General features: G+C 43.0%; 7 protein-coding genes and 4 non-coding genes across 21 annotated transcripts; 8 read left to right on the top strand and 3 right to left on the bottom strand.

Annotated features, from left to right (window-relative positions):
* Positions 1-357: 357 nt before the first annotated feature.
* wnt9b (wingless-type MMTV integration site family, member 9B) lies at positions 358-6,573 on the top strand. The gene is made up of 4 exons (XM_069148491.1): positions 358-443; positions 1,026-1,279; positions 2,875-3,140; positions 4,556-6,573. The coding sequence occupies exons 1-4, from the start codon at positions 358-360 to the stop codon at positions 5,015-5,017; spliced, it is 1,068 nt and encodes a 355-aa protein (XP_069004592.1). The 3' UTR covers positions 5,018-6,573.
* Positions 6,574-15,491: 8,918 nt separating this feature from the next.
* On the top strand, positions 15,492-19,906 carry gosr2 (golgi SNAP receptor complex member 2). Its single transcript, XM_069148722.1, has 6 exons — positions 15,492-15,656; positions 15,919-15,983; positions 16,491-16,599; positions 17,787-17,919; positions 18,123-18,263; positions 18,704-19,906. The coding sequence occupies exons 1-6, from the start codon at positions 15,628-15,630 to the stop codon at positions 18,863-18,865; spliced, it is 639 nt and encodes a 212-aa protein (XP_069004823.1). The 5' UTR covers positions 15,492-15,627; the 3' UTR covers positions 18,866-19,906.
* A 345-nt stretch (positions 19,907-20,251) lies between these two features.
* On the bottom strand, positions 20,252-48,087 carry gpatch8 (G patch domain containing 8). 9 transcript variants are annotated; one of them, XM_069148715.1, is made up of 9 exons: positions 43,916-43,982; positions 42,930-42,965; positions 39,473-39,491; positions 36,179-36,251; positions 27,962-28,029; positions 26,710-26,796; positions 26,390-26,533; positions 26,126-26,256; positions 20,252-25,720 (listed from the first exon to the last, which is right to left on the bottom strand). In XM_069148715.1, the coding sequence occupies exons 4-9, from the start codon at positions 36,183-36,185 to the stop codon at positions 21,874-21,876; spliced, it is 4,284 nt and encodes a 1,427-aa protein (XP_069004816.1). In that variant the 5' UTR covers positions 36,186-36,251; positions 39,473-39,491; positions 42,930-42,965; positions 43,916-43,982; the 3' UTR covers positions 20,252-21,873. The 9 variants fall into 9 exon arrangements, with proteins under 9 accessions (XP_069004816.1, XP_069004813.1, XP_069004815.1 ...); XM_069148712.1 differs by lacking the exons at positions 39,473-39,491; positions 42,930-42,965 and adding an exon at positions 47,982-48,087 and having other exon boundaries at positions 43,916-43,993; XM_069148714.1 differs by having other exon boundaries at positions 36,179-39,491.
* A 4,000-nt stretch (positions 48,088-52,087) lies between these two features.
* Positions 52,088-64,108, top strand: map3k14a (mitogen-activated protein kinase kinase kinase 14a). Of its 2 annotated transcripts, none has more exons than XM_069148725.1 (16): positions 52,088-52,130; positions 57,930-58,199; positions 58,287-58,365; positions 58,444-58,666; positions 58,972-59,361; positions 59,443-59,577; positions 59,679-59,808; positions 60,221-60,349; positions 61,708-61,812; positions 61,911-62,068; positions 62,154-62,304; positions 62,426-62,743; positions 62,825-62,934; positions 63,353-63,491; positions 63,607-63,707; positions 63,813-64,108. In XM_069148725.1, the coding sequence occupies exons 2-16, from the start codon at positions 57,944-57,946 to the stop codon at positions 63,972-63,974; spliced, it is 2,586 nt and encodes an 861-aa protein (XP_069004826.1). In that variant the 5' UTR covers positions 52,088-52,130; positions 57,930-57,943; the 3' UTR covers positions 63,975-64,108. The 2 variants fall into 2 exon arrangements, with proteins under 2 accessions (XP_069004826.1, XP_069004825.1); XM_069148724.1 differs by lacking the exon at positions 52,088-52,130 and adding an exon at positions 55,844-55,964.
* A 383-nt stretch (positions 64,109-64,491) lies between these two features.
* Positions 64,492-72,130, bottom strand: baxa (BCL2 associated X, apoptosis regulator a). Of its 2 annotated transcripts, none has more exons than XM_069148727.1 (6): positions 71,977-72,130; positions 66,918-66,966; positions 66,668-66,829; positions 66,448-66,583; positions 66,045-66,149; positions 64,492-65,923 (listed from the first exon to the last, which is right to left on the bottom strand). In XM_069148727.1, the coding sequence occupies exons 1-6, from the start codon at positions 72,113-72,115 to the stop codon at positions 65,825-65,827; spliced, it is 690 nt and encodes a 229-aa protein (XP_069004828.1). In that variant the 5' UTR covers positions 72,116-72,130; the 3' UTR covers positions 64,492-65,824. The 2 variants fall into 2 exon arrangements, with proteins under 2 accessions (XP_069004828.1, XP_069004829.1); XM_069148728.1 differs by lacking the exon at positions 71,977-72,130 and adding an exon at positions 67,699-67,778.
* rps11 (ribosomal protein S11) lies at positions 68,115-70,358 on the top strand. The gene is made up of 5 exons (XM_069148723.1): positions 68,115-68,220; positions 68,548-68,688; positions 68,919-68,994; positions 69,575-69,704; positions 70,160-70,358. Exons 1-5 carry the CDS (start codon positions 68,206-68,208, stop codon positions 70,281-70,283), a joined length of 486 nt encoding a protein of 161 aa, XP_069004824.1. The 5' UTR covers positions 68,115-68,205; the 3' UTR covers positions 70,284-70,358.
* LOC138198436 (small nucleolar RNA SNORD35) lies at positions 68,744-68,829 on the top strand. Its single transcript, XR_011178269.1, has one exon. It is a non-coding gene; the product is annotated as a small nucleolar RNA SNORD35 (small nucleolar RNA).
* Positions 69,372-69,455, top strand: LOC138198437 (small nucleolar RNA SNORD35). The gene has a single exon (XR_011178270.1). It is a non-coding gene; the product is annotated as a small nucleolar RNA SNORD35 (small nucleolar RNA).
* On the top strand, positions 69,989-70,070 carry LOC138198438 (small nucleolar RNA SNORD35). The gene has a single exon (XR_011178271.1). It is a non-coding gene; the product is annotated as a small nucleolar RNA SNORD35 (small nucleolar RNA).
* A 23,572-nt stretch (positions 72,131-95,702) lies between the features above and the next one.
* Positions 95,703-95,774, bottom strand: trnac-gca (transfer RNA cysteine (anticodon GCA)). The gene has a single exon. It is a non-coding gene; the product is annotated as a tRNA-Cys (tRNA).
* Positions 95,775-100,245: 4,471 nt separating this feature from the next.
* lfng (LFNG O-fucosylpeptide 3-beta-N-acetylglucosaminyltransferase) lies at positions 100,246-108,096 on the top strand. Its single transcript, XM_069148729.1, has 8 exons — positions 100,246-100,773; positions 104,828-104,876; positions 105,083-105,185; positions 105,268-105,421; positions 105,531-105,616; positions 105,909-106,074; positions 106,183-106,268; positions 106,393-108,096. The coding sequence occupies exons 1-8, from the start codon at positions 100,387-100,389 to the stop codon at positions 106,457-106,459; spliced, it is 1,098 nt and encodes a 365-aa protein (XP_069004830.1). The 5' UTR covers positions 100,246-100,386; the 3' UTR covers positions 106,460-108,096.
* Positions 108,097-111,974: the final 3,878 nt, after the last annotated feature.

Below are 111,974 nucleotides of genomic sequence, written 5' to 3' on the forward strand. Positions count from 1 at the left end.
AAGTGTCTCTGGCCTTTAAAATGAGAGTGCGTAACAATAAACGCAGACGTGAATGTGTTTGTGGTACTCGGGTGCACACAGCAGATAAGACCGGTGGCTTTGCAGCCCCGTCCACCTGGGTGGCGTAACAATGGGAGGGAACATACAGTAACAGTACTGACAGAATCCAATGAGGGTGCGGCAAGATGATGCTTCCTCCTCCAAAGAGCCCTGCCTCCCAGCGGTGCACTGGGCCTGGCGCTCTGCAATGAAAGTCGGTGTGCATGTGGGGCCCCATAAAGAGAAGCGCCGACCAGATGGCTCAGACTTTCTCCATTGAAGAATCAGCGAGATGAAGAACAGCGCCAACCCGGCACCATGCGCTCAAGGCTCCCAAGGACCGCCTGCCTATTGCGAATCATTGCACTCTGCATCCTTCTCTCGCACACTGCAGCTTATTTTGGGTCAGACGATTAACTTTTTACTACTGACCATTATTAGTTTGTTGCCTTTGTTGTTTTAATTCGCGGAAGAGATCAGAACCACAACTTTTATGAGCTTTAGCCAAATTACGCAGGCGTAATTGTGCAGAAACTATTAAACTTAACTGTTTGTCCTGTTGTAAACCTCTGCAATGTCGCAAATAGGCATGTTAATTTGTTGCAAAAAACGTAGGCTATATCAGCATTTGTAATTTAAAATGTATCTCAACCAAATTGACTTTAATTATCAGGCTATTTTTATGCGTTGTGCCAGGATTTGAGGATTTACTCTTTTTTTTTTTCCTAAATACCGAAACTTGAAACTCATGGACATCAGTCAGGAAAACTAAAACAAAAAAATTGGTTTTATAGTTTACATTTGCAAACAGATAAAATACCAAGGAATTACAGCACACAAATTTGTCCTAATAATAATGGCAGCGATAGAGAGAATAATTACTGGGAAATGTTTCACTACAGATTATTTGTTTTATATTTATTTTGTCCCAGGTTTTTTTTTTATTAAAGTTTCTCATGTGTATTTCTTTTTCCTTCCACTTCAAGGCTGACAGGTCGGGAACCCTTGGTGTTTTTACCAGGTCCGTTTTCCAATGAAGCCCCAACAGGAAAAGCCCACCTGAAGCAGTGCGAGCAGATGACTCTGACCAGGCGGCAGAAGAGACTGTGTCGCAGGGAGCCCGGTTTGGCCGAGACGCTCCGGGAGTCGGTGCGCCTCAGCCTGCTGGAGTGTCGGTATCAGTTCAGGAACGAGCGCTGGAACTGCAGTCTGGATGGCCGGGGCAGTCTTCTGAAAAGAGGTAAGGCATTCAGTCAGCCTTCAATTTCAACACACATTAATTTGACTGAAGTGATATTGGTGAGAAAGTTTCTTTCTCAAGGCCACTTAACTGTTATCTTTAATCTTCCTATGTCTTGATCTTTGTTTATCTTGGGTGAGACAGGTGCTTAGCCGATTTTTTTTTTTTTTTTTTCATTTTCATCACTCACTCAGATGCACAGCATGTTTTATATAAAAGCATCTGTACTGCCAAAGTGTATGTAAGCAAGACGCACTGGGTTGCAGAACCACATTTTCCTGCAGGGCTGTGGATGTTTGTAGCAACATTACATTCATTTATGTAAACACCAGGTCATCTGGAAAAAAATGAGAAAACTAAGACAATCAGAGAGTTTATCACCAGCTAAAAAGTTTCAAAAGTGTAATCAAACATGTTTGTTATCCATCAAAAATAATAAAAGTTACACGGATCATTTTTAGTAATGATTTCAACTTACAAGTCTCACACAGGAAAGGCTATCTTACCCACTTTGAAATATAAAGTGTCATGTACAAAAAGTATCAAATAGTTACCAAACAATATACAATGGATTTGTAAATATTTTTTGAAGTGTTTTGAGTTTTTGGAAAGTAGGACTCACAACTTCTTTACAACACAGAAACAAGCTTCAACTCTTTCATAAAACTGTTCTCAGTATTTAGCACTACTTCACTTGGAGTGAATGCTACTTTATTTAACTTTGCCATTGTGAGCTCGTTTGCGTTTAGAGAGTCGAGAGAAGACGAGAGAAAAAGTGACTGTGGTGTATTGTATTTAAAGTTGCCGTCATTCAGTAGAACCAAAGAATTTGTGCAGATAATACCCGGCGACTCCTCTGAATCACTTCACTTAACACAACCCTTCCCTGAGGTTGCCTGTACTTGAATTTGTTCGCATACCTTGACACAATCAATTAACTACTCCTGGATCACCATATTGCCAATAGCCCAAAAACCCCCCTTGTGCACGTAAAACGCTTCAGGATTCTCCAGGCTTGATGCATATGGATATCAGTGTGTGGGAGAACATGAACAGGTCAGCACAGAGGTAATGAGGGAGTAGGAAGCCAAGAAATGCGGTGCGGTGGAGAGCGCTCAAGCCCTGTGGTTATTTTTATCTCTAGGAAAGTGCCCATTCCCAGAGGAAAAGGGTGGCGCGATTACTTTCATCTGGGAAAATCCTTCCCAGTCAAAATAATAATTAATTGGATCAAAATATACCCTGGTGATGGCTCTGGGTGAGGCAAATAACAGTGCACGACCAGAAGGAAAGGTCAGGAGAGGAATTATGACACAGGAAAACTTGCAGAATTGCTGAGGTTGTTGTAAGCCATGACAACGTAGTGAGCCCTTTGTAAACATTTTGGCTTAAAAGCTTAATCGCTGGCACAAAAGGGATTTTGATGATTGTAAATGATGAATTAAACCCTGAAGCTACACACAGTTTACACTGAGAACACATACCACAAGCTGCTCTTGTATTCAAAGATCTGTCTCAGATTAACAAATGGACTGCTGTAGATATAAATTTAGATTTTTTTTTTTTTTTTTTTTTTCTGATGCTTTTTATCCCAGCATTCAAGGAGACTGCCTTGCTGCTGGCGGTGTCCTCTGCAGCACTGACCCATGCACTCGCCAAAGCATGCAGCTCAGGCCGAATGGAGAGGTGCACGTGCGACGATTCCCCCGGCATCCAGCATCGAGAGGCGTGGCAGTGGGGGGTCTGCGGTGACAACCTGAAATACAGCACCAAGTTTCTCAAGAAGTTCCTCGGCCAGAAGAGGGTCAGCAAGGACCTGAGGGCCCAGGTGGATGCCCACAACATCAACGTTGGAATTCGGGTGAGTGCAAAAAATACTACATCAAATGTTCCTCGACGAGAGTGCGTCTCTGATGCTTCCAGAGCCCAGGGCAACAAAAACACTGTTACCTAAGCCACACTTAGCTCAATTAGCTGGGCTGCAATTTTACATGACAATTACAGCTCTGACACGCTCCCGTGCATCAGAGGTTACAGAACTGTAATCCTCACTTGTACATTTTTCAAGGTGCCCGCCCGACAAACGCCCTCCTTATTTGCTGCCACCGTCGGCTCGGGTGGAGAACATATTGGGTGAGGCAGTGCAGCAAGGAGACAAGATGGCTGGAGCCAGGTGTTCTCAGGCATGATAAAGCTTGCTGTGCGGGCCAACGTAAAATTAAAGGTCTCATGTCGGAGAGAACGATTATAACCGTGGCCTCTTTTTAATATACGAGCAAGCATTTTTTTCCACTTACTGGATCACTGTGCTCTTCATAAATCCACCTAATGTTCATAACCACCAGTGTGCAGCTCTCAAACAGCAGCGCCCCCGGGGTCCTACTCCTGCAGCTCACACCTACACAGACCTGCTGGAGACCAAAAAACAAGGGAAAAAAAAACACAACAGGAAGGAGACGATCTTATCTCATCTTCACTGAGTTAAATGTTTTCCCCAGTTTACGCCATGTGGTCGAAAAGACAGACCAGGAGCCGTGTTAACAAAAACATGAAGTGGCCGGCATCCCTCTCACCTCACAGTAATGGTGCTCTGAAGCGCCCGAGGGGTTCATACCTGCAGTGGGAGGAACTGAGCAGAACTCTTCAACCCAGAAGTCCCCTCTGGCTCTCTCTCTGTGTGACCTGTCTCTGGCCCCCCGCCGAAGACAGCAGCTGACTGATTGCACTCCTCATCACTGACCATCAAGCTCACTGAACTTTTAACCTAAATTAAAGGGGGCTTCATCACAAAACCGCTGCTCATATTTTCTGGCAGTTCTCCTCAGCACAAATTCTTATCGATGTTTTCCATGAGCAGGCATGTACTCAAAACAGGGCGGAGGGAAGATTCCACCGTCTGCGCTGTTTGTCACCTCTGCCTCGGGCCTTGGGAAGGGGAGACAGGAGAGAGAGGCTAGTTTCAACACATTTAGGAAAAAAAAAAAAATAATAATAGCACGAGCTGTCCAAGTGAGAAATGCAAGGTGAATGAAATACGACGTTCTGAACAGTCCCACTCAATCCATTATGTCAAAATTTTTGACTGAGGTGAGCTAAAGGCACATATCCACAGACCACCACCCCCCCCACACACACACACCCCAACTCCCCACCCCGCAGGAAACTGTCTCACTCCGTCCAGATAGACCTCCCAGATAAGAGCCCAGGTAATGAATCAAACTGAAGGAGCTGACATTTCTCCCTTTTTTTTCTCTCCTCTTTCCCCTCCCATCTCAGGCGGTGAAGAGCGGACTGAAAACAACGTGCAAGTGTCACGGCGTCTCCGGCTCTTGCGCCGTACGGACCTGCTGGAAGCAGCTGTCTCCTTTCCACGACACCGGGCGGTTGCTGAAGTACCGATACGACACCGCGGTGCGAGTGCTGAGCGTCACCAACGCGGCCACCGGGGAGACGGAGCTCGCCAGCCCCCGCCGCCACGGCCAGAGCCTCCGCACGACCGACCTGGTCTACCTGGAGGACTCCCCCAGCTTCTGCAGGCCCTCCCGCTACTCCCCGGGTACGGGAGGCCGGTCGTGTGCCAAAGACACGAGCTGTCAGAGTCTGTGCTGCGGACGTGGTTACAACACGGCCATGCGTCTCACCAGCCTGTCCTGCCACTGCCAGGTGCGCTGGTGCTGCCACGTGGAGTGTCAGACGTGTGTGAGGGAAGAGGAGGTGTACACCTGCAAAAATGGATGATGGGACAGAAAAAAATAAAGACAGTCTGCAAAGACTTGAGAGAAGAAAAGAATGAACCGTTGAGTCAAATGTGATAAAGACTGAACTATAAACTCGATAGACAACACACTGAGAGATCTCTCACATCAGAGCGTGTCCTTGCAGATCTCCAGTCTGAATTGCATGCTATTTTGGGAGGATTATACAAATTTAACATTATAATATCGCTGGTTCTTTTGCTAATCATCACTGATTTGATATGCAGCAGCTCGCTGTAGGTGAGGATGCTTTCAAACTACCCTGCTTTCCTCTCGCTGGATGCACTGAAATCCCCCACAAGGAGGGAAACAAGCTCTTAAAACAGGTACTGGACTGGACCGGATGCCGAACCCCGGCTGCCGGGGAGCTCTGACAGTGACTTTGTTGTATTGTTATTGTCCTCTTTTCATTTGACTATTTATTGCACCGGTCTTTGTGTCTGACGTACTGCTGCTTTATAACTTTAACTCCTGTAATCAATGTTGCCAATGAGGCTAAAACGGCCTTAAAAGGAATCTACCTGTCTGTCTCTCTGTCTGCTGTGTTGGACTTTCTGCTGTGGAGAACTTTGAGTTCTTCTTCTGAGTAAAAAGCACTTGAGTTGCTCTTGCTACATATGATACAAAATGTATAATTCATGTTTAGGGTCTAAATATATATTTAGCTAGAATCACTGGAAGATTTAAAGGGCTGATTAAAACCACTGATGTACAGTGGAACTACAAGCATTAACAGGGTTATTGTGTAAAGGAAGAAGCTGGGTTTCAGTTGCTCTTATGGAAATGTCTATGGAAATCTCCACATGTGGACTAAAGTGTTCTCAATAGAACAAAGGGAAACAACCCGAGGTAATAAAGAGGGAAACACCAAACACTGTCTTTGAAAATCCCTCAAAAAAAAAAAAAAAGCTCAATTTGTGAACATACCAGCCATGCTCCTTTATTTTTTACTATTTATAGAAGCAGATATTTGCTATACTTTCAAGTTTCAAATTGCTTAACTGAACCATTTGGTCTTCAAAGTCTAATTTAGCCACATCTTTGTTCTAAATGTCTTTGAAGTGGGCCAATCACGCTCCTTATTTTCCCAAATTGCTCATCAAAGAAAATCGCCATGTTTACTGCCCCTTTATACTCTATGTGTCCATGTGTGCAGGTCAAAAGTGCAAGTTGGACCCATATAGTTTATTTTCATTGGCCAGTTTACATTTTGTCTGAGTGATTCTGAGCTGTGTATATATATATGATATGAATATAAGTCATGTCAGGGCTCCAGACAAAGTGGAATCATAATTTTTCTACCTCACTTCATCTTTTGGCAAATATCAGTAAGATTTATGAGCTGTGCGGCGTTGTCCTCTCTGTAGATACATGTCTTCCCCTCTGCATTTGTTTTAAATATCATATTTCAGACGCTTGTACAGTTCTTTTGAATTTGGTAATATATAACCCCATATTTCAAAAGAAAATGTTTGTTTTTTTTATCTTGTTGCTTTTCATTCTTATTTAAAACGAATAAGATTAATAAATGGACGTACATTTGTAAGACCTACATGTTTGTTGTTGTGTGTGTTGTTCAGATGCCTGCAGGCGACCACACTCAACTCTGCACCCACACACACACATATACACACACTCCACACGCAATCAGTGCAACGCACCTGCCTGAAACTCTGCGCCCTGCATCTATCGAGCCAAACCACTTCCTGCTGATATCGCCCTGCCCTCCTTTTCATCTGAAAATACTGCGGTCTCGCTGCATCGCCCTCAACCGCCCAGTAAAAGGCGAAGGGGGTGGGTGGGCGGGAGACACGCTTTACAGGTGTTGTGCCTCTGGCCGGCGCACTAACCATGTTGACAATCATAATGACGATGATGACAAAGGTGATGACTCACGAGGAGCGACGTGTTGCAGAGCGTTTGACCCCCAATTCACCAATAGAAAGTTACAACGGGTCGCCCCCATGACGATGATGAGAGCACTTCATGCGCTATTATCCGTGAATCATAACTTTGCGCTCATTTGCGAGGCATCGGTGAAACCTCCAGCGTATAGAGGGCTATTGTGTGAGGCAGTTATAGCGCGTGCTGTGCTTGCTTTTGATGTTGCTCTCTAATTACCATGATTACACATTATTAGACCCCAAATATTGCAGTGAATTACAAGACAATTTCAGAATGACTTTTTCCTCACAGGTTTAATTACCTTTGAAAGAAATCTCATATTATGGATGTACAGTAAGGTATTGTTGGAGAAAACTGATGACTATAATTGTCTTGTTTTGGGAACAAGAAGCAGACATGTTTTTTTAATGAAACGTTAAGGAATATTTTGCAAAGAAAAAAAAGTTGTTTGCTTTAATGACAAAACTATAAGACGAGTTAAATGTCACTAAATTCAGCCACATGACAACAGCAGAAAACAAATGCTTCTTGAAAGTTTATCCTCTCCTTCTAGATCTCTCATAAAAATCTAAACATAGTCAGTCTAATTAAAAATGTATTAAATTAAATGAAATTAAATATAATTAAAAAAGTCATTTATTAAAAAAGTAATAACTTATTTATGCATATAAATAAGTTATTATTTTTTTCTGCTAAAACAGAGCTGAAACAAAGCAATATTTTTTTTTACAAAATTTCTTTCCAGAATGAAATATTGGCCAATTAGAATTTTGATACTTTGTTAAAACCAATTAACAATAGCTCTTTTTTTTTTTAAAAGATGCTTTAATTCATCAGCAATAAAATGCATCACTGCTTAAAACATTCAGAGGTTTTTCTCCTACAGTCTCACTTTGATATGACAGCGACTCCAGCTAGATTAAAGTCAATCTGCTGACTCTATGATTCCTCAACCCCTTTTTTGCTTGAGCAGATACTGTTCAACAAAACTTACATACAGTAGTGTCGCTTTAAACGCTCCTTCACGAATAGAAAAAATCCTCCTACTTCTGAGGTCAAATTCATAATTTAAAACAAAAAAAACGAGGTAGTTCTTTAAACTGAAAAGTAGATGTGGAGATTCATGACTTTCACAACACAGCAACAATATGTTTTGGTCTCTCTGATACCAGCATAATATTACCTGTATAAACCTGTGCATGTATCCTCTGCTAGAAAACTAATTTCCCCTCTCAGACAATAAAGTTAGAAACTTCTGTTCAGCAGCACATAAAAGACATCAGTGTGTTTTGGATGAGGTCAAACTCCTGACTCACCATATCAACGCATCAAAAATTTGATATTGTAGATTAATATTTAACTGTATTCAACATGAATGCTTCGTATTAAAAAAGCTGCATTCTTCGGAGCAGAGCTGCAGGATAAAGAACGAGACAGAGGAGTGTGTCGCGGACAGCAGGGCGAACCGGGCTTCAGATATTGAGGGACATAAAGGAGGAAGACGAGGATGGAGGGATGAGAGGGGATAGTTTGTGGCCCCAGGAGGCCTATCCCCTGCTGCTGCTGTTGTTGTTTTATAATGAACTCCTAAAGCCTTCATTTCCCTCACTACCCTGAGTGGAGGGGGCACAGCGATGGGGGCTGCTGAGTCCACAGCCGGATTCGCACGCACAAGCCCCGAGGGTGGCTGCTTTGAGCAGGGTGGGGGGTTGGACTGAGAAAGGGCGCAATACCCAAGCTCCTGTGTTGTGGATGTGTTCGAAACAGTCCTGGCAGGAGACAGGTGAGGGCACAAAGTTTTTGTTTTTTGTTTTTGCATATGCGTGTCAGCATTCCCTGCCGTGCACACACCTGTGGTCACTTCAGCGAGAGTGATATGCGAGTGTGTGTTTGTAGTGAGGTTTTCCTGTGCGGGTGTGGGCTACAGTCGGCCTGCTGCACGCTGGAGCTTCTCCCCGTCACCCGGAGACACTGAATAACACAGATAATGTGGGGTGACGCTGGTGGTAACACTATCTCTTTTGTCTGCGCTGGCTTGGTTCAGGTGAAGGTTACTATGCCGGGTCGGGCCGCAGCACTGCTCCACGCTCTGATAGATGAAGACGAATTGGCAAAGCAGGGCTCAGGCATTTCTTTGCAATATGTATTATATTTGCGTTGCTTAGCAAAAATATATTATCCATAACAACTTACATAGCTTTCGAGTTTATACATCACCCATTTGTGTAAGAACAGTAGATGTTAACTGAAGCGTGGGGAAGGCTCGGTATACACTTTGCTCAAGGACACAAAGCGCAGGCCGGTCCTGTAATCGGAACCTGTGAGCCCCAGGTCAAACATCTAACCCCGACAACACTTCCGCCTCTGAAGAGAAGATAGCATCAGCGCTGGGTCGAATCCCCACACCCCGACGCCGCACAGAGAAAATTAAATGACGATGAAGACGAGGACAAAAGAGGGAAATGGATTTAGGTGGGGGGGGGGGGGGCAGAGAGTTGTGAATACGGCATGGGGTAGGAATTTGGAATGCGAAATGACTAACGCAATTGCTCAACCCACAACAAGAACATGCACTGCCTAGAGCTACGACAAGGCTGAGTGCATACCTCTATGGGGAGGGGGGAGGAGGGGGGGGCAAACTCAGGAGGGCGGGGTGGACCGGGATGGCGGATGAGATCTTCGCAGTGGGTGATGAGACGCATGCGTGTAGAGACGGTGTTTACATGTGTGACGGTCAATTGAGCAGGCAGCAGGGGTGAAATGATGGATTTTCACCCGCAGACGGAGAGAAAAAAAAAAAGAACAGAGTAGAATGTTGTTGGAGCGTGAAACGCATCAGAAAGCAAAATAAAATGCACAAACTTAAAACAAGAATGCAAGACAAGTTATGTTCCAAACCTGAAGTGATTATTCCATTAACAGACTTTGATTGATGGGAAATTAGTCAGGATCTGTTTTGATAATCGATTAAACATTTAATAACCTTTTAACCATTATTTTTTTTTTAGCAAAAATGCCAAAAGTTGTTGATCAACTGTTGCTATTAAATTTGGTTTATATATTATTGTTTCAAAGATGAATCTTAATGACCTTGTCGACCTTTTGGCATCAAGGTCAGAAGGTCACAATGTAAATTATAGAAATGCAAAGACAAATTATCGAGTCATTTCTAGAAATATATAATTTTCTAGTGATAACGAGATAAATGAACCTTTTAACACGAAAAAGCGAGCTTTGTTTTCTCGAAATAACAAAACCGTTAACTCGTGATCTCAAGCTAACTGCATTCAAAAAAACAACTGCAACCTCGGCCATAATTAGTGCTAATTAGTGCTAATTAATTAGGCTGACATCTGAACTGAAATGAGGAACATTGAAGACATAAATCCTGCTTAACATCAACATGTTAACATGGTTTACACGCGTGTTAGCATTTAGTTCAAATCCCCACTGTGTGGAGGTGCAGCGTAACAGAGCGGGTAGCATCGTTCTCGACTCGGTTTTAATTCCTTCTTAAATTTTATGGATCAAGTGATTAATCCAGACTTTAGCTGCAGTCCCACTTTGCTCACAAAGACACACAAACTGGTGCCGTACCTTGTTATTACTTTAATAACCACATTGACAACCCTTCTTAACTTACTTTGTTAAACGACTGTTTCTAAAATGAAATGGAGCCTATCCCAGCTCACTTAGGGCGAAGGCAGGGTTCACCTGGACAGGTCGCCAGTCCATCACAGGGCCAACACACAGACAGACGGAAACAAAGACCATTCACGCTCTCATTCACACCTAAGGGACATTTGTAGAACCACCAATTAACCTTAGACGCATGTTTCTGGATGGTGGGAGGGAGCCGGAGTACCCGGAGAGAACCCATGCAGGCACAGGGAGAACACGCAAAGGCCCGGACCTTTTTGCTGTGAGGCGACCATGCTAACCACTGCACCACCGTGTTATACGAATTATTATTATTATTATTATTATTATTATTATTTTTATTACTGCAGCAGTGGTGTTTGTGAACTGGTTTCACACAGCAAAAATGCCTGTTGAACAGTCCAGCAATGCCCCCCCCTCCCCCTCCCCCCTCCCCTCTCTCCACTAACCCCACCATTGGGAAGCTCCTGGGGGAGGCTGTTCCCATGCTGAAACACCTGCAGCACTAACAGTAGGCTTTACATGGCAGCCGCTGTGATAAGACATGATAAGACCTCGTGCACCTTCACAGCTGACTCCCCCTGCTCAATGTATGCTACTCCTCTGGCTTCTCTCTCACAAACACACAGACACACAATCACACACTTGTGACCTCCATCACAATCCAAACAAAACTTTCCCACAACAACAATGTCCAAGACTGAAAAACACAGATAAAGTCCAGAGCTGTGTGTTCTCTCAACCAGCAACAACTCTCAGAAATAAGTCTGGTATGTCGTCCGTGATTGTTTGTAATTTCTATGGCGACACAATTATGCCGTCTGTTGGCTTCATTTTCCATGAGTGTTCACAATTAAATCATAAGTGCCACGAAAAGACGCAGAAACACAATCATGTGTCATCAAAATCTATTGTTATTTGAGAGTGCGGTTTAGTTTGCAGGCATGACTGTGGGGAGGAAGCTGTCAGGCAGGGGAAGCCCAACGCGGCGCTCCGTGCCATCGCTGTTTATGTTCTTCGCTAAGCCGTCATCCAACCACAAGGGTGGACAGCGTCTCTCCTCCCCAGAGGTTTGGGTGTCACAGGTGCTATGGCCACAGGGCTGCGTGCGTGTGTGTGTGTGTGTGTGTGTGTGTGTGTGTGCGTGTGTGTGTGTGTGTGTGTGTGTGTGTGTGTGTCTGTGTCTGACAGCTGTATGATGACTCCATGCTCTTTGAGGTCAGAGGGAATAAAGCAGGGCAGCAAACAAGACAGGGAAAGAATAAGGTTGGTCAGCTTCGCTCACTGGGAAAATACAAATCCAGAGAGAAGCAAGTGAGGTCGAAGGACCCCTACAGGAGCAGGTTGAAACAGTTTTGGATGGTGGTGGTGGGGGGGTGGGGGGGGCAGACTGAGACACTGGTTTAAAGAGGTGGGGCCCACTTTGGAGATGAGTAAAAAAATGACCCCTGGACAATAATACATTGTAAATTGTGTGATAAAGGAATGTCAAATAAACAGATCTAAATATAATAAAAAGAAATAATAGAAATAAATAGCAGCTAGTTATAACTTCACATAGCCTGCAGGTGCGGCCAGATTATGAGACAATGGTTTTTGGGTCTCTTAATGGTCATTTTGCATCATTTAGTGGCTGTTTTGCATCATTTTGTGGCCGTTTTGCATCTCTTTGAAGCTATTCACAGTCATTTAATCGCTGACAATAACAAACCAACTACCTGTCACCTTCAGACACTCTCCGGGGTGACAACAGGGGTGAGCTATCAGATTCTGGGGTGGGGGGTGGGGGTGGGGGGGGGGGGGGTGCTGTGCCACCTTTAGCCACCCCTCTGGACCCGCGCCAGGACCCCTTTCCCACCAAAACCCACTGAGCCATCGGGAGCTTCTGAGTTTCTCCTGTCATCTCTGACAGGCCCTCATTTGCTTTCAGTCAGCGTCTCATCACGGCTTCAAAGACGAGTGGCTCATCTCCCTCAGGGGGGGAGCGAGAAGATCTGTGTGAAAATGACTAGCATCCAAAAATTGTTGACCCAAGGCAATTTTGCTCCTCATAATTGGCTTCTTCACTCTGTCTGTCTTGGGCAATCACTATGGAGCTATGATCTATTGTACAGCCTGGAAAACATCATTTAGCACGTTGTGTGGAAGTGATTCAAGAACATATCATTTTCGCTTGATGAACAAAACTGTATTATTTTGCGGGGAGTGGAGGGAGGGGGGAGGGAGGAGGAGGAAGAGGAGGGGGTGAGGTCGTCTGCGAGTACACAGAGTGCTTTCTTACCGAACAACAACTGTGCTGCCATGCTGTCTAACCAGAACTGATCCAGCACTAAATTTAGTTTGGTTCCAGAAAGACCCCCGAAGGAGAGCAAAGTCTGGCGCCGTAAAATAGCATTCCTGTACACACCAGTGACAACACACACACACACACGCACGCCCGCGCACACACACAGTGTATACATACACTTCACTTAAAATCTGCGTTTAAAATCGATTTCATTGCAGCATACTTAGATGTTTTTGCATCGGGATCCAGATCTATCTTAGGATCCACATCTGCCATAATAAGTACCTTTTTTCATTGACCTCCAGGCCTCCAGTGGTGGAACTAAGTACATTCTCAAGTAAAGTGCTTAAGTACCAGTACTTTACTTAAGTATTCCTATTTTAGTATACTTAATACTTCAACTCCAAAACATATTGTAGAGAAATATTGTAGCTTTTACTCCACTACATTTATCTTGACAGCTAGTTATTAGTCACTTTTCAGCTTTTATAGGTAAAAATGTGATCTGTTTATAAAACACATGTTGTTATTGTTACAGTATAAGAAGTTGTTAATGCTATCTGCCCCTTGTCAACATTAAAATAATAATCTTTATAAGAGTTCAAATCATAATCTCAGTACAATATTCCTGGATTTGTATACAAGTGTAGGCCTACATCTAACTTTCCAACATATATCCTTTGAATTTGTTAAAAGTGGAGGTAATAAATGGACAGAGGCCTAACTCTGCTCGAGAAATGTTGAGATATGAGAGGGACGTTTGTAGATCAAGCGAGGTGTAACCACGTGTGACATCTCGGTCAGTCAGAGTGGCGTGATCGAGCTCCACACCTGGAGTCTGGATTCCAGTTTGCGCCCGTGGTGCTCAGGTGTGGAGGAAAACCAGTAAGCTCATCTCATCCTTTCCTCAGGGCTGAAACATAAAGGACAGACAGAGAGAACCCTACGACCTTCAGAGAGAGACAGACAGAGAGAGAGAGAGAGAGAGTGTGCCTCATGTACTGCTCAGAAATGTTTTGAGGGAGGGGAGCGGAGGGTATTCCTCTCCAGCTCTACTTCTTCTCTATTCCGAGTAACAGGTTAAAAGCTGTGCACCTCCAACCGCTGCCCTCGGGGTATGTTATGACAACCGAAAAACGGTGAACAGCCAGAGCAAGAAGTGGCATGAACAGATCTCAAGGTTGCTGACATGTGGGGGTGGCTGAAAAGGACCTCTGTTGAGAAGTGTCTAGCCCGAAGATACAACCATCAACTCGTGTAGCATCAGGCAGCCACAGGAAACTGTCTGGGCCGACTTCTGATTGCCGTGCAGGATGAGCTGCTAAAACAAATCCAGCTATTACTGGGAAACGGGAGCTTGTAACCTCAATCACGCCACTAATCATGTTAAAGGATGCTTAGATTAGTTCCGCTCATTGATTCTCTCGCTCCCTAATCAGTAAACACCACAGCGATGGAGGGCTGGGTAAAAATGATTGAGTTGCGGTTTTGTTAAGGTGCCAGGCAGCGCTTCGGGATGATTTTCCTCCCATTAAATCACCAAGCAGTGATTGTGAAATTCTCACAGCTTGTTCGGGGAAACCCAATTGTGCTACTTTCACACGGTAGTTCATTGACGAAGGAGTCCGTCTGCGGATGGCAAATTCACAAACACCCCGTCTTCCTTTTCTGATGTCCTCTCTCCAGTGATCTGTGCTTCGTAATCTCACCCAAAAGTTTGATATCGGTGTTTCTGACTGCTGGAAAGAAGGAAGCCTCTGTTTGGAGACACAGCAATATTCTGACACCTATCTGTGGAGAGAGAAAAAAAAAGAAAAGAAAAGAAAAGAGGATAGCTTAATTAGACCCAGTCAGGGAGAGTTGACAAAAGCTGGCCTCGGGACACGTTTCTCAGACTCTTTCCTGTCACATGTCAATAGATTATGCTCGTCTTAGTAGGCCAAAGGGTCTCTGTCAGCTATTAACGTTTAAGAGAATATCAAATGTAATTGAAAATATAGCCCCCAGCCGAGATTTAAATTTGGGAAGTTTAGCTTTAAGTGAAGGAAATTGTCCATTGTGGAGTGTTTCGAACCAGGATTCAAGTGTTTGCACGACATTCACTGCAAACATTTGGTGTCCAGTTTCACCTCAGTGATGCATCACAGCATTCAGGACGGGAAAACCGTCAAAGGATAAGTCATAAAAACAAAGACAAAAAAAAGTGGAAATTTTGTGTGGTGTTTCTTGCGAAGTTGTGTGCTACTGGGCGACACCGACACTAGGTGGTGTTCCCGGGTGTTCCTCAAACGTTTCGTCTGAAGACAAAGATCGTCAATATAACAAATCGCACGTCACACGCGTGTAATTAAATGAGGACGCTGACTATGTTGTCAACGACAAATTAAAAAAAAAAAAAAAAAAAAAAAAATCTTACAATGTTATTTATCTACAAAAAAAAAAAAAAAAAAAAAAGGCAGAGAAACCACTTTTACCGATAGAAAACCAGAGTACCCATCTAGGATCACATCTTCAGTGTCTAGAAATTACGGCAGAGTGAGCACTCTTCGCTCTGTTCTCTCTTTCGAGGAACTTCCGCTTTCCTACTTCCGTACACAAACGCTCTGCTGATGACGTGTACACTCCTCTGACCCCTTAGCTTATCCAGCTAACTTAGCCACCTGTCGGAATAAAGGTGTTGTAATAAAAGGTAAACGTTACACAGTGAAAGTCAAGCGAAGCGTCTCGTTAGATCGCGAAAGATGGACACGCTTTACCACCAGACAAACAGGCGAGTACGCCGCTCTCCTGTGGAAACTGTGCAGACTGTTAGCTGACGAGTGTAACTAACCGAACCAGATAATCACAAGCCTTTTAACTTCAGTTGTAAACTTCTATAACCAAGTTGTGATTATCAGTTATGAAAATATTTGACACTGTCGTTTTTTTGTTTTTTTTTAATATTTAAAAAAAAAAAAAAAACATGTTAAGTTGTTGTTGTTGTTGTTGTTGTAACGTATTTCGTCACTAACGTTATGTTTATTGTGGATTAGGCAAATCCAGGAAGTGCAGTCTCTAATGGGAAACCTGGAGAAGACAGACCGTCAATCAGTTCACTGTGAGTAGTGAGCTGTCATCATGTCAGGCTCGCTTTTAGCTCCTCCACTGATTTGTGTTCGTGGCTCCACAGCTGGTGTGTTTTCCATTGAACTGGTTTTAAGTGCAATCTCCTTGTTTTGGCTGTTTGTGTAACTATAACATACAGAGGTGGTGGTGGGGGGTGGAGGAGGCCTAGTGTCTCCCAGGCTGATTTTGTTTTCTGTGGATGGTGCCTGGCCGATCAGCTCTGAGTCAGGCTGGTGCCGGGACAGGAAGCAGTGGGGTGGGTGCAGTGACAGAAGCTGATAATGGTGGGAGCCAGGCAACCCTACCCTTCACAAATTATGACATCATCTTGTCTAAACCCAGGGGAGGATGTGAGCCTATAAATTAACTAATGAGAGTAGGTCAGTAACAACCCACCAAATAAAAAATAAAAAAAAGCTTCTGCTGATTATACTGTCATTTTCTTTTCATCTGATTCTTTTTTTTTTTTTTTTTTTTTTTTCCCCCTCTTCTTTTTAAGTGTTAGAGAACGAACTGCAGGCTAGAATCGACCAGATCTTCAATCATTTAGAACGCCTTGAGATCCTGGCCAGCAAGGAACCGCCGAACCGCCGGCAGAACGCCAAATTGTGAGTTTGCAGCGAGTGAATTGATGGTGACCATAAAGCCAGAGAACTGGCAGGGTGAATCATATCTCATAAAGGCACAGGGAGGATGAGACAGGCAGCCCCGTCCTGCCCTGTGGCGACGTGGCTCTATGAAAACATTTCCTCCGAAGCCCCGTGATCACCAGCATTCCTGTTGCATGGGGCAAAGATTCATTTCTGAGCTGGGTAAACAGGCCTCAGGGGACACGGTGCGCCCCATCCCCATCCCCACAGCACTCCTGTGATCTCAGTGGGTCTCTAGCGGGGCCTGAGTTAAGTGGAGGTGAGAGAATCTTCATTCCAACCACATGAGACTTGAGGACAAAAGAAATGTTCTCATCGTCTAGGACAGCAATGAGTCCTTAAAATGATGTTCCGGATGAGGTGCAATAAGCAATAATGTCAGAAAGTAATTGAAGGAGGTGGGCGAGTGTTAGTCTCAGCGGGGCTCATTTTTTAATACCACACAAAAAAATATTTAATGTCCTTTCCATGGTTGTACCACTGTCAAAGAACGATGTACCACTAGTAAGAACAATAAGGCTTAAATGTATTTATTAAGTACAAGAATTTACTGATATCTATCATTCTTAATGATCAATACATTTTTGATGGGTGGAGTCACCAATTAAAAACGGAAGTTCATTTACGTTTTTGCTATAATCGAGTCAACTTTATTGTCGATTCACCATGTGTACAAGACATGCTGTGAGATTGAAATGTAGTTTCAGTCCCACGATGTGCAAAAATAAAAAGCCAAAACAAGAAAAGATTAAATATGTAACAATAGAAACAGACAGCAACCACAGTGACGCTTGACTGCAATGATGTTTGTGCAAATGCGGATCCACAGCGCAGATGCTTGATTGACGCGTGTACATTATGAGAGAATGATCGTAAAATAGATTTGTAGTTGTGTAACATCTCCTGACATCCCACAATCAGATCCGATAAAGATACAACCGCTGTTACTCGCACAGTGGACAAGAAAAAAAAACATGAATACCTTTGTTAATAACTAAATAAGACCTATATAACATAATACTCTTAAGAGATTTTTTTTTTTTTGGAGGTAAACAAACTCGGTGCTTTGTAAGACCTGCAGATATCCTGAAAATGTTTTGTTTAACTGTAAAACTTAAAAAAAAAAAAATGATGCTTTTCCTCAGACGAGTGGACCAGCTTAAGTATGACGTTCAGCACCTCCGTACTGCCCTGCAAAATTTCCAGCACCGGCGCTACAACCGAGAGGCCCAGGACAGAGAGAGGGAGGAACTCATGAGCCGCACCTTCACCACCAACGTGAGTCAAACGTATTTTAAACGGAGAGCCGGGAACTAAAACGGATCGCACCGACCAAACTCGGGTTGCGTCTCGTCGGGTCGGCAGCCGCTCAGCATTGATGTGAAATCCAGCATTTAATTGGCTAAAAAGTGTGTTTCCGGTGAACTGGCACGCATTGAAACACGGGTGGATTAAATGAAATGTTTGCTCTTGTTCAACAGGACGCAGATACCTCCATCCCCATAGACGAGACCCTCCAGTTGAACTCCAACCTGCACGGCGCGCACAGAGGCATGGACGACCTCCTGGGCAGCGGCAGCAGCATCCTCAACGGCCTCAGAGACCAGAGATCGACGCTGAAGGTGCGTGCGGACAAACTTCACGTTACATCTCGGCAAAAGTAGCGCGGTCACCGAGCACACTTGTTTTCTTAAGAAAGAGAGCGGTAATATGAGGGCGAACCAACTTCTCCTCCCTGGACCAGTTTCTGGCGTCCACGTCGATCACAATAGCCGTATTGTTACTGTTGCTTAGAGGGTGAGTCCTTGTTTCCAGGGAGGAGATGGGCTTCCTGGTTTTGCTTTAGGCCTCTTCTTATCAGGGTGTGTCTGTCCATCAGCGCTCACAGCCGGGCTGTCTCGCCACGGGAGACTTGTGACGGAGTGGCGCGTCTGGGAGGGCGTCGGCACTCTCGCAAAATCAGATGAATTAGTGTAGATAATTACAGTGGGGTCACGTCACGTTGATTCTTTGTGTATTTACGGCTGTCATAGTCTAATCTGCGTGTTTTGGCTCCGCTCAGGGGACTCACAAGAAGATGCTGGACGTGGCCAACATGTTGGGGCTGTCCAACACGGTGATGAGACTCATAGAAAGGCGAGCCACTCAAGACAAGTTCATCATGATCGGAGGCATGTTGCTAACCTGCGTCTTCATCTTCCTGGTGATCAGATACCTGGGCTGACCGCCATCCTCCCGCAACGGTTTCCGGTCAGTCGTGGACATTTCTGCAACACATCGTCCCTCGTGATATGAATTTGTAATATTAAAGTAATTTTTTATAAATTGTGCCATTACAGTTTTCCCCGCCATTTTAATTGTTTTATTTTGGGGACCTGTAAAACGGCGACCTTCATTACAGACAGTATTGTACTCCACCTGAAGCTCCATGAGGATGTTTGACTTTTCTGATGATCAGCCTGCTGCTTTCCTCAGATCACTGCCACACATCCATTTTTGATCAAAACCACTGTGTACCAACTGTAATTCACTGTTGTGACTGGACCCAAACCGCTTCTTTAAAAAAAAAAAAAAAAACGTACAGTTCATATTTATGCTCAACATGCTTTGGCCCTCAAATGAAAAGCTTTTTTGTTTTGTTCCCTAAGTTGTCAAGTGTTTCTCTGCCTTGTTTAAGCATGAAGCTCATCTTCAGAAATAGAAATACTAGAGTGGAAAACCTCATATTTCTCCATGTTTCATTACATTATTATTTAAAAAAATACTCCCAGGAGAATCTTTAGTTTTGTTATGATGTACACTTAGTTAACCGGCTCATTAGGTACACCTAATGCTAATAGACTTAACGTGACATGACAACAAAATGTGGTGGACAAAATAATAGAAACATGTCTAATGCAACAGAATTCACCAGCACCACAAACTACATCCTCCAGAATGATCAAAAAGTTGAACTGAACATGAACTAGCATTTACTGCTGGACTGTTGTAGTTTTAGCAAGATGTACCTAATAAACTGGTAACAGTGTGTGTGTGTGTGTGTGTATATATATATATATATATATATATATATATATATATATATATATGTGTGTATCTAAGGTTATACACTGAAAATACACAGGATGGCAACAAAAGTCCACTGAGGAAAACAATGGAAGCAGCAACCCATCTCCAATCATGTGCTTTCTCTTTATGCTTCGGTCTAGTCTCACTACGAGTGATTTCATTCTCTTGAAATAAAACGTGCATCAATTCCTTTGTATGTTGTCGTCTCATTATTCTGCTGATCACGGTACCAGGGCAGTGGTTTTGTTTTTCCCCCCTTTCACTTTAAGTATCATTAACAGCAGCTTATGCACTTAAAAAGAGCTCCACTCTCCACAACCAGGTTTTTACTGCCGTCACAAGTCTATACACTATGACTAGAGCGCCATCTACTGTCTGACACGGAGGCCTGCAGGAATTGCTTAACCGTCTTGAGGCCGATGGACGTTTGTTTAAATATGAGATACTGACTCTCTTAATAGTTCCTCCGGCATCGTGACTCTGGTGTTCAGATCACGTATTTTCATTAACGCGGCATATTAAGGAAAGAAAAAAAGCCACATGAACTCAAAATTTTATTTGCTGAAACAGTTAAGTATTTAAAAAATACAGAGTTGCTACTTTTTGACAGACCACTATTGTTTGCCACCCCGGCCCGTCTCGGCCCGGGACGATTTAGAAACAAACTAGATAAAATACACGCGTATCCGTCTCCCATCCAACTTGTCATTTGTCTGCTTTTTATTTCGATTTTTTTTTTTTTTTTTTTTTTTCCAACAGAAGTCTCAACCCTCTAGAATGTTAATAGGTTAATCTACAGCAGTTTTATTTACAAAATTACACAAAAAGCCAAACACGACCCTTCTTTCTGAAGAGCATTTTGGAAAATAATTTAAAAACAGAAAAATACAATTATTGCAGTATACTACAATCTTATTGTTACATGATGCAAAAAGCATCATCTCGATGTACAGATTTCAGTGCAAATCTTTCAGACGTACCCTCACCACAGGGAACAGGAGTTTTAGGGATGTTTCAGCCCCCTACATCACTCTTCCCCTCGTTCAGAGAGGACAACGCCATGCCGGTTTGGACACGCGAGCTGCAATTTCATAATAGTCGTCATCGGTGGGATTCTTCACATTACACACTGATATATGTACAAGTTACTGCATTACAAATTATTTTTGAGACCAAGAATCCAATAGGGAGCGAGTAGTCATACGAGAGCAGAAACAGTAGCAGTAATTATGAAATAATCCATCTCTGAAAGTTAGATTACACAGTTGAAGCTGTTCATCTCCAGAGCAGGACCACTTCTTCCTCCTCTCCTCAACACGATTCTGCTCGTAGCCTTCGTATATTTCGTGTCTCTTTGGCTGCCAAGACGCGCAAAACTGAGTCAATATTTTTATGTGGAAAACAAACCAAAGAAAAAAAAAAAAGACAACTCCAGTGGTTTCTCAGACTTTTCAGGCTGTTAATACACCACAAGTTGGGAGTATGAGAAGCCAATGTCGAGAGGAAGTCTCTACACCCTGTGTTAAAAAAAATTAAACATAAAAGACACCCTCCAGTGTAAGACAAGTTTTTAACCTTAATGAAACATCCATGTGGGTTTTTTGGGCAAAAAATAAAGAGTCAATGCCGTGTTTTAGCATTTCTGTTTTAGAACTGCGGTGACGGTCTCTGATTTAGAGGTCTGTGGGTTTCATAAGTCACAAATTCAAGCAACTAGCCCCGTCAACATGTGAGGCGGGGCTTTCCATATCATCGAGCTGCAGGCGAGCGATGGATGGATGGATGGAGAGAGGGGTACCAAATTAATGCAGAGGTGTAGCGTTACATCTAAGCCACTCTAAGGCATTAGGGGATTTTTTTTTTCTTCGACAAAACTCAGAAATATGTGATTTTGACAACTGAGGGTTTAATCAATGCCCAGAGAGCAACTTTTACCAAAAAAAAAAAATCCCACATGAACCAAAAGAAAACGTTAGTGTCAATTCTGAACCCAACACAGGCAGCACCACTTTGTGGCTACAACCTGCAGCACTGTGGAGGACAATAAAAAGCTTTTTATTGTCTCACTGCCTGCGTGGCTTTATCTGAAACCTAAAACCAAAAGAGTTCAGGTTAAGTCCTTCTTCCAGTGTTTAGGTGCTGTGAATGCACGACTTCACGTCCTCAGGAGCCGTGGTTAGGCGGGTGCTGGAGGTCCTGTCCTGAGAAGATTGGGTGGAGGAGCGGGTGGAGCTGGAGAGCTGCCGCTGCAGCAGCCTGGGAGGGTCGCTGTGCGAAAAGTGTGGGATAGAGGGCGTGTGGGACGTGGTGGAGCGCTAATGGGGTGTGGTGGAGCGCCGAAGCAGGGATAATATGTATGGGCTGACCAGAGAGGAAGGCTGTTGGGTGGGCAGGAATCAGCCCAGCGTGTCCCATAGAGTGTGCCAGTGAATGACCAAGTGAGTGGCCCAAAGGAGACAGGGAAATGGGGGTAAGGTGGTGCTGGGGAATGTGATGTACCTGGGCCAGCTGAGCATGTGCTGGATGTGGGTGGTGGCCGTGTGCTGGGTGGAGGCCCATTGCTGCAGCGGTGGCTGCGTGGTGCTGCAGGATGGCGTGTTGCACTGTGGTGATCGACGTGCCGGACGCTACGGACACAGTTGGCTGCTGAATGTGGATCTGCTGCAGGGTGGGTGGAGGCGGAGCCGGGGCCAGGTTGGCGGCGGCGGCGGCAGCGGCGGCCGCGGCCGCTGCGGCCGAGGGAAAAGTCTTGACTTGCTTCGCCAGCAGCTGCTGCTGAATGTGCTGTTGTGCAGCCTGTTGCAGCTTGCTGTATTTCTCCATCTCCTCCGGTGTGAACGTAATGGGCTGACTCTCCAGAGGAGCCAGGCCGTCCTCCTCCGCCTCCATGCAGTCCTCCTCCAGGTTGGGTGGTGGGTAACCAGGGTAGGCGTGCATTGGCGGCTGCTGCTGCATCTCGGGCATGAGGGACTCCATCATGGGGTTGTGGGAGGGGTCCTCTCCTGATTCTCCTTGGTACTGAGGCATCATCATGGATGGCTCCTGTTCAAACAGTGGCCGGGCTTCCTGGTGCAGCTGTTCTTCTGCAGCGGGGAGCTGCGTCTCTTCTTGTATCACTACGGTCTGCGGCGCCTCCTCCACCTTCTGGATCGGTGGAGCTGGAGGTGGCGGTGGAGGAGGGAACTCCCTAATAGGCTCTACCAGGATAACCTCTCTCTCAGCCTCAGAGCCCTTCCCTGCTCCTGATTTCTCTCCCCCATCAGGTCTGGTTAGGGGGATCAATGGTTTCTTCCCTGCCTGCAGTTTACCAAAAAGTGGCAGCAATGCCTTGTTTCCCAGAGCTGGGGGTAGTTTGGGACCAAAGTAGCCCTGTGGTGGATCCTTAATCTTAATCCCAGATTTTGTCCCGGTGCCGGAATCGTCAGAACTTTTTTTCGACTGAATCTTTTCCAGCAACTGGCGTGCAGTGAGAGAGTTTTTCTGTTCGCCTGCATCTCGGGAGCCTCCCAGCCTCCCAGCCAGCGAGCTGGATGAATGGGTGTTGCGGTTAAGGCCTCGTGATGAAGACGAACGCGGAGACTGGGAGCGGTAGATGCGAGAGCGGTTAAAGTCTCTGCGGTGCGTGTCGCTGTCCCCTCGCCCCCGGGGGCCTCGTCTTTGAGGGGAGACTTTGTTTGAACTGGAGGAGCGGCTGGCGGAGCTGTGGCTGCGGCTGTAGCTCCGCCTCCAGGATCTTGCGCTGGTGCTGCGGCTCCAGCTGCTGGAGCTTCTGGAGCTGCTCCGATGGTGCCGCCGGTGCCTCTTCCTGCGGCTGTAGCTGTGTGATCGAGAGCGGGAGTCTTCTGAGGAGGAAGAGGAGTACTGATGTCTCCTGGATCGTCTCCGTCCTCGGCTGCCCCGCCGCTCGTACTCGGAGTCCGATGAGCGTTTGGAGTGTCTCCGTCTGCGGCCCTCTGTGCTGTAGTCGCTGTAGCTGTCCGAGTAGCTGCGGGTCCGGTGGCTGTAGGCGCTGCTGCCCGCTGAGGAGCGCTCGGAGCTGCTCGAGTAAGAGCGACTACGGGAGTTTTGGCCGCGATGGCGCCGGCGACTGCTGCCCCGTCTGTCCCCCCGTCTTGACGACCGGCTGCAGGACCGCCGTGATTCTTCACTGTGGTGGCGCCGCTGTTCGCGAGGACTTGACCTGTGATGCCGTGAGCGCTGGGCATTGGAGCCCCCTTCTTCTTCACTCTCGCTGCTGGGAGGTCTACCGGGACCAGGACTCTTCTGGGCTGAGGTGGAGCAGGAGGCACTTTGAGTTGCACTGGAGTCGGTCTTTTGTCTCTTGCTGCCACTGTGCTCTTCTGAGGCCTTGTCGGTACTTTTTCCGGTTCCTCCTTCCTCTGCTCCAGACTTGGAAGGCACTTCCTTAACACTACGTTTCCTCTTCCCCAGTTCTGTTCCTGTACTGCCGGTAGATGCTGCCCCTCCAGTTGTTGTCAGCTGAACAGAGGAGGCAACGGCTTTGTCCTCTGACTTTGGTTTAGGTTTGTCTTTATCATCACCTTTTGCCTCTTCTTGGTCTGCAGCCTTGTTTTTGCTCTTCTTCCGTTTGTGTTTTTTCTTCTTTTTGGGCTTTTCTTGCGTAACCTCAGTCTCTCCCTCTGCGTCCTCTGCTGCTCCTTTTTCTTTTGCTTTGCGTTTAGAGTGCTTCGCAGATTTCTTGTGCTTCTTCTTTTTCTTTTTTTTCTTTGCACTGCTGCTGCCAGTTGTGGGCTTTTGCTCATCGGTTTCTGCCTGGCCCGTCTCTCTCTTCATCAGCAGCTTGTCTTTGTCAGCACTGGTTCCAGGTTTAGTAGTTGAATCTACTTCAGCTGTTGAGGCTGCTACCTCTTGTCCTTTGTCCTCAGACTCTTCGCCGGTCTTACAGGACTTTGCCGCTTTCCCGCCACGTACTCCTTTGTTCCGGGACAGCTTGAAGTCAAAGTAGAGGGGATTACAGCTGTATGACAGGGAAGGCTGGGCTTTTGTAAATTCAAGGAGCTCAGAGGGCCACTGCAGGGTGGTAGTCTCATCTTTGCTCAGGACCGGGAAGAAGGGACCAGTGAGGATTTTTGGACCAGAGTTTGAATCCTCAGTATCCTGTGTGCTCTCTGCTTTTTGAGCAGGTGAAATGGGTGCAGTGGAATCTGTATCCATCACACAGGAAGAGGCCTCCTCTGTCTTCACATTCGGAGATGGAGGCGTTGGCTCCGGGTCAGCCGTTGAAGTCACGGTACCTTGTTCTTGTTCATTATTACACTCGGTAGCGTTGGACTCTGTCTGTTCTGAGCTCTCTTCATCTTTTTTCTCCTCCTGCGCCTCTTCGTCATCTTCGTCCTCTTTGCTCGGACACTGTTCAGTGGCCTTCATGAACAGCAAAAACTGGAAGTGAGGCTTTACCCGGCAGTGAGCCGGTGGTATATAGTGGTAGTACTGAGGCTCCTGTCCTGCATATCCTTCCTCCTTTTTCATCATCATCTTCAGTTTGTTGAGAGTGGAGGCGAGGGAGCCTCCGTCGTCAGCCTGCTGCGTCTCCTCTGTCCCCGCTGCATCGCCTCCTTCTCCCTCTTCATCTCCTACACATACAGCCTTCGGGCTTTCTGCGCCGCAGTCGGGTGCCGGGTCTTCTTGTCCTCCAGCCTTCTCTCCCTCCTGGCTCTCCTCCCCTTCCTCCATAGCCTCCTCACCATGATCAGCAAATACAGCAGCTGCCGTCTCCAGCTTTACTGGGGCTTTCTTGGCAAACGAGAAGGATACGCTGACTTTGGATGCACCGCTGGGGGTTGGCGATGGGGACGTGTTCTTCCCGAAAGAGAAGCTAATGGTTGGGCCGGGCTTTGGGGAGGACTGACCACTTTTTTCTGCCGGTGATTCTTCCGGGGGACTGTCTGTCAAAACAGGGTTCTCGGGTGACATGTTGTCACCGTCCTCTGCTTTCTCTCCATCCACAGCCACTGTGGTTGTTTTGAACATGGGTCCACTTCCAGGAGTACTGAAACACAAACGCAGGATATCAGTGTGATGTGGGATGAATGTTCCCAACTGAAGAACTACCAGATGTAAAATGAGAGCGTTTAACAGGATAATTGCTTATTGTGGTTCTAAAAGGGTGCTCACAGTCTTAAATATTAGACTTGAGTATTATCCGTTAAAAAATTATTATTAAATGAACTTAGAGGCCGTTACAGCCGGGTCTTCCCACTTCTGTCTCCACTCTGGCAAAAATGCACATGACTAAAATATGAATTCTCTATTTTTGTTTTAAAATGTGGTCTTTGTTTGGCTAATAAACAAGTTGCAAAATGATCATTTAAAGCACAACAGACTTCCCACTGTGCCATCTATAGCTATGAGTTGAATCCATCCAGCAGAGGGCAGACCAGGAATAAATTCTCACCGGTCTTGTTGCTTTCTCTGCTCGGCCAGCTCATGTAATCGGCGCAGCATTTTCTCTTGCTTTTTTCCACCTTTGCGGGAACGGGACGACACGTTACGAGCAAACTCTCTCTGCTTCAGCTCTTTAAGCCTCTGAATTACACAAAGAAAGACGTTGACAAAAAAAAAAAAAAGGGAGAAGGATGGGATCAGAATCTCTGGTTTCCTTCATGTTTTCAAATCAGAACAGATATGCATTAAGAGGACAACACTTGAACAGCAGTACCTGCTTATGAGCGTGGTCATAAGAATTAATGTGGTTGTCAAACTCCTGGTGTTTGGTGTACTGTTTGTCACAAAGCTCACAGTAGAAATTAGCTCTCAGGTCTTCCAGAGCCTTTGCGATGGCTTTCTCCTTTTCCATCTGGTCCTATTTTTGGAGGGAAATAAATGCGGCAATAATAGGTGTATTCAAAAGTTACAGGAAAAATAAGAGTCACTAGAGGATCTGTTATCGTCCACTTTTAGATACGTTTACTGCAGCAAGCCTCCTGGTGACAGAACCAGTCATAATCATCACAATGACACAAAGCTGAAGAGACTCACCTTGTATTTTTGCCGCAGTTCTTCGGTATCCTCCTTCTCCACCTCGAGCACTCTCCTCTTCTCTGTGGCATCCTCTGCATAGTCCAGCTAAAAGAACAAACGCAGCAGTTGCAGCACAATGACAGCAGTCCAAATTCATCCTATATCCCATTCAGAAGTTTATGCTGAATGTTATGCCGCGGGCACGTCTCCCTCACAGGTCCTTTAGAGAGAGCACGTGGAAACTACAAGAAATATGATTGGTCAGTTTGTGATGCTTGCAAGTCGAACATGTTTTCCATGCTGACCCTTGTTGTTGTTAAAGACACGATGGATTGTAAGAACACATCAACGCAAACACAAATCCTACTTAGAGAATGATAATCAGACAAATTTGTGAAATTTAAATATGATTGAAGGCACAAACGGAAATTCCAAAAATGACAATGATGCAGTAAGAAGATCTTAAGCATCTGCATCTTTACCGAGGTTGGCAGTGTTTGTGTATCATATTGTATTTTGTGTTTCTCTCCATCAACCAGAACTACTGAGGTCAGATGCTGATGTTAAGTGTCGAGGCCTGGCTTTGAAGGGGTCAGGGCTCTACACATATCAGTCAAGATCTTCGATATGTTGAATGCAAGGCTTGTGCCTCGTGCACAGGATGACTTTCATACTGAAGCAGTCACTCCATCGTTATTAGTACAGGATGTTGTAAATCATCACTGTGTGTTTTAGCCTTCAAACATCCCCTCAGTTGAGCAATGGGACCTATCCCAAACCATGAATGCTTCCCCATCAATAAATTATGCATTTGGCATCTGCTACACTTAGCAACTAGTTGCTGAGGCAGGGTTGATAATCTGAGAGTATGTTTTTATTTCACCACAGGAGCTGAAATTTAGCACTGTAGGAGGAACTCGTGTTATTTCTGCCATGTAAATAGATTTGACACTCCCAATGATTCTTTTAGAGGCTGTCTGGCCATCAGCGATGAGCATTACAACAGAGGACAGATTTCTATGAAGCCAAGCGGCCCCCACTGTTGTGATCATACTGTTGTTGTTTTTCTAGCTATTCCAACTGAGTACTAAGTGAATACCATATCAAAACAAGTTCGGAGCAGGCTTGTCAGAAAGGCCTTAAGCTATTGCTGAATACCATCAGTGCAGTGGCCCATCGAAAAACCTGCCTGATTTCTGCTTCTACTACAGTTCATACTAAGCACATCATGAACACAAAAGCGTATATGTTGTTAAAATAAGCATCTTACCTCCATCTCCATCCGTCCCATCCCCATGACATCATATTTAAGGATAATGGGCACAGGGTCGGTGCGTCCTGAGGGAGAAGAGACAGAGAGAGGTCTAGGTGAGTTTCTGAGTCTGGGATGAGGGACTAACTCGGAGACAGCCTGCTTTTAGAGCATAGGGTGCTGGGGTTAGAGAATTTTGCCTTGAAGTGCAAAGAGACCAGAAAGCTACAGTGAACCAAACACCAGCCATTCTCACAGCTTACTGCAGCCACCAACTACAGACCAATTTAGCCTTCCTGTTACATTTGACCTGGCTGCTGGTTTGCATTTTCAATGAGTCAAATCAGCTGTATTGTTTTGCTAGTGGATTACAATAAGACAAGGGCTTCAGGTTTGTTCAGCAATATCTGTTACGAGAAACAAGAAAGAAGATTGTCGGCTTTAAGCCTGACTGTTTCAATATCTTTTTAGTGTATCTGTACCGCCCACTACCCCTCCTCCATCCATTCATTGCTGCAGTCCTGTTAAACCAGAATGCCAAGTTTATCAAGGACGCTACAGCTTGAGGAACTGTGTGTTTTTTGTGCTCTCTGTGTGTGTGTGTGTGTGTGTGTGTGTGTGTGTGTGTGTGTGTGTGTGTGTGAGAAAGAGGGGAGTTGCAACAGGCCTGCGCAGCTGCTGCCACTGCTCACTGAGCACCACTGCGACATCCTCCATGAGAGGAACAAAGCCTCCCAATATTATCTAAGGCCTATTGCGTCATCTCTTGCTGAATTGTCTGCAGGCTGCCTGACCCTTGCAAGCCCCCTTCACTGTCCTGAGGTCCAAATCTGTTCCCTTGTCCCAAGCCCCCCTTTCCTCATAATGACCGGAGCAGAAAGATTATTTTCCTGGGTCTACTTAAGCTACGTTACGTAAGCTGTGAAAAGAGCTAGATCGGAAGGAAATTAACTGTAGAAAAATAAACAAACCAAAGACAACCAAAAAACAGAATGAAACATTAAAGATATAAAAATATATAAAAATCAAAACTACTTTGGAGATTGACACAGAATTGCTTAATCCACTCATAATCAGCCAAACAAAGCAGAGAGAAAGAGTAAAATTAAAAAAAGGACACAAGCACTGAACTACAGCAGAGTGACGTCACAGGCCAGGTATCGCCATGGTGACAGTGCAAGGGATGGGGATACTTACCTGGTAAAACATGGGTATGAGTAGGAGGAGAAGGAAGGGGGAGGACAGAGAGAGAGAGAGGGACAGAGAGAGAGAGAGAGAGAGAGAGAGAGAGAGAGAGAGAGAGATAGATAGATAGATAGATAGATAGATAGATAGATAGATAGATAGATAGATAGATAGATAGATAGATAGATAGATAAGACAGATAGACAGATAGACAGATAGATAGATAAGACAGATAAGACAGATAGACAGGGGAATCTCAAAACAAAAGGCATAAAAAGAATTTGGACTAGTCTGCTGCTCCTGATGCCAGCCAGATACAGTAATCGATCTTACTGATAGTGATTATCAATTCGGTTTGATTTCAGTTTTTTTTCCTCCCACATTTTTCAAGTTGGGCTTTTTTTTCTTTTCTTTTTTTCTTCCACAAACCAATTTTATGTGTATACCATTGGGCGTATGGAAAAACTACAGCACTGGGCTTGAAAATGTATGAATAATGTTGAATTGCTGTTATACCTGCACAATGTAGGGCAGGTGGTTTAATTTCTCAGCAATCTAATTCCTATTTAGGGCTCTTATACTACTAAAATTAATACTTTCAACCAATAAGAGACTTGTATAATATAGTAAAAACTAGTGCATTTGAAAGCTTTTGGGTTTTCTTAAAATATGAATTTATGACTAAAATGAAAGCAGCTTCCTGGTGCATTCTTACCTTCCTGTACATAGGAAGGTAAGAATTTTATTTGTTGTAAATATCATTTCTGTGCTATACCGGAGCAATTTAGTCATCACAGCCCAATGACATATTCATTCGGAAAACATAGATGCATGGGCATTGTAACATATAACGGCCCGCCTGGACTGTCAGTCCCACTGCAGTGTCTGTCAGATGGGCAGGCTTTTCACTCAATACCTAACTGATTGTATGATTGTGGAGGCCTTATTCAACTGAGGAAGTGAGAGGAAAGGACTGATTGTGCCGATATCCAGATCACAAGACTACTGATAGTCGACTGATAAAACATGTGGGTTCATGCTCTCTTGTCAAACAGCGGCAGACAAGTGAAACCAAAAACAGGATTTGGTCAGTTAGCCAGCCACTGCAGTGGTCTGTCTGAATGGAGTCACAAGCCAGGCCCAGAGTTACAGATTAATGAACAATTACAGTCATCCCAAACTATCACCAATCTTTAAACACAGTGACAATACTTCCACATTACCCATTCCAGTGGAAAAGAAAGGGACCAGACAAAAACGATGTGCATCTAAATCACAGGGTGTGAATCACAAGGTTTGAAAAAAACTGAAAACAAACAAAATGACAATGTTCTAAGAGTAATATATATGCATGGTAATATACAAGCAGCAGAATGAGGACTAATACAGAGAGAATTGAAAGCCTATGTAGCATTGGTGCTCAGATGAGAGGAAAATAAAAAAAAATGGGAAAAATTAAAACAAACAAAAAAACAATTCAATTGGGGGATAAAATAACATTTACCACTAAGTTTACCATCAGCACAACATGGGCAGGATCAAATCGCTGTAAAAAAGAAACACCAATTGGTTAAGCAGGAAGATTGAGGCACACAGAGAAGGGAGGGTGGGGTTGGGAGTGTGGTTGTGGGGTTTAGGGGGGTTCATTACCAAGAGGGGCTTCCGTGTGTCACCCCATCCCCCACCCCCACCCCCACCCCCCTCATCCCTTCATTCAGGGCTAGGTGCTTACAGGGATCTCCTCTCACCACTTTCTCCCAACCACTTGTCCCAGTCCCCCGGCCCCTAGCCTGGTGTCATCTTGCTTTCTCAACCAGAATACGCCCCCCCAAGTAACCAGACTGCCACCCCGTACAAATAGGTCTTTCCACTACTGGAACCTACAAGTAGCTGAACTTGTAGCTGTTGTCACAGGTGTTGCTGCCTTTGTTTCCACTGTCCTCTTCCTAAAATGGGACAGAGGGAGTTCTGGGAGCAAAAATTTGGCACCGTTCAGGAGGTGGTACTAAATCAGGCAACTTGAGGTGGGGGGGGGGGGGGGGGGGGCACTCGCAGATCTGTTGACTCTGATTTGTCAAACAGATGTCTTTTCATCTCAGTTACCACCAACACAACATCATATCTGTAACCACCATTTGACTAATGTGTATACATCAAGGTCTTTTTAACCTTTTTATAACGGTGAACAATGGAAAGCTCATATTGGACGTGCATAAAAACTATCACGTCTGTCCCACTGTCGTTTTTTTAGTTACGCATGTACATCTGATCCTTTCCCAGTTTGTAAAATACAGCGGAAAAGCAAAGACCGCCTTTGCCCTACAAGTTCAGGTAATGTCAAGATCCAAGTTATGGGTCATTAAGTTCCTGCAGTGGAAAAGCAGCTGAAGTACAGCAGACATAAGGAACTCTCATATCAGTTAAAAACCTGCCTTCAGGCAAGCAGAAAAAAATTGAATTCCCATCAGGTTAGTACTTTTGAAGGAGCTGTACTGGGTGAGGGAATCATTAAAAAACAGCCAAGTCTGATGGTACATCAGCTCTGACAGGTGACAGGAAAAAAGGAAGGCTTGTTTCTTAAGAGAGGTCGTGAATCAAAAGTCGACTTTTTTTTTTTCCAGTATGTTGTTAGATATCTAGCCAGAGATAATAGATGCCTCTAGGGACGACCACCATTTTCCCCCTCTGAGCTTTTTGCCTCGCAGACGCTTGTAAGCCCAGTTAGCAAATCTCCCTGAGATTCTTTCATTTCCTCGCTAGCCTACAGCCAGCAAGCTCATTTTGGGGATGTGCTTAACCCCGAAACAAGTGAACACATGACACACGTAAAATGTACCTGAGGGAAGTGCCAGCAAGGCTTTGAGCAGTGCTTAGAGTGGGTTCTGCATTGTTATGGAAAAACGTCTTCTTTTTTTCTCTCGACTAAAGTACAATTAAAAGTGTGAACTGTGCATTCGTCTGTGGTTTTATATTCACTTTATCATGTGATAGTTGTTCAGTGTGCTACCTCCAACACTGCTTAAAGCCCCAGGTGAGTGACAGTTTGAGGCAGGCAGGAGTGCACCTCTGGGACAAACATGCTGTGCGGGAGGGGTAAAGAAACAGGGGGAGGATGGGAGCCTGTAACCATGGGGACAGAGACATTCGGGGTGTGGAAGGGCGGTGAGGTTTTCCCTGTAAGTTGACTCTATGGCCCGGTCAGTAGCATACATACACACACACACACACACACACACACACACACACACACACACACACACACACACACACACACACACATCTCAGTCCCACGTAATGACCACGCACATACACACGAGTTTCACGAGTTTGGAGGTAGAAACAGGCAAACAAGCAGAGGGGGAGAAAACGTGTCTACTCTGCAAGCCATTCAAAGTCTGAGCCGTGGTTACAGCCAATCAGATTACCCAACAGCAGCCACGGAAACTCAAAGAGGAAAAAAAAATCTAAAATACATGGTGATGCTGATTCTAAGGGATGTGATGGAATCATGGCTTCCTAAATCTACCTTGATTTCAAATGGATCTTTGGTCTTTGTTCAAATCGAAGCACTTTACTCTTAAAGCAGATTGAAATAAAGGTTTAGTGATTGTGAAGCAAAGAGGAGGAAGCTGACAGAGGCCATTAGCCTATTATACACTGTAAGAGGGATGTTACACTGAGGTCAAACTGCAGAGTGGGAGAAAGAAAACACACCCACACACACACATACTGACATACAGAGGGGATCCAACAAACCTTACCTAAAAAGGGGCAAAAGGGACAAAAGAAGAATAAGAACAAAGTCAATACAGTGAAAAACTTAAAAAGGGGACACAATGCTTTCACTTCAAATTTCAACAACCGTCTCTTCTGGCAAGGAGGATAGGAAAGGAGAGGAAGATTTTTTTTTTTAATGATTATCCAGCAGACTTCAATGAGATGCAATGGTGCAATTGTGTTATGAGCCTACTCCTAAGTATATTTGCAAATGTGAACAGAGATAGTGGGCTCCAACACCGGGCCAGTAATTCCTACACAACAACTGGACACAATTTGCCGCAGTCTCATCTGCCCACAAAGCAGGATGCTTACATAACCACACGAGTGGTGCCAGCGGCAAAAACAAGAGCAGTCAGCCCCTGCAACTTGTTCTCTCCTCCACACAAAGCACACATCCTTATCACATCAAATAGATTGCTATTCAGCTGTCCAAGGCCAGATGGAAATAAATAAAGACAGATACTGAATGCTAAGCTCTGAAATTTCTGCTGTGTTGTTAGCCTCCATGCACTTGTCAGCCTGCCCAGAATGAAGCAGCTTCCCAGTCTACTCTGATCCCTGGCCATTGTCGGGCTGAGAATACCTACGAGACGACACGTGGAACCATATATGTACATGAAAGAGAGGCGCTAGGGCAGCAACAACACAGCTCAGCGAGCAGGCATCTGATCCGAGTTTCTCTGGAAGATCACAGTTCACACACTCCACACTTTAATATGTGAAGATCAGACCAGACAGCCGAGACCACGCGAAGCAAAGATTACAGTGATTTATATCAATACCTGCCTACTGGAAGACCTTTTAGGTGAATACACCTGACAACATTTAAATCAACAGTGGAAAAATTTGCTCTACTTCCTCCTGTCCTTGCCCGCAGAACAACAACATAAAGCAATATACTCCTTGTCTGGTAAATTAAGGACAGTCTGCTTGAAACCTGGTACCGTGTGTTTTAATACTGATGAGGACACAGTGCAGGACTTTTCCCAGACATGTTTTTGTGTTTCTGTTGCCTGACGACAGCACCCATTTGAAAATCTCATTCCCAAAACCCTAAAAACAAGGAAGGCATGCACTTGACAGAGGTAATTTCCATTATCTAACAATGCTGTCACCAAATCCAGTTAGGCAGCGGAACACTGATAACTCTGTATTTCTCTGTTTAAGGCGTGACTTTACTTCACTAACTCTACATATGCCCCTATATGTTCCTGTGACAGGCTATAATGTATCTATAGCTTTTGAGTGAGTGCTGATGACTCAGTTCTGCACAATGAGTGGTGTTTCTCATTAAAATGCAGATATTGAGAACAGATGTTACTGCTGGGTTTGCAGGGAGAGCAGAGCACTTGAGCAAGAGTTGCAATTGAGCAACGAGAAATGAATAGGTCAGAAATGACTAAAATGGTATGGATCCAAAAGGACAGAAATGAAATGATGGAGGAGGCAGATGAGACCAAATGCCAGAAATTAGAGAGAAAAACAAGCTCCGTTCTTAACGGACTGCGTGGGCTCATTGGCCTGCCAGTGATGACATCATGCTATACATCATCCTTTTTTTGACCAGAGCTCATAGATGGGTGAGGCCATGAGGAGAGACTTAAGAAACGACTTCGGAAATGTCAGACGGAGTAAATGAAGATCCTGACAGGAAAAGACAGTGAGGAGACAGGAAAAGGTTGGATGGAAACATGCCAGGGCTCTGCACCACTGCCTCTGAGCCTGTGAGCACAGCAGGGTTGAGCTAATGATGTTCTAACATCCGCCAAGACCGACCCTCAGCTATGTCCAGCCTTCCACCTCTTACAGCTAGTCAATATCTTCAGGTCCATTCAATTACAGAGAACGGCCCGCAGAAAGTAAACCTACAGCATGACGCTTTTTAGCCTCGAGCTTTCTACATCCTACAAATTTAGTTCTGAAATGTGTAGCTATTACAGAGAAGTTCATCTGTACTTTCAAAACACAGCGATCCTCTATCGTAAACTAAAAGAGGAAAATTTGAGAACAGAAATTTGTTATAGATTTTCAATTGTGGATGTTACATAGACGTTGGAGAAGTCGCGCCACAAAATGTTTATCTCAAGGCACTTAACTTCTAATATCTAAACCCACAATGTTTTGATGAGCATTCAGTTGCCAAACACCAAAGCCAATAGATGGCTGTTCATCATCTTAAGGCGTATTATCAAACTATGATTAGGCCTATACCATTATAGTCACATAAAATGGGCAAAAAAAAAAACAACACCAATTCAATCGCAAATTGCAATTATTTGCATAACAATTAAATGTCAACTAAAATTTCATGATGGTGAAAGTACTCTACCAGTAATGTGCAGCAGATGGTATGCGATTGTCAAAAGCAGCGCCTGACAAGATGATGTCATGTTGCATTGCAGCTTTAAGAATTGCAAGAATGAAGTTAGGTTTAACTTTTTTGCTGAATGACCCTGTGTAGGACAACACTGACGGAGTGGCTCAAATCCAATGAATGAGAGAGCTGCATTTTTTTTTTTATTAAGCAAAGCTAAAATCAGTCTGAACCTCAGGCTGGAACGGTTTCAAGCAGTCTCTCAATCTAGACAAAAGCCAAACTGTGTTGGATGTTTGTTGGTAGTCAACAATGTGCTCTTCATTTTGTGCATCGCTGCCCAAAAGGAAAATACATTTCCATGTTACAACAGAAACAACATGTAGCTGCTGTAACCGAGATGCAAACCCAAACATGGAAGCTGATCAAAATGTTTTCAAGCAAGCTCTAAAGAAAGTAAAACAACAAAATGCCCTGGAGGCAACAAACATCAGCAAACTGTATATTTACAATAATTTTTCCTAACTAGATGGCAGAAGTTACTAAATGTGAACAGAGGGGAAAGTCGACTTTAATCTCAACTGTTGTAAATCAATGTTTCCTTGGAGGATAAACATTTTCTTTCCATCTCCCAACCCCCAGGGTCCCTTTCCACACTCCTAATCCTTTATAAGGCCTGAGGAACATTGTTCTCCCTCTTTAAATTCGAGGGAACAGCAGCATGAGAGCGACAAGAACAACTGGAATGACATTTGTTTAAAAAAATAATCCATGTTACCCAGTAAAAGACACAAAGGAGGAGATCAGAGAAAGGATGTGAGGAGAAAAGAAAATCTGCTAGTCCAAAACCAGAAAAAAAAATTAAAGAAATGTGAGGAGAAAGGAAATGAGAGAAGGTCGTGGCCCAGTACCACCAGCATACATTGAACGTAGGTGTACAGAAGAGTGGTCCTTACCCTGCATGGTTTTGCCAAGGCCTTGCCCCAACTTCCAGCCATGTTTCTGAAGCAGCCGGTGTCCGATGTTATCCTAGCAGACAGAAAAGAGGAGAAAAAAACCAAAAATATTCCAATAATAAGAGGAGCTTTACCCCGTGGGCACGGGTGCAAAAACAAACAAACAAAACAAAATAAAACACTCAGATCACACCATCATCATCAGCACAACCACCACCACCATCACCATCGTCATTATTGTCATCACCTACAGCGTGTAACAATCAGTGTCTTCCAGCACAAGGAGTGGTAAGGGCGGTTGGGGGGAGGGGGGAGGATAAAGGGTGGGGGACTGAGAGGAGGGGTAGGCTTTCCACTATGATGAATACATAAGGCTATATGTAGCCTGTAAACTACAAGATATCCTCCTACAGTAGGAGTGCAGTTTAATAACCTTTTTCAGGCAAAGAAATTGGGCATGAGCACTTCTATTGTTTTTGGATTATAAAAGATAACACATCAAGTCACATCCACTAACTGAAAAGTTAAGAGGAGGAGGAGGAGGAGGAGGAGGAAGGAGAGGGCAATATATGTATCACACGCATACATATATGAACCACTACAGAGCAAGATCTTAGTACACAAAGAAAAGTGACACAGAACAGGTATGGAAATCTAGCATTAACAAAACGAAGACCAGAAACTCCAAGCTTGCTGTGATTCCGTAACCATGACAAGGGGAGCACCATGAAACATATGCAGCTGTCACAAAAACATATAGCAAGAGGAAGAGACAGAAGTGGAGCTAGTGGGCCTTGGATTACCATTACAAGGCCCAGGGTGGACAGAATATGCACGTGTGAGGGGATATGTGGGTGTGCAGGTGAAGAGAGGGACACATCGTGTGCATGTAGCCCCAGCCGATATACTAAAAATAACTGTTGTGCATGTTTTTGGACACCCGCGGCATCTCTGGTTTGTTATCGACTGTCAGGTCCCAACCATGCTCACACTTCTCTTTTTAACCAATTATTAGACAATAATTTATGCTGTTAGCATAACTCTAATTTAATGTATTCATAGACATCATCAGTATTCAGAAGATGAACTTTACAGACTAGAGGGCCATTTTTGAATAGTTAGCATAAAAGTATAATATATAAAATTATAATGGCTTTATAAGTTCAACGTAGACATTTTGGAGTCCCAAAAATGTGCAACTGCAGTCAGGCCATCTGCTTTAAAGTATTAATTTTCTTTTGATACTAATGATCACTATGAGAAACACTACAGGACCAGTGATGTGGACGCGATCAGGCAGTTGATAATGAACCAAAGAGGCGAGAGAGGAGAACAAGAACATACACAACAGGAATTCCTAGGACATCGTGGGGCCAAATGTGCATGTCCGAGACCGTTATATCACTAGTATGGGTCAGCAAGAAAACAAAAACATTAAGTGAAATGCAAGACCGTCCCACCACTACACACTACAGTACATCCTCAAGCACAAATAAACAGGAAACAATGAGATTTCTTAGTAAGCAGTGTTTTTCTGTTGTGATTATAACTATTCCAAGCTTGTCTAACATTCACCAGAGTGCTGCATTCTACCAAAAAAAAACATACAAACCAAACAAAAAAGGATATTTATAATCACAAAGAGATTGACATCAACTTTCACAAACAGAAAGTGAGGGGGTTGGAACAAAACGGAGGAAAAAAAAAACAAAAAAAAAACAGCATGCAGCTTTTTGTTAAAGAGTTTTAACAAAAAGGATCGTCGGAGTTAGTAGCGCACTGTGAATGGCACACATACAGAGGGGTGGGGCGGGCTGGGGATGGGTGGCGGGTTACCAAAAAAAAAAAAAAAAAAAAAAAAACTCCAACAGTGTTAGTCTTGGGGGGAGGGATCAGGCACAGAGAGGAAGGTGATGGCTCAACAGGGCTCAATTAGTTCTCTTTTTCCAAAAAGAGGATCGGGACAAAGGAGCAGAACAGAGCAGGCTGAGCCATGATGAGGGTGAGTTTCTAAGGTGGTGGTGGAGGTGAGCTGGGCTTGTATGGGTTAGTGCATGTGAAGGGGAGTGGTAGTCTCACACACACAGCACACACACTGCATCTCCGCCTACATGGTCGCAATTGGGATACATTTGGATTGATTTTTTTTTATTTGTTTAAACACAAATGGTATTTCAGAGCAAACTGTTGCCTTCCGTTGCCCGATTTAACACTCAAGAAGGAAAAAAGGTACGTCCGCTGTAAACACTGTAAAATGACAGTTCACCATCACGATGACTAGAGGAAATACATCCAAATCATCTGGCTGACATTAGCCTCTAATGCTCAAGAGAGAGATTAAAGTTCTTCACTTCCTGTTTGGTATTTTTTCCCCTCTGTTTCATATGAGCTATGCTTGCTCTCTGTGGCTGTCAGATCCTTTCTGCTCAGGGGTGAGATAAGAGAGGAATCTATGAAGAGCCTCACATGGTCGGAAGACAAGTGGCGACAGCATGCCTGAATCAGCTCGTAAATTTTGGACACTGAAGGTTACATTAATGTGTGCAACACATCACCGTGGATGACTTGTTGCTGCTTCGCAGTGTCTGAACATACAGTATACATACAGGTGCACTGATTAAGAGGCAGTATGGGTGGTTTATTTCTGCCTAGTAGACAAGATGTTCCCTGACTGCATTGTGTAGGGAAACACTGCAGGATTTGCTGCAGTGAACGCCACTCCTGCCAGTGACATTGGGCCTGCTTCTGTCCTTTACTGCAGTATTACGGTGCAACAACACTCCACACCTGAGCATTTATTGATTTGGAGGATTAGCTGATTTATGAGGCTTGAAGGAAGGGGGGGAAATAAAAATGTACCGTAAACTAACAGGTCAGAAATACCCTTAGGCAGCCTCCACACGATTCCTGTTCGCTGCTTTGTTTATTTTTTTTCCATCAGCAAAGTCCGGCCAAGGACTACACGATGCCTCTGTGCAGACAACATAAGCCCTACCTTCAATCCAATGTGTTTCCTCTGTGAAGCTCTAATAGCTTATATTTTGTTTAAGAGATTTGAAAATGAAACGAGAGCAGAAAGGGCAGGTTGAATGAGGCAACAGTTGCAACTGCTGACACTAATAAAGAGATTTAGATCAAAATGGCTTCAGCAAAAGTTAGAGGGCGGAGATGAGGCGCAGACTGAGTGTTGAACAACAGATGAGTGCACCAAAAGAATAGACAGACAGACGGATGAAAGCAACGACGGCGAGTCCAACAGCAGTGCAAGTGGAGTGAAGGCATTTCCATACGAACCTGGCTTTAAAATACTGGGCTGTCAAAAAAACAGTCACACGTGACACAACGTAAGAAACCGGCCAAACGCTTTCAACTGCAATTCTGCTAGCTTCTCTAGTTCTTAACAATACAAATCTCTCTCTGCTTTTAAACAAACATAATACTGTATACAAACAGAAAAAGGTAGGCATTTCAATAAATCCACCAACTGACTGTTAATACAGGAGAAAGAAAAAATAGAAAATGTTAACCAAAAATCAAGAGAGATCTACAAGAGGGGTGTTTTTAAAAGGTGTGCAATGTGCCGTCATTGGCACAGTGCATGGCAAAAGATATGGGTAAGGGAAGTGATATGCAGGGGACCCCACCTAGAGACCTCAGAGTATTCAGTCTTATCGTTTCAGTCTATGTAGCCATTTTGATGGTACAGTATGTGTGTGTGTGTGTTTGTGTCACCGTCTGGTAAGAGAAGGATTGCTCTAGCTCAGATTACTGAAGCGGATGCAACTTGGGAAAAGAGTACTAATCCCTGGAAGTGTCTAAACCTTAAGTAGGCAAAAACTTTTGGGGGGTCTGTCTGGCAAAAAGAGAGCAGCTGATGGAGAAGAGGCTCTGCGGCCAGCTGCTGCTCCTCAGAAATTTCAGCAGCTTCTTCAGGTTTTGTGCTCTGTAGATTCCTGGTTAGTCTCAGGCACTGAAGGTGTGACTAAATGGAAACAAGTGTCTGGGTGCACCAAACACACCAAACAAAAGGCTCCGTTTCCCAGTAAACTGAAGTGAAGATGCGTCAGATTAAACGTGAAGGATTTAAAGATTTCGTGAAGAATTTGATGGGGAATCACAGAAAATCAGAGTCGGATTAAATAATAAAATTTGAAGTGTAACAATTTAAAAATGCATACTTACCTCTTAATTCTGAAGCCCCAAATCAAGGACTGGAAATTTAGCAAAGGGTAGCTAAGTGATGTGTTCAGATTGTTTTTTTGTGTGTTTTTTTTCATTAGTTTATTGTTTAATCCCAACTCTTATTGGATTTCCAAATTAAAACAAAAATCCCTTGGAAGGTCTCAGGCTTACATTGTACCCACCACTGCTTCAGCTCACGAGGTAAAACCTGGTGCTCTAATGTACAGCCTGTTGTGTTGTAAAAAAAAAACATGAGTCAGGGTGTTGAAAGGGTTTGACCTTTTGCATGTGTTCTTACCACCCAATAGGTGATAGAAGTCTAACAGACAAACAGCTGTGTCTAATACAGTCTGGCTGTCATGTAAAAGGCCAAATACTTCAGGAACAGCTGATACCTAAAAGGTCCTCAATAGGCCTCAATAACTGTGTCATAGACAAACAGCGATGACTACCGGTTGAAAAAAAAATTATACATAATAAACTTTAACAAAGAAAGGTATAATGAATGTTGTGGCCTGTGTAGATGTGTATTTTGGGGGTTCTGGTGTATCCGTGTGGATTCTGTGGCTCTGAGGCTGCCCACTGCATATCGCTCTGGCACTGGGTCAGGTAAGGGGAGGAAGGAGGATGGTGGGATTGAGGGACTGGGAGGGGCAAGAGACGTGGGAGGAATGAGTCTGGGAGGAAAAACTGTAGTAGTGATTAAGACAAGAGTGTTGAGAGGAAATAGTACTGAATGCTACCAAGTTAACACATGCAATGCAAAAACAGTGTTAGAGAGAAATAGCAAAGACCAAAGGAGAAAGACAGGAAGGGGGAAAAAAAGATCCCAATAAAGTACCACAGACCTCTAGCTGCCTATAGATCACACACAATAAGTGGCAGGGGAGGGGCTCCGAGAGGCTGGGCCGAAGCATTCACCAACAGCTCCGAGATGTAACAGCAGTGGACAACTGGCACAAATCCTGCCGGCTTAGAGGTTTGCACTAAGGAGGCAGGAACAGACCCGTGAACTTAATGACTTGCTAGAGCATTTCATGTTTCACATATCTATTTGAATGTACTGATGATCAAACCTTGAAGTCTATTATGGAGATTTAGATTCATTTCTACTCTTCTTCTAATGATATTTTAAAGATGCTGCGAGGCATCTGTTAAGTACAATGTCATAACATTTTTCTTGTTGAACTGGAACTCTGACATTTCTATTATGAACCCTTGATTAAACAAACCTTCTAAAATGTACTAAAATTCAGAACTCATGTTTGATCGGTTTTAATTGGGGGCACACTTTCACGTTTGCTTGCTTGTGGATAAAAAGTCTGCCTTCTTTTTGATGATGCACTAGTATTATTATTGTTGACTAAGTGACAATCGACGCACCTCTGCTGCGGCTATTTTTTTCCCACATGTGTGAAGAGCTGTGTGATGCTGCAGCGCGGCCCTCAGCACCCCTCCACAAATAATAGCGCAGGAGCAAAAGAGCCACTCAAGCCAGGTGAGCAGGCCACCTCTCTTCCCTTAATTTTCTCCCTCTCCACCACCCACACACAAGGTGGGTGTTGTTAGTGTGTCTATGAGATCGTTCATCAAACCTAAACCTTGACCAGAGCAGAGCATTTTCATGTTTCTGGCTTTAGTATGAAAAACAAATGGGGTACAAATAAAAGACAAAGAATAATACACGTGATCAAAACTTTTTTTGTGACTGAATTTCCTGAAGCTTGGTAACATCTATTTGTAGCCTGCAGCTTGTATCATTGAAAGAATGTAGGTGAGCTTTCTTGAAGTACTTTGCATATTGAATCTCATCTAATTTATATCCTGTAAATTGAAAGTTTTCTTTACGAGCTATTGGTTTGGTTGTTACTTGGTTTTAGTAATGATAATTAGAATTTACTTAAGTTTTTTAATCAAATATCAAATTTCTGTTTCAATTTTATTTTTAAATCACAACCTTGTATTTTCAAATGATTAATCAATTACTTATCAGCTCTTTGAGCGGACAACTCATTATATCTTAAAATTATATCTTTATCTTTTCATCTTATAGCTCTCTACCTGGTTGCCTTTCTAATTGCCTCACAGAGCACGTGGATCATGTTGGGGAGAGGTGACCTGATACTGTGGCGGTAAGAGGAGTTTGGGCCTGCTCACCATCGTGCTTCAGAGACAGAAGTGGAGGGGGGTGGGGGAGGTAGGGTGGGGGTTGGAGGGTGGAGAGAGAGAGAGAGAGAGAGAGAGTGGGAAAGACAGAGAGAAGAGAGCTGCCTGCGCTATTATCGATGTGCCTCTTCAGCGAAAAATGCAGTCCCAGTTGCACAAGCACCATGCCAGCACAGAATGACAGAGGGTACTGTACACCGAATCACTGTGTAGTAGGGGGGGAGCGAGAGAGAAACAGAGGTGTAGAGAGAGAACAGATGTAAAGTGTGACAGTAGTGAAACGGGGAGAGAGAGAGAGAGAGAGAGAGAGAGAGAGAGAGAGAGAGAGAGAGAGAGAGAGTCAGAGAAGTGTTACAAGGACCCTAAAGATAGGAGTAAGAAAGCAGAGCGTGCAAATACAAACCGGGTCATTGCTGCTTAGCTAATAGGGGCCAATTCGCTGCAGGAGAGAAATGTCGAACACCCCAAGTTGTGTACAATAAGATAACTGTCCTATAGACAAAATCACTATACACTAACACAGAAATTCTAAAGCTACATAGACACACACTCACTCAAACACAAATGTAACCAGTCACACCATCTAATGTGGGCTCTGTTGTTTGCTAAACAGGGTGGAATAAGCACTGCCTGCTTCTCATAAACCCATAAATTTGAGCCACGACAAAACAATCCAATATACGATTGTAAATCGACCTAATCTGGCTGTTTCAAAATCCACGTCTGCTCTGCAAAATGCATCTAATCATTTTGTATACAAGAGGGACTCATTTATGACTGCATCAGTCTAAACAATGTTTTAATCAGTGAGCAGTCAAATAAGTGGGTCACCAATGGATAATACAGAATGGTGCAGCTATGTGTAGCAACCTCTCTTTAAAGCAGCTGTATTCATTATTCAGAATAAAACCTGGCCATTGCCAAGTGTGGATTTATTGTGTGAAAATTCAAAATCAAATTGATGAACAGCTACAGTACTTAGATAACAGCCATTAATGGCAGTGCTTCATCCACCCCCTGCTTTCAGAGTCATCTCTTCTCAAATTGCTGGGATGACTAACAATGACTAATGAGAGACAAAAATCTAACGTTTATCTGAAAGCTTTACATAGAACAAGAAGATCTAGCATATACATAGTCATTTTAACTGTCACACAGGAAATGGAATAGGCAGAGGACATGGGAAGTGGGAGGGACTTAAGGGCTATTAACGGACATGAGACAAGTGATTCTACAGGTTAGGTGGCAAGTGTGTTCAAGAAAACACTGGATGCATCTACACGGACAGTATGAATGGAGTAAAAAGGTGTGGTTCTTATTCCTCCCTGGACCAATCATATCCACTCTCACAGCTGGTCCAATGGTGAGGGATGATGGATGCAGCCTTACCGATTCGATGGGCTTGTCCAGGGACGCCTGCTCCAGCTCCAACTGGCCCTCTTCATACTGGTCAAAGTGATTTCCACCCTGGAAACACGTGTGAAAGATTATTTTAGAAATGTCAGGGAGCAGAGCTGAAGCAAAAGCAACTGAATAATAATCTGCAAATACTTTAATAAACAATTAATCAGTTTTAGTCATTTTCAAGTAAAAAATAAATACATATATCACAGAGGCTTAGTTGTAAATATCTGCTATTTTTTTGTCTTGTGATAGTAAAGAAAGTGTCTTTGACTATTGACTGAATGAAACCAGCAATTTGAAGATATTTTAGGAACAGTAATTAACATTTTACGCAATTTTCTGAAATTTAAAGATCAAATGATGAACTGAGAAGATAACTCGCAGTTTGATAAATAATAAAAAAATTATCTTTATTTGATGCCCTTATTGATTGCAATCACAGGAAGAGAATCTGAGGAAGAATTCAACAGTGAATAGAAAATCTGCATTTAAAAAAACAAAAAACTGATTGGCTTTATTTTCAAACAAGTGAGACAGCGCTGTACAAGGGCGGGTACCTACTGCCGGTCACTGAATAATAGTGAATCACAGAAACTGAATAGTGGGCCTGAAGCTTTGTAATGGAACAATAAATTATTATGACATATGCCTGAATTTATTTCCAAATTGCAACTTAAACTTTCATTGCATAAAACATACCGCTCTCTGTATGAAATATATCAAGAATATACCGTGGACTAATAAAATACACTACATAAAGAAACATCTCTAATAAATGCAGTTACATATATGTAACCATTTTATTCCCTTTTTTTTAACCCATCATCCCTCAATACCTTGAAAATGCGATGTGCTTTAGTTCATTCATAGCCATGGCTGAAAATTCACTCGACAGGATTGATGTCGGCCTCTTTATTTCTTTGTAAATGTAAACAAAGCAATGACGGTGAAGGAAGACCTCTACTGGATATTTGCCGTCTAAATCTAAAGCACAACTTTTTATATACAAACTGAGTATTAATATTCAAGTTCATGCCCTGGGTCTGACAGAGTGAGTAATGTGCTCACTACCCCAACCAAAGCAGTGAGTTTATAGAGCAGTTCCTGCTCCGAGACAGATGGCTTCCTCTCTTCAGCAGCAGAGGAGAGACGAAGGTCATGTTTGTGAGTCTGTTTTTTCCCCGACTTTCACACAAGCAGGAAACTGGAAGGTTCCAAAAATATTCTATGCTAATATATTATTTACTAGCCACTTGCAGCTACTAGCAATACGATGTGTGTGGACATCTAAATCTAATGTAACTACAGACAAACTACATGGCATACTGAGATTTTATTTCCCCTTGACGTGTACTTGAGGTGTTGAACACGCACAGTAGGACGTCCATCCTTGAGGCCTTGTTGCACTGAAAGATAATTAAAAAAATATTCTACCGTTTACAGCATTTTCTTATTATTCTGAGGAACTGTGAAGCAAACATTCCTGTAAAAAGACAATGCAAACGTCGCTGATTGTAAGGGGCCTTACCCACCACATTCTTTAGGGAATTTGGTTTTGCGGAGGTAAGCAATTGTTCAAATCAGGCCACCATAATGAGGTGATTTGACGACACACTGGCAGTCATTAATTCGGATGAAACGGGACCTTGCATCAGCATGAGTGAAGCCGGGGATTATGAGAAGGGGAGATGCTGGGGAAGAGCAAAGGATTTATTTATGAGCAGATCGATGGCTCCCTGCCCTTCACCCTCACTTCTTCTCCTCCTGAATTCCTCTTCAGGCCACTTAATGTGCCATCAGCACCGCCACTACACACCACAATGACTTCTTAGTTTCACTGACTCCGACTCACAACCACCACTACACTGTTGCATATAAATCCTTTGGGCTCTGTCCTCTGATGTGCATTATAAGAGTAAATAGTCATGTGTGTTACATCAGTCAAGTAGATAAAGCATAAACCCACCACAAGAGGAAACAACAGAGATACTGCTGGTCATTTCTGCAGTTGCAGATACGATTGCCATGCATTTTTCGGCAACTCAAGACCAGTCTGACAACAATGCAAATCAATTAAGCAGCCAGAGCAGTTGAGCTGGTTGTGCTGTAAATATTATATGGACCATAAGAGGGTGTTTCCTGCACTGTGTTGCTTGGCAGCAAGCTTTAATCCATGGAGTCAGGGGGAAACTTTGTGAATACTGAGCATATGAAGGCCTTCACAGCAGATCACACACACAGAGCTCCACTGTGCTGAGCCGGAGCGACTCTCAACAGACTCATTCAGACCACACACCAAAACACCTCTCACTGACAAAATAGCAGAAAACAAAGTTCCACCGAGGGTGCAGAGGAAAAAAAGAAAGAAAAAGAAGCCATTTCACAAACTGTTTCTTGATCACGTGATTAAACTTATAATGCATTTTACTGCAAGTCCGGTAATTTGCCAATTTTGCTGCAACATTGCTCCAAATACAGGAATTAACGTTTAAAACTCGTCCTTGTCGAAAAACACTAAACATAGTTTTGTTGGTGGGTGCACTTATAACAAGATAAAAAAAAAATCTCAGAAAAATGTAAAAGACAGGAGGCAAAAGAATAAATGCAGGGATTTGCCTCTGTGTCAGTATTCAAAGTACTGATCTGAACTCTTCATCTAACCCATCCTGAACACTGCTGCTGATAAAGCAACTCTCATCTCTGGGAAAAGGCAAACAAGGTCGTAGAGAGGGGAGGGGTGGATGTTTTTTTGTTTTTTTTAAACTAGTGCACATTACACTCATATATCTATCATCGTCACATTACTGTAAATATGTGTTTTATACATTGTGACCGACATCATGTGCAGCACAGATGGCATCTGAGCATCAAACGACCACAGTGCCACCCATCCACCCATCCTGCTGAAATATCGTATTTATGGTGAGAAAAAAAAAAAACTCAGATAACAAAGTACAAGTATATTTTGTGGCCCAGTAAGTAATGTCGTGTTTGGCTTTGACTGGGTGCGGTCTAAGATCACAGATAGACACGTGAAAAACAAACAAGATTGTGAAATACAGAAACTCAGCTCAAGAACTACTGTGAAAAAACAATGGCATGTCCAAAAAAAAAAAATGTTATTAATGGGGCACGAGGAGCATATTTATTTACGTAATCCATGAATGACCTCACACTGTTGTTGCAAAAAAAATATAAAATACTCTTTGTTGGCATATCAAGCGTTCAATCTGCGTAGTTTCCAATGAAAAGTGCATTTAATCACAGAAACAAACAGAATCGAGTTGAAGAAATTCAGCCTGGCAGCGTCAAAAATAACAACAACAATAATAAAAAAAAATAAAAAAAAGATGCGACATGAAATGACACACATGGCTCGTAGTTTGTTTAACGTTTTGGAGAAAATAAGCGGACGAGTTTTAATATATATATATTAAACTTGTACTCTACATGCGCTTTCAAGTAGATACTGGAGGTCATTTGGACAATAATGCCAGACAGCTGGCAGCTTACTAGGTTCATATTAACACGCTAACTAGCTGCTCCGGTTGCATCTTAAGTTGTCAAAAAGAAAACAACAACGAACCAGCCATTTACAACTCCCCCAATGTGCGTACATGCTAGCTGTAAGCTAGTTAGCATTATGTCGATAAATAACCAAGGTCACTAAACGAGCTAGTTTTTTTTTTTGGGGGGGGGGGGACTTCAGTATCGGTTAAAGCAGCAGGGATATATATATATATATATTTAAAAAAAAAAAGGCGGATATTGGATTTGATTAAAAAAATAAACCCGTGACAGGAGTGAAATATAGCAAGCAGCTAAACGGTGGGACGTTAATATTGAAAAGAGCCGCAGTGCACTAGCGTTAGCTTAGCGGTTAGCTCAGCCAGCGACAATCTACAACCGAAGCTGCGTGAAGTTGTTTTTAAAAAAAATAAAATTAAAAAAAAAATCCGCGTCCCCGAAACGTCTCGACTACGTTTAAGAGCCCCATATGCTTTTTTTCTTTTTCTTTTTTTTTTTTTTTTTTTCTTTCAACATGCATTACCTGGAAATCACGCTCTTCGTTGAACCTAGAAAATCTGTCGGCCATTTTCTGAACACAAGCGAGCAGCTTGTCGACTCGCTCCGTCTGCGTCCGACAGAAGCGCGCTGCGGTGTGAAGAGGAGGAGGAGGAGGAGGAGGAGGACGTGCGCTCCGCAAACGGCTCCGTCTGCGGCGAATTTACATTTCTACCCTCCGATGTACATCAATTTACTTAACTCGCTTTTGACGCGCGGCATTTATGTATTTGATAGTTCGTTCATTTAATTTTTTGTTGTTGTTGTTGTTGTTGTTGAGAAATAATTTTAGCAATTTATTTATTTTTTTATTTTTTTATTTTTTTTACACAAAGGTTTAAATAATGCATGTAGGTTTGATTTACACACTGGAAGGAAAAAAAAAAAAAAAAGCATTGAACGGCCTGGGGACCCCCTGTTACCCTTGGTTACGCTGGGTGAAACTCTTGAATAGTTTAGGTAGGTGGGTAGGTAGTTAGGTTAGGTTAGGTTAGGTTAGGTAGTTACTTTATTAATCCCCGAGGGGAATTTTTTTTTTTTTTTTTCGCTCCAGCAGCATACAGGGAGCAATGAGATAATAATAGAATAATAGAAAAGCAATAAAATAGCAGTAAAAAATATAAAATATAAATGCACAGTATATACAGTACAGTATATATATAGATATATATATATATCTATATATAGATATATTATATACAAACAACCAAGAAACACAGTCAACAGTGTTATTGCTATGTGATGGATTTTGCCAGAGGTGAGTTATTGTAGTTACTTTATTAATCCCCAAGGGAAAAAAAATTCGCTACAGCAGCATACAGGAAGCAATAAGGTAATAATAGAATAATAAAAAGCAATAAAATAGCAGTAAAAAATATAAAATGCACAGTATATACAGTACAGTATATATCTATCTATATATATTATATACAAACAACCAAGAAACACAGACAACAGTGTTATTGTTGTGTGATGGATTTTGCAAGAGGTGAGTTATTGTACAGTCTTATTGCGGTCGGCAAGAATGATCTCCTGTATCTGTCCTTGTGACAGTGGAGCTGGAGGAGTCTTTTGGAGAAAGTGCTCAGCTGTCCCTGCAGCAGGTGGTGGAGAGGGTGGTCAGGATTATCCAATATGGATAATAGTTTGTTCAGCGTCCTCCTCTCCACCACCTTTTCCAGGCTGTCCAGTTTGTAGCCGATGATGGAGCCGGCTATTTGGTCTACTCAAATGCGATGCGATAATAAAAACCTACAAAGAAAAAATAAAGCTGTAAAAATCTGAAACTAATCCTACAAATGGCGCTGAGTGATGAGTCCATGAATACAGGAGGAAATGCACGTTTTGTCTCTGTATGCACATTGGTTAGTTTTTAAATTAATGTAAATACTAGGAAACCAAAATGAAAGTCACACACTCAGCAAAACAAGAAACATTCCTTCTATTGACTGATCTGGAGCGATGCTTAACCGCTTTACAAAAACAAAAAGAAAAAAGACAAGGAAACATGTGTGGCAGGTGGCATTGTTGAGTATTATAGCATTATAGAATTTGTATATTATTTGTTTAAAGGGACCATGGACGTAAGCATAAATGACATTTATATTGTACGAAATGTAGGTTATTCAACTGGTTGGTCTTTCATCATATAATAAATCCCTCATGTGTCTGTTGCACTATATTTGATGGGTATTTGGCAGATTACATACACAATGCAGAGTGGATGGAAAATGTGCGTGTGTGTGTGTATGTGTGTGTGTGGGGGGGGGGGGGGTATGTGGGGAGTCAAATGCCCAGCCATGAATGAAAGCATCACAATCTAAAGTTACTTCTTCAGGATGATAAGTGTCAGTCTATTTTATAATTAGCAAGCCAGCCTATGAGCATTTTTTTTTTATTATTAAGCACATGTAGGAAATGTTTGCTTGTTGAGTGCATATTGTTGAGAAATTGGGCAGTTTTTTCCACACAGTTCTACAGGTGAGTGTGTTGTTTATTAACTGATACTGTTCCAACATTTGTTTATGCAAAATTAGTTTAAATTTGCTTGTTCAAAAGGACCAAAATATTGCTTGCTGAAAAGGGGGACCAAACCATTGACTGTGATGCTATCACTATGATGTAGGCTTGGAGCTATATCTACAAATAGGCAGCTATTTTATGTATGTGCTCATTCAAATATGGCTGAAACCGGCAACAAAATTTCCACACAAGACACAGCAACATCAGTGTGAGATGAGAAGGCTAAATGTACCTTTTAAGATACCCAACAAGAGTGTCACTTATTGTTTTAGAGAAACAGAAGAACACCGGTTGTTTCGGCTCACACTGGAACATATTGCACCGTTTTGTCTTTTGTTCAGATGATAGATGCGAGTTCATCCAATTTGGATACGTAAATAAGAGCTCTTAAAAAAGGTTTCTTGCTGTTTTATTTTCCGTGCCAAACAAATGCTTGGTAAATGGCAGAATGAAATCCTCCCCCCGGCTTGTTTTGTTTAAACAAATACTTCCACCATTTGCTTTGAAAATCCTTTGGCTTTTGTTCACACGAGTGTCACAATAAGAAGATATCCAGGGATTTTACTCGGTACTGAGATGGGAAACTTACCAGATCATCAGTATCCTCTTTGGCCTGCATCCACACATGAGAAAGACTCAGAAGTCAAAGCACATAAATGGATACAGCAGCTGCTTAAACCGCTTTCATATTCACATATATACAGTAGCTGTATATATAGTAGATATTATATAGCCTATAACCAGTGGCAGAAGAAGTATTGAAATCCTTTTTGGACTTTTTCTGTAATTGTTGATTTTTGGTGAGATATTGGACCACTTGGAAATGTTTTGAAACGACACCGTGTGACAAGTTTCGAGGAAAAAAACTCTATTTGGCGGAACTGTCAACAACTCAGAAATCTGATATGGGACTCTGACTATAGGTTGCTTTTTGTAAGACATCAGGAGCTAAAATTAAACCGGTTTAATCTTAATATTATTTGGTACTCCACTGTGTCAAATCTTTATCTTAAAAGTGACTAAATCTGTCTAATAAATGCAGTGGAGAAAGTACAATATTTCTCTCTGAAATGTAGTTGAGGGGATATATGACGTAGCATCAAATGGTATTTCTCAAGTAAAGCTGTACTGATTCATTACAGTAGCCTATTTGACTACCATTGTAAGCTGTACCAGTCTGATTGGACATGCCCTTAATATTTTACTGATCAACACCTTAAACCATTAGTCACATATCCTCTTTCAAACTCACAGGATATGAATGTCAGCACATTTAAGCCAACAACTGATTGAGATGCTCAGTAAAATTACTAAACATGAACGACACTAATAGTCAGTAACCCTAGTAATTCAATTATGTAACAGTTAATTAACTTAGATAGCACATCAAGCAGGCTATAATGTTACAAGTCAGGCGGTAATGTTGGTCTGTGGCTGCTGAAGCATAATGCAAGTGCCCTTAGTCAGTAGGTTAGGACTCCATCTTGTGGTAGATCCATGTCAATACAGATACGTTTATTTATAATGTGACGTACGGGCTGATAAGATACGGTATTAGATACTAGACATTAGTAAAATATGAAAAATATAAACTTTACTTATAGTAAGGTATCTCTATAAGTAGACTATATGGACAGGAAGAGAGTAAGTCCTGGAAAACTGAAGGTAAAAAACGAGATTAGTTAGAAAATAAAACAAAACATTATTTTGTGTTGCTTGACATAGATCTGATTTTCACACTTCATGATAAAAAAAAATTGTTTTTTCTATATAATCAGCAAACTCAACCGTCGCTCTCTCAAATTAAAAATGGGAAGTCTGGTCGTTGTGTTTTTCAAATTAAAAGCTCAGCTGTCACTTACGACAACACGCAAACATAATACTAGAACACAAGCAACAATAAAAAAATGAAAAAAAAAAAGTTAAATACAGGGTGGGATCAATAATAGTGCCAAGCTGATTTCGTGTCATGGTTTTAAATTCTATCTTTTATGAAAATTAAGAGATCAGAATCAATTACTTTGAAAAGTAAACGGAAACCTTATTTCTAGGTAGACGGCTCGAGACTGATGTGAAGATCGCCATCGGCCGACGCCTACTAACTGGAAGAAGGGTGAGTGAAGAATATAACTGTATCTATGCCAAACCAGCTTATTCCACCAAGTTAACACTTTTCAAGTGTTTTCGGCTGTCTTTTCGAAAACACGATCTCTTGTTTCAGATGTTTGACTTGCCAACTATTAACAAAAACATTTGGGCCAAAATCTCATGTGAAATGGCGGTGAATGTGGCGAGAAGGAAGTTATTATTTTAGTACACTGAGAGCGCTGTTATACACCTAACGGGAGGTGTGCATTCATGTTTATTTTTTCCAGTTTTTGCCTGTGGCTGAAATGATAAAGGCCAGTACTATAACAGGTAGGAAAGTAAGGAAAAAGTTGCTTTTTTTTTTTTTTTTTTTTTTAAAGTTTGGCTGTTCAGGTCACAAAACTTTTTTCTTTTTTTTTTTTTTCAAAACCTCACACGCCTATTGAAGCAGATGTCTCTGATTAAAACTGCTGTTCCTGCTCTACTCGTTCAGTGGCAGTTGTTGGATGGTTTTATTTTGTCCAGGAGACCTTTTTGCAGGATATTACATTTTAGAAAAAGAAAAAAAGAACTTTTATAATAAACATGATGATAAACATTTAAGAAGCATGCCAGTTGGCACAAGTACATTCAGAGCCAAGAGACACATCTATTACGTGAGGAAAAACAAGAAAAACATGTGATTTTTGAGGATTTTATCTCCACTAATTATTAAATAAGCCCCACAAGAGTAGCTATTATGTTCATTTCATGTTTTCTAACATGGTTATGTATGTAATCTTATGCCTTTATCTGCTCGTATCTGCCTGATATAGAAAACATTAGCCCATTATTTGCACATATCTAACAGATTTAATTGTTTACATTTATCACCCTTGACAGTTTTTAAAAAAAAATTTTTTTTGCAAGGTCCAAGTTTTACTGCTTCTCTACACAGTACAAATGCATGCTGGACCGTTCTTGGCCCAGAGTCAAACTCCTGGTCTGCATTTACAGCTAAGCAGTCCTGGCCTGAGTCCATCCTTAAACCAAAACCCCAGAGTCCTGTCAGTGGAAATGTCCTTTTCTCATTTCCTTCTGCAAGATAGCAAGAAAGTGCAGATAAGACTTTGTCTGAAAACTGTCCAGCACGTACCAAACTTCACTGCACAGCTACAGTGAAAGCCAGCATATAACATATAATACATGCTGTATATCAAGTTATATGTATCTGATATGAATGGTATCTCATGAAATATGGTGGTATGAGGACGTTCAGTTCACTTATGTTGAATTTTCTTTCTTTGTGTAAAAAAAAAGAAGCCATATGTCATAATATCCTGGTATTGATAGTGGTGGTATTAAAGGGTTTGCCTGCTTTTGATGAATTTTCAAACTTCTTTTGTCATTAATCATTCATTTACAGATTATTTTCCTGACTCATTGATTCATCGTTTTGTTTTTTTATCTATAAGAAAAAAAGCAAAAAATGCCTTTTATCATTTATAACACTTTAAGATGACATCATTCAGGTTTAAACTTTATAGTAACGTAAAACACCAAATACCCCCCAATTCATTTACAAACTATCACCAGTTGAATGAAAGCCAACGAGAGGACTTTTAGCCACTTGCTGTTATGATTCCAGTTTCTTCACTGTGGTTAAGGGTGAGGAAGTAACTGGAGAAAGGGAAGTTGTTCGAGGAGACACAGAGAGAGGTGTGACGAAACGCTGCGAGTTGAAATGAAGCGTGTGCCTGCAGATGACTGTGTAGTCCAGGACTCTTTTCCTGAGAAGCAGCTGGCCGTTCCCTGAAGGAACGCCTGGCTGTGCGCATTCTGTGGACGACTTCAGGTTGAGTCCCTTTTGGCTGTTCTTACAAAAAGTTTTGGAACTTCATCAATCTGTGTGAGTGTAAATCAGTCACTGACGGCATATGGAGTTTCAATCAGGGTTTCTCTGGCAAAGATCACTATGGATTGTTCCCCTTTATCGTCAAGATTTTTGGCTTTTATGTGTTACAAGTTTATTAGATATAAACCTCTACATACTGATGTAATTCGGTGCTCCAATCTGTTTTAAGTGTCTGTTGACACTGACAGAGAGATGTTGGTTCAGTATTTGGCAGTATTTGGTGGATTTACACCTGAAACAATTACTAGATTAATTGATTTGGTAATTAAAAAAAAATGTAATCAGCAGCTCCTTTGATAATCAGTCAATCCTCTAAGTAATGTTTTTCTACTAATATTGCATTCATCGGTTCCAGTTTCTACATTGTGTGAAGATTCACTCTCTCTCTCTCAATGCTGTGCAAAAGCATAACATGATATAAATTCCTAAACAATGCTTATGCAAATCATTTGGACTGGATGAATGTTTTGATTTCCATTTCTGAAAGTGAAGTTGGAAATTTGGTCAAAATTTGTGGTCTGCCCAATGCTGATGTGAAGTTTCTTTTCTTTTCTTTTCTTTTTTTTTACTATTTTCTGATATTTAACAGACCGGACCATAAAATTTCACAATTTCCCATTGTTGCCAGGTGATGTCTTAACTTGACATCTAAATTGGACAATTTTGAAGTCATGAGTTTTACCATTTCTTTCCTAAATGATTACTAAAATCATCAATCAATTGCAGATTATATCTTTATAAGTGTTTCACCTTTAATGATAAAATAATTGGTAGATTAAACACCAATAAAATAGCTGTTAGCTGCATCTCTAACTACTTAATGAATAACTGCTCATTTAATGAAGTCAGTGACTAATAGATGAGCAAAAAACAAATCCTCATCGCCAGTGACAATGACCACAAACCTACAAGTTTATTTAAGATATTGTTGTCATGACAAACAGTTTCCTTATCATTAAGTGTGCAGTGAGTGTTCAGCTTTTCATTGATGGCATGCAGCACAACCTGTCCTGTTGTGGTTCTGATATGAGTAAGTTGTTTTGTGTGAGACTATTTCAGATAGACAAAGAAAACACCTCCCATTATTGACAGCTCATAGGCTCGACCCAGACTTTCTTCTCCGCATTCATTTTCCACAAGAAGCCACTGATTTAGTCAGATATTAGATCATTGCGTGCTTTGAAGAGTAGAAAGAAAGGAAACTCTGTGTTGTTTGTTGTTGATGTTTTAAATGGCAGACATGTAGTAAAGAGTGTGTGTGTGTGTGTGTGTGTGTGTGTGTGTGTGTGTGTGTGTGTGTGTGTGTGTGTGTGTGTGTGTGTGTGTGTGTGTGTGTGTGTGTGTGTGTGACCTGACATGTGACAGACTCGGGGCACGAGCTCATTCGTGATATCAGAGCGCATGAAAGGTCACCAAACTCTTAACATTTCATTCAGTGTTGCGAGTGTAGAAAGTGAAACACTCGTCCCAGAGAGTAGATTGCCTCTGTTAACAACATGGACAGAGGATTGTGACAGTTTTGATTTATAATTATCAAACATTGGATTGATACTTATCTCTTCTTAACTAAAACCTCATCAAAGCTGGATAGGTGTAGACCAGAGAGAGGGCTTTTGTCACAGTTCACAGTTTATCTCCAGAAACCTTATCAAACACGTTATCCTCTAATCTACGCTGGTTTAGAGGGCAGAAACCAAGTAAGCCTGGCCTCTCGGAGGGAGGGGGGAATATGGGGAAGTGTAGATGCATTTCCCATAAGTCCTTGTCAGCCAGCTCCGCCCCCAAGTTGGCCGAGAGCCACCAGAGAGCAGAGAGCCGAGCGGCAGCGATTCAGCTGAGACAGTCACTGAAAATCAGAACATGAAGGACGCGGCCGGCGGACGGAGCACCTGGTTAGTGTAGATGACAGGTTAATCTGTCCGGAAACACGGGACAGAGAAAAGCAGTTCAGGCTGGCAGCTATCGGTACGTCTATACGCCTCTCTGCCTCACACACACACATATACACACATATACACACACACACACACACACACACACACACACACACACACACACACATACACACGTATACACACACACACACACACATATACACACATATACACACATACACACACACATACACACGTATACACACACACACACACACATATACACACACACATATACACGCGCACACACACACACACACACACATAAACACGCGCACACACACACACACACACACACACACACACACACACACACAGTTTCTTTTGTAGTGCTGTTTTTTCTCTATTTCCTTTCCACGTAAATTCATCGGGGTGTGGCGGTGCAGCCTCTTAACAAGGAAGTGACAGTTGAATTGCTTCGTTCTAGATTATCTTGCAGTGCATGAAGTCAGCAGCACACAAGGTAGTATCACAACTCAACTTTAGCAGCTTTAAATGAAATGTGAGAATAGTTTGAGATCGGTTTTTGATGTAGAACTGTTTGTATTAGTACTGTGTTAGTTCAGAAACAAGAACACGCGAACAATAGTTGCAGTGTGGTTGTTGTTTTTTTGCTCGAGATTTCAGGATGAATCTGTGTGCGAGACGCTGCGATTAAGTGTAACGGACACACTGATGCAAATTTGCTGCAACTGTCCTCCCACCTCTCACTTTGTGTCCTTCACAGCCGACATTACAATGAAAGCAGTGTGTCCGAGCGTGTTGGTTTTACAGTTCATACGTGATCTGCTGGTCATAACCTCCAAACTGCAGGCAGACAGTCGTGCAAATCTTCATTGGAATTTCAGCCCGGCCGTCCCTCACTTCCTCTTGTGTGAAACAAGAGTCCTCCCATTTAACGACACAGTTGCAACTGTCAAAACAAGGCCAGGGTTGGATTTCCTGTCTCATCTGCCCACCGCAAGCTTTCAAAGTTTCAGTTCTTTTTCAAAGAGCAAGTGATCTTTCGCCTGAACTGACACGGAACTGAACACGGTCTGAAATGTTCAACTTCAAACGAGCTATAAAGCTTAAGAGCCGGCCGTCGTTGCATTGAAGTGTGTGTTTGTGCATAGTTTTGTTCACAAGACTAACCATCTCATCCTGTTGAGTCGAGTTTATGAGTTCTTCTGATTCGCTTGATTATAACTGTGGAAATAAAGTGAACATTTTAGGTCTGGTGGTATTAGCAAAAAAATACAAACAGGAAACTATTGAGAACTACACAAAGAATATAATAAAGATAAACAAACAACTAAAATGTTTCACTGTTGTGGTACCTTTAACTTGAAAGTACTAATATCTGTATCAACATTCTTACATTAACAGATCGTCAAAGTCCTTCGTCACCTTTTAGGGAAGCATTTTTTTCCCAGCACAAACTTTACAACCTTTCTAAATGTCACTCTCCTGATGAAAGGAAGTAACCGTGTGATTGCACAACATGCACAACTCTTCAATTTTTCATGTGAAAATCAATTTATGCAGTTTGTAAAGGAGACGGATGTACTGCTGTTCCATTGAAAATGAATTAGCAACTATCAAATAATTTTCCGTTAAAATTACATAAATAAATAAAAACATTAGTTGTTCCATCTTGTCAGATATGAGGATGATTGATGGTTTTCTTTGTCGTATTATGATTGTAAACTTCTTTGGGTTTTTTGACTGCTGGCTGGTCAGACGTCATATCTAAAGACGTCCTCTTGAGCTGGAGGAATTGAGAAAATACTGTTTTAATGTTTTCTGGCATTTCATACACAAAAGAAGTAAATAATGGGCAGATTAATTGCAGCACTTTTATGAAGTTTTTGAGGGTTTCTCCAAAAAAATTACACCATGAGCCACACTATTGCGAAATAATTTGTATCCTATTCGTTATAAATGTGACAATTCAAGTTAAAGACAGAACCTGATTGTTGACTCATCAGTCGCCTGTGATTTTCTGTCCCTCCAGATCCAGCTGATGAAATGGCGGTGAGCCAGAGGCTTTTCAACTCAACGGCGCCGTTCTGCGGGTCACCCCATGCCAAGCTGAAGGGGTCGTACCCATCATGCTCCACCACCGAGCAGGAGACGGAGGAGGAGGAGGAAGAGGGGAAGGACAGCAACATGGGCTTCCCAGCAAATGCATTTCCTTTACTTAATAAACTCCTGACACATGGAACTGCAGAACAAGTGGGAGAAAAGCCGTTCAAGACCTCAATCCTCATCGCTCAGGCTGAATGTAAATATACCTTTTAGTTTCTTCTTTTTCTTATTATAGAAGACATCAAATAACTGTCTTTTAATATGAACACTATGTTCTCTGTAGGTGAAACCCAGGACTCCCAAGAGTTTAGTCCTTCTTGTTGTAATCCATCCTTCGTGACCTCCCAAAACTGCTACATCAGGTACGGCATCGCCTTACCTGCATTTTACACTTCATTTGTTTACAGTTGTACTGAACTGTATGATTTCTTTTGCTTCAGTCTTTCCTCCGAGCACAACAACGTGGCGTGCCCGACAACGGCCTCCATCCAGGAGCTGAGCAGCTTGTCAGCGCAGCTCACCCCGAGAAAGAAGAGCCGGAGGAAACAGAAGCGCAAGGGGAAGAAGAAGGTGGAGAGGACGAAGGAGAGGCAGCGACAGAGACATCGAACGCCTTCCGGAGTCCCTGAACAGGAGAGTGGACGTTCTCTGGTCCAGATTCTGGTGAGAACCCTCGTTATTCAAGCTGGTGTTAAGAAGCAGGTTGGTGTTTAGGATACTGTACTCATAGAAGAGCCGAGAGGGCCGGGAGTGTTTTCCTCCTCAATCATCTTCGACGCTAAATTGCCAGATTCTTTCTGATGCTCAATCTTCAGATATTCCCGTTTGCGCCTTCCTCTGTTGTGGAAGTGAAACCCTGAATTCAGACAAAGCTGCCTCTCATGGCCTTGAACGTTCAGCCCCAGAGCGAATCCACCCGAGAACGTAAACACAACGATCGACCAATGTTTGTTTGTTTTCTCCTGTAGGAGGAGTCGTCCCTCGGAGGGAGGAGCGACCTCAGCTCTTCTTGCTGCAGCAGCGTTGAGAGCTCGGAGGAGCAGGACCGAGGGCCTCCTGTGTACCGCCGCCAGGTCTACAGCACCGGCTCCAGCTGCTCTCCTCTCAACTGGCCCGACCAGGTGTTGGGAAACCAGTGCAGCCTCCGCTCGTATGAGCAGGACAGCAGCTTGGACTCCCTCAGCAGTCTGGGAGACTGTTCACTGGCCCTCGCCGGCCTCAGGGGCAGCGTCAGTCAGGGGGACCCGTGCTACGCGGCGCCCTTCTTCAAAGACGTGGAGAGGGATGCGAGGGAGGAGGAAGACGAGCTCTCAGTGGCTGATTCTGTCAGCAATGAGGGAATCATCTTTTACAATGAAGTACGTTCTGCTTTGCTTCAGTCCACTTCCTGTTTTCTGTCTCGGTTCAACCACACTCACTTGTTTCTCTCTTCCCGACAGAAAATTCAGGCTGTGGACTCTGAATACAAGGAAGGGAGGGAGTATGTCCTCCCACAGTTTCTTAAAGAAGGCTCCTATGGTGAAGTGCACACTGCTCAGGATGTCAACACGGGATTCACATTTGCTGTTAAGAAGGTAATGCAGAGCACATTGCCCTCTCGATTTATTTTCCACAACCGCGTTCAAAGGTGTGCTAAATAACATCTTCCTCTTTCCGTTCCATTGTTTTCTCACAGATTGCCCTGAAGAGGTTCTGCAGTGAGGAGGTGGGTGCGTGGAGTGCCCTCCGATCTCCTCGCGTGGTGAAGCTCTTCGGGGTGGTCCGAGAGGGGCCCAACGTCGTCCTTTTGATGGACCTAAAGTCTGGTAAACAAGCCTCATTTCTTCCTTTTTACACACAAAACATTTATTTGGCGCTACTGTTGCTGCTGAGGCCCAACAAACAAGATGGGATGAATTAAGTGCAAACACATGCGCAGAAGGTGCAACACTAATGAAGCGGATAGAAATACGGATGTAATTAGTGTGGCGATGTGGAAGTGGGCGGTTCTGTGATGCTACAAATGACTGTTGAGCTTCCTTGAAGTGTGACGTACCAAATTACACCTCCATCTGTGAATGGAGATCCCTGCTTCACTAACGGCAATGACATTCATCACACTTTTTCTCATCCATGTCATCGGACTTTTGCTTCTTCACGGGCCATAATAACAAAGAACAGTTGTGTTGGTAAATATTACCAGATATTACTCTGATCTCATCTTATCTGTTATTCCAGGCTCTCTAAGCCAGCTGATTGTGGAGCGCGGCCGGCTGCCGGAGGATTTAAGTCTCCACTACCACTCTCAGGTCTTAACAGCGCTGGAGTACCTGGTGAAGAAAAAAGTGGTGCATCTAGACGTTAAAGGTGTGTTAAAAAAAACAACAAAAAAAACATAGTATAGTACTGTGCAGGTTTTGAGCTGTTCTAAAAAAGTCACAACACGAACTGATTACAGATGTTTGGTAGACGTAAGCCAGTTTTATAAGGACAATTGGACAAAAAAAAATAGACTCAGTTAACAACTGTTTGTTTATGGAAGGCAGAGCAAAGCATTTAAAAGTAGTTTAATTTTCATTCGTTTATTTGAAATGTTGTTGGCTGGCGCAACAGAAAAGAAAAAAGGGAAGAAGCAAAGTTGTTTACTTTTTTTTCCTCCCAAAGTGTTTGAAAACTACATTTTTGTATCTGTTGTCCGCAACTTAACAATGAGTAGAAACATTCCTGCGTCCTCTTACATATTGATAATCTATTGAATGTAAATGTAAAAGTAACGAAATCAGATATTGTCATTGGCCCATAAACACTTTGAAGGTGAATTCTCATCGCACAATAGCAATAACAGTAAAACAAAATGTGTCAGCTTGACTTTTACTTTTAACGTTGCTGAAAGTCGAAAAACAAAAACATACAGAGAGACTCAGTCAGATTTCTAATCAGTTCTCATCAGATTTTGTGTCTTTGTGTGCAGCTGTTGTGTGGAACACGATTGTCACAGATACCGACTAGATTTGATCTTCAAGCACCTGTGTTGTGAAACCAGATCACCACAGAGACGAGGACGGGCTGGGAATTTCCCACAGCGTGACTCACCGCTGCTCTTTAGAGCCGGCGCATGTGCAGAGGATCAGGAGAGCGAGAAAGAAAGAAAGGGAGAACGAAAGGAGAGAGGGGGGGTGGAGTGGGGGAGGGAGGAGAGGGGGGGGGGGGGGGGGGCAAAGAGCAGAAAGTGGTTAGCAAGAGAAGAAAAAGTACGAGGACGGAAAGAAGGCAGAAAATGAAAACGCGGTGGAAAAAAAACAATTAGAAAAAGAAGGAAACAGAAAAAGAGAACGGGGACGACGGAGGAAGAGCAGAGAAGAGACAAAAGCTGAAGGGCAGACAAAACATGGTTAATAACGGTGGAGCTCAAGCGCCACCTGGTGTCTGTAATGCAAGACTGCGGTGCCAAAATGTCTTTTATCTGCTTACTGTGTTACAAGTTTCCACATTCATTCCACATTAAAGTGTTTTTCTGCAGCAGCTGTCCCTCGCTGACTTCAGATCCCACCCCCCGTTCATATGGCTCCTTTGTCTGTGTGTTGTTTTCATATCTCAGCAGCTGCCCGTTTCTAATTATGTCATCCGCAAAGTACACAGCTCAAAACATGGAAGTCAACCAAGTGCCGGTGAGAGCGCAGAGATTCATGCGGCGGATTACTGACTCCAGCTTGTTTTCCCCACAGCTGACAACGTGTTGCTGTCGGAGGACGGTAGAGACACCTTCCTGTGTGACTTCGGACACGCAGAGAGACTCGACAATCAGGGGCAGAGCCTCAGTGGGTCCAAAGGTAACTACTATATAACTTCAGAGTAAAAAGATGTGTACCTGATACACCTCCACGTCTCAATTCACCGGTTTTTTCCCCCCGCCTGTAATCCAATGCAGATCTGAAGGGAACAGAGACCCACATGGCCCCTGAGATCGTCAAAGGGGAACCCCGCGGAGCCAAAGCAGATGTGTGGAGCAGCTGCTGCATGTTACTGCACATGCTCAACGGGTGTCAGCCCTGGACGAGATACTACACCTGCAGGCTGTACCTGAAGGTGAGCGTCACGGCGACACACGGACACACGCTTCATTACAGATGATTCAGGGTGTTCACATCTGGGCTTCACTGAATGGTTACAGATCGCTCACGAGCCGCCGCCTCTGAGAGAGATCCCGCCTGACTGTAGCCCTCTCACGGCGGAGGTTATAAAGGCGGGACTCCAGAAGGATCCAGCGAAGAGATCGTCAGCATCTGACCTCAAAGGGAAAACAGACAGAGCTCTGAGAGAAGGTGAAGAAAAGCCGCACCGTGTTCTTGTTCATATCAAAGCAAGTGATACATTCAGGGACAAAGACGACATTTCTAGTTTCCTTTGTAGAGACCTGATAATTGATGATTGATTTGATTGCAGTTGGAGGACTCAGCAGCCCAGTGAAGGGGCCCTACACAGAGCCCCTGTATACTGCCAACGAGCCGCCGGACTTCCTGCAACTCATTAACAGCGTTAACGTTGAGGATGAGGAGGAACATCATGAGTCTGTCGAGAAGGTTATCACAGCAGGGAGGAAGACGATGAACCTGGATGACGAAGAAGAGGCAGAGGCGGATTCCAGCGAGTCAAAACGAGGCTCGCTGTTCGGTCCACAAATGCTGATCTCCGAGCCAAACTACAAAAGGGACAACAAGAGCACCACGCTGCCTGAACTGGAGCTTCGTAAGCTGGAGCGAGGTGAGGTTTCCCTCCACGTCCTCCTCGTACACGTGAAAAGGCTGCTGAGTGCTTGAACACTGTTCTCCTGTTTGTTTGCAGACTTCTACCTGAGCAGTCTGTCCCAGCTTCACTCTGCTGAGATGCAGGAGCAGCTCTTGTCTTGTCTCAGCAGTGACCCTTATTCCAACTGGGAACCATGGGATAAAAGGGTAAGTCAAAATACACAGCAGAGGACATCTCTGATTGATCGATCACAGCCCGATCACTTCCAAACACCTCCGTCTAAAATGCATGATAACAATATGCAGATTAATAGACGTTCGCTTATAAGTTTTTTTGTTTTTTTTAAAGCAGCTTACAAAATTACATAGCTGATCCATTACAGACAGCCAGAAAAAGACCTTTGAAACAAGTTTGTAAAAGTCTGACGTGTGTTTTTGTTGTGAAGTCATTACAGAATAAGAATTTTCTAATTTACTTTAAAGATTTGATAAACTTGACCTGTCCAAATACACAAAATATTCAGGAAGTGGGGCCCATGTAAAAATGTCTTCATCCATTTTGGCTCCAGTGTTTAGAAGACTTATTGTTCAGCTTGTGTTTCCCCTTTTTACTGACTCGCTCCAGGACTCCGGCCGCTGGTCCCTCAGCCCAGCAGACGACTTCAGCTCCGGCGCCTTCTCCTACAACAGTCAGCCGGACGTGCAGGTCGTCAGCATGGATCTGCTGGGTCACGCACAACTACCTCCACCCTGCTGTTTTGAAGGTGAGCTGAAAACACATGAACATCGCTCTTCTTTTCAACCCTGCGATATATTACCGAACTGTGTGGCATAGTTTCCCCGACATCACGCCGTCTCTCCGCTCTGTGATTGGTGCAGGGGTTGACGTGTGCATCAGAGACTTCAGCAGGAGAAGCATCCGGATCAGAGAGACCCGTTGGGTGAAGGTGGGCCACATCGCCACTGGAATCAGCGATCAGGTGAGGCTCGGCAGCATCACACACTCGCGTGTCAAGACGGCAGTTCTTATTTGATTCAGGAGAAAGATGACACGTCTTTGAATCCTGTGTGCGTCTCCTTGTTAGATCTCCGAGAGGGTGTTTACTCTGGAGACCCAGCAGGGCCAGCAGATTGCTCACGATGAGGAGGTGCAGGATTCCGGTCTGGAGCTCTGCTGCGTTCCTGCTCCGGACTTCGGTCCTGCTTGGAGGTGGAGGATCAGAGACGGGGTGCTGGAGACGAGATAGAGCCCACAAATCTCTCCTTCCATCTGCCACAGTGTGCTTTTAACCACTGATCATATCACCTTTGCTTTGCTCAACAGTTTTAAATGTGTGCCCTTTATTTGTCACGTTGTGAGGACCAATATAAAAAAAAACAACTTTCTTAATTGCTATTTTATGAAACAGGCCTCATGTTTTAAATGCTGTAACGGAGGGTTGTTTCGTAGCTTTGTGTACTGTCATGTCAACATGTCACATTTCATTTTTCAATAAGTCAATAAAAAAACCAAAAAAAAAAATGCAAACAATTCTTGATCTCTTTTCACTTTATTCACTAACAAGTTTGTAAAATCAAACTGATTAGTAAGTTCAGAGTGTCAGTGGTCATTCCTGTTGTATTATAATTACTATTACTTTATATTATAATGTAATATATTATGATTACTTTTTATCTGGGTATTATCTCCCAATAACATTGTGAAGCTAGACTTAGTTGCCATTTCACACGTTTCCCATATAATTATTTCATACCCAGCAACAGTAAGAGTTAAACGATTTATTTTCCATATTACAACATACAAGGTCACTGCAAAGATTTTCAGGGAGACTTGAAACAAATTTCCATTTTACAAATGTGATAGAAAAAGGTGAAAACTTGAGAATATCAAAGTGATTTCATAGTAAAAAAAACACCAAGGCACTGACAAACAAGAAAAATGTATAAAAAGCCTTCTGCTGTGTCGATACGGTTGCAGTTTTGAATAACTCACGTAAAAATACAGTACTTTGAATATGTGAGGTAAGTATCTGCGAGCACCTCCGGTGCCTTCTGTGTCTGCAGCGCAATTGCTTTTATGGACCAAAGGAAATGCCATTTCACGACACAAGACTCTGTTCGCTGGCACACACAAAAAAACCACAGGCGGGATTTGTGTTACCGGGACGTTAAAGTCAAAATGCCCCAAAACAGCATATGATTAAAAGTTACAGACAAAAACACAAATTTTGATTCGGTCTATTATCATTTTGTAGAGATCATGCGTGATAATTCATGTTAAAAGTAAAAAAGAACTTTGTACACAAGTCCCCGGTGTGGCACTTTTGTTATCCCATGACATAAGGTTCAGCGGTGCGTTCGTTGGGAGAAATTAATTAACCCATTTGTTATAAGAGAAGTAGGTTCTCTTCATCAATATCATGTTCTTGGTGAATCTAGTAATTCTGATCATAAATATCTCTTTGACTTGACGGGACGTGACCACGGTCTAACAAGTTCATTTCCAGCAGTTACAGATTTACACCAGTGAACACTCACAAATACATATGAATATGGATTCGCTAGCACACAGACACCATGAGGAAATGGATGGAGAGTGGGGAAGATCAGAAAAGCAAATCGAGTGGAAAAATGAGAACTACAACTAAAATAACAGAAAGGAACCTGAATGTATGCAAAACATTTCTGTCAATATATATTTTAAAGGAGAGAAATCAGAATGCAGTGACTTTTTCTTTTAAACGTACAAAGTAAAAAATAAATTACTTAAAATGCATTCCTTGTTCAAGTCTGACAACCTCTCCACCCTCCGATTTTGGTGCATGCCATCATGCACAGCTCACGCCCTCTGCGAAATAGGGATCATGGGTACGACAGCGCTCTCGGCCCAACTACCAATTTTTCCACATGAACGGGAGGCCGAAAAACAAAGAGCGGTTCTCCAAAACACAAGTTCATCCTGTTCGACTTATTCACACTCTGCCGTAACTTCTTTGTGTTGTCCTTCAGATGTTCCAACGCGTTCTTGGTTCCAGTCCCTATTCATCTCAGTTGTAGTTTTCCCCCGTCGTTCTCCTGTCTGCTCTTCACACACCACTCACATCTTGCGAATGACTAGAACAGTGGTGAGAACTCCCGCCAAGAAAACCCCAATCGTCTGCCACGTGGGAGTGCCGAAGTAGGAACGAATACCCTCCTGAAAAATCAAGGGAAGGCATGATGATGAACATTTTTGCCTTACAGGCAAAAACAAAAGCAGAAACTCTGCTGTCGGTCACGTGCTTGAACTGCATTCGTTAGTCAGCTTCAGTTCTTACCCATCCACCTTGCTCTCTGATCCAGTTGATCACATTTTCCCGGAGGTAGTCCATGGTCCAGCTGATAATCGTTCTGATGATATCAGGAACTTGGGTCAGAAGAGCCTGTAAAAATTAGTAAAAATGTCACAGCATGCATTTAAAGTAATTGTAAATGACTTGGAAGCAGGCACGCCTGTCTGTGGGTGCGCCGACTGATTCATATTTCCCCGTTTGATCCCTGATGTTGACGACTTGGTGATATTTTATGATGCTGTAATTTATCCTTTATTCTTATCCATAAACCGTGAACTTGTACATCCGCAACCATGCGTGATGCGCTCCCGTTTAAATAAAAGCTTTCAAAACGAGTTCCACTTCATCTTTATATCGAGGTAACACGCAACAGAGCTGCTTCACTCACTTTGATGACGAGGCGGCAGGCAAAGTAGAAAAGCGCAACCACCCTGCCCCAGTTGAATTTTCCATCCGAGAAGATCTCGACGGCGACTTTCATGAACATGTCTTTTGTGGGACTGAGTGATGAGTCATTTATCATCCTAGGGGAAACATAATTTAGTGATTACAGACAGTATTTCGAAAGTATTTCAAGTCCCTGAATTTGCCTGAACGGGCGGTCTTACTTTTGGAGGTCCACGTTCCCATCCAGCTCATCTCCGATCTGCTGCAGGCACAGGGCGAGCTTCTTGTGGTTGGGGTCGCACAGCTCTCCTGCTCCACCCAGCTGCGCCCTGGTGACGACAACGTTGGCGTCTCCATGCCGCTTGACCCGCTCATAAATGAAACTACAAGGGAGGACACAGTTAATAAAGTGTCACCTGACTATTTGTTGAACGATGAGAAAGCCAAGTGTATGCCCTGATATGTACTTACTCCTGTAACAAAACTCTTCCTACTTCCACTATCTGAGCTTTGGCGTTTCCTGAAAAACAAAAGTCAGTGGTGGTTAAATCATCTGAATGCTAATACTACTTTTATCCTGAGCAGTTATTAATCACACATGAGAAATACATCACCGATATAATTGTATGTTTACTCTCAAACCGAAACTCCAAACACACTTCACAATTTGTTTTTTAATGTTTTTAAATTATCCACACAGAAAATAACAAAACATTAGATTTTTTTGAATCAGTCTTTACTTTTGTTTTCTGTTATGTTGATATGCAAAACAACAACAACAACAAAAAATATATATATATAAAACCCCGTGACATTCACAGCTAAATTTTAGCTTAAGTTGATTTACCGAAGTTAAACTGATGATATTGAAAAAGATGTCCTGATATCTTCGTTTCGGTTTTGGTTGAATATATGTGCTAACTCACTGCGGTGTGTTGGGAGGAGGAGGAGGAGGAGGAGGAGAAGGAGGAGGGAGGGGGGGCTAACCAAAGCTACCTATACAAAACAAACAGCGAGTGCTAAGCTAACGCAAAAGCTAAAGCTGAGCTAACGTGCTAAGCTAACGCCGATGTTACTCTTAAAAGCAGGAAACCGAGCCGCGGCCGCGAAGAAACACCTCGTTGTGAAAGTGGCAGATTATCTACGTCTACCGCGCGGCTGGCGACGCTGTCACGGCCAATTTTTATTTTATTTTTAAATTTAATTTTTTTTTTTTTTTTTTTATATAATATCGCTAATGTTAAGCTAGTACCTTGATCGCCGTCTCCCGGGTGCGATGCCATCTTGTCCACTGTTTTAGCTCGTGTCTACTTCCGCACGACTCGTGTGACAACATGTATTTGTTTTTGCGAGCGACGGCGGCTGCGGATTGGTCAGATTTTGGTAACAGACGCGGACGGTGATTGGGTTAAAAAAAAAAAAAAAGTGACGTCAGGAAGTTAAACGAGGGGCGTTTGAGATCGTTCAAAGTGTCGACGATGTTTTTTTTTTTTTTTAAATAGATCTTATTCAACACTTTTCCTCATATGACACTTTGTCGGTGATCAGCCTGTAAATCAACAATGGAAATTGTATGTGGTGTGACGTTGTTTACTCGTCGTATCAGTCAGAAAAGTTTGCGAAAACAATTTTTTTTAATATATATATATATATTTTTTTTTTTTATAGCCTCGCCTTTACATGACGTCATATCCGGTGCCACCGAGTCTTCCGTCCGTCGCGCGCATCCACGGGCCTCTTTACGACTCGTCTGGCGAAGATGGCGGATGCACAAGTACGTCTAGCGAAACGGCGTGGTGAATAGAAATCGACATTTTTGTACATTCAAATAACCATACAAGTAGGCTAACGTAACGTAAATGCCTTTGTGTTGTCCTTATACGTCTTTTTGAGCCGTTTGAAACCCGCAGTCCGCAGTTTTGTACGTGACATTTGTTGTTGCCGACCTCGTGCAACGTTGAGGTAGCCGCGATGCTAACTCGGTTAGCCTCGGGTGATCTCTCCGAAAGTCTTTTTATTCGGAGGAAGTCAGACTTGAGGGGTGGAGAAATCTGTGGGGGGAAGAAAAAAAAATGACGGATCTCTTTTTGTCTCCTTGCAGACCGAGAGGGCTTATCAGAAACAGCCCACCATCTTCCAGAACAAGAAGCGTGTTCTGGTTGCCGATGGTGGCAAGGAAGTGAAGGAGAAGCTCCCCCGCTACCACAAGAGTGTCGGTCTTGGCTTCAAAACCCCGAGAGAGGTAACTAATCAAATAAAAATAAAAAAAATTATTATTATAGATTTTAATTGTAAACTGCAAATGATGTTTATTTTCACGATGGTCTTCCAAACCTAAAGGGTTCTGACGATAATGCCTTTTTGGCAAAGCTGATGCAGTTCAATAAGCTGTGGTTTATGACTCGGGTGTTTTGAGGATTGGTATTTTATGTGTCACAACTCTTAACGAACACTGTTCCCCCCCATCCACAGGCTATTGACGGAACTTATATTGATAAGAAATGCCCCTTCACTGGCGACGTCTCCATCCGTGGTCGTATTCTCTCTGGTCAGTAATCACGCCTTTTACCGAATTTCCCCCCAAGGTGGGATTATTAGTAAAGTCAATCTTATCTCACTTCGTGACAAACCTTCAAACTACTCAAGTCTTTTGGTTTGGGTTGCTGCAGTCTTTGTTTGAATCTTGCAAACATTTGAATAGAAATAAAATAATCTTAATAGGCAAGACATTTTTTCTATTTCTGCATTACGTGCGTCCGTCCTCCTTTTGTGGGTATTGATGCCTTAGTTTTGTTTTTCTTGTCGTGAAATTTTCAGACTGATGAAGCAATCCAAGCCAGAACGCTCCAACTCAACACAAATCATGTATTGATTTCCCTTTTTTTAATATATACATATATATAATTTGTTTATTTGTCACTGTCCTGCAAATGATGCTTTTCTCACGATGGTCTTCCAAGCCCTTCGGGTTCTGACGACAGCGCCTGATGGCAACACTGATGCAGTCTAGTGACAAAAAACTGGGAAGAGCCGTGTCCCTAATCCTTCTCTGATCTCTTTAATGTCCACAGGAAGCTGTTTAACACGTTTTTTTTTAATTTTATTTTTTTAATTCTGTGTCTGTAAAGGTGTGGTGACCAAAATGAAGATGCAGAGGACCATCGTTATCAGACGCGACTACCTGCATTACATCCGCAAGTACAACCGCTTTGAGAAGAGGCACAAGAACCTCTCTGTCCATCTGTCACCTTGCTTCAGGTACTACAAACTCTCGCATGCTTTTTATTCAGGGTCTTGCTTTCACGAACATGGAATAGTTGGAAAGTTTTATATCTTGACTTGAATATTTTCACAGAAATATGTATGTATAATGTCTGGTAAAGGTTTTTTATTTGCCTCCTGTCTAATGTAAGGTTTAATGGCAGGTAGCTTAAAGTGTAAAACCTGCAACATTAATTTTGTCACAGATTTGAATTGTCAGTGAATCAAACACGTTTGTCGGTTCACGTGACGAGGACGCGCCGTAAAGTGTCCCGTTTTGCTGCAAATGATGCTTTTTTTCACGATGGTCTTCCAAGCTCCGGCCCTGACGAAACCGCCTTTGGCAAACACTGATGCAGCTTAGCGCTTCACCTCGTGCTCAAAACGCAGTGAAATCTGTCCTCGGCGTACCCGAACCTCCGCTAACACTCGTTTTGACCGTGTTCCTGCAGAGACGTCACAGTCGGCGACATCGTGACCGTTGGAGAGTGCAGACCGCTCAGCAAGACCGTGAGGTTCAACGTCCTCAAAGTAACAAAGGCTGCAGGAGCCAAGAAGCAGTTCCAGAAGTTTTAGGCGTGTGACTTTGAACAGGAAGCCTGCTGTTGGCCAACTTGTCTCATTGTCAAATAAAAAAAAACCTTGTTTAAATGGCCTTTTCTGCTGTTTGTCTTTGAACGGTCTTTGGTTTTGGCGCGAATTACACGATCAGTTTTGCTTTATTTCCAGAGTTTTCAATGTTCTAAGAGAGCATGATTAAAGAAAAAAAAAAAAAAAGCTGACTTGGTACATTTGTCATATTACCACTGGGTGTGTTACAAACTGGACTTCATTTGAAATGGAAGAATTCAGTCAGCTTCATAATTAAACTGAAACATTGATTTTGAAAGTCAAAACAATCACAGCTTGTTGAAGTCCAACCGTTTAATCTGGTTCCTGGTTTGAACATCCAGCATGTAAATTTAGATGAATGAAGTTTTGGCTACTAGTGATGCAGAGAACATGAGGGGACACCGAAGTTATTTAAAGTTGTTTTTCCAGGGTTCATATGGTTAATATCAAATGTTAAGCATTGCCACCGCATTAACAGTGTATAGATGTTTTTTTTAATTTTTTTTAATAAAGTTCATGAGAAGTCTTATTGCCCCAAATTTCATTAACATGCAATATTATTTTCTGTGGCAAATTCCTGACCACTGCATTACAATTTGAAGATACTTTTACCTTGAGTATTTCAGTTTGATACAGCTTTATACTTCTACTTCACTCCATTTAAGAGGGAAATAATTGTACTTTCTACTCCACTATATTTACTTAACAGCTTTACCTACTTTTAAGACGGAGATTTAGCACAACAAATAACATAGCAAGCTTTGAAAACACATTTCTAAAGATTAAACCAGTTCTTTCCCACCTTTCTGTCTTCTGACGTCGTACAAAGCATTATGTAGTCGGGGTCACACTTCAGAGTTGTTAACAGCTCCTCTAAATAGTGATTTCACAATCAACTGTTCCATTATTCAATGTACCCCGACATTATCAGGATTGACCAAATTTGGGAATAAATGTGAAGAAAACAAGATTTGAGGTGATAATGAAGTTCATCCCTGCAACATTAAGAGTGTTGGGTTGTAGGTCAGTGTAGTGACAAGACGCATTTTGACAGAATCTCCTTTCAGCATCGTGTCGGCGTTTGTGCGTAAAAGCGCCTCCCAGCGGTTCCCAAGTTCCTCACACTTCTATTATATACATGTGTCCAGCAGAGGGCGGCAGATGCCCGGGTTTGTGTTTTAATCCACACTACGGTCCAAACACATCCATCATGAAACAGTGGAGAAACTCATGTCTGTATTCATTCACTCACGCATGAATTATTGAATTTCTATAGCGACAGTGCTGGCTGTGTAGAAGAAATGCTTTTCCGCGAGTGACCGATGTTGATTGAAGCTCCATCATGTGTGATATAAATCTTGAGTTAAACAGCAGCAACATGAGATTAGTTTTATCACGGCATCATTAAAGTAAAGCTCAGTTCTAGTAGGTGTGAAAAATGGAGAGTTTTATTGTATCATTGCAGCTGTGAATAAAACATGAACTAACACAACCACGACGGAAATAATAATAATAATAATAATAATCATCAGCAGCAACTTTAAATGTCCCCTCGTCCTCGGTTAGTCTGCTGATGTTGTTATCAACTCTGCTAAGTTTGAGGTTGCTTCCAGCTTCACGTGTTTCTTTGACATTGTCTGTGTTGTTGTAATCATACCTCCTGTGACCTCACATTCCCTTGTTGCTGTCACGATGACGCCCAGTAGCTTCAGGAGGTCCTGACGAACACGCGCATGTGCTCGACAACAGGCGTGGATCTCAGCGCATTCATCGCCGGTCTGCGTCAGCTGATTCATCTGCAATGTGTCCTTATTTCTACTTGAGGAGATGGCGGCTTTTCTGTATGGGAATCATCACTCCCCCCCCCCCCCCCCCCCCCCACCCACACCACCCCCTTCCACACTCTCCTCCGTCTGTCTGCTGAGCTGATGCGGTAGATGTGTTTTCTTCCCAATGCTCTAGTCAATGTGGACCATATGGTGATGACGTGAAGAGGAGAAAGTGGTGAGGGAGATCAGCCGTGTAAGTCGCCCCGTCATTTAATGATTAGCAGAGAGAGAGAGAGAGAGAGAGAGAGAGAGAGAGAGAGCATCTGTTGGTCTGAAGGTTTGCAATGGGAAAAAACAAAAACAAAAACAAATATTTCCCTCAATTACAGTTTTTGCTTTTTCTTTTTGTTGCGGTAATGTTGCTCTCCACCCATGCTGCAGTGTTTACAGTCTCCCAGCTTCAAACCACAAATTGCCCTCTGTTGTGTACGGGGGCTTTCCCAGCTCCTTCTCCCCACAGCAGACACTAGGGGAGGGCGGGAGGGCCTTCAGGATGTTCCTTGAATAACGGGGGGGGGGGGGGGGCTCTCACAAGCAGACACCCCAGGGAGCGTGACGGCCCAGCAGGCCACCCAGCCCACATGAGTGCAACGCATGACCCCCACAGAGTGTTTGTTTGAGGGCAGAGGTCTGATCCCTCAAAAAGGCCAGAGCAACCATAACAAAACCCCAAGCCGACTGTCAGACCGTGATGGATATGTGCAGATAGAGCTGTCTGGTGTAGCTGCTGCCTATCAGCTGATCTGTGTGGGAATTTTTTTTGTTAATCAGAAAGTCAAGATAAAAACCATTTGCAGCATTTTGAGCTGAAGAGTTCCTCCAAGCTTCTGACACGCAGGATAAAGTTGTAGATTTCTGGATTCCGTGACAAGCAAAAGCTTTTTTTATGATCACCTTCGAGGCTTAAAACATGACCCATACAAATCTCCCAGCGTAGTGTTAATCTCAGTGATGGAGAAGCCAGCCTTGGCTCATCTCACGGTTCGGCTTAACAGCTCTTAAATTCCCATTTGGAGGAATCACCAAAAGGTGAAGGTGAACTCTGAAGACGGAGATTTAGTGCACAATCCATCACAACATGGCGGCTCAACCAGATCCTCCGCAGATGACCAAATTATGTGTAAAATAAACATGTTAAATGGTGTGGAAACACTTTACAATCACAAACCAAGGAAACAAAATCAGAAGTCGTAACCTGGGCCTATGGCAGCATGACTAAGGCATGACAGGGTCACACGAGCCAGCCCTAACTACAAGCTTTATGAAGCCGGGGCTACATTGTGCACACAACTTCAAATGCTAAATTTGTGGGCCTTTTTTTTTAATCTTTTATTTCTTATCAAAAAAGATCCAAAAGTAATAATAATAATCCAAAAATATGTCACACATACGAACAAATTCTAAAACTGCTTTACAACACACACTTTAGCTAAGTATAAAACTCTGACAATTTCATTTACTGGGCTTTATTTCCTGCAAATAAGGTATGTTTAAATTTAGGATTATACCACCTGGTTACATTTATCACAAAGGAAAGTTTTCAGTCTAATCTTAAAGCCAAGAGAAGGGCTCTGCCCCTCAAACCCAAACTGGGAGCCGAGTCCACAGGACCCTGAAGATGAAGGCGCTGCCTCCCGCTCTACTTTTGGAAACTCGAGGAGCAACAAGCAGGTCGGCACTCAGGGCGACGCGCTCTGTTGGTACGACGCGGTTCATTAAACTCTTTGAGATAAAATGGAGCTTTTAGGAACAATTTTAAATTCTATTCTTAATTTCACAAGGAGCCGATGAAGAGAAGCTAAAACAGGAGAAATATGATCTGTCTTGTTAAATCCTGTCAGTACTCTCACTGCAGCAACTGAGGCTTTCTAATGTGTAATTTGGAAATCCTGACCACAAGGGAACGAGGGATTACAATAATCTAGTCTGGAAGTAACAAAAGCATGAATTAGCAACCTAAGAGAAGAAGGCAACCACAGCCTAACCTTTTTTTTTTCTCACACATAATGTCACGTATCGAAGGATCCTTCTTTACAGATATCTGTAAAATGAAATGGATCTGTTTGACATCGTCGCGATCGGCATGAGAAGTGTTTCGGTGTTTACGCTTTCATAAATGCAGTCAGAGTCTCTCGTCTGTCTGTGGCAGCAGACTCGCAGTCTCGCTTCACATTCCTCCAGTTTGCCAACATGTTTACCCAGTGTCGTGGCGCGTACTTGCGGCCGTACTTACTTGTGTATCTAAAGGCACGGATGTTAGCTCAGAGGGTCAACCCAATGAGGGTAATGGCCACTGTCAAAACAGAGGCCTTCTGGTAGCCCAGCGGGAGTTTAAGGCAGCGGGGCGGGCCGCTGCGTTGTCCCCACGCCGGACCCTCGTCCCGGCTCCGTTTGGAGGCCGCTGGCAGCAGAAACAGCGGCAGTAGACCGGAGCTGATGGACTGAACAGATGGAGGTCTTGTTATATGGACTGTAGAGGAGCCGAGGCTGTGACTTAGAGCCCTTCATCCTGCGGTCTGTTGTTTAAACTGAAAAACAGACTGTGCAGAAGCGGTTGTGGACGGAGGCGAATGTTGGAACGTCAAACTGTTGAAACGTGGCTGTTTATTTGTCTTACCTTTCCCCTAAACGCACCACGGGTCCGAGACGCTGCGAATATCATCTGTAGTGTAACTTTCCTGTGTTGTACCGCAAAATAATTGAGTTTTGACAGAGTGGCTCATAATGTTCATATTTTTCTGTTGTTGAAATCCCCGCTGTGATTGGATGTCTCAGTTGCCACAAATGTGTAGGACATTATGTAAATTACTGTCTGCTGAAAGCACTGACGTGCCGGAGTTCTTTGATTCCCATAGAGATTTATCATGTTAAACAATACTGCATGAAATATAAGTCTACTGTCGGGGTAACTGCATTCTGCTGCAACCTCGGACTTACATCTCCCTGTTTTTTGTTGTTGTTGTTTTTAAACTCTGCAATATAACATTCAATCTTTAAAGCCATCGTTATCCAGTGGCTCACCGTCGCGGTGCACAACGGGAACACTGTGGGTCAGCACAGGGTCACCGTCCACATCTGGACACGTCATCAGTCCTGCAGATCTGCACAAAGACAACCAATGTTCTTCCACCAGAGACCAGACCCATGTCCAACAGCATCCTATTGAGAATAAAAAAAATAGTGACTTGGCACGAGGCAACAAACAAATGGCCGAGTGTTACGGGCTGGAATTACTTATTAAATATGAGCTTACAGCTGGAAGTCAGTTAAAGTTAGTGAAAGTGTATAACGTGCGAATAATGAGCATGTCAAGATCTACGACTTGAAGGTTGGAGGTTGCGGTCACAGTAATCAGTGTCTGATCTCGACAACAGCACTGTGACCTGCTTAACTGATTTAAAGCGGTCGAACAGATGCGGCTGCCGCTCTTCACTCGCACGTTCATCAAGGCCGCAGAGATGCTCCTGTTGCTGTGTGTCGGTTCTTTGTGAAGACGAGCGCTCGTCACGCTGCCGATTCTTATCCCGAGTGAAACTGATCCGAAGGGTGACGTTTTAATCCCGCCAGTTCGATTCCCGCCGGGCTCCACATCGAAGCGTATCCCATTGCGAAGCCGTGATTGATCGTCGCTCACCTGGCCCGGCCTGTAAGCCGAGCGCATTCCTAAATTGACACGACAGTTCCTAATTCAATATTCCCATGTTGAGCCGTGTTCACGCCTGTCCCGTCTGACAGACTGCAACGTCTGGCATGTGTGCGGATGTGCCGGGCATCTCCAATTTTACACCGCGTCGTCGGATCAAAGCGGGGGTCCGGTGCCGGCGGGTCGCGGGACGGGGGTGTTGCGTGCAGCAGCCCTCTCGGGTCATGTGTGAAGCGTCTAGCGTGGCTGTCATCGGAGCATCCCCGGGGTGTGCTGCTGCTGAGCGATGGCCTCACGTCGGAGCCTCCAATCCTGCAATCCGGAGAAAAAAAAAAGGCCGAATCGGGACTCCGTTTCTAACAAGTGCCACTTTCAGATGATGTCCGGTGACTTGAGTCTGCAGGTGGAGCGTCTTCTTACACGCACACGCACACGCACACACACACACACACACACACACACAGCAGATATAGCACAACAAGAACAACAGATATTAGAAGAATTACCACCCATACCAGGAGTTTCAGTGTACTCTTCCTCTGCATTCTTTGACTTTGTGTTTGAGAGTGCAACAAAAGAACTGTAAAGCGCAAAACTTCTCTCTACGAAAGGAAACGGGAGGAACTCAAAGCAAACGCCCCGCAGCAACAGTTTGCGCCGCTATTGAGCGGTTCCTCCGCCAGCGAGAGGAATTCACCCCGGCAGATGGCGGGGCCGAGGCCCCCGAGGCCCCCGGGCAATGCTACACCCTGGGACCCGGACACCTAATCGTGCCCCGTTGAGCCTCTCACCTGCTGCTCTGCCGCTCACAATGTTATCTCATCTCCCTGACCTATTGTGGCTCCCGTCGGCGATAATGACAGTTAAGAGACCCACGCAGCGCCGGAGCAGGAGCCCGGGCTCCCCGGAGAGAGGCCGGATCATGGGAAACCGCAGAGTAATCGATCTCCCCATCTCGCCTCCACTGGTGGATCTCATTTCTAATCTGGACCTGCTGTAAGTTGCTGTGTTGTTTGTCCAAAGCACAGATTGCTTTGATTTTCTGGGCAACTGTTTATTCAAGTTGTATTTGTTGTCACTACTTTGAGATGGATTACGTGCGGCTTGCCACTCTGCCTCTTCCACATTTGCAGTGAATGTAAAGAGGAAGTTACTTGGAGAACAGAGTTTAGTGTTGCTACTGTAGTTGTTGTCCTGTCACTCTAAATTGTAATTTCACAATGGAGAAGGAAATTTCCATTCTTTCACCACCTACTTCCTTATGTGTTTATAAACTCTCCATAGGCCATAAATATGCTGCCGTGGGTAACCACAGTGAGTTGCATTATTTGAAAAGTGGCTTAACGCAACCTACTTAAACCAGACCACTTTGTTGTGGAGATCCTTCTTGTTGTTGTTCTTTGTGTTTTTGCTGTGCGCTGTTTTAATTTAAATTTTCCCTGAGAAAACTCGATCCAGTTGGTGCGTGACCTCTTTTCCCACCGTCTCCGTTAGATATTGTCACAGTGGCCCAGTTTTCACTCTGCTCAGCTTAATTAGACTTTCATTGCTTCAGCCTGAATATGTACCTCTTACAGTAAAGCAGATCACATTGTGGATGGGAAAGTGACCCGCAGGGTCAAAAACAACAAAAAGGATACTTGTAATGTCAACGTGGCATTCAGCGTTTTCTCATGAGACAATCCACTTATAAGTAAGCGAGTCCATTTAAAAAAAAAAAAAAAATTCTAGCCTTCCGTGTTCATCATCTATTCAATTTTGGAATCAAAGTTCCCACTCAAATGTTTGCACTTGCTTGTTGTCAAAACACACAAACAACAGATGTGCTCCGTTCGCAGATGAAGATGTATTGTCTACAAATTCCCACGACTGAACTAATGATATGTTCGTTTGTTTCTTTAGTATTTATAACTTTCATATTCCCCACCGTCTGCAGCTTTAAGCCAACTGGTTCCTCCTAAAGAAGTATTTCCCCCAAAAATTGGTCACAAATAAATTATTGTATTTGAAAAATAATAATAATAATTTCCTAAAACAGGTAAGAGCTGCACATGGAGTGTTCTTATTTTGGGTCTATGGTCAGTTGCAGATATCATGTGCCACCGAGTGTCTACAGCAGCAGGATGGTCTACTGATGTGTTTTTGGACAACAATTGAAGTCTATGTCGCAGAAAAGCTGTCAGACATTGAATGCACAGTCAATAGACGTAAAACTAATGTTTTTTTTTCCTTGTGATGTGTGTCAGCAGCTTGGTGTCACGCCAAAGTGTGCGACTCACCTGTCAGTCCGCCGCAGGAGATCGTGTCAGTGTCACGTTTTGCTTCTCCCGGGCGAGAAAAGGAGGTGCCCGTTTGACCACGGTGGCGGAACGAGGTCATGTGACAAAGCACAAAGAGCAGTAACGTCTCAGCGAGGGGGCGTTCGGGGGGGCGGTAGGACGAACGACGCGCAAGTGAAGGCAATGCGGGATTTCTTTTAAGTAACGCGTAAGTTACATGTGTAACATAACGTATTTAACTCGTGCAATGTAGCCTACTTTAAATTACCTACTTGACATGCTTAACGCTAGTTTATGTAAAATGACTTATTTGAACCAAAACTATCATCTCCTGACCCCGGGCGAGACCAAACGAGACACTGACACGGTATTATCTATTGGACTGACACGTGTATTACACTCTTTGGTGTGATATCAGGTCGCAGAGAAAATAATAGAGACATCGTTTCGTAGCACGGCCATGAAATATTTAGCACTACAACATAACTTCTCAACTTGAAGAATTATGACTTGCGGTCTGTTAAGTTAAAACAACATGACACAATCTGAAAACAGTGTCTAGGTTGAATGTCACGCCCCGACGGCCTCGTTAAATGAGGACTTTTATTTCAAGTCCTGTTGTGCTTGCAAACACAAAGGGAAGGAAGCGAAGGGCGTTTCACAGCGATCTGTTTCATTACTAGATTCTATATGAGCTGAAAAAAAAAAAAAACAGTATCTTCTTGCTTCAGTAAGTTGCAGCAGAAGAGAGAACAAAAGAGCTCAAATGGAAAGAGCACAACCAATCACTGTCTGACTGAATTGAACTGTGTTTCCTTTGTAGCCACACAATCAATATCTAACCAAGGGAAAGGCAAGGAAGTTTTTTTTTTTTTTAGGTCTCAGACAATACAAAGAAGCAGCATGTATGTTTTTTTCTCATGGGATCGACTAAAGATTTGACCTCGTTAAAAGGTCACTTTACTGTCAGTTTTTCCACTTCAGTCCACTTAAATGAGGATATGAGCTCTTGTGTACAGAACCAAATTCAAATCTAATACAGTTTAACATCGTGGCAGAGTTTCAGTTCCAGTGTATGAACTTTGTGATTCCTAGTTCTGCAAATCTGGAGGATTCTTTGTGCCTTTCCAGCTTGGCAGAAAACACACACTCAAAATCAAATGTATACATCTTAAGTGTAATTTAAAAAGCTTTCCATAATCATCGGATTTTTTTGGGACTCAGGATAAGGCACAAATGTAGGCTTAATTCATTTCAGTAAACGGGTAAATTCTGTAACGTTTCCTCTGACAGCAAAAGGGGACATCATAGATATACTGTTGAGTTTCCTTATTTATAAAAACAACAACAACAACAACAACAACAGCACCACAATAGGAAAACTCAGTGATAAACTGTCAAAAGAAAATCTCTAAATAACATTTTTGTAGATTTGGTAGAAAGTTAAAGTTCTTGATTTAGCTCGGTACAAAGAAACAAGTAAAAGTCTGAATGTGGGAACTTGAGAATCCGAACTTAAATAGTGTCTTTGTGTGAAATGTGAAAATGCCCATTACCCATTCAAAAACATACAAAGAGCGTGACCTCCGTGTCCTCAGTGGTAGTCGAGACCCCGGCTGACATACCTCTTCTGCAGGCCAAACAAATTTCAGGACAGGACCCCCTCCCTGAGAAACAGAGGGGGGGGGGTTCACTGCATGAGAAGCCCAAGTAACACTGATAACCCGGTGCCATTGTGTGCCTGGCTGCATGAACGTCTCTCTTTCACTGCTGTGTGTAAAACATGATGGCGATAACAGCCAATCCCAAACATTCCCCGAAAGAAAAAACAAATGCTACACTTGTCTCCCGCTAAAGCAAACAGCAAATCTCCTTATCTTAAGATAGATAGCATCTCTAAGACCACCAAAATTCAAAGGGAGGAAACTCTGATGTTTCGTAATGTTATGTCTCTGGGGACAAAATGGCATTTTACGACTTATATGAAAATATATTTTGTTAAATGAAAAATCAGACTGATGTGTGTCTGTGTTTACAGAGATAACAAAGCCCAAATGTTACATAGTTAGTCTGCAACCCCGCTTCAGTGTTTTTAAAGTTTCATGGTGGCTCATTTCGAAACACAAACTGTGTACAATGGGTCTCAGCTATGCATTTCACAACTACATGATACTGTGCAAATTAAAGACTGAAACTAAAGCTGCACGTATGCTGTTGATGATCCCTGTAGAAGATATGAAAATAAAGAAAGGGCACACTTTTACTGTTGTGTTTTAGGTTTTTTGAAAAAAAAAAAAAAAAAAAAGAATTCTTCAAACTCGTTAAATGCAAAATGTTACTCGTAGCCAACAACTCTGCAGTGCTGTAAAACAAAACTCCTCGACTTCAAGAACGAGGATTGGTGGTCTGTTAAATTCCAAGTAAAACATCCGCAGGTCAAACTGTGGGAACAAAACTTCATTCTAACAAATAAATGGACTTTATTTCAACATCTGCTGTGCCGTTGTGTTGAAAGCCTAAAGAAAGGAAACAAAGGCTTTCACAACGAGTTGTTCCCTTTACAGTTTCCACTGTATATGGAACAGAAACGAGACCTTGTCAAAACCTTGTTAATTGTTGAACCTTGTATGAAATGGTAGAGGGCTTTTCATTTGAAGCAATATTATTATTAATAATATTCATTTGGAATCTCAGACCCGCAGCATTCAGCTGACCGACGGTGTAACTTTATCAGTCAGTCGGTTGGTCCAGAGAGAATCTTCCTGCTTCAGTAAATTGCAGCTGAATGGAGAACAAAACAGATCAATTGCAGAGAGCACATCCAATCACTGTGTGACTGACTTAAACTGTCACAGCAGAACTGTCAATAGGCTATGAAGGCTAATCAATAGAAAGAAAATGGAAGTTCTCTTTCAGTCTCAGACAGTAGAGAGAGAAGCAAGAGAGACTTTCACGCGAGATGTTCCACTGATTTAGCCTCATTATTCATTAAAGGTCACTTTCCTGTCAGAGATTTTCAAAGCTGCCCTTCGTTAGATTGGCGTCATCGCACCCAAACCTCGGCTTCATTTTCAAACTATGGGAGCATCTTTAAACATTTCAGCGTGCGCCTAAACTGTCCCAAGCCACCGCTGCAACTACGTTTAGAAAAAGAAAAAACCCGCTTGACTTCAGGATCCTCACGTTTGACCACAGGAGCTGATTGGTTCTCCTCCTCGCGGTGGCCGAGCCGATATAATCACAGCAGAAAGATAAAGCTGTGAGCGTTCTCCGGTGAGTTTTAGGTGCACAGTCTTTCTGACACCCCCCCCCCCCCCCCCCGCCTCCCCTGAAAATACAGTTGTTTGTGATATTATGTGCATTTAACCAAATTCCTTCCATGAGCTGTGTTCTTTTACTGCACTGATGTAACAACAACAACATAATCAATTTGTTTGCTTGTCACTTATCATGTGGGAAGAATGTGGCTTATCTAATGATAGACACATGTAAAAAAAAAAAAAAAAAAAAGAACTCAAAGCTGCTCTGCATCCTCACGAGGTGGCCCCAACATAAACAGTGATCTGTTGAGCAGCAGAGTAAACTTCCTCTGCTTGCACTGTTGCACACACTTCCTGAGGGGATTGAACGATGCATCAGACTTAACCCCGTTTTCCATAAAGGCTGGAAGTGTTTGACTTGACAAAAAGCAAATGAACCCACCAGGCAAATGTGAGCCACATGCCGATCTCGCCTTACTTCCTGTCCTCGTGTAAAAACCAAAACAGAGTTTTAATCTCCGCAAAGCCCGTTGAAATGAGCAAGCGAGGGTGTTTGCATATTTTAAGGGCTTATTTTGATCAGAAAAAAAAACATATCCACATGACAGCAGCGTGACTCGAGGGGGTGACTGTGCCGGTCAGTCGGTTTCTCCGCCATTTCGGTCCAAACTGAGAGATCTCAACAACTACTGGATGGGTCGCTGTGAAATTTAGTACAGAAACTCACGATTCCCAGAGGATGAATCCAAAAGTGTTTTCTTACATGGTCTCTGGACAATATCCAGAGATTCAGGTCCAGACATTGTCCGCAGAACTACTGGATGGAGACTGTGAACTGTGGTATGCACCCTCATGGTTCCCAGAAAAGGATTTTGTAATAACTTTGATCCCCTGACCTGTTGCCTCCAAATATCAGTTCAGAATTTCATCTTTTTCAATACAGCAAAACTGATGACGCTCCCAGCAACCTCCGCTGATCTTTGTGTTTGTTGTTATTTAGCATATGCATGCGCATGACAACACACTTATTGCTACAAAACATGCTTACGTGTCAGCATTTAGCTCAGCGCACCGCTATCCTGAGCATCATGGCTGTAAACCCTCATTCATTTCCACTTTTAACCTGAAATCAAACACATCCCATCATGGGGTAAACACGTCTTTTATTTTATTTTTTTTATATCGTACTGTTTGCTTTAAAATTAAAGCAGCCAATATAACAACAACTCCTTTCCCACAATATCTTGTGTTTAGATGATTTTTCCTCTCACAGATGATCTCAGTACTGAGATGTTTTCTGAGAAAAAAAAAAAAAAAAGCCTGTTACTTTATTGGTACGGATTAACTCGCTGCTTCCACTAATTCAGTGTGTTCTACAGCTTATTTTTGATTTCCTGTTCCATGACTGCAGATTAATATCTCTGGTGGCAGCAGCCCAACTGCAACAAAAGCCCCGACTGCGAGGGTCCCTAACCTTAGCACCCTGAGAAACACTGTAGCCTGTCGGAGAGGTCGCAGCGCTGTATAATTGGAGATATGGTTGGGGAACAGTAGAAATGTGTGAGTCTTATTGCCCCCCCGGGGGGGTGAAGGGGGGTGTCCCACCCAGGGAGACTGGAGAGGAAACTGCGCAGATGGAGCTCACATCCACTCAGTATTTGTCCTGTTATTCCAACGGTCGCCAGCACACAGGCAGGAGCCCTGATTGTGGATAATGTCCAGGGAATCAGCTTAAAAAAAAAACTCTTGTTTTTAAAGCTGTGCTACACATGGAAAATTTTACACGGCTAAGTCACCAACATGAAAGCATTAAATGACACTGAGGAAGGCAGAGGATTGTAAGAAGAGTTGTAAAATGCGGTCACTGGGGGTGAACTTGCTGTGAAGCATCGAAGAAAAGTCACATAAAAGTGTATAAAGAGGTTTTTTAAAATTTTTTTTATTCTAAACGATCATTTGTCATCTACAAAGGAACCCAGATGCAACTTTCCAGTATGACTTGGCAAGTATTCTGTCTTTAAAGGCTTTGAAGACCCTCCAACTAATGTTTGCCATTTCCATATATGACATCCCCCTGTGATTTTTCTTTTTTCTGTCTGGCTTGTATTTTCTTATTTCCAGGCTGTTGCTGAAATTGGCGTCCGTGAAGCTAAAGCTGGCTGATGTCGTGTTTTTCATGGCTGAAACTGGGAGAACATCCTGATGTTAAATATATCTGCAGAGCGAGCTTCCCTCCTAAACAGTGTGCACAGCAAGCAAAGATAAAAAAAAAAAAAAAAAACCTAAAAAAAAACTACATGTAATGACGATCAGGTGACTAATTCACTAATATCTGCTTATTAGAAACACACTAATGCCCCCTCGATATGTCATTCCATCCGTAAAGTATTTTGGTGATATTAGAGGAAAAAAAATGCATTCAGGATGGTATTCACAACATGCGGACTACAAAGGCCAAATCACAATGTGGACTCTTCCTGGATATGTGACTGCGTTCATGTTGTCTCGACCGAGGTCGTGGCGAGCCAGGTCAGGCCAACTTTGGCCGAGACCAAGGAAGCAGCGAGGATGACCTGGGAAATCAGGATCTCTTCCGTCAATACTGCAGAGACAAAGAGATGTCAAAGGACGGTGACCCTTTCCTGCTAATCAGAGGGAGATTGGTGAAGAGGAAAGGACTCCTCCCTCCACCTCGATGAGGTTTCCATGTTTGTGTTGGCTCGTCCAGGTCTGAAGGTACCTGCATCCTTTTTGGCACGTGACAGCGATACAGAGACTTATCTTCTGGGTTTGTAAGGAAGCTTCACCAGTCAAGCTTGTTTATCTTTCTCAAAAATTTGGAGTTGATTTCTTTTCGGTTGGTGCCGTTTCATTTGTTTAGGCACGGTGCTCTGATAGTTGTTGGATAAAAACTACTGTAATCATTTAGTTTCCTTTCACATTGTTTTGCCCAAATTCTTGTAATCCACAGTCAAAGTTTTTGTGAGCCACAACTTAACTCCACATAAACACACACACTCCAGGTTCAAATCTGTCTGTTTCCATCTCTTTTACTCGTCGCCTCCCAAGTGTTTCTTTTAAGCCTCTCTAGCCTATGACTGTATGGAGAGCAAATGTCTGTTTGTTGGCTTGTCCGCCATTTTGATCTGGACTTTAAATATCTCAACAACTGGCCTATAAAACGGGGCACGCACATTCATGTCCCCATCAGGAATCATTTTAATCATACTGCCTCATCAGATCAACAACTAAATTTGTTCAGTACTTTGCGAGTACTTTACTCAGCAAATCTGAAAAGTTATTGCAATCATCTTTTAACCGCGATGACAACAAGGTAGACACTACAAATACGAGGATCAAACTAATTCATTTTTAAAATATGTTTTATACTTAATATTTGGACATGTTCATTGCGTAAAATGCTTAAAGAAAAGTTACGTTTATTCGGTCTTTTTGAACAATGATCATTGTCTTTTGAATCCTTTGATGGATGTACTGATGTGATATTAAACTCCTTTGATCCAAAAGTGCTGATACTTCAGTTTCTTCAACAATAGCTCCACAGAGCGCTGACCAGGGAGACGGAGGGCTTCTTTTCAAACCCTTTGGCCAAGCATTGGTTGAAGATGCATATCTAAGTATACCCCGACCTGCGCTTTCTTCATGCCGGCCGAAGTTCAAGACTTGTCCGGAGCGCCGACTCGCTTTCTTTCATCCACGGCGATCATCTCGACTGTGGGCTGTGACCCCGGTAATGTTATACAAATGTCATGCGTCAGAGGACTGACAGCTCCTGTGTACGAGGCGAGCATTTGGCCTACGAGCATCGTCGCAGAAAAGGCCCTTTGTGGAGGGACAGAGACACGGTGGTGTTTTACTGATAAGGTCATGGAAAAAAACAAAACAACACAAAGACTGTGAGGCAATGCTTCGACTTGCAAACTCATGTCAAAAGTGCTTCTGCTGGATGTTTCGTAATCTCTGTTGTTTCCCTCAAACTATTTATTACTCGAGCTGGCACTTCCTCCGAGCAAACTTTGCGAGGAACAAAATTCTTTGTGCTGCAGTGTCGCGCGGTTTATTAATTTCAACCCTGAAAGAGTATTGCGATTTATTACGCGCCCTTTGTGGGCGTTGATGCTGTAAGCTTTGATCTTCAAGGTTAGATGTTTAAACGTTGTGATTATGTTAAGCTCGGTGTGATAAATTGTATTTAACAAGCTTGGCGGTAACTTGCCGCAACGTGTTGCTACTAAGATGACGCACAAACCACATCCTTTATAGATTTCAGTTACAGTAAGCTTCCTTTAAAGTTGCGATGGGGATATCTTAAAGAATCAGAGAATTATCTTCCAGTCGGTTGAAGTTAATGATTTGTTGCTCGCAGGGAGCCCACTGAGATAACCTGACGAGGGCAGGGTTTGATCAAAGACCTCAGTAGAAAGTTACATTCCTCTGCAGTCATCACCTCAAAAGAAATGACTCACGGTCCGGCCACAGTAAACAGTCAGGACACCACGCTGTGCTTTTTATCTCCCGTCTTATTTCTGCTGCACCATGCCGCTTTGAAGCTGCGCAGCTGAAACCATCCCCAGACATTAAAGTTTCTTATTATAGGGACTGTTTATTGGTCAGGATTTAGCGTTGTATAAGTATTGTGTGTGTCGGTCTACAGAAAAGTAGATGAGAAAAAACACAAGTGGTGGGAATGATGCACAAATACTGTTGGTAGGAATAAACCAGGAAATATGTGGCATGAAACAGTTTAATTAACTCCATGTTGACCACAACAACATCAAAATACTCATGATTAAGTAATCTGATTTATTAAAACACCCGCAGAAGCTGTTTTATTTTACATTTGATTGGGTATTTTGAATTCCATCCCCGTTTCTCTTTCTTGCAGCAGTTCATTTTTTTAATTAAATTTTAAATTAAAATGATTTAATGACTCCTTGTCACTGCTTGTTTACCTTGGACCAAGCTCCCCTTCAAGTCAAATGTAGTGTACCTGCAAAAGTACTCAAAAGTAAACGTAATCCTGCCTCTTATTCGGCACCAGATTCTGAAATTTATCTGCCACCAGAAGCAAAAATAAAAGCTGGTTTTGTCCGAGATCCCGGAGCATGAAGTGCTATTTCATGTCCCTGAGAACAGACGGCTTAGTGATGCAGCAAAGCTGCCATGGAAACCATAGTTGTCTGCTGTGTTGGTTGTGTCAGAGATCCGCCCTCTTGGCCTGACCCCTTCCCTCGGTGGCGACACACTTTCCCCGGGGGATTCACATACAACATCTGCCCCCGTCTCCCCATTTTCCTCCTCACTGACCCTCCCACTCCAAAAGCCAGCGAGCTTTTCTCAACAAAGGTCATCCGCACACACACCTGCTGGGAGGGTTAAAGGTCACCATCCAAACAGGGACTACCATGACCTGCAGTGCCCAAGCCTTCATCCTTTTCTTCTTACACAACATTGCAAAACAGAAAATAATCATTCTGAGAAAGAAGCAGTGAGAACAAAAATTCCTTCTTCTCATTCCGCTTCAAGCTAACAATAAAAAGATTCAGAACAGCTTTTATTGTATTGGGATGCTTGTTGAGAACAGAACTAAACTGTGTTTTTTTTTTAATTTAATTTTTTTTATTATAACATATCATGTCAGCTCCTCAGAACACTTTCCCTTTTTATTTTCCCAGGTTGTAGTGCTGCATCATGTGACCGCTGAATGTGGAGACAGAAGGAGAGGGAGTTCCCACTGGTGTCTATTCGGGCTCGCCACACTGCCAGTTGCCCGGTCGGGCCCTGAAGGAATCACCCGGCCCTCATCAATCTGCTTCCACATTCCACAATAGCTGACAAAGAGACTCCACTCTCTCCGTGGCAGATGGCTTCGCCTCAGGCTGTCCACGCCAAGCTAAGCTCCCATTGTTTAGGCTCCGGGGTTTGATGCGGGGACCTCTGCCCCTCCTCCTTCAGTGTCACAAAAGGATACTGGGGTGCAGAAGTTGAATTCAACCTCTCTCAATGTAGTGGCGTCGACAAAGTGTCTGATATTTCATGTGTGTTTCGATATAAGCTGCACGGCAATGCTGTTATATCGGTAAGACATTTTAACTCGATATAAAATACAGCGGGTGAATCTAAAATGGAACTCTGATGCTGTGACAAAAAGCTGTGATCTCTCGGGATTATCTTGATTCCCACAGGAATACAGGAGGTAAGCGGAGCTCCAGCACAAAAACACCAGAAAAACTCTCACAGCTTGCTATCAAACTAGAAGCCTTGTTTTCTATTATCTCATCTCCAACCAAGAAGGACTAAGTCAAAATAAAACAAAATTCGATATCAGATACCAAATAGCACCAAGGGCACGGTCCCAGATATTGATTGTTTTATTGTCATAAACAGTTAATGAAATAAAATGTACAATATTTTACATTATGTGCTACTGTGAATGAAATATTGTACCTTTTACTCCACTACATTTAATTGAAGTACTTTCTATGAAAACGATACGTTGCATCATGCAACAGCTACAGAAATCTTCACCTCACTGAGGTGAAATACTTTCAACTTGCTATACAAGATCCTGCTTGTATCATGCATTTTTTGAACTGAGACGTCAGTTTCCTTGATTATAAAGCAGCGATGCTTCACAGTTTTTTCTAAAAAGCTGAGGGAACATGTTGATTTCTGCAGGAAAAAGGTTCAATAATCTAACCACACCGGCAGATTTCATAAAACTATACTTTAGAGCCCGATAACTGATCAAACAAAATACAACTGTAATTTAGCTCCACCATGATCAGCTTCCATTAAAATTCTGTGTTTTTTCTGCTCTAAATTCTATCAATTGTTCAATTTGAAGGGTTGTTCTGCACATTGAAATCTTTTGGATACTTAAATTACAGTTTGCTGATAACACACTTATGTACCTTTACCAAAACAACTCTTCAGTTACAGGACTTTTATTTGTATAAGGTCATTAAATGGATCCATTATTTTGGTTCTGTTTCTAATCCCGTATCAATAGTTAAACATGGCTTAGTTATGAGTAGTATTGATTATTTGGGGATCGATCTGTCCCGACCCAGATTAGAAGTTTGAGTCCAGTTGCTATAAGTGGATTTGGTTTCCTTTTAGAAACAAAGTCCGGTTGTAGTTCTACATCCGGATAAAGTTACACGGAGCAGTTTGGTTATCGACCCTGGAACAATTTTACGGCCTTTTCTTTGCAGCTCTTTCTTCCTGAAAGTGGAGGGAAGTGAGGATTTCTTTATGAAGTGGGGATTCCTTCGAACACGCTCACCGAAAAGCTCACGGCGGCTTTGACTGGACTCCATTCAGCAATTAACATAAAGCTGCCTCTCCATTAGAGAGCATGCAGCTCCGGCTCCCCGGACTTTTTGTGACGGAGTTGACTATGTTTAACACATCTGTTGTCTCCGATGTCTGAGCAACCCACATACAGGTCTGTCCACAGTGATCCTTTTATTTGCCTCTGAAAGGACCTATAGGGGCTCCTGATAGATTGCCTTCATTCCAATGAAAATGCAAAGCCGGATAATGGGAAGAATGGGGAGCCACCACCCGAGCACACCCCCAACTCCAAGCCCCTAAACATGCCTTTAAAAGAGTCTTAAACAGTCTGATGCTGAGCCCTAATCATGTTAAAAAGAGAAAACATGCCCAGGCAAGTTTTATTTACTGCCTCTACAGACGACGATTGTTTCTTCAGCCTCTCACCAATTTAAAAAAAACAAACAAACAAAAAAACACCTTTATGAGAGAAAACATTATTATACTGTATCAAAATACCACTCAGCCTGTCTGTGTGGACCAGAGGGAATACAACAGGTTATTGTGAGAAAATGCAATAAACTTAATAACTTTTTAACCTCAGCCAGAATTGCAAGTATTTCAAGTTCTTTCATTTTTTTTTGGGGGGGGGGGGGGGGGGGGGGGGGGGGTGTTTTATGGAATAAGGACTTTTGTTTGACAACAACACTGGCATTCAGTCAGCTTTTAGGTTGATATGACAAGTTTGCTGTCATATTAACATTCAATTTGAGTTCTGCTTCTGGCCTGCTCATTAATTGCCCCCCCGCCCCCCCAGTATTCTCTTTCTTTGAGCTCTGTTTTTGGTCTTTCCCAACTCCTGCTAAATGCTTCATTACGTTCACCTGCTGCTCTTCAATTGTCTCTGTCTGCTGTTTAGTGTTGAGGAGGTTGCGTACAGCGGCTTGTTGTTGGAGCTCGCTCAGCAAAGCAGCTGCCTGCTTCAAAACAGTGAGCTGAAACTGCTCATGAAGGTCTGTGAAGACGAGGGGAGCTGCACATTTTGGTGGCTAATTCTTGTTTTCACAAACTGTTATTGAAAAATGTTACGTGATCAAAGCTTCTAAAAATGTATATTCTCATTCTTTGGTATTTCTTTGTCGAGATGCAATTTTTATACACTCGTGAACTTCTATTACCAATTAGTAACTGTTTGTGTTTAAAACAGGAAGCAAAGAGTGGCTACTACTTCAAAGTAGTTTCTCAACACAGTGGTAATGAAACTAAGGATTAAGAACGGGGCGGGGGGGGGTTAATCAACGGGAGCGGTGGGTTTGTTGGGTCAGAGGATGTTTACCGAAATGCTTCAAGCATCACTGATCAGGAGAGGACAGAGATGGAAAGACAATAGACAAAACACTGTCCTATTTAAAGATGGGTCACTGCTATTTATAAACCAATGAGGAGGCCAGAGGAGGTGGGATCCACTTGAAGACAGCATGTCTCTCCTTATGTCCAATATATCATTTCACCTCCACACCCAGCATTTACAGTTTTTGCAATAAAAGAACCACAAATGAATGAAAATTCATGTGATTGCATGACATTCATCAGGTCTGCATGGCTGCTTTGTGTTTCAGGCTTTCTCCCACGAGTCCAGAGCTGTTATCAGGATAGAGGGATCAGGTGGTCTCATTTATTTATCACAGTATAAGCTCTTATTTTGCCATTTGTAAGAACCCCGATAGAGCCTGTTACATCAGTTCAAAACAAAGATAAGTTCAAGCTGTCAAAGCAGAGGCGGGGATCCCAGGGTATCTTCTGTAATATCAGCTGTTGTGGACTGGGGTTGCTTTTCAAATGTTGCCGTGAAGCCCGTGGTGTGTTTTAGCTGGAGGATGATGCTGACAGGCAGGACTTGTTCATTTTCTGTTGGTGTGTGCGGTCCTGAACGCATCCTGTGTGTCGTCCCAGTTAGTCCCTCCTCATTGTCTATCTGCTTGTGAGATCTCCTTTTAAATCAAAACAGACACTTGTAGCCCAACACAATGGGCGGCATTGTTTCCCAGTGAAAGAAGAGCATGTGCTTTGCTAATGCCGCACTTGCAGCAGCCAACCTCCGGGACAACTTCTACATTCAGCCTTTGATTAAGGAGCACAGTTATGCATGGATGACTTCCTCCAAGGTTCCTGGAGGTTGTGGGAAAGGGCCAGTGAGTAAGTGTGGCCTCAATCTGAGGCTGGTCCTGGCTCAGTGAATGGACTACACAGACCTTAATCACACCGGGTCTGGATCTCAGTCAGGCTGAGGAAGGGAAGGCTCACTGTAGATCACATGACCAGGACTGATGGAGACCTGACGTGACTCCGTGTTAACTATAACTGCCAGGTCCGACCCCAAAAATCACATTAACACACAGAGAAACTCAGTTCGGTCTGCATGTATGGTGAGATCTTTACTGAGCTCTAACTTTCAGAGCTTTGACGCGTCCCAAAATACACTAATAGCAAATTGACCCATTTGATTAAACATAAATGAACTCAAGAAGCCTCTTATTGTGATTGATGATTTTGCCATTGCACTCTCCTGCTGTTTTTATCCTGTTTTTAGTGCACTTTAATGTATTTGTTTTTTTTTTTGTCTTTGTAAAGCACTAAGTTGTTTAAATTATAACTTGTGCTGTACAAAAAAGTAATTATTTTTACTACGTCCCCTGTAATTATTGAGTTTTGACAAACTTGCAGGACATCTGTCTGAGAAGCTCCTCTCTCTCCTCTTTCTTCTAGTCTTTTGTTCTCTCGCTCCTCATGAGTGTTTCTGATTGAAGAGGAATTTTTAAAAGCTCCAATAACAGTGGTCGAAATGTTGTTTTATCTGTAGTATATAAACCTGCGATACATAGAGAGTCCAAACACTCATGTTTTGAAATATGTAAAAATACTGATTGGAATAATTATGTTTACTTTATCTTATTTTTTTCAAAATTAAACTGGTGGACACAAGATGCCCTCTACTTCACGAGAGGTCCATTCTTAGTGTATGTGCACTTGTGTTTTTAAGTTTCATCCCTAAACTGAGATTTAATGTGAGTGCAGAGAAGACGAATGCACCAAACTCCGCACACAGTGAAGGTCAAAAGGTGAAGTAACAGTAAGCAAAACACATTTTTGAGTTAATGGGGGTCTTTAAAGATCTCCATCGTTTAATGGGAGCAAAAATAAACTGCAGGGCCAAAAACAATACACATGCTTTCTGCCTATTATCAAGTACAAATTCCTGATTGAAGCAACTTCATGATGAATATCCAAGTTGAGGCTGCTAGCCAGAAACAGGCTGACACAAGTTTAACAGAGCAGGACCTGGTACTGGAGCAGGGACTCAGGGCTGATCTTAGCACATCTGTGGTGGAGTGAGGACTCGGCCTCAGACAGGCCTCCTATTAAACAGTGTGATTAGTATGGCGCCTGTATGAGGGTGAGGGGTCGGCTCCTTCATGAAAGAGATTAATATAGGAGTACAGGCAGGGAGGAGCACCTGCTATCCATCCAGCAGGAGATCTAACAGTATATGTCTTTGAAGTGCAGCCTTCCAGAAGAGTCCATGACGTTGAAATCACTCGATAAATTCTTGGTTTGCACTTTTTTTTTTTTTTTACAACAAAAAGTTTAAGTTGAGCTGTGTGGCGTGTGATGTTCAGTGCATTCATGGGATTTTTCCTGATCTGTAACACGATCTGTTCGATCCCAGTCATGCCATGCGGCATTTGGGTCCCAAACTAACCTGCCTCTCTGTCATGGATGTCTCCCACGGGAAATAAAAAAGCTTGTAAGCAGCACTAATGCCACAGTTTCCCACGGATACTACAAGAGCTAAACCAGGCTGATGCTTACGGAGGTCGCCGAAGAATCATGTTTCTGACACTAATATTACTATTCCTGATTCACTCATTTTAAAGAAGCCAGGGCGTGCAGGTCGAAATATCTGCTTGAAATGACTACATGATTTACATTTACGGTTACACATTTTGTCAAGAAAAAAATGCCAACTTGCTAAATCCCTATTCATTTCATGAGCTCCTGACAGAAGAACAAGGCCTCTGCTAATCCATTTAATATGAGCGGATCAGCCCAGTTGGACCCACGACAGGAGATAAACTGCTGCCCTGTGGGATGGAAGCTGCTCTCGTTCCCTGGCTGGAACTGAACCAAGTCTGGTGCCAGGAATTAATCCCGGTCACAAACAGAGCAGATTCAACTGAGCAGTGTGGACAGTCTGGGAGGAAGGTGTGTGTTCATATCAACGATGCAGGACCTCCTGACATGCCATGTGGCAACCCCTGTACTTGGTTATTATGCGTGATCCTTTAATACTGAGTCCTCCTGCTGTCATTTAACACCACTACGCTGATATTAATTGCAATTATCAGATCATGGACATAAAAGAGATTAAAAAGATGAAAAAATTGTGAGAGATCAGATTAAAATGATTCCCATGTATTTACAGCAAAGACGAGATGGGTATCATTTGATTTCTCATTTGCTTAATCCATACTAACATTTGTAAATATGTTTGCGAGACTATTTCTGGGATGGGACCGGTAACTTTCTTCCTGGAGAAACAGCTCGTGCAATGAATTATTGTTTTAAGACAAGTTTTTATGTTCTGAACAAATCTAAAATGGAAATTCATGAGCTTTTGAGGTGTTGGTGGAAATTTTTTTTCTCTTTTTGACAGCTGTTTCCAGTCTTTTATGCTCGGCTAAGCTAACAGGCTGCTAAGTGTTACACCTGCAGATATTAGCAGATAGCTTGGACCAGGGACTATAGGTTCAAAGGAGCAGTTAATAACTAGGAACTTACAGGTAAAAGACCACAGACCAAAGAGGATGTTAACCTGCTGTTATGTAAAACAATAGGAAACTATATACAACAGTTGATACCAAAACTCACGTCTCACACATGGTTTCCTAAAAGCCACAAAATAACTTTTCAACTATTTCACTTCTGCCTGGTTTATTTGAGTTTACTTCTTTTTGTTTATTTCACCCTCTTTGAGTTCAACTATTTTTTTCAACCTAGGTTCTTTTAAATTCCAATTTAATTACTCAGATCTCTTAAATTGACTTAAATATAGATCCTAATTTTATCAGTTTGGCCTGTTTTGCAGTTGAGTTCACTTTTTCTGCTGCTTAACCAGTAAGTTAACAATTTACAGTAATACACCGAGTTGCATTACCAAATCAGCAACAACAACAACAACAAAAAAACAGTTTTCACAGATTGACATATGATGAACAAATTCAATTCTACACATCAGAATATAATCAGTCCTTGAGGTAGGTTGCTCAAAAATCAGAGTGAGTTCCTGTGCGTGCGTGAGTGTGATTTTGTCCTACCGCAGCTCAGGTGTGTGAATCTGGGTCCTTCATGGTGAAGTGTGTGCAGGTCCTGCAGGACGTGTCCGTCAAAGGTGATTTCTCCTCCGGGTGACTCGCCATCTTGAAGGTCTCGGTTTGTGCAAACACCTAAAAGCTTCTCGTGACCAAAAAGAAAACAAACCCTGGCCTGTCATATGACAGTGCAACATGAAATGTGTTAGTTTTGCATCACCTTGCACTTAAATTCAGGTCAGTTGTAAATTAAATTTCAAATGGCGGCGGCATTCAGCAGCAGCTTAACTAACGAGGCTAACGTACACACAAATACATTCACATGAAAAGCAGAAAACTGATAAAATACACAGTTAGCTCAGTTACAGGTGAATTGACCACACATTGGGCTGCACATTTAGCAGAGAACAAGGTAATAAAATGATAATTGTCACGGGGAAAAAAAAAAACATTTCAACTCATCAAATCAACCAAAAACACGATGAACACAATTCCTCCAATAATTCTGGAAGCTTGGAACTTATTGCATAAATGTTAGCTTGCTATCGTCTAGCTTGGTAACAAAGTGAACAAGTGTTTTTCTCAAATGCTTTAAGGACATGAGTCATTTTTCGCGGGTCTCCTACCTTTACAGAGAAAAATCAAAATAAATCTTGCGTCGTGATGGGCGCTGTATTTTCGGCCAAATTACTAGTGTGTCTTCGACAATTAGCTGGCATTCGCTGTGTTGTCTGTCTCACTGCTTTCACATGGCAATGCAGTCATTTAACCGCCCTACAGTCACATCTGCTTTTCATTGTCATGGCTCCTTAATTTGTCGGGGCCTCTCCTGTTGCTGTATATCACCCTGCTCCCCGCAGAGCTCGCTTCTTGTAAACAATAAGCCTCGAATGAACTTTGCCACTCTGCAGTACAAAAACACAAACTAACATCCACACGAGTCCCAATAACAACAAGTAAAAGGTTGAAATTGTTGTATGTGAAACTAAAAGAGTGGGTAATTATTCTTTTTAGTTGCAAACAGACTTCTGGATACGGAGCAAACATTCATTAAAAGCCTAAATAGCAACAGCTGTAGAATATAAAGAGATGATTGAGCATCGGTTGTTGCTCCGTGCGGGGTATTGCAGTATCAGAGGTGAGTTGGGGTTCTCCATGCATCTCAGGAAGATTCAGGCTTTTCCTGACGGGGACTGTTGTCAGAAGTTTTCTTTTCCGCCCGCAGGGAGATCCCACAAAGCCCTGAGGCCCGGACAGAAAGGTCACAGAGGTTCGGTGAACAGATCGAGTAACAGGACGCGCTGATGAGTGACATCCAGAGGGAGTTTTTACACGGTCATATAGGCCACCAGTATAAATGAAGAAATCACAAAAATCATACTACGGGAGCTTTTTTGGAGCAATTGTTGCTCCACTGGTGCTCCCCTGTTTGGTCCACTAAGTAGCATCAGTTGCTTCAGAGATGATAAATAAGATGTATTTTATTAGAATTGGGGAGCAAAATTATGCATTTGTAGCTTTCGCATTCAGCTAGTTTGTCTATTACTTTGATTGTTCATCGTTTCTGTTTACGAGTCGGCTACTCAATGAAGAAAGTGGCTGAATATTACTGTTTCAAAATGGCATGTGACAAGATCGTGTTGATTTCAATACATATTTTCAATCAGGACGCTTTCTTTGAACGTTTCACTCCTGCGTGAGTTCGGGGGGCATCTGGGCTTGAGCCGGGGACCTCTTGATCTGCAGTCAAATGCTCTACCACTGAGCTATACCCCCCCCCCCCCCACACACACACACACACAAACAAACAAACAAACAAACACAAATCAACCAGTCCAGATAACAAAAAAGGAACTGGCCTGATCCAGAAGTGGTAACAGCTCTTTTGCACTTAACATCTTCCTGTTTGTTCCTATTCTACAATATAACTCGAGTCATTTTCACTGACGCTGTCACCACTAACCCCGCAAGTCTGTAGCCAGCCAGAGAAATGACACAATGTGTGTAACACCCACATAACAGTGTTGGAGTGAAACCTCAGCAGTTTCCCACCGGAGCCTCCCTCCACTCTGCCGGCTGTACCGTGAGAGTCTGACACATCAGACTGCCCTGTCATTTCCACAGTATCAGATCCCACAGCCCCATTCTTCCACCATAATACGCACACAGATCGTATCTCCGCACCTCTTCATGTGCCAGAAGATAAAGCCCCCCCCCCCCCACCCTAACACTGGGGAGACAACAAGAAGGAAACCATGCCAGTACCCCTTATCATTCATAATTTGGGCTGTCCCACTAAATGCAGTTCTGTTCAGAGCCACGGTTGTGAGGCTGAAGACCAGACAAGACAAGACTAAGAGTCCTCACAATTCAATGTCTTGATCATTTGATGTTCCCAGAATAACGAGAGCTGGCACAAAGACGGAGTGCTGGGAAGCATTAGGCTGACAGAGTGGAAGTAGGGCAGGAACAAGGGGTGACGAGCAGGTCTGAACAGTTATGCAAATAGCTGGTGTATGAAAAGGAGAGTGAAAAAAGGGAACAAAATATGACGGGGCAAGAGGGGGAACACTTTTAAAATAGGACAACGGCCACCAGCCGTGAGTTTCCTGCTTTCATTGGATCTGCAAAGACTTTCGCCTCTGCGGCAATAAAAAATGTCCCTCAGCTCAGAGCGCTGAGCTTATTTATTTATCCAAGAAATACAAAGTAAACTCCGGTGCTACTGATACAGCCTCCAAAAAAGAAGAAAAAAAAAATCATCTCTCTGATAATCTTACATGGTGGCAAACAAACTCTTTACTCTATCCTGCAATTGTAAAGACAAACAAACCAGATTATTCACGCCGCCTCTGCAGTGCCTCACACTTGATATTTTTAAATGAGAAAGCCTCTGATGAGGGGAGACAACAAACAATTAAAAAGTCAATCAAAGTCCATCATCAATGACTCCAGAGTTGTTGTTTTTGTGGTGATGGAGTGAAGAAGCTACAGGCTACATTTGTGTCAACAGAAAAGAGCTTTTTCTCAGACGTACAACCTCGTACCTCCTCAAATGTACACTATGATATGGAAGTAACTGGACAGCTTTTAGAGGTCCCTCGAGTTTATTGAGCTCTGAGTAGAAAAATAGACCTGAAAGGTCTCCAGTGAACATCTCGTTTCCAGCAACAATAAGCGGTTTTGTACTGTGTAGTCGAGGACTGGTCATCACAAAAGGTGATCTGATTTTAGGCCTTTTTGAACTAATGCAGTAGATTTGTAATTGGAACAATCCCTCACTTCAAACGTTAGAACGCAGGAATCAAATCTGAGGACACATTTTTCTTTCCTTGGACAGTAAATTAAAGTTATTTCTGTTCAGATCTGAAAAACTGCATCAAACTTGACAGAAAAGAAACATTTTACATGTATTGTAACATATTTGGTGCATTTTCATGATTGAGCTCAAATACTTTTAATCAAGTGCCATCTTATGTGCAAGACTTTTATGTTAAGAATTGAATATTTCTTTCAGTAAAGTCCCTCAGTACTTCTCCCATAGTATGACACTATTAAATGCTAATACTTTTCCCTCATAAGGAGTGGGTTTTACGCCCCCGTTTTACCGGTTCATTGTGTTTACTTTTGGGAACTCTCAGTGCAGATCAATAAAAATGGGTCGTATTTATGGGGTCGTCTCAGGAGCAGCTGGAGCGATCTCAGCCGTGGTCCTCGGAGAGTTTCCTCTAAAGTTGCATTAGGAGGGGAACCGAAGCCAAGTTCTGAGGAGGACGCCCGGTCCCCCGGCTCTCACTTCTGGTGCGACCTGTAATCCCATCAGAGATAATGTGTCCACGATGGGAAAATAAACAGAGCCGAAGACTGATCCCGCCGCTCGGCTCTCATTGCTGATCCTCAGAGGGTCGTTCGGGTAGTCTTGTTCCATTTGTATTTTTTTTTTATTTTTTTATAGCCCCTTGTTCTTGCTCAGACAGAGGTGTTCTACACTAATCTTCATCGTAGTGTTATCATTAAAAAAAAAGCCACAACTCTTCTTTACTTTTAACTGTGAAACGGTGCAACCTGGGAAGTCTGCTGATGTCTATTAAATACTTTAAAATGTCTTTAAATCATTTAAATCAAGTTTTTATACTAAATAGCAGAACTTTAGAGTTCATTTATTCCACTAAGCTCCTATTTTACGGTGCAGTTACTGTATTTTTTGCATTTCATTTCATTTAAACTTAATGCGACCCAATGAAAGACTGAGATATGGATGTGAGTTTTTTAAGGAAGCAATGAGGGGAAATATGTCTTAAAGAAGATGTTCCAAGATTCTTGCTTTAGTGTCTGGCAGATCTGGGACTCAGACATCTGACCTCCAACAGAAGCATCTTGGATTATAATGTGAAAGACAGGAATTTAATTATTCACTAATAAACAAAAGCTTCAAAAAGCAGAAACATTCAGGGAACCATCCAGAGGAATGTTAAACAGACTTGACATGTAAAATAAATGGAAACATTGTGAGCTGCGAGGAAAGATGTGGCTTTGAGCTAATGTCTTCCATGTTGTGTGTGTGTGTGTGTGTCGTTTTTCAACGCTCTGGATCTATACACACTGCGCAGAGGATCCAGTTAAAGCTGACAGAGCTGAGTGTGCACATGTGTTTTCAGGTTTTGTGGTATTAGCAGATAAAAAGAGATGCTCAGTGCTGTAATTATGTCTTCTGGGGGGTTGTGGGATGGTGCGACACTCTGGTCACAGTTCATACAGGGATTCCTTTACCTGCTGTGTCTGTATTATATTCAGTCATCTTTGTAAAACTATAAATAGCAGCCTTTTAAGTTTTGCCATCAGAGCTCAGATCCCCCAGCATGCCCATACGATCGGAGGGAAAATCAAGCACATCGTGGTGTTTATTTGTGGGTTTGTGGGCACTGTGGCGAGGAAGTGGGCTCCTCTGAAGAAACTGGAAGTAATCTCACTGGTATTCAGCCGTAATTTCAGACGTGGAGGTCAAAGAAACGATGGAGCTGTGGAGTGATTTCAAAAGGGAGAAGAAAGCTCGTCAGAGGAGTTAGCAGAAAGGCTAAAATGAACTGTGCAGGGAGGGGGAGTCTGGAGCTAAGACAACTGGAAAGTGTTACTCTTTCTGCCATTTTTACAACTGACTTTTTTTTTTCAGAAATCCAAAGGATAGAAAACAGTTTCCGAGCTTGGACGAATGCCCTGCAAACCCAGCAGAAAGAGGAGGCTGACTGACAAAGAATGAAGGCCACAGAGACAACCCCTTCAGCCTGGTGTCTTATACATGCTTTTTTTTTTTATTATTTTTTTTTTTTTTAATGCCTGTCTGTGCTCACTTTTTTAAAGCTGGAGAAAAGACCTTGTCAGGAGAAACAAAGCAGAGAGCTAACTTATGTGCTGCATTTCCTGGAATTAAAAAGGAAAAAAAAAAACACCTGCAGTGGAAAATAAGGTTTTCTTGTGCAAATTCTTTGGAAAGACACATTTCTGGTGCCGCTGCAACTGCAAATAAAAACAGCAGAGTTGACTAGGGGAGCCAGATTTGTTGGAAATCTGTGTCCAACATATCGTTTAAGTTCTCTGATCGACCAGACATTTGTTTGATACTAAAACTGTGTAAATCTGTTGGTTGCTGGGAGTCGCGGTTATTGAGTCTCCCCCAACTGCATGTGGGTCTAAATGGAGTTCTTTTGGTCAGCGTCCCAGCGCCAGACGGCACTCAGCTGTGAGAGCCAGAATTTGAATAACAAGTGTTCGGGAATGGCCAACTGTTTAGTCCTCACAAGGTCAGCCAGGGAACAATGGAGCCTGTTTGTCTGGTGAAACACCCGGCTCGCACTCAGCTGACTTCAAATAGCTTCACCTCGACAAAACAAAGGAATAAAGTCTGATCTCAGATGCAGGTCAGGAGAAGGAACCTGTGATGAGTCACACAGTTGAGGGAGGGGGGGGGGGGGGTGATGCAAAATTCTCCTCCAGGTGTAGGTTGAAACACCTTTCCTCGTGACCACCTGCAGTTGTGTTTTCCCTGGGTCAAATGTTTACTTATATTATCTGTAACTGAACTCTGCAAGTGACACGCACGCACAAACGCACGCACAGAGCTAACCACGCCCCTTTGCTGTATCACTGCGCTGCGTGCTCAATTTAAGGACATCCCAGGGGGCGTGGCCAGTGTGGAAGCTTATATATCTCCCCTGATGACAAACGCCTCATTTGCTCTTCAACTATGCACCCTGACGGACCCTACGTTTATCATTTTGTGTTTTGTTAAGAAAAAAAACAAAAAAAACAAAAAAAAAAAACTACCATATGGACTTTGCATTCGAATTTCGTTGCGCCGCTTCATAGTTTTTAGTCGCGTTAAGTTTTCATCATGTTGAAGAATAATGGGAAGAAGACGGCGATCTCAGTGGGCTGCACGGCATGCCTCAGCCTGCTGCTGCTGCTGGTGGCTGTGCAGCATCACCGGGTTCAGGTGGTCGAGCGGACGGACGGAGAGGACACCGGGACGCGCTCGGCTCTCCAGGAGCGCGCGCAGCTCGGGAGCGCGGCGGATAAGAAAGGATTCTCGGCGTACCTCACCAAGCTGACCCGCGGACGGAGGGAAGTGGAGAAGCCCCCGCGCTCCTCCGCTGACCCGCCTCCAGCTGAGGACATCAGCGCCGATGACATCTTCATCGCTGTGAAGACCACCAAGAAGTTCCACCGGTCCAGGCTGAATCTGCTCCTGGACACATGGATCTCCAGAAACGTGCCACAGGTAAAAGGAAAAAAAAAAAAGCCAAATGAATTCGTGACGTCTGTCGTAATTTATTCATTCAGCAAGCATCATCAATTCATTATCATGTTCGGGGATTGCAAGCTGAAAAATCAAGCTTTTAGGACATTATTAGTTTGTTTGCATCATTGTTACTGAGCCTGTGCTGCAGAGCTGAACAATTAGCCAGAGTCCACATGCAGGTGATGGCTGTTTACAGTTCGGTATTGTTCCCCTCGATGACACACTGAAACAGCCTCACAACCCCTGTTAACCCTGCTGAATTTCCTCGGCTCTGTCACTTTTTATTCTCCTCTGAGTGATGTCCCTGAGAACGCAGCTAGGGAGCAGTTTCAGGACTCCCTCTTCTCCCCTTTTTCAACCCCCCTCTCTCCCCACTCTCTATTATCCCTCCTCTTTTTGGGTGTCCCTGTGAATGCCCCCGGTGCAATGGATGCTTCACAGCCCCGACTCCAGCGCTGTCCCCCTTCCAGGACTAACAAAGCGTCTTTCTGAAGGGGGAAGAAAAGCTTTCCCAGCCCCTCGTCTCCCCTCTCTCTCCATGGGAACTGAGTCTGGGTCAAGCTCGCCGGAGGGATGGGAAAACGGGGGGCTTCGTTAAGGGGATGCCTGGGACAAAGGGGTGCATCTATAGGCACGTTTATGCTGGGAAGTAGCACGCTGGGTATGAAAATGTGTCCCTGAGAACCGAGCTCCTTTTAGAGGGTGCACAAAGACTCGGCTATGTGGAGAAAGCAGTGGATCGTCAAAATGATTTTATACTGCACTTAGAGGTGTCACATGGGCTCTTGCAAAAGTCTCTTTAATTTGCCTCAGGCACCGTCATACACTGGTTTTCACTTTTTTTTTTTTTTTTTTTTTTTTTTTTTAAAATCTCTTTCATCTCAAGCAGCAGTAAAGTTTGGGAAGTGGTTTCTCCTCTCTAGATGTGTTTGATGTCAGGAATTGTGATAATAACAGGCTGTCTCCATCACTTAGCCCTCAAGCAATGATCAGAAAGAGGTACCTGCATGACTCGCATTAATAACCAAGCCGTGTGCCACAACACCTGCTTCTATGCGAGTTTTTGTTTTTGTGCTAATTGGTTGCGATGACTGTAGTGGATGATGTTAGTTAACCCATCGAACAGCGTTAACAGCAGGGCTGATGGGCAGGCATCTGGTGGGTGGCTGCGAAGACAGAAAAGGGGACAGACTGAGCACTACAATGCGAAAGGGAGTTCCAGGAGGAAGGGTGCCAGGTGGTCAGGGGGAGTCAGAACAAAGGACGGCCCTAATGCCAGCCATATGATGCTCCCGAGTTCCCACCGTGTGCATATGACCGTCCTTCATGCTCAGGTTTGATTCTCACGCTCAGCTTATGAACATCTGTGGAGTTTGGATCACTTTTATGGCTGCAGACACACAAGGGGCAAAAAAAAATATCATCCCTGTAAAAAGCAAGCTGACTTAAGAAAACAAACAAATTTCCATCTGTCTTGGATTTCTTTAGTTGTATGCAGATGGAGTTACTATCTGCTGCTGTTTATTTGAGCGCAGGGTGAGGGTAGATTATCTATGATAGCTGTGTTGTCACAATAGTGCCCCGGGCCTTCTCAATCTTTGAGCCCATTCACTGCAGAAATAGCACTTTTTGTAAATCCAGCCAGTTGATTTAGCCAATAAATTCCAAATCTGATTTATTCGAGTTGATGTTTTTGAAACTGAAAGTCCCCTTAAGCATCAAAGACTGCGAGTTAAAAATTTGAATAAAGTTAAATAGGCCTCGACCGCCTGCTTCTTCTTCTCCCTTTCCTGGACTGATTTGTAAAACTGGCACGTAGAAGCTGCTTTTATCGGAGAGTAAATTCATTTTCTAGTGCCCAGACAGCTGGCACTGTCATCTTCATGGTGCTATGCCATGCATTCCTCTGTTAAGAGTCCCATAATTAGCCAGCACTCAAACAAAGAGTGCTTTTTAGCACTTTATAAAAAAAAAAAAAAAAAAAACACTTGGCGCTGCAGTTGAGTTAATGAAATGGCTTAAGTATGAAGTTGTAGAGTACAAGTGGTCCGAAAAAGGGCGAGTTTCATTCTGGAGGAATTGCTGCCTGTTGATTTAGACATGAAGTTTTGCACAGAAACAAAGATTTCATTACTTTATCACTGCGTGCCTGCTGCATTGATTGTAGGGCTCCTGTGAGCTGTTTCACAAATCATTTGTCTGGACAAAAAGTGCTGAAATTCTTTGAATGTCTTGGACAGAGGGGGGAAGGAGTCGGGGTGGAGGTGGCTGATGGAAAGAAGGGAGCCCTTCCTTCCTGCGGAGCTGGAGACAGCCAGCCAGGCACCGTTCTCAGCTCAGACAGGGCCGTGCCAGGCCTTCCTGTGGTCTGGAGCCCCCCCGTCCCCCCGCCCCGTTCTCATCTCCTTTACCCCGAGCCCTCCTGCCTCTTATCTCCGCTTCACACATTTCTTCCTCTTTTATTGATTTCATTTTTTCTTTGTATGAATTATGAATTCCATGAAAGTAACTGTTCATTTTTTTGTTGTTTTGTTTTGTTTCACTTAAGAAACAATGACAGAAGAAAAAAGCGTTCCCGCGAGGTTTCTCTTTAGTTAACTCCTACAGCTGTATGCAAATGCTGGCAAACATATTCAGAATTTACCCAGTGGAGAATTTACCCAGCATGAAAACTCACAGCATTGTTCTATTGAAGAGGCTCCGGGCTGTGTACGTGGCCTGGAGGGGGTGGAGGGTGAGAGGGTGGGGATGGGGGGGGAGGAGGAGGGGGGGTGAATGGCCACACACGGTTTTCGATTTACTAATCAGCAGCGAGATTCCTCCTCCCCCCCCCCCCCCCCTCTCCTCCCTGTCAGTACCCTGGCAGCTCGGGCAGCTGCCTCAGTGATTAGGCCGTCTATTCAGCGGGCTTTAAAGCAAACAGTGCCAGCCTCTGATCCCCTCACCAATGAAACCACCACCCCTTCCTTACACAAATACAGGCTCAAGGCTTCAGCATCGCAGCAACATCTGCTCAGAATTTGTTCCACAAACGAAACAAAGCGGCCTCGTTTTGTTTGTGGGGGGGGAAAAAAAAAAGAAGCAAACTTGAGCGACGCGTCCTTTTAATTCTGCAGCGGCCCCCGTTTATAGATGCAGATCACACGCTCTCCGCAGATGCTCGGCAGCAGGGTAGACGGCTCGCAGCAACGAGGGTTATGGACGAGACAAAGTGCTCCGTCAGCGAGGGTGAAGGCACCACGACCTGGCGTGTACAGACACGTGGCGCAGATGAAGTAGCGTGATGTGCAGCAGGTGCTGCCTCACCTCAGGTGAAGAGTAAACAAGACCGCTGGCGGTTGGGAAGCCTCGGGCCGGCCGCCGTTTCATCATCACTTTTCACCAGCTTGCACCTGCTCTCCGTGTGCGTAGTCATAAAGAGAAGTCTAATCTCTCCCCGCTCCTTTTTAAAGAGTCTTCCTGTAAGATGCCCTTTGTTGTTAACTCCCTTTATGACTAATTGCTACATTCAACAAGCACCTGCAGTCTTGCGGTTTTATTTCTTCTGAGGACAAAGAGGGCCGAGAAGGTGGTTTATCACATCTGTGTTGACTCTTAACATTTTTTATTCCACTGTTTTAGCCGCATTAAAACATGCTGAAGCGCCGGCAGCAGGTCCGGCAGAGTGAAGGGGGCTCAGCCAGGGGATGTGATACATGAATGGGGTGTGTGAGTGGGAGGCGGACAGTCTGCCTCCTCCTTTGTTGGTTGTCTGGGATGCTTCGGGGCGGCTGCATAGTTGCCATGGCGAAAGTAAAACTCAGGACAAAAGGCTTTTATTGGAGCAGGGGGCTGTTTAACTCAATGTGTTTTCCACTGTGTAAAAAGCATGATGATTGATGCTAATCACACCGGCTGGATGCAGAGGGACTTTGGACGCACTGTTTGAATTTGATCGTGTGATCACTCCACATGATCAGTCGACGCGGTTTTGATTTAGTGGCTTTGACGACCAAGTCGACTTAACTGTGATTTCCCCTTTGTTTGTTTACAGACGTACATCTTCACAGACGGAGAAGATGAAGAGCTAAAAAAGAAAATTGGTACGTTTTTATGAGGGGGGTTATGTGGGGAACAGAGATGCACTTTGTTGTTGAGAAAGTTGCCGGCAGAAGAAACCACATTATATTTAAAAGGCAATAAAGAAAATCATGCTACAAGCTTTTTCCCTGAATGATGGTACTAAAACGCAGAGCCTCCTTTATGATGCCAGCTTGTCCTATAATTCTTTCTTTTATTACCACCACAGGGAGTCATGCAGTCAACACCAACTGCTCTGCAGCTCATAGCCGACAAGCTCTGTCTTGCAAGATGGCGGTGGAATACGACAAGTTCATCGAGTCGGGGAAAAAGTAAGCGTCGCTTCGACTTTTTAAATTCCTCATTGATGCATCAGGCTGAATATCTAATAATTCTTCTTCTTCTTCTTCTTAGGTGGTTCTGTCACGTAGACGATGACAATTACGTGAATGTTCGGACTCTGGTGAAGCACCTGTCTCAGTACCCCCACACACAGGACATGTACATCGGTAAACCCAGTCTGGACCGGCCCATCGAGGCCACAGAGAGGCTGGGCGACAATAAGATGGTGTGTTGAAGGAGCTTGTTTTTACAACCATAACTTTCCAACATCAGACTTACTGGTTACTAGAAAGATAACAGGGAATCTAAACAAGCTTTTCTGCCTCTTCTTATAGAAGCCAGTCAACTTCTGGTTCGCTACCGGAGGAGCAGGTTTCTGTGTGAGTCGTGGTCTGGCACTGAAGATGAGCCCATGGGCCAGGTGAGATACTTTACAATAGTCAGTCAAAAATGCCTTTTTTGGACACATTCCTGATTGTTTTTCAAAATAAAAGCCTTGCTGTGCTTTCAGTATCGAGATTTAGTCGGTCTTTAATACAAGGCCGTGATGACAAAATCCTCTTAAATATGCAAAAGGTTTGAGGAAAATTCGCAGCTCATTACGACCTTTAACCTCTGTTCACACGGTGATGTGTGAAATGCTCCGAGAGGACGGTGTAACCTGCGGTAGGTGTGTCACATCAACACTGACCGGGTGTCTGGTTTCTTCTCAGTGGCGGTCACTTCATGAACACAGCGGAGAAGATCCGTCTGCCCGACGACTGCACCGTCGGCTACATCATCGAGTCGGTTCTGGGGGTCCCTCTGACCCGCAGCAACCTGTTCCACTCCCACCTGGAAAACCTGCAACAGGTGTCGAGATCCGAGATTCACAAACAGGTAGGTACACGCAGCATCCAGAATCCCTTCGTGACGTCAAAAAAAAAAATCAGCACCGAGACTTTTGTTTCTTTTCCGTGTTGTTCATGTTTTGGCTTTTTCTTCCAGATCACTCTCAGTTATGGGATGTTTGAAAACAAGAGCAATATTATCAATTTGAAAGGGGCTTTTCCTGTGGAGAATGATCCGTCAAGGTGAGAGATTGTTCTGCTCAGTTTACAAGGCACAGATTCAAACACACCTTCATATATTTATCCATAATCCATCAATGTAACTTTTTATTTTATGTCCCCCTCGCCCCCTCTCTCTGTCTTCCAGGTTCAAGTCTGTGCACTGTCTGCTGTACCCAGACACCCCGTGGTGTCCCCCCCAGGTTGCCTTTTAGGGCGACCGCTCCTTTCTCATCCTCGTCCCCGTCGTGCCTCGGTATCTGAAAGGCTCGCGGGGACCAGTGTTTGTATTTAGACCGCGCTGCTGCTGTATCGTTGCTACAGCGGCGCGTGGCCTTTAGTAGTTTTACTGGGCTGCTGTGCGGCCCGCCTCGGGATTATTCCTTCCTGTCTGAAACTTGGACCTCGTCCCATTACGCTTGGGCGCAGGACACCAGCTCTCGGCCGGAAGTCGCTTTTTCACCGTTGAGCTTTGCAGGCAATCATTTGAGCTTTGTAATGTATATTTTGCTTGTAAATGTATCTGCAATTCTCATAGAATGTATTGTCATATAGTCAAGCCTTTTGCCAGCTTTGCATTCACTTTTTTTTTTTTTTTTCGCTTGTAAAAATGCAAAGCCATTCAGGTCTATGTTTGTAGGCTTCGGGGCTTTCATCACATTTATTTGGCTTTTCCGGGCTTTTTTTTTTTTTTTAATTCTTTTGACTCAGATGACTCCGGACATTTGCTCTAACATGAAGATGGTGTTGTAGTTATTTTTTTATATATTTTTTTAAATGAACAGTGTTATTTCTTCCGCAAATTGAGCTGGCATTTGGCAGATTTCCAAATGCATCTTTTTTAGGTGACCAAATCTGAGGTATTTCAGGACAAAAGCACTTTTACTTTTTTTTTTTTTTTATTATATTTTCTCGGTGAGCCGACCTAGTTTACGTCCTTCCGTGACATGCCTCAGATTTGTGTCCAAACTAACAAAAACTAACCCCTCAAAATCTCAACATCCATTTGTTTTTATATATTTAATAACACTCCTTGCATTAGTTACAATCAGGGAAATGTAATGAGTGGAAGAGATTTTGATTCGGGGTTACAATCAGCTTTTGAATTGCTTTGAAATGTTTTTTTGTGTGTTTTTTTTGTCGTTTGAAAATTGCACAGCTGTGTTTCAAATGATCTGATGTTTGCTCCGCACCTCTGAAGGTACAACAGTAAAGATGAACCAGTTTAGATGAATGCCATTTGAAGAAGAGAACCCAAAATAGCAAAGAAAGAGCAATTTGAGTCTGAGGCATTGAAATAACAACTGTGTGTGTGTGTGTGTGTGTTTGTGTGTGTAACCTAAGCTGCAGTCTATAATAGTTTGCACAAAAGACTGACGAGCCTCACTGTTATTATCCACATCAATGTTTCTTATTTACACACAATACTGGCTGGTTACTGTTGAGGCCTGGGAGGTCAGAGCAACATCAGTGTTTCCACATGGAGGCGTTTGTCCCCCTCTGTGTCGTCTCTCACCCATATTGGGTTACACTATACATCTTGATTACAGTATTGTGTACTGTGCCTTTGTTTAAATAAGTAGTGATTGTATATACGTAGAATGTCATTTCCCTCCCTTCGTGGTTTACGTGCGCTTTTAATGAACCGGACATGTTTTTTTTGTTTTTTTGTACCGCTTTGAACTGTGCTAAATGACTGTGGTGTTTATTCTCCAGTATCTGGAGGGTTCGGACGGTTCATTCCCAATACTGGCTTCTCAGGGATTATGAGCTGATCCTGGTATTAACTACCATGGGACCCACGGTGGGACCTGAAACTGAATAAAAGTGCATAACCACTGAGAAACTTTTACATATTTGGTCATGTTTTTATTTGACTGTCGTCCAAGTTCAAGATGAAACATTTGATGGAATAATCACGTTTTTATAACTTGGTGTTTTAATGAGAAACCAGCATCAGTCATACACCAAATCTGGTAACAAAAGAAACCGAGGCAGTTTCTTTTTTTTTTTTTATATGTAGACGCCTCATAAATAAAGTGCAAAGTGTGAGATGTACTTTTTACTCCTCTGCATTTGTTTCAGAGCTACTTTACATATTATTTTTTCACATAAAACAAGTGATCAACTTAAGAGAGATTTGGAAAAATGTAATCTGCTCCTTCCAGATAAAATATACTCTCACCTACTTGAAACATAAAGCCCCCCCTGGAAACCCAAAATACAAATCTTTGGACTGTGGGAGGAGTTACAGAGCACTTACAGAAAACCCGACATACAAACTGCTCCAACATATCATTAGGCTCGAAACCAGAACCTCCTTGCAGTGAGTTGACGGTGCAAACCACTGCACCACCATGTCACTCCTCATCTTATAACTGCTGGACAGAAATGGGCTCCATAACTAAGAGTAAAATCCAGAGGTGTGTTCATGTACTTTCAGTATTTGATTTTGCTTCTGCAAAGAGAAAAACATCGTAGGCCTATCGCCTATTCAGTTAGATTTTTTTTTTTGCTGATCAAGATTTTTAAAATCTATATATAAACCAAAAAAAAAAAAAAGCATATAAATATGATGCGCAGTTATCATACATTAGATTAAAGGAGCTAATAGTGAATACATGAGGTGAAATTAGCTCTACCGCAGTCAGCTACAACATTAAAATGCCACTTACACAATCAATGTATCAGTCCAATAACATACAATGCCAGAAGCCCGAGTGAACTTTCACATTTTAGTGTTGCAACTTTTAATTAGGATCTAACACTGGTTGTGATAGATGTTCCCATTCAGACTGCCGGAACAAGTATTTTCATATTTCCAGAGAAAAACTCCAAGTAAAATGTATTTATCTTTTTGTCTATAAACTGCCTCATTGAATTTTTCACCATGTCAAGAATAAAATTGAATCAAAATGACATCAAATAAGGAGTAAAACAAAAGTTTTTGCACATGAAGATGCATACGCTGGCTGAACTGTCAGACGCCGAGTTGAAGCTCCATCACCAAAGCCTCGCATGGGAGACAAATTACTCGCAGCAAACATCCTCACCACAAACCATAATCACAGCTTTGTCTTCCAGAGATGTATAGTGGGAAAAACTGCAGCCTTTTATGTGTCTAAAGCTCATGTTCAAACACAGCATCGGTCCTCTGCACTCTGCTTTTTTTTTTTTGTTTTGTTGACTCATAAAACCTCTTCAATAAATCTGCGCAAAGGTTTCCAAGTCACACATTGTATCAAACTGAAGAATCAAGGCTGCTTGATTGGTCGCCTCAAACACTCATTCAAACGGCTGATCAGCTTCATCGGCTTCACCCACAAGAGGAAGAGCGAGATCCCTCCTCTGGCGCTGTACCCATGGGAAAAGAGGGCATGTGGCTTAAGAATTAAACTCTTATATTATTAAACTGGCAAGCTGTGAATGTGCAAACAGTAATCGGATCAGCGGCAGTTTGATCTTTTCCTCCAAAAGAGAAAGGTTTTTTTTATTTAAACAACAAATCGTCGGAGTCTTGGTCTAATCTCTCTCTAATCTTTTTAAGCCAAGACTCCAAAAACTCAGTGTTACACAGTTTTATCACTGTAAAACCATTAAAACGCAGCCATCAGTCACAGAAGTCTGCATGTAGTTTTGAAAAGCGAGGAATTCAAGTACGAGGTTTAAATTTGCCTACAACCATATTCTCACTTGTAATCCCTCTGCACCAATAATCTGCCAAACATACCAACATCTGTGAGCAGCTTTGAATGAATAGCAGTAGTTAAATATGATTACTGTCCTTTGGTGGTTTTCCCACTGTTTGTCTTCCCCCTTAATGTTTGCTATTGCAGTTATGCCTGTTCCCATACCAGCACCTGCACAGTAACACAGTCTGAGCCTTTAAGTGTACGCTATTAGCATTTGAATTTACACCCGGAGCTGAGGCCAAGTTTTCAGCCTCTCACAGGAAGACAGTTTGGACAGAGGACAGAGATTTCTCAGAGAGGAGGCGGAGACAATGGAGCTGCAACTAGTTGGAAACAGTCTGGTTTTTATGAGTGAGATATGAGCTGTTAATTTGTGAGGTTTAGAAGAGCTGGCAGGAGATGCCGCTGCTACCAGTAGCTTCATATTTAATAGACAGAGAGCCTCCTCGAATAAAAACCTTTAATTCGTATGTTTACAAAGTTGGAGCAGTACTTCTACTTGGGTACTTCCTCCACTAAAAATTGGATCAGTTCAACATCATCAACTTGTTGTTTTAATAGAAAATCAGCATCACGATGGAAAATACAGAAAGACTGACTGAAATGTCAGTATTTCTGTTTTGCGTATGCATGACGTGGCGACAGGTGAGACATTACGCAGACATCCAACTGCAGACATCCATCGCCGGTCGACCACCTGTCGGTGAGCTGTGGTGAAATATGACTGGAGGCTGTTGTTGATTTTCAGTCACTGATAAAGGATCCAGTATTCAAAATGTCTATCGTCCTCTGTTTACTAAACAAAACAAAAAAAAGCCCGCATGACTTGTGTCTGCCTCGGTTTGAGTTATGCTGGGGGAGAAATGCAGCTTCTCAACCCACCTACATGTTTTTGTTTCGGTTTTTTTTTAATCACCGTGGTGAGAAACCAAATACAAAAACATGGAGAATGTGTTGTCTGTCACCCACGTAATGAGCCGACAGCAGTTGAGGGTTTTATGACTGCTGTGAGAGCTTCTCAATCATTTCTGACTAAGAAAAAGGTTTTAATTTAAATAATACTGTGTTTACCACACCGTCTATAAAACTAAGCGTGTATATAAATACCTGAAAACAGTGGCCCGAGCAGAGACTGATGAGAGTCAGGAGGTGATGAGATGTTGGCTTGTTTAAATCATGGATGGATCATCAGATACAGGACGAGGGCCCCTCAACCAGACTCTAGGAGATGAAAAGTTAACGGTTGTTAGAAAGTCAACCAAACAACCACAAAGAGATGCAAAACAATGACAAAGTGATGCAAAAATGAGAACGAGGAAGTGGAAAACAAGTTGCAAAAGACGCAGAGTCCCCACAAAGATACACAAAACAAACACAAGATGTAAACCGACAACAAAGAGGAACAAACTAATGCCAACCTGATGCCAGAAACTACTTAAGAGACAAAATGGGACAACAAAGAAAAGTAAAACGACTTAAAAGAAATGCAAAACAACTACAAAACGATGCAGAAACTGGAATGAAATCACTAAAGTGACACAAAATGACTCCAGAGAAAGACAAAAGTTTATTTGCTCAGCATTTTGAGACTATTGATAATTTACCTTTTCAAACTTGTCAGAAAATAACATGAAATCTTCCTGGAGTTCAACTGTTTTAATTGAAAAAAACAATTTCTAATCTATATTTTTCAGAGTTGATATAAACTCTTTAAACGTATGTTTAAAGACAGGATGTGAAGGCTTCACAAGTTTTAACGGTGACACCGCTTCCCCGCTGTTTTCAGGCGAAATGACAGGAAACACGTCAGTAAGTCTGTGAACAGGCTGTTGAAAACACAAACACGCGGGTGTGTTTTCTTGCACCTCCTGACGCAGCTCTGAGTGGAAAATGTGAAATTTCACAACTCTAATGCCACCATCCTCCTCAGAAACACAACAGCGGGTTTTGAGTGCCGGTAAAATGAGAAACCCACGTGTGGGAGGTGGTGCTTGGAGTGGGACGGGTGGAGGGTGGGTGGCTGCCACAGAGGGACATT

This window comes from Embiotoca jacksoni, unplaced genomic scaffold (genome assembly GCF_022577435.1).
Source record: "Embiotoca jacksoni isolate LCO1_2020_lvr unplaced genomic scaffold, fEmbJac1.0.p SCAF_15, whole genome shotgun sequence".
Classification (NCBI taxonomy): domain Eukaryota; kingdom Metazoa; phylum Chordata; class Actinopteri; family Embiotocidae; genus Embiotoca; species Embiotoca jacksoni.

Bases quoted from the DNA above. Each gene is read 5' to 3' on its own strand.
- baxa (XM_069148727.1), bottom strand. From the start codon at position 72,115: ATGAATCAGCTGACGCAGACCGGCGATGAATGCGCTGAGATCCACGCC. The intron at 66,584-66,667 runs GTAAGACCGCCC...TGTTTCCCCTAG, and splicing joins GGGAACGTGGACCTCCAAAA to GATGATAAATGACTCATCAC. The intron at 66,150-66,447 runs GTGAGTGAAGCA...TAATTTTTACAG, and splicing joins CCTGCCGCCTCGTCATCAAA to GCTCTTCTGACCCAAGTTCC.
- map3k14a (XM_069148725.1), top strand. From the start codon at position 57,944: ATGGCGGTGAGCCAGAGGCTTTTCAACTCAACGGCGCCGTTCTGCGGG. The intron at 59,362-59,442 runs GTACGTTCTGCT...TCTTCCCGACAG, and splicing joins GAATCATCTTTTACAATGAA to AAAATTCAGGCTGTGGACTC. The intron at 62,935-63,352 runs GTAAGTCAAAAT...GACTCGCTCCAG, and splicing joins GGGAACCATGGGATAAAAGG to GACTCCGGCCGCTGGTCCCT.
- gosr2 (XM_069148722.1), top strand. From the start codon at position 15,628: ATGGACACGCTTTACCACCAGACAAACAG. The intron at 16,600-17,786 runs GTGAGTTTGCAG...GCTTTTCCTCAG, and splicing joins CGCCGGCAGAACGCCAAATT to ACGAGTGGACCAGCTTAAGT. The intron at 18,264-18,703 runs GTGCGTGCGGAC...GGCTCCGCTCAG, and splicing joins ACCAGAGATCGACGCTGAAG to GGGACTCACAAGAAGATGCT.
- wnt9b (XM_069148491.1), top strand. From the start codon at position 358: ATGCGCTCAAGGCTCCCAAGGACCGCCTGCCTATTGCGAATCATTGCA. The intron at 444-1,025 runs GTCAGACGATTA...TTCCACTTCAAG, and splicing joins CACACTGCAGCTTATTTTGG to GCTGACAGGTCGGGAACCCT. The intron at 1,280-2,874 runs GTAAGGCATTCA...TTTTTATCCCAG, and splicing joins GGGCAGTCTTCTGAAAAGAG to CATTCAAGGAGACTGCCTTG.
- lfng (XM_069148729.1), top strand. From the start codon at position 100,387: ATGTTGAAGAATAATGGGAAGAAGACGGCGATCTCAGTGGGCTGCACG. The intron at 105,422-105,530 runs GTGTGTTGAAGG...CTCTTCTTATAG, and splicing joins GGCTGGGCGACAATAAGATG to AAGCCAGTCAACTTCTGGTT. The intron at 106,269-106,392 runs GTGAGAGATTGT...TCTGTCTTCCAG, and splicing joins GTGGAGAATGATCCGTCAAG to GTTCAAGTCTGTGCACTGTC.
- gpatch8 (XM_069148712.1), bottom strand. From the start codon at position 48,026: ATGGCCGACAGATTTTCTAGGTTCAACGAAGAGCGTGATTTCCAG. The intron at 43,994-47,981 runs GTAATGCATGTT...ACGTGTTTCCAG, and splicing joins ACGAAGAGCGTGATTTCCAG to GGTGGAAATCACTTTGACCA. The intron at 25,721-26,125 runs GTGAGAATTTAT...TTTGTGTTTCAG, and splicing joins CAGAGAAAGCAACAAGACCG to TACTCCTGGAAGTGGACCCA.
- rps11 (XM_069148723.1), top strand. The intron at 68,689-68,918 runs GTAACTAATCAA...CCCCATCCACAG, and splicing joins GCTTCAAAACCCCGAGAGAG to GCTATTGACGGAACTTATAT. The intron at 68,995-69,574 runs GTCAGTAATCAC...GTGTCTGTAAAG, and splicing joins CCGTGGTCGTATTCTCTCTG to GTGTGGTGACCAAAATGAAG.